This window comes from Daucus carota, chromosome 6 (genome assembly GCF_001625215.2).
Source record: "Daucus carota subsp. sativus chromosome 6, DH1 v3.0, whole genome shotgun sequence".
In the NCBI taxonomy this organism is placed as follows: domain Eukaryota; kingdom Viridiplantae; phylum Streptophyta; class Magnoliopsida; order Apiales; family Apiaceae; genus Daucus; species Daucus carota.
Window position 1 is genome coordinate 32,989,893 of NC_030386.2, and position 119,949 is coordinate 33,109,841.

General features: G+C 35.2%; 10 protein-coding genes, 1 long non-coding RNA gene and 1 pseudogene across 34 annotated transcripts; 4 read left to right on the top strand and 8 right to left on the bottom strand.

Moving 5' to 3' along the window:
• Window positions 1-5,129: 5,129 nt before the first annotated feature.
• LOC108225155 (F-box protein SKIP24) lies at window positions 5,130-7,965 on the bottom strand. 2 transcript variants are annotated; one of them, XM_017399973.2, is made up of 5 exons: window positions 7,673-7,965; window positions 7,373-7,546; window positions 6,576-6,738; window positions 6,330-6,481; window positions 5,130-5,543 (listed from the first exon to the last, which is right to left on the bottom strand). In XM_017399973.2, exons 1-4 carry the CDS (start codon window positions 7,894-7,896, stop codon window positions 6,332-6,334), a joined length of 711 nt encoding a protein of 236 aa, XP_017255462.1. In that variant the 5' UTR covers window positions 7,897-7,965; the 3' UTR covers window positions 5,130-5,543; window positions 6,330-6,331. The 2 variants fall into 2 exon arrangements, with proteins under 2 accessions (XP_017255462.1, XP_063936548.1); XM_064080478.1 differs by having other exon boundaries at window positions 5,130-5,546; window positions 7,673-7,962.
• Window positions 7,966-12,389: 4,424 nt separating this feature from the next.
• Window positions 12,390-13,914, top strand: LOC108226262 (E3 ubiquitin-protein ligase PUB24). The gene has a single exon (XM_017401208.2). The coding sequence runs from the start codon at window positions 12,562-12,564 to the stop codon at window positions 13,822-13,824; it is 1,263 nt and encodes a 420-aa protein (XP_017256697.1). The 5' UTR covers window positions 12,390-12,561; the 3' UTR covers window positions 13,825-13,914.
• Window positions 13,915-19,364: 5,450 nt separating this feature from the next.
• On the top strand, window positions 19,365-20,930 carry LOC108224930 (E3 ubiquitin-protein ligase PUB23). The gene has a single exon (XM_017399695.2). It carries the CDS (start codon window positions 19,507-19,509, stop codon window positions 20,746-20,748), a length of 1,242 nt encoding a protein of 413 aa, XP_017255184.1. The 5' UTR covers window positions 19,365-19,506; the 3' UTR covers window positions 20,749-20,930.
• A 2,264-nt stretch (window positions 20,931-23,194) lies between these two features.
• Window positions 23,195-24,795, top strand: LOC108225391 (E3 ubiquitin-protein ligase PUB23). The gene has a single exon (XM_017400240.2). The coding sequence runs from the start codon at window positions 23,383-23,385 to the stop codon at window positions 24,625-24,627; it is 1,245 nt and encodes a 414-aa protein (XP_017255729.1). The 5' UTR covers window positions 23,195-23,382; the 3' UTR covers window positions 24,628-24,795.
• A 9,290-nt stretch (window positions 24,796-34,085) lies between these two features.
• On the bottom strand, window positions 34,086-34,646 carry LOC135147274 (uncharacterized). Its single transcript, XM_064080190.1, has one exon. It carries the CDS (start codon window positions 34,644-34,646, stop codon window positions 34,086-34,088), a length of 561 nt encoding a protein of 186 aa, XP_063936260.1.
• Window positions 34,647-36,752: 2,106 nt separating this feature from the next.
• On the bottom strand, window positions 36,753-57,508 carry LOC108227191 (protein virilizer homolog). 2 transcript variants are annotated; one of them, XM_017402214.2, is made up of 29 exons: window positions 57,372-57,508; window positions 56,848-56,996; window positions 55,213-55,301; window positions 53,537-53,660; window positions 51,889-52,548; window positions 51,406-51,771; window positions 51,140-51,241; window positions 50,825-51,007; window positions 50,202-50,343; window positions 49,939-50,117; window positions 49,391-49,476; window positions 49,261-49,309; window positions 48,913-48,979; window positions 48,341-48,822; window positions 48,155-48,254; window positions 47,095-47,228; window positions 44,533-44,600; window positions 44,236-44,452; window positions 43,889-44,107; window positions 43,656-43,811; window positions 42,932-42,985; window positions 42,623-42,819; window positions 42,447-42,516; window positions 41,599-41,927; window positions 40,411-40,594; window positions 38,993-40,315; window positions 38,147-38,893; window positions 37,986-38,057; window positions 36,753-36,995 (listed from the first exon to the last, which is right to left on the bottom strand). In XM_017402214.2, the coding sequence occupies exons 2-29, from the start codon at window positions 56,920-56,922 to the stop codon at window positions 36,975-36,977; spliced, it is 6,495 nt and encodes a 2,164-aa protein (XP_017257703.1). In that variant the 5' UTR covers window positions 56,923-56,996; window positions 57,372-57,508; the 3' UTR covers window positions 36,753-36,974. The 2 variants fall into 2 exon arrangements, with proteins under 2 accessions (XP_017257703.1, XP_017257702.1); XM_017402213.2 differs by having other exon boundaries at window positions 56,848-57,012; window positions 57,372-57,506.
• Window positions 57,509-60,329: 2,821 nt separating this feature from the next.
• On the bottom strand, window positions 60,330-66,463 carry LOC108224593 (uncharacterized). 17 transcript variants are annotated; one of them, XR_010284879.1, is made up of 9 exons: window positions 66,187-66,463; window positions 66,005-66,073; window positions 65,649-65,739; window positions 65,454-65,530; window positions 64,606-64,866; window positions 64,072-64,502; window positions 63,893-63,952; window positions 63,546-63,651; window positions 60,330-62,925 (listed from the first exon to the last, which is right to left on the bottom strand). It is a non-coding gene; the product is annotated as an uncharacterized LOC108224593 (long non-coding RNA). The 17 variants fall into 17 exon arrangements; XR_001807418.2 differs by having other exon boundaries at window positions 63,546-63,952; XR_010284877.1 differs by having other exon boundaries at window positions 60,330-63,651; window positions 66,187-66,462.
• Window positions 66,464-66,949: 486 nt separating this feature from the next.
• Window positions 66,950-77,390, bottom strand: LOC108227631 (DExH-box ATP-dependent RNA helicase DExH1). 2 transcript variants are annotated; one of them, XM_017402877.2, is made up of 16 exons: window positions 77,094-77,390; window positions 76,861-77,006; window positions 75,009-75,108; window positions 74,717-74,929; window positions 74,527-74,622; window positions 73,764-74,039; window positions 73,174-73,377; window positions 72,923-73,081; window positions 71,147-71,239; window positions 70,754-70,968; window positions 69,192-69,351; window positions 68,807-69,080; window positions 68,534-68,726; window positions 68,260-68,446; window positions 67,641-68,009; window positions 66,950-67,500 (listed from the first exon to the last, which is right to left on the bottom strand). In XM_017402877.2, the coding sequence occupies exons 1-16, from the start codon at window positions 77,352-77,354 to the stop codon at window positions 67,369-67,371; spliced, it is 3,078 nt and encodes a 1,025-aa protein (XP_017258366.1). In that variant the 5' UTR covers window positions 77,355-77,390; the 3' UTR covers window positions 66,950-67,368. The 2 variants fall into 2 exon arrangements, with proteins under 2 accessions (XP_017258366.1, XP_017258367.1); XM_017402878.2 differs by lacking the exon at window positions 77,094-77,390 and having other exon boundaries at window positions 67,294-67,500; window positions 75,009-75,112; window positions 76,861-77,001.
• A 1,588-nt stretch (window positions 77,391-78,978) lies between these two features.
• On the top strand, window positions 78,979-94,988 carry LOC108227550 (uncharacterized). Of its 4 annotated transcripts, none has more exons than XM_017402756.2 (28): window positions 78,979-79,285; window positions 79,389-79,483; window positions 80,570-80,669; window positions 80,954-81,058; window positions 81,280-81,442; window positions 82,036-82,156; window positions 82,256-82,318; window positions 82,484-82,564; window positions 82,654-82,748; window positions 82,852-83,002; window positions 85,049-85,135; window positions 85,993-86,112; window positions 86,195-86,323; window positions 86,399-86,496; window positions 86,586-86,709; window positions 87,892-87,999; window positions 88,164-88,320; window positions 89,076-89,186; window positions 89,549-89,615; window positions 89,720-89,795; window positions 90,146-90,331; window positions 90,483-90,593; window positions 91,709-91,870; window positions 91,970-92,128; window positions 92,424-92,657; window positions 93,290-93,451; window positions 93,914-94,029; window positions 94,204-94,988. In XM_017402756.2, exons 1-28 carry the CDS (start codon window positions 79,126-79,128, stop codon window positions 94,730-94,732), a joined length of 3,870 nt encoding a protein of 1,289 aa, XP_017258245.1. In that variant the 5' UTR covers window positions 78,979-79,125; the 3' UTR covers window positions 94,733-94,988. The 4 variants fall into 4 exon arrangements, with proteins under 4 accessions (XP_017258245.1, XP_017258243.1, XP_017258246.1 ...); XM_017402754.2 differs by having other exon boundaries at window positions 78,995-79,285; window positions 93,911-94,029; XM_017402757.2 differs by having other exon boundaries at window positions 78,995-79,285; window positions 89,552-89,615; window positions 93,911-94,029.
• Window positions 94,989-95,724: 736 nt separating this feature from the next.
• LOC108226542 (17.8 kDa class I heat shock protein-like) lies at window positions 95,725-96,580 on the bottom strand (annotated as a pseudogene).
• Window positions 96,581-99,121: 2,541 nt separating this feature from the next.
• Window positions 99,122-100,396, bottom strand: LOC108224838 (syntaxin-121). The gene has a single exon (XM_017399572.2). It carries the CDS (start codon window positions 100,111-100,113, stop codon window positions 99,217-99,219), a length of 897 nt encoding a protein of 298 aa, XP_017255061.1. The 5' UTR covers window positions 100,114-100,396; the 3' UTR covers window positions 99,122-99,216.
• On the bottom strand, window positions 100,101-105,855 carry LOC108226922 (uncharacterized). Of its 2 annotated transcripts, none has more exons than XM_017401916.2 (5): window positions 105,712-105,855; window positions 104,548-105,040; window positions 103,454-103,924; window positions 102,279-103,155; window positions 100,101-101,793 (listed from the first exon to the last, which is right to left on the bottom strand). In XM_017401916.2, exons 1-5 carry the CDS (start codon window positions 105,788-105,790, stop codon window positions 101,773-101,775), a joined length of 1,941 nt encoding a protein of 646 aa, XP_017257405.1. In that variant the 5' UTR covers window positions 105,791-105,855; the 3' UTR covers window positions 100,101-101,772. The 2 variants fall into 2 exon arrangements, with proteins under 2 accessions (XP_017257405.1, XP_063935889.1); XM_064079819.1 differs by having other exon boundaries at window positions 105,693-105,834.
• Window positions 105,856-119,949: the final 14,094 nt, after the last annotated feature.

Genomic DNA, 119,949 nt, shown 5'->3' on the forward strand with positions numbered 1-119,949 from the left:
TCTATCCCGACATATTTTCACCGTTCATATTGTTTCATGGGACACACATATGAATGTAGATGTGTAGAATGATCTGTTACTTTCTCTATTTCTGTTTTTTTGTTTTTGGTGTTGGTGGTTTCTACAATCCGCGTCATTAGTTCCGTTATTTGGGAATCATAAAAGTAATACAATTCTTATTTTTAATTACATATTAATATAGAACTCTTAATTATTCCATGATTCTATTTTAAGAATGAGTTCTCTAATTTTTTTTAAAATAATTTAAAATTACCTGAATTACTCTTCATAATAAGTGTTAAAAAAAGGGTTTTATATTCGGTCTTATCCGATTTTATATAAATTTAACATCTCATTCTTGGAATTGTGGGGAGAAGTAAAAGATGCAATTTTAGAATTCCACAGGAAGGAAGCGGTACAATACAACAAGAGATAATCGATGAGATACAGACCGCTGGCCAACAAAATAATACCCATCAAATCATATTATCTTGGACACTGCAACCTACACTTCCTAGAAGCAAGAACTACACTGGACTATTAGATACTGCCGGAGACAAATTGATCCCATTCCACCATTACTTGAGCAACATCCTTCAAGCTTGGACTGCTATTCGCTTCTTCCTCGTATACCTTTTGAATCTGGATGGAAGGGTGATGGCAGAAAAAGCTGTGGGCTAATCAAGTCTAACAGAGCTTAACCACCTCCCTGCGGGGATTATCCGTCCATGCAGCTTACAGCGAGACTGTAAGCACCCCACGCCAACTTGCACTGATATATTCCTCCCAGCCCTTTCTCTCTAGATGTATTATGGAACAAATAATTGTTTGATTCAGTCTTATAATTTTTTTAAATTTCAGATAAAAAATATATCTATAATTCAAAAAATCAGATTTTATATTTAGGAATCTTAAAAAGAATGTGATTATATTTATTAAAACTAATAATCATTGATAAAATATAATTTCTATTTAAGATTTGTAAGGTAATATAATTCTTAATTTTGATTTAGTCTTACAATTATTTTTGAATTTCGAATAGAAAATAAAGGATCGTAGGCGCTTCTAGAAATCGTTCGTTTAATTTTTCTAATTTTTTGAGAGAAAATAGATAAAATAGCTAAAAGATAGTAATCGTAAAAGAGATATAATTCTAAATAGATAACAAATAGGAATCTTAACAAAAATATAATAGTTAAAATTTGTGAAATTCTAAATAGTTAACAAATAGAAATCTTAAAAAAAAAAAAGAGAGATGATTCTAAATAATTAAAAAATAAACTCTATGAAAATGGATATATTTATCCAATTATAATTATAATTTCTCTATAAATTTTCTGTTTAATTTTTCTAATAGGTAAGTTAGCTAAAAAATAGTAACCGTAAAAGAGATATAATTCTAAGTAGTTACTCGCTCCGTCCCCATGAATGATATACATTGGGATTGGACTTATCGGACTGTAAAGCTAATACTCCAGAATCCTGAAAAAGAATCCTTAAAGTAATACAATTCTTTTTCTTATTCAGGATTCATAAAGGTAATACAATTTTTATTTTTAATTACATATTAATATAGAATTCTTAATTATTCCATGATTCTATTTAAGAATAAGTTCTCTAATTTTTTTAAAATAATTTAAAATTACCAGAATTATATTTAACAAAAATATAATAGTTAAAATCTATGAAATTCTAAGTAGTTAAGAAATAGGAATACTAAATGAAAATAGAGATAATTCTAAACAATTAAGAAATACGAATGTTAAAGAAAAATATAATAGCTAAAATCTATGAAATTGGATATATTTATCCAACTATAATTATAATTTTATCATAATGTAAATGATTCTTGATTAGTATTGCGTTTGGGGGGAGGGGAGAGCGGCTCAAATTAATTTTTATCTAAATAATAATAAATTTTCTATTAGTATTATGTTTGACGGAAAAGCGGCTAAAATAACTTTTTATCTAAATTATAATATACTTTTTTTATTAAAACAGACCATAGCTTAAAATAATTTTCATCCAATTATAATCTTTAACTTTATCATAATTATAATATTTTTTATTTGTATTGCGTTTGACGGTTGGGCGACTCAAACTAATATCTATATTATAATATTTTTGTTCTTAGTATTGTACCTGACAAGAGAATGGTTCAAACTAATTTTTATCTATATTATTATATATAATTTTATCATAATTATAATAATTATTGATTAATATTGTCTTTGATGGAAGGGCGGGTCAAACAATTTTTTTTATTGGTATTGTGTTTGATAGGAGGGCCACTTAAACAAATTTTTATATTAATTATACTATTTTTTATTAATGATATGTTTAACAGGAATATGACTCAAAATAAATTTTTTGCAATTATAATATTAATTCGAATCAAAATTTCTAAAAAAGATTCTTGATTAGTATTGTGTTTGAGGGGAGTGCGGCCCAAATTAATTTTTATCTTAATAATAATAAATTTTCTATTAGTATTATGTTTGATGGGAAAGCGGCTAAAATAATTTTTTATCTAAGTTATAATGTATATTTTTTTTATTAAAACGGAACCATGCTTAAAATAATTCTTATCCATAGTCTTTAACTTTTTTTTTAACGTAGGAACCCGCAGTCGCTACCCTTTGGGTGCGCACTGGGTAAACCCACGAGCTCATGTGATAGCCTGCAAACCACGTGAACCGAGGTAAACCCACGAGCTCATGTGATAGCCTACCCTTTGGGTGCGCACTGGGTAAACCCACGAGCTCATGTGATAGCCTGCATACCACGTGAACCAAGGTAAACCCACGAGCTCATGTGATAGCCTACCCTTTGGGTGCGCACTGGGTAAACCCACGAGCTCATGTGATAGCCTGCAAACCACGTGAACCGAGGTAAACCCACGAGCTCATGTGATAGCCTGCCCTTTGGGTGCGCACTGGGTAAACCCACGAGCTCATGTGATAGCCTGCATACCACGTGAACCAAGGTAAACCCACGAGCTCATGTGATAGCCTGCCCTTTGGGTGCGCACTGGGTAAACCCACGAGCTCATGTGATAGCCTGCATACCACGTGAACCAAGGTAAATCCACGAGCTCATGTGATAGCCTACCCTTTGGGTGCGCACTGGGTAAACCCACGAGCTCATGTGATAGCCTGCAAACCACGTGAACCAAGGTAAACCCACGAGCTCATGTGATAGCCTGCAAACCACGTGAACCAAGGTAAACCGCTTAAGCGACAGGCTCTGGCCCAGGAGGCATAATCACAAATATCGCTCCCGTCGGGAGTCGAACCTGTGACCAAGAGGATACAAGTCCCCTCTTTAACCAGCTGAACCAACCCTTGCGGGCACCAAATATAGTCTTTAACTTTATCATAATTATAATAAATTTTTATTAGTATTGTGTTTGACGGTAGGGCGACTCAAACTAATATCTATGTTATAATTTTTTGTTATTAGTATTGTGTTCGACAAGAACGCGACTCAAACTAATTTTTATCTATATTATTATATTTAATTTTATCATAATTATAATAATTATTTATTAATATTATCTTTGATGAGGGCGGTTCAAACATTTTTTTTTTATTAGTATTGTGTTTGACAGGAGAGCCACTTAAACAAATTTTATATTATTTATAATATTTTTTTTATTAATAATATGTTTAACGGGAACATGACTCAAAATAACTTTTATGCAATTATAATATTAATTTGTATCAAAATTTATCTTTGTTCACTAGTTTTAAACTAATAATACAAACACATGTCCAATAATTTAATAATTTATTGAACTCGCTACTCAGAAAAAGCGCATGTCCACCATACATGTAGGATGAAACAGCTCGTGGGCTTCTGGATTTGTGAACCCACCATTATCTATCCCGACATATTTTCACCGTTCATATTGTTTCATGGGACACACATATGAATGTAGATGTGTAGAATGATCTGTTACTTTCTCTATTTCTGTTTTTTTGTTTTTGGTGTTGGTGGTTTCTACAATCCGCGTCATTAGTTCCGTCAAGTTATCAACCTGTGTTTCGTGCTTTCTATAAGAAAATTAACATGTCAAGACTTCACCATCATGGAATATAACTACCAGAATATGCTTTATACTTATAAGAATTACTTCCTCCGTCCCAATGAATTGTATACAGTTTCCTTTTTGGGACGTCCCATCAATTGTATACATTCCAAAAATAATAAATTTTTATAATATAAAATATCATTACATCAACTACTTTCTTCCACTATCTCCATTCTATAATACTCCCTCCGTCCCTATTTATCTGTCCACTTTGGAAGTAAAAATTTGTCCCTATTTATCTGTCCATTTATACTTTCAAAACTAATTTAATGATAGTTTTTCAAATATATCTCCATAATTTCAATTTTCAAGACTTGACTTATTTAAAACTTGGTTGAATTCATGTTTTCAAGACATAAAGTAGTGGTATTCCACCATTTTCAAGATATTAATTAGAGGTGTTTAATGAAAAAGTTCATACAATCAATTATTCCTTGGTATGTGGGTTTTTTTACAAAATGGACAGATAAAAAGGGACGGAGGGAGTAATATAAACACTATTACACCCACTATTATCCTCCACTATCTCTCAAATTTATTATTAAATATAAATGAGTCCCACCACTATACCCACTTTTCATCCAACTTTACTCATTTCTTACACAGTTTCTTGGTCTCCGTGTCCCAGCCATTTGTATACAAATGACTGGGACGGAGGGAGTATCGATTTAACTGTCACAAGAAATTATGTTGACTCAATTTTTTAAGTTTATTAATTATAATATATTCTTTTTAATTAATATAATAAATTTTATATTATTATTATTATTATATTTTAGTATATCCAACTAATGTTATCATTCCGATGTTAAATTGACTATCTGATTAAGTGCTAAACAATATATGCATCGGTTAATTCTAATTTCCAATTTTTGTCGATGATTTTACGATACCATGTTTTATGCGTTTCAACTAGTGCTACTCCGCCCGGAGGTTACTTTGTAGAGAATGATGAATGTGACACAGTGACGGTGACTCCATCTATAAAGAAGTGGCTTCTTTGTTCACTTCATAAACATATCTGTTTTGCGTTGAATTTCACAATAACGAGAAGATTTATTTTAAAATGGTCCACTAGGTACATGATACATCACATCGATAAATTATATTCACACAATTGCATGCATGTGACCTGAAGATCCAGTAGATCGTTCCTGAACCAGACTATTACAAGTACATCGATATCCAAATACAACACGGAAGATTCTGCAGTTGCCGGGGATTCAAGTCACACCAGTGTCCCGAATTCCCCACACAGCTTACAAAAATACAAGGAAGATGCCAGTGGCTTGGTGATTCAGGTGCCCGTATTCCGGAGCTCACACAACCTAGAGACAAAATGAGCAAGCAGTATATGGGAAAGTAAGGGAGGGTGAGATATATCTACCCTTCTTTCTTCTGTGATAGCTTAGTATACATCTTCAACAATTTGTCTGATGTCTCTGTGCCACTGCTTCAAACAATTGAAAATAAATCCAAATATGTTAATGCTCTGTAGTCTATAGTATGTACCCGTACAAGCAAACACTAATGACGCTATGACAGTACAGAAGAATAACTAAGACCACATTTGCATTCTACGAATAACTAACAACACACTTGCATTCTACTTATATAATTCCACTGAGAAAGATCTTGACAGTCTTTGAGAACATAATGAACACGAGCCATGAAGTTCTGCCATACTACAGAACACGAGAAGCTATATTGGACATAAGCATAAGTACTGCCCAACTAGACTATCCGTTACTACAAATGGTCTTTACATGTTTGATGTCTTTGTCTGTCTAAGATAAAGTGAGAGGACATTATGCAAACCAATAACAGAAACAGAGATGACAAGTTATTTTGGGATTGAAACTAGTTGACAAGACCCCAAATTAATTCTAGTCTGTTTACACCTATCGGTCTAAGAAGACAGAAAATATTCTTCTCCTTTGGATTCAATTGTCTTGGTGGTAGATGTATAACTTAAGCACCAGCAAGGCAGCAACAGTAAAATACCAGACTTGGAAAACAGGGTACATCCAGTATATGGTTCACAGATACCCACATTGAGGCTTGAAGACAACTTTGTGAATCAAATAACCCAGAAGGTGTGATAAATAGAAAGATGTCCGGAAGGTAAAAATAATAAATTAACATATATATTCTCAGTATTAAGAAAAGAAGCATCAACATAAATAAAGTACACAGAGAATTAACTCACAGTACAAAATCATAAATTGGAACTCACATTTACTTTGTCTTCATTTTCTTCTTTCTAGAATTGCACTCATCGGCTCTGCTGCAGCTACTGCTGCTTGGAAGATTACAATCTCGTAAAGGATGATATGTTAATGAGGCTAACAGTTCCTTTGCAGCATGTAGCCTGCTGGTCTCATCTCTCTGTTGTCATACATATGCAACTATCATAATACTCTGTAACTGTAAGCCATTCCCATTGAACTTAACAAATGATGCAGTATTCATAAACTCTTACATGAGCCTTGTCAAACGTGGCTATTTGCTGTTTGCAAAGCTTAACCTCCATGTCGAGTGCACTGATTCGAGACTTAACATTAACAGTACATTGTTCAATTATCTGCTTTTGCCTACCACGAACAATCTCTGGTTGCCATACATTCAATGCCACTGATGCTTGTCTAAGAAAATCAAAGTATCAATTAGATTTCACCTTTTCAGTTTCTTAATACATACACTTTTATCTTCCAGCACTAAGAGCAAACATTCGTCTAAAGTGTAAATATCAAAAGCTCGGCCTAAGTTAAATTTTAGATAATGTTAAGGACACATCAGATTATCGAATACGTCATTGTAAAACCAAATAAACATTTATTTCTGAAATAGATGAGTGGATGTCATAGTTTAGTTCCTTCCTCGGTTACTCTGCACCGGTAAATCAATAGGATCGTTACTTAATTCATATATACTGATGTATATATGATTGATTAATAGGATCATTACTTAATTCATGAAATCTTACAAAGCTAAAATGCTGCTTCCAACATTTTATTTACATAGAGAAGCCATGTTTGTCTCAAAAATATAGAGATGGAGTCATTCCATAATTATTGACAAATAAGAACACCTAGAAAACATGTCAATTATGTTACACACAGGTAAAAAATTCAAGTAACAAGCCCTTTTTTCCTGAACTACTGAAATCTACGGAACCCATATAATATATTTGCTGTTCAGTAAGCTTAACTGACAAATACATTTTGGTAATAATGAGCATAAAAGATAAAACAGATAAATCACAAACATTATACTTACTTCACATTTCGTAAATTCGACAACTCCGAAGCAGCTGCCTTCAATCTCATAACCTCCTTCCCCAACAAACTCTCAAGTTCCGAAATCCTCCTCGAATGCTCAGCAATTCTACTTTCCATTCTAAGCACAGCACGCTTATGAGCCAAAACCTTCTTCTCTTTATCCCTCTTAAAACTAATCCAAATTCAACAAAAATCAAATCTCTATCAACCATATAACCAAATCATCAAAATCTGAACCTAATTCACAAATTTAAAAAAGCAAATAAAACAATGGTTTCACTTAAAAACCAAGAATTACCACAATTTATATAGGGATTTAGCGGAAGAATGTGGAACAGGATATTGTGGGAAATCAGATGCAAGAAAAGAAGACCAATAAGAGTCTTCGCTGGAGAGACGATTTAGGGTTCTGCAAGAGATGGAAAGACTGCAAAAGTCTCTGTAATTTAGAAGATTCGGAGTGTTTTCAAGAGCTCCGATCTCTAGTATTCTCCTCCATAGCTCGTCCGGCAGCACCGCCATGTCGTTTGTTCCCAAACTGGATGGCTTTCTACGAGGGTCAAATTCAATTCAGATTTTTTAAGATTGTTTTTATTCATAAAACTGGGTTGTATTTGACGTGGATTATAAAATTTCATGTTTTTTTTTAAATAACAAACGTGCCACTCCTTTTAAATACCATAATAATACACTATTTTTAAAAATAACGTTTTTCGTCTCTCACTTTATTTATTTATTACTAGTATTATTATTTATGTTAATAAGAAAAAGTTTAATAAGATGTACATAAGAGAAATTATCATTAAAATGAGCTCATACTAAATTATTTAAAATTGATATTTTATTATATGCCAAAAGTGCGGTAAAATTTCCTCATAAATACTCCTCAAATTAATTATATATATATATATATATATATATATATATATATTATCAATCACGTTAAAAATCAAGTTAGTACTTTTTTTAAAATATTTTATTTGTCACCATCTAATTCTATTATATTATAATTTGTAAAATTAATTTATAATTGTTAGCAGAAGGTTTTGATATTAGTTTTTAATATATATGTTGTTGATTGATCATAATTTACGTATATTTTTAACATACTAATTCGAGTTTAAATTTTATGAATTGGTGATTAAATTTTTAAATAATTTACGAAAATTCACATGAATTTCAAGTATCAATTAATTTTTTGATTTTCATCACTGTTTATATCAATCATGTCCATGTAATATAGATATTAATACAAAATAAAATTAATTACTCAAATAATATAAAAAATAATAATTAGAAAAACTTTTATAAATAATCACAAATTAATATTTTAAATTAATGATGCTCATTTCACCACTCAAATACAAGATATTAAAGATGATATCTCAATTCTAACTTTATTTTATACCACCATTAAAACCAAACTATGGTTCAAAACGAGGAGAGGAGTAACGGAGAACTTGCTGCTACCCGTCCCCCGATAGAGAATGCGCTAATGACATGGAGCTTTTTTTTCCCTATGCTGAATATGGGCAAGTATGATATAAATTTAATTCACGCGTAGATTTGTGCCACATCCCATATATGATATTATTAAATATAATTCATTTATTATATTTAACATTAGAATTATTTTGTAACACACAACTATAACTTTACTACAATTACGTGGGACATAAACTTTTTATATTTATTTGATATGTATGTATATATTTTTTTCCGAAAATGACATGTACGTATTTTTAGGTGTACATATTATATATTTTTTATAAAATTTCGAGAAAAATTTACTAATATTCTGATCGATGATTTAAAATATAATCTCATATGTGAGATCGCGGCAGGACGGTTGAAGTAAATATATATGCAATGAGATTGAGAAATAAAAAATATATATGCAGTGAAACTGATAAATAAAATCCTGGCTCTTAACCCGTCTTATTTTGAATCATAAACCAAACAGCTCCGGTGACATCTGCCAACGACTAGACGTGCATTGTCTCTTCACTCTCTCGCCGACTCAATAATAAATCGCGCGATCTTCGTTGACTTTGAATATCAATGTACCATAGTCAATTGCAATGTAATTTACGGGAGACCAGACTTTACTCGTACATGCAAATTTCTGGTGATTCTAGATTTGTAGCTTCAAGCCTTCGACACGTTTTGACCGATCATGCGCATTAGTGCATACTCCACTGTTTAATACTCGTTCTATCTATTCATTTCTTTATGTTATTTTTTGGCACGCTAATTTCATAATATATTTTTCAAATTTTTTTTCTGAATAAAAATTTGATATTTAAATTTTTATTCAAAAAAAAGTAAATTTTAGAAAAAAAAATTACAACTATATTTTATAAGAGTCTCAAAATACGTGTAGTGAACGTAAACAACCACGAAGGACGGAGGGAGTAAGGTCGTAAGAACTGCAATTTAAGATGTACCTTCTATATGAAAAATGTGAAGATGCATGTTCAAGTACATAGAGACAACTCTTTAATTACAGGGTGATCACAGAAATTTACGTTGATTATATAGGTCGTGCCTGGCGTGCTACGGTGCTAGTGTTCAGTTAAAGAGTAAGAGCATCTCCAAGGGTTTGAGAACTGTTAGCTAAAAATCTTATGTGTCATCCTATGTGTTATTTAGTTCGCCCTTTTAGATAATATGTAAAAAAAGTTGCATTCCAACCATCACCTTTTAGCAAAAAAATTATAGATAACAAAGTATCATTCAATAAATTTATTGATCCAAAAATGCTATTAAGTATAATTTTAGCTTATAGTAATTATAGATAACATCATTGGAGTGAAAACCTTTACTGTTAGCAAAAAATTTGTATAATCCATTTAGATAAGCATTATAGCTAATGAGTTTAGATATTACCCTTGGAGATGCTCTAACAAAACATTGGATAAAAAACAGTTATTCAGCATTTTTAGAAAAACAAAATATAACTATTCTCAGATATAAATTATGGATGTCAGTTCTCTTCTAGTAATAATTTATACTGTACACCAAGAAAAGACAAGTGTGAAAGACTGCCACGACGAATCAAGGAGACTCAGCCGATTTAATTTTTTTGGTGACTAATTTTATTTATAGGCCGTGTGTGGAAGTTAGCGGTTTGGGAAAAAATTAAAGGTTTGGGGTGAGTTAGAGGTTTGACCATTTCAATCCGCTAATAACAGTGTTTGATAGTTAGCGGATTGAAATAGAAATTTGGACTCAAAAAGATAATTTTCAAAAAACTACTTTGAGGAACTTTTTGTATTAGCGGTTTTGGTATGTGTCATAAAAGCTAATGAAACAGCTATTTACCAAACAGTTTTACACCAAACCACTAATCCAACCCGCTAGTCAAAACATCTATTTCAACCAGCTAGTCAAAATTTCTAATTCAATCCGCTAACAGCTAACCGCTAACCGCTAATCTCCAAACAGGACCATAGTGTTAACAAAGTATCCGATTTACCTTCTTACAGAGATTTTAACTAAAAACTATTGAGAAGTTGCTCTAGTAACCTGTCAAATTTTGAAAAGTACTGCATTTAAGAGTTTTTCAGGCACGTTTGATAATAACATTCTCACGTTTGATTTCTGAACCATGCACAAAACACATTTTCTTTTTCCTGTATTTTTGTTAGGTGTCTGGGGTACGTAATATTTCTTCTCGTTTCTATTATAACCGAATATGTTACATTTGAAATAGAATTTCGACAGTTAATAGATAGAAAATTATGATAGAGCAGTAGCTGTTAAAGGTTATTACCCGATTTTTTTTACCAAATTATGTGTCAAATTTTGATTTGCATTTACACCAATAATAATGAGACCTCTGCATATACATCAATCACTCAATCACAATTTTCTACTTGTCTCCCACATCATTTGGTAAAAAAATTTTGGAAATATTTTTGGGGTATCGTTGTTTTTTAAAACTACCCTCTCACCTTTGTTTTTTTTTCTTTTGACGAATATGACTTATAACCTTACAAATGAGTATATGTTCTGAGATATTCTCGGTTGAGCCAGGGTCATGACCTGGGACGGACAAAGGATAAGCTCTTAACCTTTGAGCTATCTAACCGTGCTCCCCTCTCACCTTTGTTACTTACATTTATTATTAATCATCTCATTATATATACTATCCAAAACCAAACATAACAGAGATATTTTATCAAATAGTTCAAAATATATTGCGAAAATTGTTCTCTTACTTACTGTATTTCTTCTGTCCCATTCAATTTTATATCTCCCCTTTTCACTGCTCGACATACACTTTAATAAACATACAAAGTATATAGTTACATATTTTACTTTTAAAATTTTGTTTTTTGGGAAAAAAATTTAAAAAGAAAAATTTTAAAAACATATTTTTATTCAGAAAAAAATCTTAAAAATAAGTTATATTGGACTATGCTTTGCAGTGACATTAAACTGTATATCACGTCTCATTTCCTCGCTATATACAATTAAAGAGGAAAGAGGGAGCAGTAACCGGTGCCGGACCCGAGGATAACATTTATCCTGTCCAAACATTTCAGGAATTCTTTTTCTTTTCTGTTCGGGGATAATTGAGTGGATGAAATGATACAAGTAAAATTAATATAAAAATTTAGAAATACGAGTAAAATTGGAGAAAGGAGATGATTGAGAGTAAAATTATTATGACAAATTAATATGATATAATGCATTAAAGTTCAATCTTTTTTTTTTTGGACTGAGCACTAAAGTTCAATCTAAAAAAGCAAAACCAACAGCTTATAAATAAGCCAAGAAATATTAAAGGTGACTTCTGGCCAACAAATATATTAAAGGTAACTTGGTTTACCCTTCAGGAATTTAAATATCAGTACTCGATTTTCTTATTTATTGACCACCGAAATTTCATTTAGACCCTGATCTATGACTATTGACCACTGACCGATGAGTGAGACCCGTTCAATGTATTCTAATTTCCACAAGCCGCATTTTAATTATTATCCTTATTTGCCCAACCCTTCACAAGTCTCTTTTTACACTGAGCTGTGTACAGTAGCCCTTTTCATTACATCTTCCCATGGGAGTACTTTCTTTTCCTATTTCCATATGAAAATATTCCCATATATAACCACAACTCAAATACAATAATATGTACAATTCTTTTATTTCTCTCTAGTTTCTTGTAAATCAATACTTACAATGGAAGATGCCGAAGTTCCTGAGTTTTTCATCTGTCCTATTTCTCTCCAGATCATGAAAGATCCTGTTATTGCCATAACAGGAATAACTTACGATCGATCCAGCATCGAAAAATGGCTGAGCCACGGACATGATGCGATTTGTCCCGTCTCCAAGCAGCCCCTCCCAAGAAACTCTACCTTAACACCGAATCGTATTCTTTCCAAGCTCATCCAGACATGGCACACCACTAATTCAAAGCCTACTATTGATCATCATGTTCCGGACCCGGATGACTACATGATCACCAAGCCTTATATAACCACCCTCCTCGCAAACCTTTCAAACCCAGATTTATTCATGAAATCACTTACAAATCTAGAAGTTGTCGCAGCCATGGCCAAAGAAAATTATGTTTATGGAAAGCTTTTGGTGGAAGCTGGTGTGGCCAAGGCTATGGTAAGTTTTGTTATAACTTGTTACAAGAATAGTAAAACTCATGGGCTTCTACTAGCGCTATATATTCTTTTGCTTATCTACAAGATTTCACCTAGCAAAACAAGGGAATATATACTTCTCGCAAAAACGGATGAAATTATTGATTCACTGATATGGGCTTTAGGTATTAGCTCATGTGATCATACAACTACCAAAGCCATAAGAAACCATGCAATGATATTGCTCAAGATTTTCGTCGAAAACACAAGCTCCAACTTGCAAGAAAAATTAAAACCAGATTTTTTCAAGACTATTGTCAATGCTTTAAGTAAAACCAGTTTGATGACACAACACGGGACGAAGGCGGCTTTGCATATAATGTTCGGCGCTTGTACAGTGGGTAAGAACCGGATAATGATGGTAGAAGCCGGGGCTGTTTTCGTCATCATCGAACTCGAGTTGAGTGGATTAGTTCGTGAGAAAAGAACAAGTGAGTTGAGTATGCAAGTTTTGTTCAATTTGTGTCGCAGTGCTGATGGTAGGGCTGAGCTCTTAAGGCATGCAGCTGGAATCGCGGTGGTGACGAAGAGGATGATGAAGGTTTCTCCGATGCTAGACGAGGCTGCGGTTTCTATAATTTCATTGATCTCGAAGTTTTCAGGAACTGATTGGGTGGTTAATGAGATGTTGAGAGTGGGAACAGTTTCAAGGCTTTGCATGGTGTTGCAGAGTAATTGTGATTCTGGTTTGAAGGAAAAAGCTATGGAAATTCTCAGGAGACACACTCATGTTTGGAAAGATTCACCTTGTGCAGATCATTTGCTTCTAACAATGTATACTAAATAAAGTTGTAAATGTAAATTTACAATCGATGACTCATATATATGTGAAGTTAACCCTGAAATTCAAATAAATACTCAGGTAATTCTTCACTAATTCGGCCATCATGCTGGTTTATCGTTTCATCATCTGTCACAATAATATCCTGCTTGCTTGTGTCAAAGAGATTTTCAATTATTATAATCAAAATTTTCTTTTCTCAAATAAAATATAAAATAATATATTTTTACTCATAAATGTTCTTTTAAAAACAATTAATAGCATCTTTTAGGTGCATGATATACTCCGAATCATCACTGTGAGTCTGTGAATAAGACCGAATTATCACTGGGGGAGATATTATCAACACGTCAAGGAAAATAAATCAATTCCTATTGATCAACCTGCAAAAACTTAAAATTTATTTTTCATATGATATTTGGTTAAACCTCTAATTAATCTCGATTAAGTGTGTGTAACCAAGGTCGATCTTAGTGCAAAACTTTTGACCTTCATGCGTGCCTGCAAGGACCCGAGAGTTCAGACAAATTCGACAATGACTTAAAATAGTGTCATAAATCAATATTTAATATATTTGAAATAAATGAGTTTTATAATAATATTTTAATAGTGTTTCAACACGAGAACATTCTGATATATTTATATTTTTGAGACACCACTGTAAATGTCCTAATTTTAATCAATAAAAAGTTCAATTCCTTCTGTTTCAACACATATTTGTTTTTTCATCTTTTTCCTATAGTCAAAATATATAAATAACCACTAGAGCATTACAATTAGTGCACTCTCGACATTTTTTTAGAATTTTACAGAAAAATAACCTTAGAGTAATCGGAAACTTTTATATAAATTCTTATGTTATAAAATTTTCAAATTGAATTGCGATAAGAATCATTTACAAACCGACTCTTAGTGAATAAGCATTTAGTTTGGTTGATTTAAAATTTGACTTCAAGCTCGAATATAAAAGCTTTTATTAAAAGATGAGCTTGAGGCGCGGTTCAAGTTTTGCTTCAAATCATTCGGTTCAATCTCCGCTGGTTAAAGTTGGCAAAAGCTATAAATATACTAACCTTTTTAGAAATACTTTAACATTGTAGGTTTCAAATTTTAATAATATAAATAGATTTATCAAAGTTTGAGGTCGCTTTTTATTCAAATTTGATGTTTTAGTTAAGTCTAGTGATATTCGATTATTATTTATGGGAGTGCACTATACTATTAACGAGCTGTTTAAGTTCATCAGCTTATTAATTTCTATAAAAAGATTTTGAGTGTGGCTCGATTTTTTAGTGTGTTTAAGCTTAAAGAAACGATTCAATATCAGAAAAAAACGTAAAATATTTGTTTCGGTTAAAACTAGGCTTCGTATGTTCACATGTCGATGATTAAGCTATCTGACAAAATCTGCAATGTTACATCTAGCAATAACTACAAAAATCTTCAAAGTTAGACCGTTGAACAGAAGACCATCGAAACAGTTAAATAAGACATGACTTGAGAATTGCGACTATTGATACTGATACTGGTAACCACGAGTAACATATATGGGCCTAAATTCCTAAAAGTATAGGCAATCGGGGAGGTTTGATTTGGGCCTAAGATTTTGTTCAGCACTGCTTTGTTGAGAGAATAGCCTGCTGCTAGCAAAAAAATTCTGTGAATTAAGATAACTGTGCGATAATTTATATATTTATATGAATATTAGTATTTATCAAATATATAACTATAAAATTAAATAAATAATCAATTTTTCCTCCAAAAAAAATGTTAAAATTGATCATAATTTATAAACTGGTTTCACAATAGAACCATATTCATCAAAAGTCAAAGGAATGAAATTTAAATATCAATTATTTTTAATTTAATTGTATTTAGATTGTTTATGCATCAATATGATTTTTTAAAAAAATATTAATGAAATTTAAAAATATAATAAAATGGTTATCCACCTACTCATGTTTTTCTACGGCAAAATGACCATATATACATATATCGAATTATAATATAAAATATAATATTTTTGATGATATTTGATAAACTAATTTTTAATTATTTAATTGAATTGTAATAAGATTAATGTGGCTTGCTAGAAACATGTAATGTAATTGATGATTAGAGGTGGAATTTTTCTCGGTCAACAAACAAATTTAATTCAAAATAACTAAGATAAGTTGAATGAATCTGATAATATTTTGATTTACATAATTCAAACAAATATAAAATTTGAGTACGGGATTATCACTGAAATAAATTTTCTAGGAGTATCAATTGATGGAAGATGGTTCAAAATTTCAGATTATCCATTGAAATTAAATTTAAATTTGATATATTAAATTTGATAGGATATTTTCTCGACTAAATTTTATTTTAATTATTAATTTTACCTAATATTCGAATCCTCGACAGTTCTCAGTTAATGTCGATATATTATGCAAGTACTTGGCAAACATCCAAACGTGCTAGTTGGTTTTCGTGAGAATAATACCCAGTTAAAGTAAGAAAAACCTAGACATATCACCGATGATGGAATTGATTTATTGATACGTTTCACAACTGAAAATCAGTCCACGTTATATGTCACGTTTTATCCGGAAAAGTTGTTCATTACAATTCAAGCTTTGCACCTCGAGGCACTGCATCGATTAAAATATTTGCATAGCTGTGATTCTACATTCTACAGTCAAAAGATTGACCGAAAGTTTACTGATATATTAATCAGCAAGCAACCACTGAACCAAACTTCTTAATAGGTTATTAAATAATAAAAAAATTACTTTTTACATATAATCCTACACTTTTGGTGTTAATCAATTTGTATGTAAATTTGGTTCGGTCATCGTCACTTGGGTGAGTGCATGTTTATCTATCTTACAATCTTTAGGTGAATTTAAAACAATGAATTATGGACAGTGGTTTATTGTAGTAAATACATAATTTATACTATGTGTTTGACTAATATATTATTAATAAAAATAAATTAATTATTTGAGTGATAAAGTTAATTTTTAATAAAAATTTCATAAAAAATAAGTTGTTTAACAAATTTACATCATATTAACTCCTTATTTTAAGTCCAATTCTGATTTACTTTAATTTCAATCAGCTTTTCATTATCATATAAAATGTTTTTTAATTTAAAATTAAAAATAATATAAAATCTTGGACATAAGCAGTAAGCCCCGAACAGACTCTGCGTACATAAAACATAAACTTATAAACTGCCAATAATATGGCACATTTAGCACGTGACTATTTAACATCACTACATAAGACAATTCGTACCAATATATATTTTAACAAAGGCGCGCAGGGGAGATGCATATACTGTATTTTGCATTGGCAACTTCTCTGCATGTGTAGTTTGAATCAAATCGCTGTATACAGTATATATGACTGCATGTACAGGCTACAGCAATACAGGTAAAATATCAGTACTAACAACCAAATTACATGCATCTTGGACGATTGACAATATTACTTGTCAAATTATTACGTAGTCAAATTTATAATTATATCACTATCAATTCCTCAAATAAGATTTATCCGACCGAGGTGATTAATATTCCAGAGTTTATATTAATATTAGTTAGATTCTAAGTATTTTAAAACACACCGATGTTAACTTTATTTCACTTAAATAATATAATAAGGATAAAATTATTTATTTGCTATTATTTTTTGTTTTCAAATTAATTATTTCATTTTTTTATTTTCTGGAAATTATTTAAAAGGAAGATGAACATAATATTACTTTTAAAATAAATAAAGAAACCAATCATGCATTTCATTTTTATCCATCTTAAATTTAGTACGAACTATTTTTTCAATTCGAAATGGCTAAACCAAATAAAATTATTATTTTATTTATTAATTAGCGGGTAGCTGTTATCAGATTGAGTTAGGTGTTTTGCTAGCTCATTAAAATAATTTTGACCATCAGATTGAATTAACCGTTTTAATGAAATAGTTGGACAAATTAATATTTAATTAGGTTATTTTTACTTTAATTAGATGTAGGATAATTTGTTAATTGAAAATTTTCTACGAGCTATAATTTCATCCACTAATAACAACCAAACACTAATATTACATGATTCAATCAAACTTCTCTTATGACCTCACATCTTTTGTGCTCATGAGACATCTAACTTTCATAATTATGATTATTTTGTTTGATGTTAAATTTAGCAAATATCTCCGTATTAGTTTGGTCAGTTGGAAAGGATTAAAATTTAAACAGAACCAAATTATACATATATAAAATTTTTATTTAATACTAGATCTTGCTATATTGTACAATAACCAAATCAAATCAAAATTATAATATTTGATGCCGTTGATTTTAATTTAAAATCGCATAATTGTTTACAAGATTGCTCCCACGCACTACTGTCAAGGCTGATGATCAAATGGTAACACTTGAAGAAGCCTGATGAGAGATTGATGCAAATTAAAGAAATGCATAATTAAAAGACATGCTACCAAACTGAAACTACAAAAGCAAAGATTTAGAACCGGTATTACAAAATGAGTAATATATATTTAAAAAATATTGTGCATATTTTGACTAATAATTCGTTTCAACTATATATATATATAGATCAATTTAAACATGAAATTATATTAAACCAATATAACAATGCATGTTTGTATTAAATCTAAAACAAATCGTATTGCAGAAGAAACTAGTTAATCGAATATTTATGCTCAATCCCACATTGTGTTCAGAATTTTAACCCCGTGCAAATAAATCAGCCTGTGGTTGATGTCACCACCGACTGATTTAGTAAGAGACACAGAAATATAAAATATATTGTTTCTAAAATTTTATTTATATTTTATTTATTATTATTAATTTCATAAAATTATTTAAAATATTAAAATATATAAATATTTTTCAAAAAATTACTTAATATCTATTAAAATTTCAATTCTAGATCCCGATAATATAATGGTTGTGCCCTACCTGATATGTAACTGTAGTACCCAGGATAATTTAGCACATGCCAATAATCAATGAAAATCATAAATTTCGCACATGCTAAAGTGAAAAAGAGAACCACTGGGATTCATAAATTAAAATTAAATAAAAAGTCAGATAAACATGGGAAGGAGGAGTGAAGGTCGCAGAGTAACAGCCAACTGTACATGCAGATATATAAATCTCGCCACACCGACCTTGTCGGCTGCCAGCTCTCTCTTTCCTTACAATAACTATTACAGATGCGAGTAACATTCATTCATTTCTAGAGAGAGAAAGTCAATGCAAATCTGTAATATTAAACAGAGAGAAGACTCAAGCAAATGCTGCAATCTGATTGGTGCGACTAAAATATTCTGCAATCTGATTGGTGCCAGTAAAAAACATAAAATACCAAATAATTAGATTAAAATATATTATTCTGACCTAATAGTTCATACTTTGTTGGCTTTTCTTAGCTAGTTCTCCAACTCTCTTTGAATGGTCTTCACGCCATATACTCCGTTTTTCCGTGTTTTGACTTTTGCAAATTTGGGTATATAAGACCAAAGCTCCTCCAAGCATTTCAAATCATCTTCTTCATATATCTTTCTGCCTTCTCTACTCTCAGATAAACAAAAAGACTTTCTCAAATTTCTGTCTTCATAACATAAATTGTCTTGATTTTTCATATATTTCAGATTATATATATTTTTTGGTTTCGAATGGACGAGATTGAAGTTCCTTCATTTTTTCTGTGCCCGATTTCTCTAGAGATCATGAAAGACCCGGTCATACTCTCCACCGGCATAACATATGATCGGATGAGCATCGAGAATTGGATATTTTTGAGGAAACACAACAACTGTCCGGTAACTAAACAGGAGCTTACGGATGTAGAGTTGACTCCTAACCATACCTTGAGAAGACTCCTTCAAGCGTGGTGCACCCTCAATGCATCGTACGGCATCCAGAGAATCCCCACTCCAAGACCTCCTGTGAGTACTTCTCAGATTTCGAAACTCATCAAGGATTCGAAATCTCCTAAGCTTCAAATGCGATGCCTTAAAAGACTCAAGTCCATTGCATCAGAAAATGAGACGAATAAACGTTTAATAGAAGCTGCCGGAGCAGCTAATTTCTTGGCCTCAATCATTAGAAACGCGAAGAGATCGTCAGATAGTGAAGTGCTTGAGGAGGAATTTGAATTGACAAAGCCTGAAGATGAGGCTCTTAGCATTCTGTATCAACTCCAACTATCCGAAACAAGCCTGAAGTCTCTAGTTGGAGAAAACAGTGAATTCATCGAGTCCATGATTCATTTCATGAAGTCCGAAAACTACGAATCACGTACTTACGCTGTTTTGCTCTTAAAATCAATCTTCAGTGTGGTGGAACAAGCAGAAATGATGAGTTTCAGAGGCGAACTGTTAAAAGAAATAGTTCATGTTTTGAAAGATGAAATCTCTCCCAAGGCCTCCAAAGCTGCATTGCAAGTACTAATCTATCTATGTCCCTTGGGCCGAAACAGGATCAAAGCATCAGAAGCTGGAGCCGTTCAAGTAATCGTCAATTTCCTGATTTCTCATCCGTCGGATAAGAGGTTCTCCGAAATGGCTCTCACCGTGCTTGAACTGCTGTGTCAATGTGCCGAAGGGAGATCGGACTTGCTGAAACATGGAGCTGGATTAGCTGTTGTTTCTAAAAGAATACTCAGGATTTCCCGATTTGCGAGTGATAGAGGAGTGAGGATCATACATTCTATCGCAAAGTATTCGGGCAGTAACTCAAGTGTTCTTCAAGAAATGCTGCAGCTGGGAGTTGTATCAAAGTTGTGTTTGGTGCTTCAAGTGGATTGTGGAAGCAAGACTAAGGAAAAAGCTACGGAGATTCTTAAGATGCATTCCAGAGCTTGGAGGAATTCTCCTTGCTTGTCCACGGCTGTGCCCTCTTTCTATCCAGCTTGATCAAAGATCAATAGATGTAGAGAACCAATTACATTCAATACTCTTTGTAGGAACAATTTTTCGCTTTCAGTTGTACATGATCTAATTTGAATATATGTAGTTAGGGTATACAAATCTCTAGCCTGAAATTTTAGAGATGTCTGGGGAATACATAATTGAGAATACTATTTTTTCTGAATTAATTTGCAGTCTTATGATTAATTTAACTTGGTGTTCATACATAATTTTCTCCCTGTGAGGCCTCGTTTGTTTTAGGGAGATTACTGTTAATTAGTATCAATAAGTTACAATTAAATTCGCAGTTTCATGAAAATCAATATATGAAATTTGCACTCTATGGCCTGGGCTATACGCTGGCATCAATTACGAAATCGTGCAGATTAGCTGATTATGTCTGAGTGAAATTTGCATATATCTTCCAGACGGATATGAAATTTTCTTGCGTTCAGAGTTCTGCTTCTGCATCAACCAAGTTGCATCCTTATAGGTAGACGAAGGAATGCATCATTGCAAGCGCAGAAGTCACTAACAATCTAGTAGACGAAGGAAAGAAAGACCACATAATTAAAATATATAGTTATCCATCTTTATATAATCATAGCCGCAATGATGGACGAGAAGTTTTTGTATACGTCATTTTTTGACATGTTTTTCAAGACTCATTTAAAATAGAGTTATATGCAATTGACACCCCTTATATTCGGACATAATGCATATTGCATCTAATAGTTTTGAAAAATACACTTTGCAGCTCCAGACTTTTAACCCGTAGACACTTTGCACCCTTTCCGTTAATTTTTGCCGTTACCGTCAACTTTTGCAGGGACATTTTGGGAAATTTAATTATATTTAATTAATATCAGACTTTTATTTAAATTTTCTGACCATCTAAATGATATTTTTCGGAAAAACTTAAAGAACGAAAGTTGTAGAGAATAAAAAGATCTTTTTAGGACAATAAAGTTCAAAATTTAAATAATTATTTAAAAATGATTGTTCATTTTTACAAGATTTCTAATTTTTGATTTTTTTTAGAATAATTATAAGAAGAATTACGAAAATTTTGAACCTTATAGTTTTAAGAAGATTTTTTTTATTCTCTAGAACTTTCGTTCTTTAAATTTTTCCGAAAAATATCGTTTAGATTGTCAGAAAATTTAAATAAAGGTTTGATATTAATTAAATATAATTAAATTTCCCAAAATGCCCCTGCAAAAGTTAACGGTAACGGCAGAAATTAACGAAAAGGGTGCAAAGTGTCTACGGGTTAAAAGTCTGGGGCTGCAAAGTGTATTTTCCAAAACTATTAGGTGCAATGTGTATTATGTCCAAACATAAGGGGTGCCAATTGCATATAACTCTTTAAAATATAATTTTATAATATTTTTTTAATTTTTTTAATAAAAATCTGATGTTTAAATTTTTAGTAATATATATTATTAAAAATGAAATAAATTAAAATTTTATATCTTAAATACTATGACATAACTATTTAATTCATCCTGTATATGGCCATCTCGGTTGGCGGAATTTAACTAAATTTGACATTATAGGAATAAATTAAAACTATTTTCGGCTCGATCTAAACTTCAACCGTCAAAACTTATTAAATTTTCCAGAAGTAGCCAATTTTTGCGGTACATGTGCCCTGCAGCACATGAGTTATCTTTATATTTACTAGTTTTCTTCATCTAAAAACCATAAATTTTTAATAAATTCATATGAAATAAATCGGAAATTGTTTCAACTTAAAAATAAGATCGCATTTATTTTAACTTTTTATCAGAAGAAAAGCGAAATGTGGAAGAACTTTCCGGCTTGCAAATCTGTAAATATATCAATATAGAAGGAAATCTCAAGCTATAATCTATATTGAGTATATTTTTTTAGAGTAAAAAATTCTGAAAATATTCGATAACAAGAAGAAAATTGAACATGGGGAAGGAAGGGTGAAGGTGGCAAAATACCCCTTCGCGTGAAACAAGGACTCTCCGGTAATGGCTGTCTGTCGACAGCTCAATCTTTTTCACCGTTCTACCCATACACAGATCTAATTATATTTATATTTAAAACTTAGTGGCACATACACAAATCTAATTATATTTATTTTTGAAGCTTAGTGGCGGAAAGTCAATGCTAATGCACCACACATTAAGAGAGGAAATCCTCCTTTAAATAAAAAAGAGAGACATATCCAAGCACTTGCGATTTGCGAACTGTCATCTACCGGCGCCTACATAAAAATAAGCATACATAATCAAACTAATATCTTGACCTAGTAGATTAAAGTTTACTTATAGCTGCCTCTTCGAACCTACTTTTCTAACTCTCTTTGAATTGTCTTCACAAATTAATCTCGTCTCGCCATCCAATCCGTTTTTCCGTGTTTTGACTTTGATCACAAGAATGCATCCAGTCCGCACTTATATAAGTAAGACCAAACCCCCTCTACTATACTCCAAGTCAGATCTCAACACCTTTGTATATATAACTACCTTCTTTACTCTCAACCGAACACATATAAACATAAGCCGATCACTCTTCTTTTCCATCTTCGTATCAACAAATTTTCTTGTTTCTTTCATATAACCTCGATCAAACATCTCCTAAAATTCATTTAGAACCTACTTTCTAATGGACGAGATTGAAGTTCCTTCATTTTTTCTGTGTCCGATTTCTCTGGAGATCATGAAAGACCCTGTCATACTCTCAACCGGCATAACATATGATCGGATGAGCATCGAGAATTGGATATTTTTGAGGAAAAACAACAACTGTCCGGTAACGAAACAGGAGCTTACGGATGTAGAGTTGACTCCTAACCATACTCTGAGAAGACTCCTTCAAGCGTGGTGCACCCTCAATGCATCATATGGCATCCAGAGAATCCCAACTCCAAGGCTTCCTGTGAGTACATCTCAGATTTCGAAACTCATCAAGGATTCGAAGTCTCCTAAGCTTCAAATGCGATGCCTTAAAAGACTCAAATCCATTGCATCAGAGAATGAGACGAATAAACGTTTTATGGAATCAGCGGGAGCAGCTAATTTCCTGGCCTCGATTATCATAAACGCAAAGAGATCATCAGCAGATGAAGTAGTTGAGGAGGAATTTGAATTAACAAGGGCCGAAGATGAGGCACTGAGCATTCTATATCAACTCCAACTATCCGAGACAAGCCTGAAGTCTCTAATTAGATCAGAAAACGGTGAATTCATCGAGTCCATGATCCGTTTCATGAAGTCCGACAACTACGAATCACGTACTTACTCCATTCTACTTCTTAAAACAATCTTTTACGTTGTGGATCAAGCAGAAATGAAGAGTTTCAGAGGAGAACTGTTAAAAGAAGTCATTCATGTTTTGAAAGACGAAATCTCTCCCAAGGCCTCCAAAGCTGCATTGCAAGTACTAATCTATCTCTGTCCCTTGGGCCGAAACAGGATCAAAGCATCAGAAGCTGGAGCCGTTCAAGTAATCGTCGATTTCCTGATTTCTCATCCGTCAGATAAGAGGTGCTCCGAAATGGCTCTGACCGTGCTTGAACTGCTGTGTCAATGTGCTGAAGGGAGATCGGAGTTGCTGAAACATGGAGCTGGATTAGCTGTCGTTTCAAAAGGAATACTCAGGATTTCCCGATTTGCGAGTGATAGAGGAGTGAGGATCATACATTCTATTGCAAAGTATTCGGGCAGTAGCTCAAGTGTTCTTCAAGAAATGCTGCAACTGGGAGTTGTATCAAAGTTGTGTTTGGTGCTTCAAGTGGACTGTGGAAGCAAGACTAAGGAAAAAGCTACTGAGATTCTTAAAATGCATTCTAGAGCTTGGAAGAATTCTCTTTGCTTTCCCATGGCTATTACTTCTTCATATCCAGCTTGAAGACCAAGAGATTATTATTTCATAAACAATTTTCAGACTCATTATTATTTCATTTGTACAAAGACAATATTTGTATATAGTTAGGTTATACAGTTCTCTAGCCTGAAATTTGCAAGTGTCTAGAGGAATTTTGAAATCATATTGAGGAAATTTTATTTTATTGTACAATCTGCAACTCACAGAATAACTAATCTAGGCTTTAGTTTTATTTATTTTGTTCTTTTAAAAACTCTAATATTTCGATTTATAAGTACTTGATATATTAAGTCGATAAGGGAATCAGCTTGATATATATTCGATATTCTATTGTTGTGTTTGGCTCAGGTGAATCAATAAGGAAGAAATGAGATGAAATTTACAGTAAATTTTTATAATTTTCATTTAATCTTCCATTTCATTCCTTATGTCATATGATATAGATCACACCTTCAATTTGGAAAGGAATGCTTCATTCCTTCATATATATACTCATTTTCTTCTCAATTATCTTATCATAACAATTTTGCCCACATAATTTTTTTCAAAGCTTCACTCCTATTTCTACTATTTTCATATACTTCGGGTCATTCTATTTCATTCCATTCTCCCCAACCAAACACAACATTCATGCATAGCAAAACTTGAATAATCAGGTCCACTTGATATTTGTGATCGGGCACAAGTTGACGATGCTATTGATGTAGCTTCTAGACAAAGAACTTAACTGACAAGTTGCTCAAGGTGGAGAAGAAATTGCATGCATGTGTGTAATTGTGTATACGTTAAAGACTCATAAAATTGATGAAGAGGTCCCCGTTAGTTAATAGCTGCGCGGGCCGCAATGGTGGAATGGAAGTTTGTACTCAGTGCAGGTGCTTCGCAGGAAATAGACATAAATACACGCGCTTGGAATTGGTATAATTGAGTGGACTCCAGTATATATGCTTCAAATTTTCTGATTAATACAGTGCATCTCCGGCATTTTTTGACTAGATAATACTATATGCTTTTAATTAAAGAAACTTTTGTTTTTCCGAATATTATATAATTTCAGAATTTTTGTCAAAAAAAATTATTTTCCTCATGTCGAAAAATCAAACAATATTTACCTGCTTTTCATAAATACGTTGTTGATGCACGATTTCAAGTTATAAATATTAGTAGTTTCAAAAAAAAGTTATAAATATTAATTTTTTTTAACTCAAATTACCTTATATAAGAGTATTTTAGCAGACGATTTATTTCATTAATTCAAAGTGATTTTGTCTTTGGTACTGTAAAATGAATCCCTGCTATACCATTAAAGTTAAACTTCTCACAGTTTGATATATGATTCAGTAGTCAAATGATAATTCTTACGTAATATATATTTGGTCCAAGTTTGCGGATTAGCCACAGCTAGCTGATGAAAAGGGGTTAATTTTAACTACAGTTCTACGACGTCTAGGTTCGGACTAATGTCCAAAATTTTGATATATATGATGTTCCAAATCATGGTTTCACCACTGCAATTCGCATATATAATGGGGTCATTTAGATATCGTGGGAAGCGGAATTTGATAGTTTCTTGAAAGAAGAATAAACTGTATTGAAGGAATGAAATGTTTACAACTACTTGATCATTCTGTACAAGCTGATGGAGTATATATACAGACTAAAAGACTAAGTGGTGGAGAAAACTGTAACTGAAATAACTAACTCTATAGCTAATAATTAGGTGACAGCTGTAGATGTGCCAGCTGTGCATATACTGTTAATATCCCCCCTCAAGATGGGAGGTGACTGAATCGTAGAATCATGCACACCCATCTTGGATAAGAGCTCCTTGAATTTAGCAGAGGGAATGACTTTGGTGAGAACATCAGCTAACTGATTGCTTGTAGGCAAATATGTGAGCTGAATTAGACCTTCAAGAACTTTCTCACGTGTAAAATGACAATCAATTTCTATGTGTTTAGTTCTCTCGTGAAAAACTGGATTCCTGGCAATGTGAAGTGCAGACTGATTGTCACAATGGAGAGTAATAGGCTTTAAATTTGAAATCCCCAGTTCTTCAAGTAATCTGACAGTCCAAACTACTTCAGAAGCTGCTGCTGCCATAGCCCTATACTCAGCTTCAGAAGATGACTTTGAAACTGTGGATTGTTTCTTGGACTTCCATGTGATAGGTGAATTGCCTAACTGTAAAACATAGCCAGTTACAGATCTTCTAGAATCTGGACAAGAAGCCCAGTCAGAGTCTGAAAAAGCCTGTAGTGTCAAAGTATCTGCAGCTTTCAAAAGAATCCCTTGTCCTATAGTAGAATTAACATACTTTAAGGTATGACAGAGTGCTGCATAATGAGTATCTCTTGGTTGCTGTAGAAACTGGCTCAACAGTTGGACAGTATAGGCTAAATCAGGCCTTGTATTGGTTAAAAAATTGAGTTTCCCAACCAAAGACCTGTAATGATCTGGATTATCAAGTAAGACACCATCAGATGCTTGTAACTTGAGATTGAGAGGAAGAGGAGTTGCTGCTTTGGCAGAAGAATCAAGAGAAGCACATGACAACAATTCCTTGGTGAATTTTCCTTGACTTAGAACAACACCTTCTGGCAGATAAGTAAGTTCAATCCCCAAAAAATAATGTAATAATCCCAGATCTTTAATACTGAAAGTGGAATGCAGATGATCTTTAAGAGCATTAATCTTTGCAATATTACTACCAGTCACTATAATGTCATCCACATAGACAGCTACTATAGTAATATCTGTAGAATCTTTGCACAAGAACAAACTGTAATCAAGCTTGGACTGGTAGAAACCTTGTCTAATTAATTCATCCACTAATTTGGCATTCCACTCTCTAGATGCCTGCTTAAGACCATAGATTGACTTGATTAATTTGCAGACCTGTCCTGGTTTATGAGGAATACCATCTGGAACCTTCATATAAACTTCTTCTCTCAAATTTCCATGCAAGAAGGCATTATTGACATCCAATTGATATAGATTCCAGTGTTTATGAGCTGCTAAGGAAATTATACATCTGACAGTCTGCATTTTGACAACAGGAGAAAAAGTCTCTTGATAGTCAATTCCATACTTCTGTGTGAATCCCTTGGCCACTAATCTGGCCTTATATCTCTCCACAGTACCATCTGATTTCAGTTTGATCTTATATACCCACCTACAGCCCACTGCTTTTTTTCCTTTAGGAAGATCACAGAGAATCCATGTGTTGTTATCCTGAAGTGCTTTAATTTCTTTGTCCATGGCTTCTTGCCATAGAGGATTGGCGGAGGCTTCTAAAAAACTAGAAGGTTCAGTGTGATTTACACTCTGAGACAAAAACTGATGATGTGCAGGTGGTAAAGTCTTACTAGCAACTAAGTTGCACCAATGGTGTGAAGGATTTAATGAAGACAGATTACAATGATAATCTTTCAAATAGGAAGGTGGATTTTTTGTTCTATTTGAAATTCTTGGTGGAGGAACAGATGCACTCATATCAGTGAGGTTAGAAGTATCATGTGTTGTATCATGTGTGTTGTCATGTGTAGTATCATGTGTAGTATCATGTGTAGTATCATGATTAGTATCATGATTGGCAGGAGGTGTAGTATGTGAAGAAGAATGAACATAATCATCTGTGTGATCAGAATGAGTAGCTCTAGGCAAGAAAATTTTGTTCTGATATGAAATAGATGATTTGGAAGATAATACATGAAAAGGGAAGTGATTCTCATGAAAGACAACATCTCTAGAAATTATGACCTGGTAAGTGTTTAAATCCAAAATCTTGTATCCCTTCACATGATTAAGATAACCAACAAATACTCCAGGTGACCCTCTTAAATCAAACTTGGATCTCTGTACTTTATGAGTAGCAAAGTAACAGAGACAACCAAAACATCTTAAAGTGGAAAGATCAGCTTCAGATTGATATAGCTTGAAGTATGGTGTCTGATTCTGTATAGACTTGAGTGGCATTCTATTTATGAGATAAGTAGCACAAAGAATACATTCTCCCCAAAATCTGGCAGGAATTTGAGACTGAATATATAGAGATCTGGCAGTTTCCAACAGGTGTCTGTGTTTTCTCTCCACAACACCATTTTGTTGTGGAGAATAAGCACAAGATATTTGATTAACAATACCCTTTCTTAAGAACAGATCTTTCATTTTTCCAGCTGTAAGTTCTAAAGCATTATCTGACCTAACTGCCTTAACACTAGCCTTAAAATGATTATGCACAAAATCAAGAAATTGCTCAAAAATAACAGGAACATCAGATTTATGCTTAAGAAGATGTACCCATGTAAAACGACTGTAATCATCAACAATTGTCAAGAATTGAGTACAACCAGTTTGTGTTTTGACCTTATAAGGTCCCCAAACATCAATATGCAACAATTGAAAAATAGCAGTACTTTTAATACTACTAGCAGGAAAAGGATTTCTGGTAGTTTTAGCTAGAGGACAAACATGACAAATGTTGTTATGTACATAGGTCTGAACATTACATGAAGGAAATAACACTTTGAGCTGAGGAAAAGACAAGTGTCCAAGCCTCATATGCAGAAGTGCAGCAGAATCAGAGTGAGTGGTGGTGAAACAAGCTTGACTGTGTGGGGGAGACAAATCTGAGTGAGATGCTTCCTGAACCACACTGTACAAGCCATTATGGAGTTTACCAAGAAGATTCAGAGGACCTTTCTGAGAATGGTCCTGAATAAAGCAAGAATTATTGCTAAAAATCAGATGACATTGCATATCTTGACAAAGCTTGTTTGCAGAAACAAGTTTAAAATGAAAACTGGGAACATGTAAAACATTTTTGAGCAAAATCTTGTTTGGCAAGAGAACATTGCCAATGTGCTGAACAGATGTTTTACTACCATCAGGCATAGTGATAAAACTATCAGGATGTGATACTACTCTATATTCACAGAAATCAGATAAAGCAGGTGATATATGGTCAGTTGCTCCAGTATCCAAAATCCAATCATTATGTGATGAGGATAAAAGACAGAGATTACCTGTCAAGAGAGCAGTGTGATGAGATGAAGAATGATCAGAAGTATCATGAGAGTCTGTAATATTGTGCTGATTATACATTGTCAGCAGTTGATTGTATTGTTCCATAGACAGTGGATCAGAATTATCAGCAGCATCAGGTTCTTGATTTGCAGAATCAGAAGGATTATGATCTCCACTGGACTGAGTGAATGCAGCAACTTTCTTGTCCTTAAAACCCTTGAAATTAGGTGGAAAACCATGAATCTTAAAGCACCTGTCAATACTGTGACCAGGCACTTGACAGTGAGTGCAGTAATAATTGGAACCAGGTTTACCAGACAACTTCTTGTTTCCAGAATCATAAGAATTGCCTCTTGGATTATTCTGATTTGAGAACTGTTGTTTTGAGGTAGCCTGAGAATTGTTAAACCTTCTCTTGTCAGCCAGAAAAGCCAGTGACTCAACTGTGTTCTGTGCCTGAGAAATTTCTTTGTGTTTCTCTTCTTGAGCAAAGAGCCTATAGGCCTGAGAAACCTGAGGAAGTGGATGCATCATCAGTATATTTGCCCTCACAGAGGCAAACTTGTCATTCAATTTCATCATGAATTGAAGCAGTCTTTGATCTTGCTCTCTAGTCTTGATCTTCTGAACCAGATTAGCACAACAAGGACAATTGTGACATACACAGGCAGGGAGTGGATTGGCATCTGAAAGTGCAACCCAAAGAGATTTCATAGCTGTGAAAAATGCTGAAATATTCTGAGAACCTTGAAGTGCTTCTGCAACTTTCTGTTCTAACTCATACACTTGAGTTGATGAAGCAAAACCAAATCTATCTTCTAAATCAGACCAAACTTCTTCAGCAGTTGGGAAATACAGAACACTTGTAGCAATTGTTTCATCGAGGTTAAAGACTATCCAAGAAATCACCAAATCATTGCATCGTGACCAGTACTTGTAATCAACAGAAGTAATGTCTGGAATAGGTATAGAACCATTGATAAACCCTAGCTTATTCTTAGTGGAAAGCATCAACAACATAGATCTTTTCCAGTTCGTAAAGCCATTACCATCAAATTTGACAGAAACAAGTTGCAATGATGATGCTTCAGATGGATGAATGTAATAAATGCTTGACGGATCTTGATTACCGACTAAATTCGACATTTCTTCAAGAAAATACTCAGATATACTTCAGAATAACAGATCAAACATATAGAGTGCAGATAAGAAAGTGAACACAATTCACAATCTCCTCGAACAAATCACAGAATCTCAGAGTAAATGAAAGAAATTCAGTTCAATTGCAGCAAACTAGCACTAAATCAAGTAGAAACACAAGATTTCGAGATGAATCGAAGCAACGAACAACTAACCGCAGAGAAACTACTAATCGTAATGAACAGTATCTACACCGGAGCAACGATGAATGTCGCCGGAGAATCGTACCGCTCTGATACCATGATAGTTTCTTGAAAGAAGAATAAACTGTATTGAAGGAATGAAATGTTTACAACTACTTGATCATTCTGTACAAGCTGATGGAGTATATATACAGACTAAAAGACTAAGTGGTGGAGAAAACTGTAACTGAAATAACTAACTCTATAGCTAATAATTAGGTGACAGCTGTAGATGTGCCAGCTGTGCATATACTGTTAATAGAATTGAAATAAACATAGCACGTAAATAAGAATGAAGTTGTCATTTCAAGTTATTAAAATTTCAATTTATATATAAGTTATGGGTTCCGATCTCGGTTAACCAACGCGAACCAAAATGCACCCATACTGTCCCCGTCTGCTAATACAGTCAAAGCAGATTGCCGTGTGAATCAGCCGTGCTGTTATTTCTTCGATACAGTACAAGAATAGTGTTATTTACTCCGCGATTATATGATGTGTCTGTGAGGATATAATTTGTCGATAAGAAGTTTGGAGTACAATATAAAATCGGTTTTTCTATGGTGTGCCAATGGGCACACAATAAGCACAAAATTTGATGGTTTTTTTTGTTTTGATTGGCTTATACCCCTTTAATAATGATGGCACATCTGCATTCACACCAACCACACCAATCAAAACACATCAAATTTATGAGTTTTCGTACTTAGCATGTGCCCATGGGCACACACTAGACAAACTCATATAAAATTATGGAGTTCCTGTCAATGATCTTTTAAATTTGTTGATTCTAAGCAGTAAGGTTTCTTGGATCATGAATTTAAGTGTTCTTGGATCAAGCGTTGCACTGAATTTTAGGTTGGTGATACAAAACCATTCGCACAGCAATATAATTGATAATATTGTCAGTTAAGTACACATTGTATAGAGAAGCTTGTGTGTATTTTGCAGTGACAGTCTCAAAGTCATTGTGCATTAAGGATATATACCGACAATTACTCAGATACAAATCACTAAAATACCATCTTATGAATCAAAAGAAATTATTCAGTACAACATCGTCCACCTTTCGTATGTTATCACCCACCCCCATATAACATCATCTAAGTAGGATCCGTCTTCCTCCCACTCAATCTATCTCGGGCTCACTAGAGCCTCGCCTCAGGATAGGTCTTAGATGGGCTTCAGACAGTTCTAAAAGCCAAAACTTGGCTCCACTACAGTTTCGTTAGGTTCCATCCTGATCTTACTAGGCCCCATCCAGGCCCGTCTCAAGTTCAATCTTCGGCCTCAAAACCCTTCATATTCTATGCAATTGTATTGATTTCTATTTAACTTGTATTTCAGAAGTTTGTATCGGAGTAAAACCCTGTATATGTAAACTTTCCGCTTAGTTAATGGTATGAGTGTTCAGATTTTTTTAGACCAAGAGGCAAGAAGACGAATCATCAGTTGATGTTCTTAGGCATGGATTGCTTTTACCTCAACGATGAGCTTACAGTTGCATGAAAGCAGATCCAAATCCATTATATGAATGCAGATATAAGTCCATGCAAAGAGACTGCGCCTCTGCGATGATCATCACAATTCTAAAACTCTAATCAGTTATCTCGCAGATGTCCAATCAGACATACATAATACACACCGAGACGAATCCGTGACAGAATAAATTAACTAACATTAGGCGCGACTTCCATCAATCACTACATGAATCACCGAGAACATCAGTACAATGCTAGAGAAAAACATTCGTACCATGTCTATTTAACCTAATCATGCAGTAAATGGAATATTTTAACGTAATTCAGTAATCTTCCTTGGAAATCAAATGGATTATTTCTTACTGACGCAAGAGGGAAAGGTAATCAAAGAAGAAAGAAGATAAGTTGTGTTTTTTTTTTGATAAGTTAAGAGGCAGACTCAATACAACAGCATAAAACTGAAGTTATATATATCAGTAAGTGGACAAGCCAGCTAGAGCGAAGGGATTAGGAGACGACAGATGAACTCAAGTGACGATTGCCCCAATATTATTGTTGTCCACTCGGTATACACACACACACGTAATATCTCAGCCTTATAACTAAATTACATCACGTTATTGAAATTAGTTTAATTGTATATATTTTTAAAAAGCAGAATCTGAACTCGTTTGGTATATAAACAACAGCTTCTCCAGTTATCCATTATGATCCCACAACATATTAAGGAACAAAAATCGAAGCTTCAAGCGAGCTCTTATAAGAAAACCAGTGAGAGGCATGCCAAACCTTGCTAACAACGAGAAACAGGGGTTTCACCGAACGCAAATTCGGTAGTAAATAACAAGTCATATAATATGAGGAAAGTTAAAATTTATTTACTTTGACTTCTGAATTCAACTGAATCCAAAGATAAATGCATCAACGTCGAAATCCTCAACTAGGTAAGTCTAAGGAGTAACCCCCGTCTTTCATGTGAATACAAGGGATTCAGCCACCCTCACCTCACTTAGCACAAAAAACTTAGGATATCCAGTTTACATCGCTCATTATACATTACAATTAAGTATGATGCAGTAATCATCTGACACAGTGTGTGTAAGCTGAGCCTAATGCATTCATTATATAAAGTTTCTCTGGAAAAGCCGTGCGTGTTAAACGAGTTCGTGCATGAAATTAAAAACATACTAGTTTAAATACCGCAAATCATTACCTGAACATTGAACTAGATAACTGTTTTACATATACATGTCTTAGAGAAGGAAATGATCCTCACAGGACCTGAAATTCTAGTCATACATCCAACAAGTATATATATATATATATTTAAGGGATGCATACACATTTGAAGGAATAATTAAAAAAAACTATAGTTCGAATATTAATTCAAATTAATCGATAAAAATTTATGACTGCCTATATATCAGATATGTACTAGACCTTTTGGAATTGGTTGTCTTTCATTATTTCATTGTAAAATCCATTATGTATCCACATGTTTAGAATAGAGATATACTGTAGCATATTCAAGAAAACAATACACACATACACATATATGTATAAAAAGCAAAAACCTTGTATATTTGATGAATCAAGGCCTTGGGAAATTATGAGCTCTTCCATAAGTAGGCATGCCGTCAAACATGCTTGCGTTCCCTATAAATGCATCTCTCGGACTCGGATCGAGATCGACTTCCTTCTCAAACCCTAGCAGTTGCATACTATTCGCAATTTGATTAAGATTATTAGTCGATGCTGCTACATCACCAGGCAATGGTGGCAACTCATAATCACCAATATTTTGTTCATCATCTCTATCAATGTCTGAAATATTTTGTTGTTTGTGATCATGACCAGCCGGTTCAAGCCCACATATATATAGCATATCTCTCGAGTGATCAGTATCCAAAGACGACCAATCAGAAAGAGCCATACAATTTTCTTGACCACCCCCAAAAAATTCCATACCAAGATTCGAAGAAAACTCAAAAACTGGATGACTCGACATATTAGGCAATGGGTTCATGACTTCTATATGATCAGTTCTTGCAATCTCTTGAGGGGCTTGAGGCTGCTGGTTCAAGAAGTTTGCATAAACAACAGCAAGATCAATACTGGAGGATGAGGGACGGGAATTACTAGACTCCGGCATCGAAGAATTAGTACAATTGGGGGCTCCCCGTGAATCGCCACTATTGATAAATCTGGAAGAAATACCATGCCTTGCTATTCGAACGGCCTTGCTTCTTCGGGTTTTTCGACAACCTCCTCCGACCGGAACATTCCGGAGGGAGCCCCCTTTAGTCCAATATCTTCTACAACCTTTGCAAAAATACCTAGGCTGTGTCAAACTATAGTTGTTGTAATAACAAAATTTTGTGTTGGAGGAACCACAACGGGGACAAGCGGGGCATATTTCGACGTGAGGCTTCCATCCTCCTCTTTCCATTACCAAATTTAACATTCAAGGAAACGAATGGTAGGGTGAAGAGAGAGGGAGAGCTGCGTACACACACATATATAAAAATATTCGAAGTCGAGTAATACAAGTAGATACTTTTTAAGCTTAAATAAACATGAAGTCATGTCATTGGAACTTGCGAGTTGAGATGATATTCATGTGCATGTGATTGCATGCACGTGTGGTGTGGGAAGGGCTCTACTGGGTTTGCCCCTAAGGAGATAGTCCGGTCACAAGTACGGTCCCGGAGGCGAATTCACGGTGTTGGTGTCTAATACACATGGCATCATGACATTGGCAATTAAGGGAGCAACTGCCTTGGTTCAAACAAATAGCTTGCTTCCATGTCCAGACACCTTCCTTTTCTCTATGGCTTAGTTCTTGTTTTCTATTATAAAAACTTAACGACAATACTAATACTTTACGAAATTTATATATATGTGGCTCTTTTTCCGGGTTGAAGAAAAAATAATTAAATAAAAATATGAGCCACCCCAAAAATTATTTCAAAAATAATCCAAAATACTGACATGGGACATATGTTGATGGTAATTTTTCGAATAATAGTATGACGCTCTGCGGCACATTTATTCATCCACAAATCAAAACAAACCACGTCAATTCGGGAAAAAGTTGTCAAGCACCGCTTATTTTAAAAAGGGTGACTGTTAGAGCATTTTAAGGTCATTTCAGTCTGAGAAGGGAAACAAATCAAGTCAAGATACTGAAGCCGGGCTGTGTGATGCAAACGTGCAAATGTTGCTTATAATCGAAGTTGTATCTAATTTAATAACGATGATTATAGCGATGGAATGTCTCTTCAAGTAAGAGTATCAGCACTGGTTAGGACTAATTACAGAGAGACTGCTCGTACTCCAATCCACTAGAAAGTAGGGATCTCTCGGATCATGGGCTTCTTGGATCATGAGCTTTTCTTTATTCTACTTCTACTAGTAGGTATGAAATTGCACACCACCGCCCCACATCATATATAGTAGTACTAGTATGTTAGATTGAGACACTGTATTGTTGGTGTAATAATGATACTCCCTTATTCCTGTCCTCGCTTTGACATATAATTTTATAAACTTGTTTAGAAATTCTCTCACAGAAAACAGAGGGAGTATATTTTTATATAATTATATATTTTATTGGAACCTCAAATTGCTCTCAAAAAATAACGTAAAAAACCGGATATGACGGAAGAAGTATTGTGTATTTATCTGTGTGATCGTTCAACTTCAACTTTTCAAGTTCATTGAACTTGCAAGGTTGACACTTCATCATTCTGTCATTCTCTAGCATTCTCTAGTGAAGTAGTGTATATTGATACTGATGTATTATTGTATTTCAATTTTTTTTTATCGGTAATGAAAAATCACAGTAACAGTCACAATAACAAGCCGAGTTTCTTAACTATCTCGGTTTGTTTACAGCCTGGCTGAACTGGTTGCTGCAAAATTTGGCCTAGCTGTAGTAAAAAGATTGGATACCGTTATATACAGTTGGAATCTGATACCCTGAAATCAATTAAGCAATCCTAGTTTTCAACTTTTCATATTGTGGGAAGTACGGGACATTGGGTAAATTGTCAAATTCTATCGAGTGATTTCCATTTGATCATTTGTCAATACATGCATGGGTGTGGCTGTTTGGGTGTTCAAATAACTCATTACTGGCAGGAAAACTAAGTAAACCTAGTCTAATTTCCCAAATTGGCCCCGCAACATCAATTATTTAGATTGAAGTTGTCAAATTTTTAAAAAATTTAAATTGCTTCACTTAATGCAAACACTCTACCGACAAATAATATAATTACAAAACCTGTACAGCACACAACACAAAATTTCAGAGTGCTATTATTAACACAAATTTATATAGTACAAACACATAATAATACATGTTCTGGTGGCACCCTACATTCTGTTCATCCAAAAGAGATTGAATTTCCTAATCTTGAAACGAGGATGGGGAACAAAGTCAAGTAGTGCGACGTCCTCACGTTTCACATGACACTTGTTATAGGTGGCCCAATTTTTCCTGACAAGACATGGGGAAACAGGGTCAATTAAAATTAGGACTACCGAAGTTCACTAAACATCTACTCAAACTAGATATACCGGCCTGCAACACATGGCAACTGGCAAGATTGTAATATCTTTTATTGTAACATAATTATATTCGATATAAAATTATAATTCTATGTAGAAATTCACTATTAATAATATATATAATTAAAATACAAAATTAATAGACAAAAATATAATTACATAACAAATAAAAGATAAGAGATCAGAAAAAGAAAAATGGTGTTATAAATTTGTTTCTATGTTCATTAAGGTACTATCATATATATATATATATAGTATTTATGTAATTAATTGTAAATATTAAAGTGAAAGAATCATTTATCTTCTGGAGACTGGAATGCAAAAAACATACCAAGCATATGATGGACTTGGTTATTAAAAAAAAATCATTATTGATGTACAATATAAAAGCATCAATTTGTATGCTATAGCCTATAGATAATATGGTAAGTTACACAAAATAGTAATAGCAACAAGATTATAGATGCAAAAATCAATATACTAAGTTTAAATTAAATAATTATACATATACAAGTATATAACAAATATAACAATATGAGTCGGTAACCTAATATCACAATGATGTGGCTTATTACTAAAAGTGCCATTGAGAGATCATTTCTGCTCAAAACAAAAGGCAATATAATATTAAGTTTATAGCTATGAAATTATTAGAAAAATATAATAGGATGTCAGTAACCTAATATCACAATGACGTGGCTTATTACTAAAAGGGCCTTTTGATTATTAATAAAGAGAACTAGATTCCACATTACCAAAGTATGCAAGCTTAGAAATAATAGTTATGCAGAAGGATTTCAGAACAAGAATGTGTACTATTATCAAATATATAATTCTATTTGCATGATAGTTTTAGGTTGCGTCTTTGATGCATAGGTGTGTGTGGCCTTGTATGAGAGAGATGCAAGTATTAGCAAACCTGAAGCAACTGCATCAATTTAGGATGCTGCACCAGAAGTGTGCAAAGCTTCTCACGGTCACTCAATAGGGACTGCCAAGTAAAAATAATAAGTTATTCACTAAACAAAGTCAAATACAAGAGCTACTAATATAAGAACTAGAGTGCATATACAACAAAACCTGAAGAGCTTCCGCGGAGCTAAAATAGTGCTGCAACGATCCAATATCATCTGATGTCTGCTGTGTACCATGCCCTTGCTGATGCTGAAACTGTGGTTGATTATTTTGACCTCGCTGTTGTTGCGTCGTATGTTGAATACTATCTTGTTGCATTGACGAGTAATAACCATTAGCAGGTGAAACTTGGGGTGGTTGTAAAATCTGTAAGGGTTGCAATTGCACTTGTCCAGGGCTCTGCAGCAAAGACAAGCTCTGCTCTGCCTGAGGTGAGGCTGAAATGGGCGGCCTAATATGCTGAGGTGGATGAGGAGGACGTAGGAGTTGGGGAGGCTGCAACGGCTGTAACTGAGAAACAGATTGTATGGAGGGCATGGTAGATAAAGCAATAGGGAAATTTTGTGAGATGCTAGAAGGATTATCTCCTGGATGGGAAGATGAGCTACTTCCATATACACTGACGGGAACTGAATTGGGCCTACTAAAAATTAAGTGCTGTATCAAAGGAGCATATGAATTCATTGTGGCCCCTGAAACTGGAAGGCTATTTAATCGAGTATCACTAGAAGGTATAACATTAGTATGCTGGAAGTCAGTTGATCCACCACTACTCTGATTGTAATGTGGCTGGGAACTAGAGGGCTTAAAAGACTGAAAATTAGAGATGTTGACAGAATAAGGAGGTGGTGTAGGAGGAAGTGGTGGTTGAGCCCTGGAAGACCCTCCAGGAGAAGCGTATTCTGCCCGAACCTGCAAAAAGAAAAGTAATTTAAAATATAAAGAAAAGCAGATACCTGAACAATATGGAACCAGTACACCACTTTATATAAAGCACCACTGTTCACATACATGAAAACCAGGGGGGAGGGAAGGCTGCATATCTGCTACTGCACTGACAAATGGAGCCGGTTGAATTTGAGCAGCCTCTGCACTTTGAGCAGGTGAGACTGTTGGTGGAGGTGGCATGGGAGGTAAAGGTGGTTGATTCAACTGAAATTTTTGGTCATAATATCCCTGAGAACTAACCACAGCTTGTGGATTATTTTTAGAATAATAACCAGGCCGGGGCATTCTAGATTCTACTTGTGCTGAAGGTCTAGAGTTCCTACCATACATCGAACCAAACCCACTCGAGGTTGTTGCTGCAAAATTTTTTGCATCCTCAGACTGCCTGATATACTTTTTATCTGTTGAAACACTCCCTTCTCGAGTTAGTGACATATTTTGTTGTGATTTCGCTGACCTTGAAGAGAAATCATTCCAAGTGTTTTCGTCGAAGTTTGATGCTATCGGTGTGCTCATGCCAGAAAACTGACTATCATTTATATCACTCTCTGTCTCTGCAACAACTGAATGAGGAGAATTCTGCTCAACAATAACCGAAGAAGGCTGCTGAAGATTGTCATCCGGTTGAGGAAATGGCAGTTTATCATCAGAATCTGACTCCTCACCATCAAACACTATATCAATTCCTTGAAGATCATCATCAAGATCTGGCTTGACTTGCTTAGATTTACCAACCTCTGCATCAGCTTCCTTTTCAGGATTTGCAGCTTTTACTTGTGCTGCTTCATTAGAAGTCATTCCCACAGGATTCTGGCGCTCTCTCTGTCGTGCCATAAATTCATCAACATGAATAGATGGAGGTCTCCCACCTGTAGGTCCTACTCTTGAGACAGTAATTACATTAGAACTAGTAGTACCGTCAACATTTCTTTCTCTAGCAACATAATCATCCACGTGCATAGACGGTGGCCTGCTGGTATTTGGCTTCCGCAGACGGAAGTTATCTCTACGAGATGGGACAGAAGAATTAGCAGCTCCTGAACCTCGTGAGTATGAGTTCTGAGCCAGAGTCTCTGCAGGGGACTGGTCTCTGGGACGCCTGCTTACTCCTTCCAGTGAAGACATTTTTCTTTTTGCAGAAAGAGCCGTTTGTGACATACCATCGCGTAAATTTTCCGGACATTCCCACAGAAACTTATCCCCAAATCCAGGCAGACTAAAATCTTCTACCCTCTCAGAGCTGCAATCCTTTAGCATGTGTATCTTTGAAGAACTTCGAACACCAAATGATAACAACGAACGTGCTCTAGAGATAAAATAATTCTGCTGGTCAGAATCAGGGGATATCTGCAATAATAGCAGCAATGATTCTGCTGACTCCTTAACCTGTAAAGTCAAGGAGCATTCATTTTTTACAATTAAGAAACAGAAAGGAAGCTAATATCTAAGGTGGTAATAATATATAATGGCCTTTTCCGTACCTCATGCAGAGTTTTACTCATACCAGAGGGAGCTGAATATTCAGGATCACTTATCTTTAAAGCCAACAAGGAAATCAACTCTTGTACATACTTTATGTTGTCTCCTGAAAAATCGTCTTCTTCAGTTCCACCTGAGGAAATCCCAAAAAGGAACTTTCCTGTAGCAACCCTTTCCATGTTTAAACTGCAGAAAAAGAAACATTCATAGTAGTAAGTTTCATTCTAATTAGGTTCACATATTTGGACAGTTGACTCTTCATCAACTTTATATCTATGACATTTAATCATGGTATAAATTAAAGAAAACAGCAACGAATAACATACGTAATCTCCCTCACACAAGTATTAAAAGGATTTGTACACCATTGAAAGAAAATTACACTTGCCATTTAACATAGCTAGCATGACTGTACCAGGCATACACACTTTTTAACATTGGTCTGGAGACGTTTTCCAAATATTGTAGTCCATGAAATGCTATTTTCAAGAGATTAACATCCAAGGATTACAAGTTATGGAATGATAGTCTGTGTAAATGTGATTCCCCAATGTAAAACATTACAAAAAAAAGGATATACATAATTTTGGTAAATCATATGCCTTTATATACCCTATACTTTCCCACAGTTGTCCATCTGTGTTTACTGTTTTAAGAACATATCGTTAACCCACAAAAGAACATTTAAACAGCAAAACAAATTATGATTTCAGTGTAAGTCAATAGATTTGTCTATACCCATTTATGCCTACATAACATACCACATTATCATCCACATATGCATATGCATATATCAAAGAGAGATAGGCCCAGAGGATGACATTAGATAGTATCCTGAGAATAGGGTCATTTTCAACAAAATATTAAAGAGAAAAACTGAAATAACACACCCACCCGCTTTATTTATATGTGAAACCGTCCACACTAGGTAATTTCTTAAACTCAGGAAACTCCCTGAATTAACCCTTAGAGTCAGTAAGCCCTGTATAAATGCATATATAAAAATCTTTTCTTCATGTATTTCCAATATATAAACAAGTCCATATTAGTACTATATATCCGAAGAAACTGAAATGAGTTACAATGAAGCCCTACACAATAGGGTCCTCATAACAAGGCGATTTAACCATCTACCAGACCACATATACAACTTGTACATATGTTCAGCAAGAGGGTTCAAGCATATGTACCTTTTTCCATCCAGAACAAAGCGCAGAACACCTAAAGATAATGCAGCAAGAGCCTCAACTGCATGCACCTGTGGCAAATTTCCGGAGCTAATAGATCTTAATAAAGTAAGCCAGCAATGTAATAATGGAGGATGCTTCTTCCATTTAGGTGCATCAATTGTAAAAAATTTCCCATCTCCTCCATGCTTAGCCTCAGATTTAAGCTCCTGATCACCAGAAGACCGTACGCACAAATATATAGACTGAAAAGCACTTCGGCCTTCAGCAGACGAACTTATTGCTTTAAAGGCCAACAAACAAGCAACCAATTCCCTTCCAACAGGGAGGACCTAAGATCAATATTCCAAATCATAAGATTTTAACTACACAAATGAATATACAGTACATTCTTTACTTTGTGATGTAGGAGTTATCATCCCCCGCTAATAAAAAGTAATTATCTTCGCCTACATTCTTAAATCCTCTAAAAGAAATGGAAAGTCAGGACCTTTAGGTATAACAATGGAAAGACATGCACAAAAACACTCACACACACATGCCTCCAATAAGACTTGTACCCTTGACCTCTTATTAGAGTAAGGCTAACTGGCTAAGCCTTGCTGAGAACAAAGATTAAATCCGACAGTTTTAACAAAGCCAAGAGTTTCAGAGCAACGAAAATAGATGATCCTTAAACCATAGAAGAAATATATTCTACCGAATTTGAGAATAAAAGGTTATATGGTATAGTTATCATATAGAACTGAATACAAAACAAACGCGATTTTTTTATAATCTAATAATCCCATTGATAAAGCAAAAAATTAAGAGAACATGTAAGCAAAGAAGCTCATTGAAAATGAGAATACCTTGCAGAGTTTAAGGCAATAGAACAGCAATTTAGAACAATCTTCAGCTGTCAAAGTTTTCAATTTGTATCTGAAAAGCCATCACATATATTAGTTGCTCAACATATTACCAAGCTTTAGGAATGAGTGAATAAAGGAGCAAGCACATAGCGGGAGACGATCAATTTGCAATTTACCTATCATACATGCCTGGATATTGCACCGGTGTAGTAGGATCAGAGATCAGGGAGATGGACCTAAATACAGGAACACACCAACTAAGCAGAAATGGAAAGTTCTTGTCTCCCAAATACTGGGTGGCATCCAAGTCAGTAACATCTATGCATATCTCAAGCACTTGTGAAAGCATCTGAACCCCGTCTGTCATTATTGGCTGGTAATAAAGAACAGAAAACCTGAGCTAGATACTCATTATTCATAAAATTACTTCGGTTATTATCAAAAGAACAGGTTTGGAACAGAGATAAGAGTAGATTGTACAAAACCTTTGCACGTGGATGCTCCAACAAGATTGCAAAAAAACTTAGCGATCTATATACCTGCAAAGATTAGAAAAATACAAAAAAATAAGTTGAAATAACGAAAAGATACAACAAGATGCTATTCAACCCTTCTCCCAGTACCTTGTGGCTTCACAAGAACAGCTCTCGAGTTCAGACACCATGAACCCCAATATTCTCAGATGTTTAATTTGTACAGTAAGGTTAATTACCCAAAGATGGGCTATAAATTATAATGCCATTATGCACTAGAAAGACAACTCCAATACTACTGCTAAAATGGCTATAGCCACTGCTATATTTAGGAACCAAAAAGTGATTTTTTGTGCTATAATAGAACTTTTACTCTAATGCCTGATTCCAATATAGACCAAACTTTTTGAATGAACTGGAGAAATCTTGATTGCTGATGTGGCAATCATATTTATAACTCTATATAGGGTAGTAGCTAAAATATAGAAATAAGTTTACAACATATTCACTCTGACGCATAAATAAATAAATAAGTGGTTCTATATATAACCAATTTACATATATGCATTCAAGTATAGCTATGCATTAAGTGGTGCTTATACAAATATAGTCCTATCATTTAGCTGTAGAACCAACTACAGCTATGATAGACTTGCTCTAAAAGCTCAAGGTTTTAAGAGGGCCAATAGCTTAACAAATAGAAAGCGGATATTTAAAATAGACGAACAGTTACTACCTTCCATGCATCTACATCGGATAATGAAGACAGATCTGAGAGGTGATCGCGAATCCAGAGTATCAGCGGTTGAAGAAGCACAGATGCTTTAACTGGACTTATGCACGTGATACGAATAATGAAAACCCGAAGCAGGTCTTGTATAGCCACCGATGTCTAACAAAAGCATTTCTCTCATAAAAAATATATATAACACAAAGTGAGAATATTCAAATGAACTAGATATATCTTACGCTGGTTGAATAGTGTATTATTATCTGTGCAATTTTGTCAAGCAACGGACGGGTTAACTGGCTGAGCATCTTTTCGGGATTCCCATCATGCAAGTACCAATCAGTCTCTTGCGCTTTCAGAGTTCCAAATGATGTTCCAACAGCCAATGTCCTAAGAGCACTTGATATGGGCATTCCACTCTTCCAAAGCCAGACACCTTCATCTGGTAATAGGTCATTCTGGTAATGACAAGAAAATGATTTCACATCTCATAATAATTTAAGCAAACTACTTTAATTTAAAAATCATCACACAAAGGTGTTCATGAGTGAACTTAAAGATTACACCGAGATAAAATATTACGCACCAAAAGTGAAAATGTGCTGCAGGTTTCCTTTGGACCCAGTGCGAGTATTGAAGTTGCATGAAGACTGTCAAGGAGAAAGTGGAAAAGGCCAGGAGTCCAACCATACAGAGGCCAGCAAGCAAGTGATGATGCAAGAAGATGGCAAACAGTTTCGAACCCAAGAGCAATTTCAGGATAAGGATAGAACAAGTCTGTAGAACACGCAGCTAATTTTGGACTGCAACAAAAGAATTTAGCTAAGTACATCCAACATAATGTCCTTTTTTGTATATAGAAACTCTAGGACATCTGAAATACCTCACTTCTCGATGCAAATGTAAGAGGGCTTTTAGAAGTTTGGTGTTCCTGTGCTGCTCTTTTGCTTCCTACAAGTAAACAATAGATGTTGAAACTATGTAATGCAGACATCTACATTTCAACATGAAAAAAAAAAAAATGGCACACATATGACTCTGGCAAACTGGACAAAATTGATGTTGTAAGTATTATGTTGAACTCAATGCCATATGCAAGACTTCAATTAACCCACTGGAAGAATGTACATATATTAATCCTTACTCCCGCAACACATGCAGGGCAAAGTGGCCATGTTTTCTGATCTTTTTCTTTGTTATAATTTAATTGCTGATTATTGTTATTCAAACAAAATTGTATTTGTTTATTATTGACAAGGTTTTGTTTATTATTGACAAGGGAGGATTTATGAGAACCTCTATCCCTGTACTCAACCCCACACTCATGCACTAGTATACTCTAGTCTGCTTGAATACTCTAGAATATATTAATACGACACTTCGTAGCAGTAACCCAGTATCCATTTATATTCTAATACACTTGCAAAACAATGTTGATGATAAAGTTTAAAAAAATCATTGCCTTTACTAAGCATAAGAAAACATTTATCATCCCACAATTAATAATAAAATATTGGTAAAGAAATAAAATACAGCATGGAGCTTTTGGATGCTGTAAAATAGTTTAAAATAAGCTTCAACAAGATTGAAGTCGAAAAGAAATCAGATTTTTGAAATATATATATATATATAAATACAGGGTCCTAGTCCAATACAAACTACTAAAATACAAACTAAATACAAACCAATGTGATTAAAGTAGAATGGAAAGGGTTTTGGGACCTGGGATGGACCCCAAGATGCGCCTAGACGGGGTCTAAGTGGGGCCTAATAGGGTCGGGGTGGGGCCTAGTAGGGTCGGGGTGGGGCCTAGTTTTGACTCTTAAGGCTGTCTGTAGCCTGTGCGGGGCTTTTGCAAGGCCCTAGCGGGCCCGGTGTGGATTGAGTGGGGGCAAGGGTGGGCCCCAGGTGGGTGATGACATATAGGGGTGGGTGATGTCGGTTAGGTATAGGTTCTCTTAGTTTGTATTTTAGTTTTTACTTTAGTGGTTTGTATTTGAACAATTGCCTATATATCTATAGTCTTACTAATTTATCCACCACCCCCTCCGCCTCCAACTCCACCGCCCTTCCCCCTCCACCTCTGCCACCTCTGCCATCTCACCCCCCACGTCCGCCATGTCCCCCGCCCCCTCCATGTCCACTATCTCCAGTACCTCCACCTCGACCTCTGCCACCTCCTCCATCTTAACCCCCATCTCCACCATCTCAACCCCCACCTCCGACATCTCCACCCCCACCTCCATGCCCCCCCGGCTCCTCCATGCCACCACTTGCTATCTCCATCATCTCCACCACCACCAAATCCACCACCACCAGATTTGGAGTGTGATTGCAAATGCTTGTTGCAAGGACAAATCTAGAGGTCATAAATTACTATTTTCTAAAGTGAATATCACTAAATTGTATTGGTTTTTAGTTTTTATTTTAGGGTTAGTTTGTATTTGATCACTAACCTATATATATATAAAGAGTCATCAACGTATTATACTCCCACAATCCCAACCAATTCTTTACATTTTCAATTTTTTAAAGTCCCCTTCAATTGTTTAAATTTCAAAACTTTCTAAGACCCCGTTTGGTATAGTTGTTGTCTACATCAGCAGCTTTTTGTTGAAAAACATGTACTGAACAATTTGGTAAATCAAAAAATAGCTATTCTGAAAAGCTACTTTTACAGAAAGCACGTCCCCATGCTTTTGAAAAAAAGCTGCTTTTCAGCTTTGCTTTTGCATGAAGCTGTCACAGATTTCACTATCAAACCTCGGCAAAAACTTTTATTTTTCTTTATTGTAACTCAAAATATCAAAAAACAATTACCAAAAAGTTATCTGATTTATGTGACATCACTTTTTTACCTGCACTTTTTCAACACCACAACAGTTTTGCACAGCACTACCAAAAAGACCCTAAAAGTAGCAACCTTTTATGATAGAAAAAATTAATCACCCCACTACTTACATCCACTATTCCAAATCTATCAATTTAATACTGATTGGTCCCACCACGAAAACCACTTTTCGTACACTTCCCCGCTGCTCTAAACACTTTTCTTAACCTTCATGCCCAACTCAAACGTAAACAAATGGGTGAGATGAAAGGAGTATTGATTAATGGGACTAAACATTAATGGTAGAAACAGTTATGGCACAAATCAATCAGATCGTATAGATAGATAGATTATATAGTCACGTCAATATTTTTTTTCAATTATCACAAGTCCGGACCAGTAAAGCTACAGAATTATCTTAGAAATATAATTTATTTATAGAGTATAAATTTGTGGAGGCTGTGCTGTAGCGAATAGTTATAAATGCTTATGGAACACTCTAAGAGAGTTGAAGGTGAATATCCATAGAGGTAATAGACTGCAAGAGAATGAAAAATGAAAGCCCAAGGACGTAAAACTTCACTGATTTAAAATAAAAAAAAAAAAAAAACCAACCTCCAATCTCTTTAAAAGATTAATCAGCAATACGAGACAAGGTATTAAAAGATCAACTAGGCCCTGCTGACGGTTTCGTTCCAGCAGTAGATCTGCGGTGGAATTGCACTCAGTGCCCTCATCAACAAGGTAATCTGCTCAAAAAAAAAAGAAGTAAATCAGGCGCAGAACAAAGCTAAATAGCAATATACATACTTAGAAGTATATGTTGCTTTAATTTGAAGGGAAAAAGGTGGCTTCCAGAATAAGGGGTAACCAGGGTACTTTGACCCTTTTTTCAGTTTTTCTATTTATTTTGGATGTAGTCAGTTCCTAGACCATGTTCGCAAGCAAATGCAAAAAAATGGAAAACTCCCGAAAGAGTGATTGCTGCAATATATCATCACCGTCCTCATAATAACTAACTACTAATGCATGTAAATTTGAAAATTTTAAATAAAAAATTTAATTCATAACAATTGTATCCCTATATAAAACTAATTCATAACAATTGTATCCTTTTCTATGCATAAGCTATGAAACTCTAATGTGTAAACTATCTATTAAAGGACCTAAACCAATTCGCAACAATTGTATCCTTTTGTATATGTAAGAATGATACATAAAGGAAAATCGTAAAATAGAGATTGTCTTATGCTTATACATCAGGTCATCAACGATGACAGCTTTCACCTGACCTCATCCCACTATCATTATCAACAAAGATTACCAAAAAGAATCTACTATTCTAGACAGATCCAAGATAGGAAAATTAAATATAATGTGGTATTACTAATTTAGTAAAGATAAGAAAGGTGGAAATTGATACGTAACCATACTAATGCAAACTAGCAAATCAAAGCAATAATACATGTGATTCCCTTAAAGAGGCAAACACATGTCCGAGCATATATGCACAAACTGTATGAAATTGATACGTAAACATTCTCAAGCAAACTGGCAAATCAAGGGAATAATACATGTGAATCCCTAAAAGAGGCAAAACCATGAACGAGCATATACGCAAAAAGTCACAAACTGTATGAAAACATAATGGCAGCTAGTAACATGTTATACTGACCATAGTTGTTTGATGACCTCTCAAGCATGAGGCTACAGTCAATGAGAATCGCATGGATAACTGTTGTGGCACATTCGTCATACAGAGCGATAGCAACCGCCTTTGCAAATTAATCATCAATCAGTTATGGAGATTTAACAAAGTAATAAAACATTATATACAGTGACTTAGCAGTTAGCAGCATACCGAGTTGTCTGAAATGAGGGCCAAAATCCTAAATGCTGTAGTCAGTTGAGCTACAGACGAATCCCTAAGAGTAACACCCAGAAATTTTGTTTCACTAATTGATTTTCCAAGTAGATTATCTATAAGATTTCCATCAGCACTAGATGATATATCTCCAACAACAGTGTCAACATCCATTGCATCAGATGCTAATATACTCGAAGCAGCAATGTGTCCATCACCTCCAGAGGCTAATACAGCAGCATAACGCAAAAGACCAGAAGCTCCAGTTCTATGATACACAACACTAGCATCTATCCACTCAAGAAGCCTTGTAGGAGCATCTTTTCTACTAGACCCCGGGGAAGAGGAATGTAGGGCCCTATGAAGTTCCTTGGCATGTTCTATCCAAGATCCCAGGGAAGCAGGAGATGAATCAGTAACAATGACCTCAAAAATTTCCACGGCCGAGTGAAATATTGCAAGATTTAGAGGCGATGTTCCTATGAAGACAAGAAATCCAGTCTATAAATAACTAGAGTACCAGAAAGAAAAGATGACAGGAAGACATCTAACAATGAGCATTTTAGTACCAGTAGTCATGGAAAGTGTATCATACTCCTTAACAGAATGCAAAGCAGCCATCAAAACTCCAACAGCCTAAACACAGGGAATGATAAAAAGGTAATATATAAATTACTCAGAGCATAAACCTTAGCATCTGAACTCAGAATGTGATGTTTGGCACCGAACGATAGCTTAAATTTAATGATAGATAAAACACAAATAAATTAAACTTAAGCAAACATTTTCAGAAGAATAAGCAAATGACAGAAAAGAGATTATTTACTACTAGTACTGGAATAAACCCTATTTCACTATTTGTGTAGTGGATTCCAGAATTTATAGCAGTGGCAGAAGAACTGTTAACAAATCTATACCTCGGGAAAATGTCCAACAGCCAGCAAAGCCATGCGACCACAACTAGACCTGTCGAATGATCTCAAAAGTAATTAGTCAGAATTAACCACAATTTACAGAAATGAAGTAAAAAAGGCTTAACATAACCACCTTGAAAGACAACATAACTCCCATAATGACCACAAAAGTTCTTCAGACTGTGGCTTTGATGCGATTAAACTATCTATAGCATTAACCTGCACAAAAAATGAAACAAAGAATTTGAACCACCAAGTCGAAGATAGAAGTTGTTTTGCATCATGTGGAAGACCAAATTACAGCTCAGTGGGAAATATCATTTGTAACAAATATGAAATAAATAAATTAAAGTAAAATGAAACCCTGCAGCATCGAAACATATGCTCTCATCCATCTATGTATAGTCTAAAATATAGTTACTTCAATATTTGTAAGATCAAATTTATATATACTTTCTTATCTTTTTTGGCTTTTAGGCAGAGAGGTTGACACTTATTTGATGTTGCTTTAGTTCACAGCCGTTTGCAGCATCTGGACAGTAATAGAATTTCTATTTATTTGATTATTTTATTGCATCATCCAGCTTGTTTCTTGTCTCATTTCACGATAATGTCTTCTTTAACTCCAAAATAAACAAATTAATAATGGCACAACAAATTTCACAATGAATTGGTGCTTACAATCCTCAAGTGTGTTTCCACAATGATTCCAACTTCATGTGGGGGACAAAAAAAACCCTTTGATATTAAGAAAGATGCATAACGAAGAGGGATGGAGTACTCCTTCTTAGAATCAACTCCTTTTAGGGCAAGAATAACAGTAGTAGCTACCTCAGGATCATGTAGAAGAAAGAGCAAGCCTGAAGTATAAACCATTCAGAATTAGAGAAGTAATTGAAGATTAGGGCAAATTAAAGTTGATCACTGAAGTGACATCCACAAACCTGAGCGGCAATAAAGAAGAGATATTACTATAGCCTCAATATACGTTGTAATATCCAACACTAGCTCCTTAGGAAGTCCCACTTTAGAGCGCAATATAGATGATGCCAACAAAGCCGCCGACAGTGGAAGGAATCCCCTTTCCTACATGAAAACAAAAATGAAATATTAGTATATCACCAATAAATATAGCATGTCTTTTCTGTTATGAAGAATTCGATATACTGACTGCATTATATTAGCCAATTTTTCCTACAAAATCAATTTGTTGTGGAGCCTTCAAGCTGCTTAATAATTGCCACAATACAAAAAGCCGAAAGTGCCGGAAGAAGAAATGTCATTATATTTTTTTAAAAGGAATGGAAAGAAACAAAATTTGGAATCGCATATGAAGTTATGAACATGATTTACATTACGTAAATAATCCAATACATCCAAGAGAAGAGGTTAAAGATATGTGCCCTTATAATTTTTCAGCAGTTACAAACAACTACAGAATAGAAGTTCTATGGAACTGAAAAGGATGAATTTACATAATACATACATACATGTGTGTGTGTGTGTGTGGAAAACTTATACAGCAGACATTTTAAGGTTAAAGGACAGTGACATGTTAATGTTGGACCTTGAGAAGAAGTAGCAAGTGTGGATCCATATCTCGCTTAGAGGAGCAACATTTTGATGCAGTAACCAATCTACTAGTAGCTTTATATGACAACAGATTCTCATCTTCACCAAGCAACAATGATCGGCCTGCACGAGCCACTGGAGAAGGATCTTCAATTGGACCATGGCAATCTATTAATTTCTGCAAAAATGAGTCAACAGAAATGAATGAAGAAAGAATAACTAGAGATGTACAATATCGTGGAATCCTTGAGTGGATGAGTACGACATTCTGACAAAAAAAATACAGTGATAGGAAAGGACTTTAACTAACCGCAAGCTTTTTCAGTTGAAGTTTAGCACTTGATAGCATGTCTAGAGTGACAGTTGTAGCCTTTCCACTAGAAGAAAGACCTAGTACAGATAATACTGCATACTGGGAAAAAAAATCGAAGTTTTTCATATTTTAATACATAACCCTCATTCAATAGGATTAGAAAAGGAAGACGGAGCAAATTCCAACAATTAAGTAATCAGTTAAAACCTTGGTTCAGCAAAAAAAAACCTGAACATGCACACTACCCCAAGAGAGAGACCTACCTCGTATCTGGAAGCAACTTCATAACAACGCAGTCGCTGAAGTACAAATGTTGACAGAGAAGCAACATCATGCCGCTGCTTTTGAAGTAACAACTTCAGCAATTGATTATAACCTTCACTGAAACCAGAAGGGACATTTTCATCATCCCTCGGCCACCAACCTAGTAATCCTTCACACCCAACTGAATGCCGCGTAGCCTGCTCAGCAACTCCAAGTAACATCAATGTAACAGCACTAGACTTCTGGCCATGGGAAAATAAAAGTTCAAGCTGCTTCAAGCCACCACCATTGACAAAGTGAAAGCAGCTCTCTTTGGCCAAACAAAAGAAAAGAGCCAAACTTGCCCACAGCATAATGTTTTTCTTCTGAAGATACATAAGCTCACAAGTAAAGAACAGTACAATATTAGACATGTACAAATTAAAATTTAAAAAGAAAAATGATGCCAAATCACAGAGAGCAGCAGTCAGTCATTAAGTTACCTCTGAAAGCTGTGGATGTCCTCTAACTCCAGTACTAATACTAATTTTGAAGTACTCACTAAACATATCCATCAATTGCTTGGTCGAAACGGGTTCTGCCTCAAATTCAGAAAGACCAGTCCCTTGTAAGAATTCAGGTGTTGCATTTCCTGAAACATACTCTGCGCAGTTGTAGACACACATAAGTTCCTTCCTCGTCTCTGTAAAATCACAATTACACCTGACACTCTTTTCAAATCTACTCTCCGGATATTTGTTGTTACTGTTAATCAAGTAATGCAAGCTATGAGTTGCATGATTAGAGGCTGCAGACACAACAGCATTAACAGCTGTTTTAATTGCATCTCCAGGATTTGTAAGCTCAAGAATCTTGAAGGTCAAATGTAAAAAGTGCTTTATCTCAACAGATATATCAGGTGCAACAAGATCTATAGATAACGCCTTTAGAGGACAGATAATTTTATCAGTCGGATTAGTTCTCTGTAATGCAAAAGGAAGATCTTCAAGGCTTCCCTCAACAACAGAAACAGTCTTGGTAAGGGAGCTATCCAGATCAACTTCTATATTAAATTGTCCCAGATCTTCTGCTGTGTTTCCATATATAACCAAGCTAAGGCTTCTGTAGCTGCCCCTTACAACCAAATAATTAGTTACAACAGCCTGCAACAAGTTATATATTAGTTTAAAATCTAAATACTAATCATAGACAAGAAATACTGATAAATAAAAATTAGTTGAGAGGAAGAACCAAACAAGAAAAGTATATACATAAACCTATATATGAATAAATGACTAGAAAAAACCAAAGAGCCGAGATTCCTATTTTGGCATTTGCAAGCGGTTTGATGCATAACCCCATAAAAAGTACAGTGTAGTATGCAAGCTTGAGCAAGACTTTTCTCAACCCAATTAAATATCATCACTTCTTTTCTTCATGAGGTTCAGACGAATAAATTAATTATTGGCAACCATTATACCTTGCAAGTTTGCAACACTTCATTCATATAACAAACCAGAAGGAGAAGCCCCTAGGCAATTTCTTCATAACTTAGTCCTCGTATATCCTTAAATTAGGTTTCATCACAAAGAAATTTGCATGAAAATATATGTCGGCATGCATTGGTGTGGGTGGGTGAGTGTGTGTGTGTGTGTGTGAGAGAGAGAGAGAGGGGGGGGGGGGATGATAATGTGTGTGGGGGGCATGCGTGGGTGTGTATGAGGGAAGGAGGGAGGGAGGGGCAAGGGAGAGAGAGAGAGAGAGGGAGACTAAAGTGTGAGCACAAGGAGCCAAGACAGATGGGACATTATATCATACATACTGCATGACTATACTAGAAATTTTCATACTGACAAGCTTAATTACACAGTAATATCTGCATCCTCATCTTATTTACTTATTTTACACAACATAAATCACTTAAAATCCCTAAAATCCCAAGGCCAATTTAACAAGACTCGAGAAAATGAAGTGAAACATTATAAGCCTGCTTTCCACCAAAAAGACGACACTCGATGTATATTAAAGTAAAAAAGAACATCCTGAAAACGAAGAGCCAGTTATGTCAATTAATCAAATGTCATAAACATGTAGTAATTTTTATACAACAATGAGATATTGAGACACACAAACCATGTAACAAGTAAATACCTCAACTTCAAGCACATTTGAAGAAGAATGTGAATACAAAAAAGGCTGACAAAGCCTCCTAAACCTTGCCTCCCCTTCAGACTGAACAAAAACCTCCAAGGCAAATGATGGGGGAGAAGTAGCTCTGTATTGGGTGCCAAGAAAAAAATAAACAAGTCATTATCACACTCAACTACAGTTGGTCAGGCTATAAGAGAAGCATAAACTGATAAACTTAAGAGTTGAAGACAGGAAATGGTCCTATTCTCGAAGTAGCTTAATGGAAAAAGGATAAGAAAAGGATATGGCATTACATGAGAAAAGAAAAGTTTAGAACTAAGTGACAAGTGCCTCATATCAGAAATATTTTATGCAATCAAACATTTAGTACTTCATGATGTATCATGTCCATTGTGACGATGAAAGATACTAACACATTGTTAGGTGACCAACTCATCTAAAACCTTAAAGATAACAGATAGTTTTTGTATTATTAATTTATTATATAGTCTTTATAGATCTAACATTAAAAAAATAGTGATATTTAGTCTCTAGTTATTTAGGTTATTACAGTAAGGCCGAGTAGTCCTGGGGCTTAGTCCACTAGGGTCTTATTATTAGTATTTATGCGTTGTATCCTAGTTCTATTTGACATAGTTATTGAAAATCCTGTTAAATATTGAATTAAGATATTGTTTCTAAAGTATCCACCATCGGAATTACATAAATACAACATTGCCCTCACTCGATGCCTAGTACGGTACGGGTGACCACTAACACCGGATAGGAAACAAACAAAACTACACATATGATTAACCAAGCTAGAACACAAAAATTCCCAAAACCTTAAGGCATTGGTAATTTGGTATATAAGACTTAAATGAATCACATGTATTTAAAAATTATACTTGGACATTATCCTTCCATCTAATGAAACAATAAAAGATATTATGTCTCCCCATATACAGGTATTGCTGGCAATCTCTTTTGAATCAGCAACCAATGAAATGAAATCCATATGGTAAAACTTCGGACAACAGGCAATATTTCACAACTAACATCAAAAGAGAAAAAAGAACTTTGAAAACTTTGATCAATATAAGGATTTATGTTTGGTATGACAGAAGGTCAATAAATAAAATCAGATCCAATTACACACACACAAAATGCACACACGGTTTAAAATTGTAAAAGATGTGATACACAACAGATGGCTTTAATAGAACAGCAAAAATTATCCTCATGTATTGATGCATAACAAATTCCTTTCACATTTGAAGTCACATACGAAGTTATAGAACTGCCCTGACAAAATGCGCACTAAGATAATGATTCAAGTGTAAATAGCTTGTGCTTAAAATGTAAATGATAATAATTACATTTAGTCTGATACATAGCGCAGCAAGAGTCTTCATATAATGTCAAGACCCAAACTTTTTTTATACTTAAAGTTGACAAGCATATATCCATATGTTGTCGCAAATACTGCCATTAAAAAATACACATCACTTGACTAAATAAAGTTGGGGCTAACTTAAAATTTCTGATACCAAATTACAACAAATTCTACAAACTTGCATATAGAATGATGAGACTTCAAGAAACCAAAAGCAAATTACGACAAATTACTTGGTAGGTCATTCATGCATCCAGATGAATTCCAATAAACAAGCTATGACAAAAATCAGTACACATACCCCATAAGTGTTACTGCGGGTGATGTTGATGAAGCATTCTGTTCCAAAAATTCACAGGCAGTTATGACAATAGGATCAGCAAACGTCACCTGCACAGAAACACCTTGTGAAATTCAGGAGAAGAGACTAAATCGAACCCTGATGAAGAATGGAAAATACATTTGCCTGAATAAAGAATAATATAAAAATGGAAATGAACTATTGATGACACTAGTCAAGCCGTGGCACTGTGAACAGCGTGGACACCTACGCGGTAAGGCACTCGCCTATCCACAAGGCGTTGTCCAGCCATTAGAATCAAGGCAGTTTGGACGTGTACACAAAATGTATCGCCTTACCGCCTAGACGACGCCTCAACAATTATGTCGAGACTCCAGAATTCGTAGTGCTTGCAAGTTAGTTCCATCATACATTCACCAAAATATGATTATTCATGTATAATAAAGTAAATACATGCAAATGCTAGTATGCTACAGCCTACATGTCTTTCTCGCCACATAAAACTAAAAAAGAAACAAAATATCAGTCCTAAAAAGTATTTAGCTACTGCTTGTTTTATTGAGGGGTGACTTCTACAATCTAACTACTTATATGATAACTTCTTCACAGGCCCTGAAGATGGCTGCAGTTTACTGGTAAAATTCTTGACATTGATCCCATCAATAGATAGCTTAATTTAAAAAAATGTAGATTCCAGAAACCTTTTCTTTGCTCCACCCCAGGGGTATATATATAAGAAGAAGCATCTGAGAATGAAGGAGAAGCTACAAGTCGATGCAAATTGTTCAGAGGAACATTAAACAAACTACTACACGAATGAGACGTACATATAGTCATATACAAATAATAGGTCCTGCCATTAAATTGAACTTTATATTCTTTAATAACTCCAAAAATTATAGGGATAATAACCCTCCATCCGTATGTGCTACTTGTACATAATATGACAGATAATGATCATTAGTGTTACTAGACTTATCATACATGGGAAATAACAAATTCGATTTAATTAAAATTAGAGTGCTGAGATTTATTGTTTTCCCACATGTAGCCCAGGTGCTCCCACTGCTAGAAGTGGTTTAAAATTCAATTTTCATCTCCCTCCCATCTACTTAAATATAGAATACATTAATAGGGTTGCGCTCAAGAGAAAACCCATCCTCAAAATAGATCCTTAGAACTCACTAAGGTTCTGCTGCAGAACCCTAAATTATTTTAAATAGGTTTTTTGCATCATTGTGTGTGTTCAAAAATAATTTTAAAATATAATACAGAAACACGACGCTTTTTACGTGTACAGTTCTGCTGCAGAACCCTTATTAATACTAGAAGATTCTAAGGGTTCTTAGGCTAAGGGGTCTAAGAGGAACATGACCCTACATTAATATCTATATTAATTACCCAAACTCTTTCAGTTGTAATTATATGCATAAATGCATTGCCTCACATATTGCTCCAGAAAAACAACCCTCCCCATCATCAACCACTGAGTATGTCACCCACCATAATTCCAAAACATACAAGCACACTCGACATTATGAACAAGTATCATCTTTAACATACTTACTTGAAACGAATTTTAGAAAATGCTGATAATAAACAGTAACCAATATGAATCAGGATAGATGAGCTCACCTCATCAACATACTCATCTAATTGGTTATGAACAAATGTCTGGGAAAACAATATGCAAGGCTCCGGCCGACCCATAGTTCCTTTTCTTCTCTTTGTTCCCTTTCTTCTATTCAATCACTTTGTGCTTGCACCCAGTACTTTTAACCAACCTAGAGTTTAACCAAACTATAACAAAAATAGAATTCATCATCAAATTAAACTAAAACAAGTAATTTTCAATCCAAAGAACCTAAAATCTTGGACATTGAAACTTGAACCGTAAACATGTAGCACCAATTCAGAACTATTTCGTAACTTTATAATATATAAAAAAAACAATTAGTATGATAATAAACTATGATAATTGATAAATTATTGTTAATTACAGTTACCGTGAACTCACATATACATCAATACACGTAGACGTAGTAGGATATAAGGGTGCTTGTATTCGTACATACATATATGTCATATATCTATGTGGGGGAGGGGGGGAGGAAGAGAGAGAGAGGGAGGGAGAGAGAGGGAGGGAGAGAGAGAGAGACCTGAATTGGGGCTGCAATGTGCAGTGATCGGGGCTTTGATTTGAAGTGAAACCAAGAAGAGAAGCTTGCTTATTAGCCCTAGAGGGTCTGTTCTCTTGGCTGGCTGACTCGAGAGGGAGAAAAGGCCTACAATTGCTATACACATCCAGCAAATAAAAAAATATATTATATAGTTTCTCTGTTTCTTTTACAATTTTATTAGTTTACATTTTTATTTTATTTTTTTGAAGATTAGTTTACAAATTTAGTATATTACTTTTATATTTTATTTTTAATCAATAGTATGTTATTTTTAGATTAATTCGTTTTCTAACATTATTCTTGCGGATTTCTATTTTATCTATTTTTGTATATTTAATTTCTTAACATAAGGGCTTATTTTAGAAAAGAGTACATTTTTCAAAAAATAAACTCTTATTTCTAAAATATAAATTTAGCTAAATAACCTCAATATCATATGTTTGATTAAATGTTCAACAAAAAAATTTCAATTATTTTCAAAAAAATAAATAATTAGTTTTGATTAATTTAAATTAATTAATAAAAAAGATTATATTAATTTATTTTTGGAGTACTAATTTAATTATTTATATTTTAATAATTTAAATAGAGATAAAAATATAAAATTGATTCCTCTCCATACAACCAAATGCCCTTTATCTATTTTAGACAAACAAAATCGTACACAATTCTGGGCAAACTACAGCAGGGTTTCTCAGGTGTGATTTGAAAATTTATAGATAATTTACATTAAATTTAGCATGAATAAATAATTTTTGAAAATTTATAAATAATTTATATTAAATTTAGCATGAATAAATAATTTATATAAATTCAAGAGAGCTGAAAAGGTTTTATATCTCCTGTCTTGGACCGTATGACTAGCATTTAGGTCATAAAACCAAGCAGTAGTTCGTCTAAACGTTAAAAAAATATATATTACTTAAAGTAAGAAAATGGATTATAATTTATAGATGATAATTGGGTTAACATTTATAATTTATTAAAGTATTGTGATAATATGTCTTATAAATTATTTAAGTGTTTGTATAATTTTAATTAAAATTTTTGATAATTTTAGAAAATATAATAATAATATAAAAACTTAATAACAGAATCTCTAAACTTTTTCTTTAGCCAGAATTTCTTAAAGTCATATTTTACGCTCGCCGAGAAATAGTAGCCGGTTTTCTAAGACACAAAAAATAAGGGTAAACTTCTTTTAACAAAGATATATATATTATGCACATAACAAGTTCTACATAATTAAATCGAAGTCCACACACACAAAAAAAAAGACAATTTCTTTTAACAACCAAAATATGGAAGAAAATTAGACCTATGAAGGACCAAATATCCCAATAATCAAATGGATTCTTTATATGGTTAGTCTAGGGTCGTTTGGGTTAGCTTGTTTATAGTAAAAAAGTGGAGTAGAACTGAGAAATAAATAAGTTAATAAAGTGTTTGGAAAAGAAGCGAGAGAAAAGGTAGCATTCTCAGCTTTTTAAAAGTGCTTCCACTTCTTTACACAAACGAAGCCCCTATGTAACTCTCATTTCTTAAAAAAAAAAAAAAAAAAACCACTTTTATTAACAGTTGTTTCACATATATTTTAAGGTGTATATACATTTTAAGTTTATAACCCTTTTCCATAATATTTCTTATATTATATAAGAATTTAAATATTAAACTTATATTCACAAAAAATATTAAAAAATAATTCATCAAAATATATGTTTATACTAGAATGTGTGCCCATCCCACAGTGTTTTGGAAGTATATCACACTATTTACTCGTGTGTTTCGGGAGTACTAGTAATCTTGCCCGTGCTTCGCACACGGGTAACGTCTGTATTTTTATATTTTAGTAAATAATTGTATTGTATTTTTAATTGTAACACACTCAATAATAAATTTATAGACTAATACAATATAATAGATGTTTATAGTGATATAAACCACAATTATATACTCCGACCTAGATTCAAATATTTCATTTAAAATATATCAAATACATGTTGTAAAGAAATTATAATTTGATTAGAGGAATTATATCATTTACTAAGTATAAATACCAAGTACATGATACTGTAGAATGAATAATAATTCGGATTGTCACACATCCAAAGTTTAGACCAAAGTAAATATCTAATGCTTTAGATGGTTGGAACAATAAACTTGGAATATAATTAAAGTTTTTCGTCGTCGCCTAACAGCGACCCCTTATATTTTGAATAATATAATTAAAACTTATAATAAATCATTTTTAAAAATTGGCAATGTTAAATTATCTAAATAAAATATATTTGTTTATTAAATTTTAAAATTAATAGTTATTCTAAATGATTAAATATTGAACCAAAAAATTATATTATTTTTTAAAAAATGATGTATTAATATTAAACATTTCAAAAATATATATAATATTTACAATGAAACAGGTGAAATAAAATCTTCCATCACGTGTATAAAGCAACATGAATAATAAATAAATCTTGAAAAAGACTGCTCGCACATTAATCCAATTTATTTGTAAAATATCTTTTTTATCAAAAAATGTATAAAAAGTTAAAGACTACTAAGACATTAATCAAATCTATTTGTCTGCATTTTCTCTTACTCTGTAGTTCTTTCTCAGTACCTAATCCAGCAAAACCCTTATAATAAGAAAATTAAATATATTATTTGTTTTACAAATTTAATATATTGGATATGTTAACAATAGTTAGCAAAGTAGGATGCAAATTATTTTCAATAATCATTATTTTTAAAATTTCATCTCTAAATGAAAACTAAAAAAAGGGAAAACACAACAGCAATATATGTTCTGATGAGTGTGTAACTGAATAATATTATGATAAATTATCTCTTATCCTTAACACATAAGACAAAGAAATCTTACAAAAAATAGGTCTATATCAATTATATTAAAAAGAAAAATTTTAAAAAATCAAATCTATAAAAAAATACATTGATTGATAAAATTTATAAGTACACCAAAAACATTTAAGAGAAAGCTAATAAAAGATGATACATTCTAATAATTGCTGTATAAATGCTACTTGACACGCAAAACCAAAAGGAAACCAGTAAAGAAGATCACATGTATCCTTTTATCATTTTCTATTTCTCAAGCAACGCCATTTCCAGCAGAACATGCTCGACTACCATGAAGACAATGACCAGGTCTCTGTTTTCTTGCTCTGCTTTCTGGTTTACAGAAGGCTCTGAATTTACCAAGTTTCCTCTCTTGCAGGCAACTTGATTCCATTTGTATAACAGTTCATAGAGGGAACCTAACACACGTCCCAGAATATTTTGGACATGGACTCCATCCCAAAATTCTTCCTCTATCAATTTACATTTTCTTGATTGATTTTGAAATCGACCCTCATTCAAGATCCTAATTCCTAACTGCTTCAGCAATAAGGGCTTCGTCATTGTTAAAAGCATTGTTCGAATAAAGTTTGCATTTGCCTATGACAGCGAAGAAGCTACTAAAGGGAGGGTGGGAACCTGGGGTGCAGTCACGTTAATATATAAAAGTGAAATTGACAAAGAAGGGTGACCTGTGGAGCTTGCACAATTTGACTTGTGGTTCTGTGGAGAAGTGAGGTGGGGTAAACGGCAAAATTTCATGAAAAATCTTATAATTGACTAATTGAGTTCAGCACAAACTTAACAAAACTAAAGTCTGCAAATGACTGGAATCTACAACTTATATACAATGTGCAAAAATGATAATAAATGAAAGCCTAAAGCACATGAAGAGATGTTTCCACATTTTTTTCATATTTAAAACCAACACTATCTACAACATTCTTATATATTTTTGCAAACTATTCTTGATACAGAGATCAATATTTAAATTCATACTTTGTATGAGCTATATTTACAAAGTATTTATTTCTAATAAATTTAGACTTCTACCATTTACGATCGATCAATATGAAGTTAATTAATAATATCAAACAAATATTATAATCTAATATACATATTTCCTTCATCTATTTTGTTTGCTCATTTATGTAATTAAAAATTATAATTTTGACTGCATTTTTTTGCTAATTTTTTACTATATTCTTATGCTAACCTTTTAACTGCATTTGTATAAAACAAAAGGAGAGATTATTACACATGTATCACCAAAAATAAAAAAAATCTGCTAAAGTTAAACTATATTAACCTGTTAAAACTTAGAGTCAACTTCGAACCTTAATTTTGGCAATCAGTGATTGATTCTTTGTTGATCATGGCCACTGCTCTCTGCTGTAGCATGGTTGTAAGTGGACTTTGACGGGTAACACCTGGCGAAAATCCATATATTTTGTTTAGGAAATTTTATGAACAACAAAGGATGAATAAATCAACCAGGACTTCCATGGCGTGCCTCTTTGGAGGTGGAAAAACATATTTGTTTGTTATGTCTTTCAAAACCCTATCTGCAATAGGATACAGAGGAGTACATCGAAAACCACACAACAAATATCTTACGACTTGCTAAGTATTTAAATTGGATTTGAATGTGACTAATAATAGATGGGATGTAATCACAATACACAAAGGAGAACAGAAAATCTAAAGACATAAGTAATTTAGGGGATAGAACAAAGAATAATTCACCGTGACCACGCGTTGTGCGACTCTGAGTTGGTGCTTGGATTGCCAAACAGTTATCTCCTTTCAAACCTTCAATGTAAACGGATAATTTACATGATGTGAAGTCAGGAAACAAACTTCCTATATTCACAAAAACATAACACAAAGCATAGTTACCATTCAATCTCGAGGAGCGGTGTGAAATATTTGCTTGGTATTATAATTGGAATTGGCTGCTTCGAATTTGTGCAGGTTTAGAAAACATGAGACTTGAGACACTGATCTAAGTGAGTCCAATCCATACTCCTCTAACGTTAAATTTTAGTCTAATTAAGTTGTAGTTGTATTAGTGGCATCTATAATTATCTACAGTAGTGCATCCATACTACAATGCTAGTAGAATCAGCCTGAAAAAATCTTGGTCTAGCAAAAGGTTGAGTGCTTCAATTAATTGGCTAAGGAAAATTGAGTGCTTCAATTAATTGGGAAGAGAAAAAAAATTGAGTGTTAAATCAAAGAATTTAACATGTCAATACTACCAGAAAACAGGTTTTCTTAATTTAATAATAATTATACCCAATCATTCTTTGAACTTTGCACGCTGAAACTTTTCCCTCCCTGCCTCGTACCAGCAGAACTGACAGTCCTGCATCATCATTATCTATTCATCTGCCTCGTACCTACAGAACTGCCAATCCTACATCCTTTATTCCTCTTTTCTGAGCATACCATATGTAGCTGTAGAAAAAAATCTCTGCACATACTTTTCTATTGTAGCTAAGAGATGTTTAGCAACGCAGTATATATGTGCATTCTTTGGGACCTCGAATTCTCATCGTTTTCTTAAAATTGTTTAAGTTTCGGCGATGAAGAAGCCAATTTCTTTTACAAAAGCAGATGGAGAGTCATTTGTTATACATCCAGAGCAAGATATGCTTCAGCTTAAATTCCACTGGGTAGTAGATATAAATAGAAATAAGCAAACAACAACATATTAAAAATATAAAAACGCGCATTAATACAATAAAATCACAAAATACAGGAGAACTAATAAAAATAATTGAAAGAAAACCCTTGAATCAACACACTGTTAGTGCTAATAGCCACAATCCTCAAAGTAAAAATCAACTTCACAAAAGTAATAAGAAGCAGGTATTTTTCAAGAAGATGATGTCTATATTGGTTAAGAGGAAGGAACATTTTATAGCCGATTTAAATGTGTAATATATTTTTAAATCAAATATTATTAGTGAAATCATAATATCATTATAGCGCTACAATATTTAAGCATATTATTACTAAAGTAATAAGAGCCAAATAATTATCTTGTTATTATACTTTTAATAACTGCTAATGCCTTGCCTTTTATGCTTGAAGGTACTGCACTTGAACCAGAAAAGAGAAGCTCTTTTTTGTAAAATTAGAGCAGATATGAATTGGACTAAATGAATAATATCAATCCATAGCTATAAAGGCAAAATATAACCTCGAACAAAAGTAAGAACCGTATAATATGTTAATTTTGAATGCAAAAGAGATGAGATGCAAGATTATAAGAACAAAATGATAAACCTTCCGAGAAGGTCAAGATGCAATAATATCTTCGTTTAGGGACGGAGATCGCATCCTAATTCATTTTGTTGTTCACCGCAATTGAGATTAGAATCCATACCAAGACCTGTAAAATCAATGCGACAAATCAGAGATTAAAATCTTGAATCCCGACATAGATGATAAGAAAATACAGAATAACACCATATACAATATTAATTTCTACAACAGTAAACAAACACATACTTCGCAGAAAGACATGTAAACTGGAGTGGAAAATTAATCGGAACAAAACATATATTTTAACTTGTAAGGGCAGAAAACGTCATTTGGCATATCCTTTGTATTCACAAATATTTTAGTAATACCAAGCGAATTAACATCATGCAGTCTCCTCTGCGAAGGTGAGCATAAATCATTCTCTTTACCTGTGAAACAAAAAATGACGCTGAGTCTCCGGCATAGGTGAAACATACAGCTTCCATGTAAAACATGATCAATAAAAAGGTATAAATTATTCTACAATCAAAACAAACCACATTTTTACCTGGAAGGGAATGATTACGTGTAGATGGGATTGAAATAGAAGATTCAGCCTGAGTGGAGCTACTCCTGCCGCAATCTATGTAGATTAAATAAACATAATCAAACACATATTCAGCTCAAACACATTTCAGCAGCAAAGAAGCAGATAATTCAGATTTAATGGCGAGAAGATTTGCCACGTGATTTCCCATTCTAACGATGGAAACTATGGATATTGCTTTGATGGTTTTCATCCGTGATAATGCTATCTGTAAGCATGCAGATCACACACAATAACTAATATAAAACCACGCAAAATTAAGCAGGACAATTTGTCAGCGAAAAGAAAACAGTACAAATTACAATTTAAGAAGATTTACCCATCGATTTTCCAACAGAACGTGTGGGATCTACTGACATAACTTTTTTGGCAAATATTCGTTAGCACACTACCTATATAGATGTAAAAATAATACGGAAACATTAATATAAAATATGGAAAAGTTATGTTGGACAATCAGACAGGAAAAATAAAAAGAAATTAATAAATACAAACCATAAATTTTTAGCACGTGAGTATCCAGTAGAAGGTTACGAACTCTCGACATAGCTTCCTAGGCGGAACTTTGTTGGCACACTGCCTGTATATGTCGTACAAAACAGATGACAGCAGAAACAGAACATTGAAATCTATATTTTGGTGTATATTCTCCATATTAAATCCTTTCCCATTGCCATCAGATTGAAAACACAGAGGTGTGAAGGATGGTTGAAACCGAAGAAGGAGAAAGTGGACAAAGTGGAGACCGTTTCAGACCTGCAAAAATAATATGAAATCATATAGTAACTCACAAATACAATCGTCAGAGTGTATATATAATCTCACGTACCATCATGCCAATATCATTTCTCTCTTACCGGCTCAACTAATTTGAAGCTACTGTCTCTTACCGGTTCAAGAAAATTTTCGTTCATACATACCGGGCTTGATAACATCTCCTGGATTAGACTTAATCTAGCAAAGCACCGTATTGCTTTGCACACCCTTGTCCACCACAACATCCAAACCCTTATTTTATTAAGCAGACTTCTCACCATTAAATTTAGTACAACGATCAATGATACTAATTCTATCTCATGTTCCTTTACACTCAATTCAAGGATTTAGCAACTGCTAAATGATAGAGGTACCTAGACACATGATTGACACATATAATTTATTATAGAGACATCCTGACTGGTAAGAGGTTAGGCACTTTCAGTGGCGAAAAACTTTCAGGTGAATCTCAACTATTTTCATCAACTTAGAAAGAGACATTGGATTATGAAAATTCTGTTTTCGACCTGCGCAACCTTATGTTAGTGACGTGAAGTCAAAATACAGAGTAAAATGAAATAACTTACATCATCATTTAGATGAGGATTCTCTTTATTATCTTTGTGGTACGTGCCCCCAAGTCCTTCACTGAAAAGCTCGATGCCTGGAGCCAAATCAGGGATATATGGCTTTAATATTTTTCAAAAACAAAGCCTACAACAAATTAACCTACAAAATCAACCTGAGCAGATACAACAAATCATACACTCAATTAAACTTACTTTCAGCCAAGGTTTTTCTCAATCTTTTCTGTTGATGCATACAAAGCCGTGGCATCTCCAGGCCTTCTCTGACATAGTTTCAGAGGAATTGCTGTATCATATATTCCAGAGTCAATGTATAAAAGAATGTTCTTGATCCCTTTCTATCAAGCATAACTTATAATTGTAATACTAATAGAATCTAATCCAGCACATTTATTCGAACTAATTTTGAATGTAGAAGTAAACTTCTTCTTTGGTGCATTTTATCAAACACTAAGATGGAATAGTGTATATCAAAATCATAAACCGAAGAAAATTGCAACAATTATCAAAAGCTCATCGTGTTCAAAAACTAAAAACAGAGGATAACTCACCGGTCCATGCTTCAACACGAAACCTCTGAAACATTAGCATCGCCAAACAACTATACTGCAAATCGGCTACTACAGAACAACAAAACAAAAGAGAGAACCAGTTCGTAGTTACCATCAGAACAACAAAACATACGACGACAAACGTCAGTTTCTGAAGCAAAAGAGAGAAGACGGAGACTAACCACTCTCCATGGCTACTACTTGCGGTGAAGATCGGAAAGAGTGGAAGGCGGAGGCGTCTTCGTTTCACACAAAGAAACATAAATAGTGAATATACAATCTCACCATTATCCTGGTCAATAAGTTCAGTGTGGGTCGGAATGAGGAGAATGGGAGGTCGCCGTAGGAAGCGAGATCACAGGTGTGCAAAATTTTGAAATGAACATAGTAACTGACTGCTGAAATCATGGGTTGTCAGTTGTCACAACTGAAAAAATTTTAAAAAACGTATTGACCCGTCGAAGTTCGGATCTTCCGGAAAATCATGAAGGAATACACTGCCAAATGCTCCGGGTCGGAATCCGATTAGAACTGGGTAGTCCAAGAGCAAGTTGAATTTACTGAAAACACCCCGCGCAGTAGTAAATGGAAAAATGAAGGAGGACAAAAAAAGTAATTTTCCAATTTGTTTGTATTCACAAATTAGGATTATATAGATATCACAGGAGTGGAGTCGTTTAGATCAACCAACTCTCCTCGGGTAAAATCTAGCTCCTATTTTTCCCAATACAGAAATTAATTCGATCAAATATCATGGAGATAATATCTGAAATCCAAGTATACAACGAAAATACACAAGCTAAACTTTAATCACCAACTAATCCAGGCCTGATTCCCTATGAAAATATATGTGGAACTAACTATAACCACAAACAAAAATTAGCATAAACAAAATTCTAACAGAACTCCTCGACTAAAACTACAAACAAAAGTTGTCTTCAGGAAGATCCAAAAACATCAAAGCATGCAAATCTTATAGAAATATTTTAATTTAACATATTTTCTAAAAATATTGAAAAGATTGGAACACATTAATCTATAAAATTAGTGCAGCTAACTGCAGCTGCAGCTTTAACTTCCAAAGTCCTCCCTGATAGCACAGGTCCATTACAAAAAAGCTTTCATAATCCCCTACATAATGTAATGTCCGAATGAGTTTCCCTGGGGGCTAGCCTGGCCGGCTGTGTCAACTGACATCAGCTATGCAGCTCACAACTCACCCTCAAAAATGTAGTGTATGTGTGTCCCTTTCGCCCCCCAGAAATAAAATAGCAGTTAGAAAACTACAGTACATGGAACATTTGACTATTAATTTTTGTTAACATAGAGGCCTTGATAGGTAGTACAATCGGGTGCAGCATTTGCTAATATTGTACATTCCGACTGTGCAACAACTCAACTACAGCATCAACCACACCTTTGCCCTCTTCGGAAATATTTATGCTAGGGTCTTCAATCTTCTTTTTAAGAAGTTTGTCAAGTTCTCCTCGCAGTTTCTGCATATTGCAACACCAACTCAGTTTTTAATTATTACAATGGAGCTCTTTTCACTTGCTTTTCGAGTAAGTGAAATTAAAGCATAAAGAGAGGTCCAAAAAAAAATTCTGGACTAAAAAAAACTTCTCAAATAAAGTACCTGGATCAACTCTAGCACGTTCTTTGATGCAGAAAAATGGAGGTATCCATCAAGCATTTCAATTCCTTTACCTGACTTGCTAGGAATGAGATGTCCACCAAACATAAGTAGGGCGTAATCTGATATGTTTGTCGAGTCTCTTATGTAAATGCTTGACGTTTTCACCTTCTCACCATAAACCATGAAAGGAAGAGGGAATAAATGTACTCCAGCATTTACAGATGCCGGATGAATGTCGACTTTTCCAACTTCTTTTGTGTACAGGGCTGTTCTCTTGCCTCTCCGTTTGCACTGCACAACATTTGGATAAAGCCCAGCACAAAGAACTGCACTTACCATCTCCAAATCATTGCTATACTGGTTATATGCCTGCACATGCAAGTATCAGTCATAAGTAGTCAGTAAGTCCAGCTATTTTGTGGATACTTGTAAATGACTTGTAATTAATAAACCTCTCTCCTCTTTATCTACAACCCTGTTATACATGATTGAAGAAAGAAAACTTGGACAATTAACCAAAGCAGCCTAATTCTAAAAAATAATTGAACAATCTAAATATCTTGTAGACTTATTTGAGCACACACTCCAAAAATTGCGAATGTCAGATATAAAAGCTCACATTTACACCCTTTGATTTATCTACGAAGCCAATGTCTGACAGTAGATCTACAAATTGATTCTTCATATCCTCCATCATTTGCAAAGTTATTGGGGACAGGAAGTTTTCCCAACAAAAGGCTCTCTCATTTCCGAGTCGTTTTGCATCCTTCCATCCTTCAAATGCTTTCAGTAATGCTATATGGTCGCTGCATTAATTTAACGAAAATCTTGAAATTAGGTATACATGCTAAAAACATTCAAGAAAGGTTCATAGATGAATTTTACAATCTAACCTATAAGAATCACCAGCAAATGATCTTTTTGCATCATCCGCCTCTTCTTTCCTATTTATTGGAAGAACAAATGGGTCGCGATGTGCGAGTGCGGATGCAATGATTAATGCAGGATTTAGGCATTTAAATATGGAACCCATGAGGAGCATCTTTCCAATATTAGGCTCCAAAGGCAGAGTACATAAATGCCTCCCTGTCAAGTAAATTTTTTCCAGTAAAGACCCTTGACAATTGACTGATTCTACAAAAGAAACACAATAACACAGTACAAACCAAGTGGAGTAAGCTCTTCTGTGTCATCCAACGCGCCAATTGTCTTTAGGAGTTCAATAGCATTTTGAACAGAGAGAGAATCTGGAGGCTGAAGTGCCTTCCCCAAAAACAATCCAATAGCTCCAAGTTTTAAGCTCTTAATATGTAAACATAATTCTTGCAAAGGCGTACGCAGAATTTCAGGTAGTTGATACTGGGGCATAGCATCATGGATCATTTTTGGATATAATCTATAACAGACTCCAGGTTGTACACGGCCAGCTCGACCACGTCTCTGTGAATGAAGCAAATTTAACGTTAATTACTCAGAAGTGTAATGACAACAATTATTAGATTCACATTCTCACAAAAGAAAGGTCTAAAACCATGATATGTGGAAATATACCTGACGTGCTGAAGCTTTTGAGATCCATGATGGTAAAAGGCAAGCAAGTTTGTTGAGAGCATCATAACTAGTCTCCTTGGCTTTTCCACAGTCTATGACATATACAACATCGTCTATAGTGATACTACTTTCAGCGATGTTTGTAGCTAGCACAATTTTTCTGCATAAAAGACACACTAAAATTGAGCTAAGCACAAGCTTCAAGATGTGAGTTGTACATAGAAACAAGCAATGCTTATATAAAGTTGCAAAAATATGCTGATTAGTGCCACTAGCTGTTACTTCAATTCAGAATTAGTCTCACATGCATCTTAAAAGATTCATTTAAAGATGTAGGGCCCCTATCTTGAAACAGCATCAAAATGTATGTAATAATACAACATATAGTGTATGCTTTTACATCTCCAGGCTATAACTATCATAGGTATGAAGCAGGAGTGGCCAAAATATGATGTACCAACGATTGTGTCTGATATCAGTATATGAATCAAAAGTTGAGCTCAGTTTTATGACAATTGAATCTCATCCCAAGTAGACATAAATTTTCTTAAGTACCTAGAGGAAATGAACATGTAAAGGAAATCAGAGGTGGAAGACATATATACAAGAATAACAAGAGGTTTACGTTAACACACAACATAGTGCACTCTATGATAAAATTTGTTAAGAACTTGAGGAAAGAATTGAGCTTTCATTTTAAACGTGGAACACATGAAGGCTGCTTTAGGGCAAGAGAAGGAATGAAGAAGATAATGAACATTAATGCATATATACACAGACATATTGTAATATTTATTCTAGTTCTTCATAATCCATATCTTCTTAAAGAGCCCAAAAGATTAAATGCAGCACTCCATATGGCATGCATTACGTTTCTCATATCTTGAATAATTATTGCCTTTCTGGATGTCCTAATGAGATGAGTACATATAATAATTCATTTGTAGGGAGTTTAAAATACAATCCTAACCCGCTAGACGTATTCATAACAACAGAAATTGTTAGTCTAACATCTACTTTTTCCTGAGATATTTATAATCCCTTGAAGGCTATATTACGATACAACCAGATACCTCCTATAACACATTAAAATAGAATACTCTAAACTACATAGGAAGGCCTTAGACCAATTTCTAATCATATTACTTGACATACCTTTCTATATAACCTTGCACTAGTGACTAGAGAAATCTTATTCTAGGAGTTAATGAACAATCTATCCACATATCTAAAGAGGCTACGGGGATGGTAACAATTGGTTAGTCATCAATGTTGAATTATAAAATGTTACGCAAGCTCCTATTTTTCAATACCCGCTAGAATATATAAATTGGTGAAGCTAATGCATGAAAGGGGATGCAACTGGCCAAAGCAAGCTGTCCGTTAATGACCGCATGCGGAGGAAAGATACCCTCACCAAGACTAAGAGAAAGTAACATAGGCCATATACGTGGCTGACGATATGAAAAAAACTGATGACTTAAAAATGCTTAGCAACATAAATACCTTACCTATATGACTGTATATAAGTATCGGACCATGAAAACAAAAAATATAATTACCTCGTGTTCAAAGGTGGACGATCAAATATTTCACGCTGATTTACGGTAGGCATAGAACCATGAAGTGGAATAACCAAGAATTTGCTGGGATCTCTTAAAAAATTGTTAGCTTTGACTTTGTCAAGAAGCTTAGAAATGTCATCCCAACCAGTCAGAAATACAAGTATTGCTCCATCCCCTTCATGGCGACAAATATACTCAATTGTTGATTCCACCTACAACGGAGCAGTCCCATTTTAAGTTAATAAAAGTATTATATGGAAAAAAATGTTGGAGTAATGGAGGTAACTAATAAGATACTAGTGGAGCCGCAATCGCGTATTATTTGTATGTGTCAGTGTCACACAAAGAATAATCACCCTACAAAAGAACGAGGGATCATAATGCACATACAAGACCCAGATCAAGCTGCGAACCCGACCAAGCTTCAAGAGATTGCCTTGTAGTCGCACTATAGCTTTTGTACAAAGAATCAATATTTGCTTCCTGCAAAATAGATGTGTTATGATCGTTTTAACAGAAAAACACCTTAAAAAACGTCTGCTAGTTGATAGATACAATATACTTGAATTAACAAATGCAAGAAAATTTCGAAACTTTATCACTTAATTAAACATTTACTATCCAGAACTCAGCATAAGATCTGAATATACACTAATTTTGAACCTAAAAAGCAAGTCCACATCATTACAGTGAAATTTAACCAATTGTGGCACAATCAGCCACAGACACTGAGGATTTGGAAAAGGATGGTGAAATACCTATTTCAGCAATAGAACTTGGATAAGTATTTATACCCTCACAAAAAGACAATGATCAATTTAGTCATTCAATCATTTGTATGATAGTGCACAGAATACATGCTCCGAGACACACGAAAATGACATGGAAAAAAATATAGAGTAGCGCAGTGTCAGGAGCTTACACTCACTGAAAAGAGGTTGGAGTTCCATCCTCATCGCTTATTCCCCATTGCAATCCAGAAAAATAATAACTAACTAGCGCCCAATTTCTGGCTGAATTTCTACAACATGGGTGCTCTTAGAAAAAATTATTGCAGTGGGATTCTCTAGCAAGGGATATTCAAAGGTTTCATGGCATCAAGACTCCCACGGCTTTATTTGATTAGGTGTTGTCACCTGACTTTAAGAGCTAATGATATTACTGAGAACCGTTTCTATCATAATTTAAAAATCTTGATCTTCACTATAGGCGATTAACAATAAGTTTACCCTGGACTTCTAGAAATCTGCTATATTATCTCGGCAAGGAAATATATGTGATCTAGATATCAAAGAAGACTCAAAAGTCCTTTTTTTTTTCTTCTCTATATAAATTGGTAGGAAGAAAAGAGATTTGAAGGGATGGACAAGTTTAGATACACCAAACACCATTGTGGACAAATCCTATAACGCATTTAACTAACAGATAGAAAACAATGAAAAACAATGAACTATTCGCGAGCTTTTAACTACAAAACACAGGTTTACAGCACACATAGAATAGATGTTGAACACATAGTATTATTATATTGACAGTTTGACACGATACTATTTAGAAAATATTTTTTTATATGACCAGTTAGAAATTGTCAAGAGTATTTATCTGAGTATGCATAGTTATCGATCTAGCTATGGTCATGAACTTTGAACAGTTTCGATTCCAAATTATATTCAATGTTGCCACATTCTACTCATTTTCTTCTCCTCAACTCTTATAAGCTTAAACTCAATCAAAATTCTAGTAAGTTGGAGGAAGAAGCCCAAACTATTAACTTAGTATTACATCTCAAAGCTAGAAACAGTCTAGAATGTTAATCAGAAATTTATCAAGTACACGCACATAGTTTATAAGCAGCAAGGTAGAACTGTTAAATAGCAGTTCACGGTACTAGTTAGCTTTGTCCTAATGCCAGGCAGTACCATAAAGAACACCAGAAAATGCATGAATCAGAGATAGAATTAAAGTGAATGTTAATCTTAAAACTGTGTAAAAGATATGGTGAAAAGGTCCCTGGCATTATAAACTAGTGGATACCCCACTTCTCATGGTAACAAGAGGTTGAGGGTGTCATCCACAGTGTGAGTACTGAAATGTTGCAATTGACCAAAAATAAAAGAGTGGATGGAACACTATAAAGGTAATTTTTTAAATTTCACATGTACATACCTCAAATAACTCTGTTATAGGATCAGTTTTAGACTCCTGTTGCTTCTTCCTCCTTGAATTTCCATGATACTGATTGTTTTCAGGGCTTGCTTGGATGCAATAATGAGTTTTCTCCAGTACATCTTCCAAAAATAACTCTGATACAGGAAAAGTTAACCCCTGCCAAATTGGTAAAAAAAATTAATGAGTTATAGATGTGTGGAATGAACCGATTGCATGTACACCCAACATGTTGAACTGGAAGACTATACCGGGATGTGGATAGTTGGTGCGTCTCCAAAGTATTTGGAAAACAAGTCAGCGTTAATAGTGGCACTCATCAAAATAAGTCTTAGATCAGGGCGGCGAGGAAGGAGATCACGCAAAATTATTATAAGAAAGTCCTCATTCATTCCTCTTTCATGAATTTCATCCACTAGCAAATGGCTAACTCCTGTTAAATTTGGGTCATCAATCTGCAATCAATTCCATGAAGGAAATCATCAATGCATAATCACAAAAGAGATCATTTTAAAAATGCAAGAATAAACTACTTCTTTCTAGTAATTCTGGAATGCAACTTATGCAATATTGTAGTGCTAGTGGCATATAACACAAAGTCACAAACCATAACCAGTGCAAACAAATATAATCTGAAGTTAATAATTCTTTAGGTCAAAAGAAACAAGCATAAATAAGTCATCAAATTTTACCAAGCTCTGGATATTAAAGGTACAGAAAAATATTGATGATCGTTTGATTATGCAAAGATGCATGTCAAACGGAATAGGAAAGGTAGATCAATGATCACTGAAGCATCATATATAGAAAAAGCATACACGCGTTTCAGAGAATGTATTACCAGCTGCCGAAGTAAAACTCCTGTAGTGCAAAATAGCAATCTTGTTTGAGACGAGCGTTTTGACTCCAGACGAATTTGGTAGCCAACAGTTTCACCAAGGTTTTCTCCTCTTTCAGAAGATATTCGCGCTGCAACAGATATGGCAGATATACGACGGGGTTGAGTGCAAATTATGTTGCAATCAGCACCTCGTAGAGATGATATTTCCTCTTCCAGGATAAACTGAGGAAGCTGTGTAGTTTTCCCACAACCGGTCTCTCCAGAAACCACCAATACCTATATGAATAAGCAAGTTAAGTGCAAGACTTATGTATAGGATAATTATATAGTAAAAAAGTGTTTTGTTTGAACACAAAAAGATGATAGATGGATGTAAAAGATATAGATATGTGTGTATCATATTACACCTGAAAAGTTTGATTGAGTGTGCTCATTATTTACTCTTCTCAATTGAGTCAAAAAAGAATATATAGATAACCCCATCACTCAAATTCCCAAAAGTCGTCTTCAAAAGTACCAAGTCTATGCATGAACTAACTTCATCATCATTTTTGAGACGGGTACATCAAATTGGTGAAATATATGTCCTAAATTTAAAAAAAAGGGGATTATAATAAACAGAACAGAGTGCACTGTGAAAAACACCAAAATGCGTTTCACAAGCCAAAAACTTGAGACGAAGCAGGAGGTTTGCAATCAACCAGAAACATTCACTGCTGCAAATTGTAAGCGAAAAACAGTTTCAACTATTCTAGGAACCCACCTGATTTGCTGCAACAGCTTTTAAAAACTCATATTTAATTTTATTTGCCGGAAGCTTCTCTCTGAAAGCCAGCATCTTCTTAACGGTGTCGCGTGCCTGTACCACATTATTCACATTTAGTCGCAAGACATATAGAAAACAGCTAGATGATGTCGCACCATACAGCCAAATTAAGATATGTCATAGGTACCTTCAGGTTCTCCTGTCTTTGTTTCAGTTCACTATGCAGTCTCTCTTTTCTAGTATCATTTTTTACTTTTAAGGCAGGTTTAGCCACATCTGAAATATGTGGCTTCTGCACCCCCTGTGAGGAAGCTCCAGGATCATTACTAACAGAAACAGTTCCTCCTGAACCACCCAATAAATTTTCAACTCTCTTCTCAGTTTCGCTGGACATCCGTATCTGCAAATGGTTAAAAAGATAATATGCTCATATCAATCGCAAGAGAACTGGAGAAGACTGTAGCATTTGTCATTCCTACCTCTTTCTGTGCAGATCCATGGCGTTCATCGAGATCTGCACGGTAATTTGGCAATGGAACCTTGCTCACAACGAGTGCCTTCCCTTTGCTATAAGCATGGCTTTCTTTCCAACATTGTAAACATTTAGAGCAAGATAGAATACTCGTAGCTATAAATAATATATCTTTAATTCTGAAAAACTTATCATTTAATTACTCAATAAATTTGCAAGTCTATGCCATGGGTTATTAAGAAAGACTATCATGAGTCAGAAAAAACATCTTCCATGTATAGGAAAAGATTATTGGAACCAGCAGAGATGAACACTGCAAGAATAACAGATTCTCAAACTTAAAAGGGTCCTGAAATCTATTATACCCTTGCTGCAGCACTAATTTGTTTAGTCGGACTATAAAATATTAAAAATGTATATAAACTTATATCAGGTTCACTATCACATGTACTTACGCTTACTAGCACTACTCAAACTCGATAACCCTTGTTATAAGAAATACTGGACAAATAGCCTTATAGCATCAGTAGCTTAAAATAAAATATGTTACAACCACATTACCACATGCATCCTTCAGGCTTAATAGCCAATATATATTATTATACTCAACAAAAATATACTGCCAGTCAATAGAAACACCAAAATGAAAAGGAAACAGAACCATTAAGTACGTGCATGCATATGGACAAATTGCTAGCCCTAACGATATGCTTGTAAATAAAATAAGCTGGCACAAGTACCGGATGTTTAAATAAATGGCCAGGGTATAAAGAAATCTTATTGTTGAATCATTTTGAATTACAAAAGGTGATTGATTGCAAGGGATATCCTAGAAGACTCGGTAAGAGGGGGCATTCTTTTAAGTATCTTATGAAAATAAAAGAAACGTGCGTGAATAATAGTAAGCAATATCACTTCCACTCTCGTTTTCTTTTTATAATTAAAGACGCTAATAGCCACCTTGTCTTTGACAAGAATTGAACCTTCGACCTCCCGTCAAAGGAGCAGGGTTGTTGGTATCACTTCACGTCTTCATCTCTCCTCTCTTCTTCCTCCGCTCCAATTTATCTTCTTATTCTGTATTGCACTATGCCTTTATGAAAATTCATAATTTTCTAGCTGTCTTGGAGCACTTCTCCACAGAACATATTGTTAAGTAGTTAATAGTTTCTCAACTGACTTTTACATTTTAAGCATATCATGGAACCATAAACTAGGTTGCATTAGTAAGTCCAATATGATTAAATACATTGTTATATACACTCAACAAACAAAGAGTTGTGGCCATCGGCGGGGATAACAACATGTGGAAACCGTTCACCCAATCTACTACTTTAAGGAACAAGGAACCAATTAGAAAACGCTCAAAAGAAGCACCCCTAAACACTTTTTGTAACTTCTTAAGCCTCAAAATCCTTTATTTTGATATACTTCCAGACGAGAGAGCTATTAATTATAATGGTGCACTATATTTATCCGCTAGTTGGAACATATAAGCAAATGGAATACATATACAGTGTTGTATCATGTTTTAATAAGGATTTTAAGCTTCTTATGTTAAGTAACCAGCTCATCTAAAACCTTGAGGTATTAGAGAAAGACCCCAACAGGATCTTATGCTATAACAAACATTATTCAACACTCCCCTCCCCCGTAATCGCGAGGATTGCAACAACAAGAGTCACCTCCTAAACCGAGTTCCGATACCATGTTAAGTAACCAGCTAATCTAAAACCTTAAGATATTAGATTCGATATCTTCTTCATGATCATATGCTTGATTGCAATAAGCCTATGAGCCATCCAGGTACTTGCCAATACTTTTACGATAAAACTACATAAGCTTCCATAAAAACTTACAAGTAAAGCCCCAACTGATAAGCCATATCGTCTAAAACTTGTTGATCTCCTCGACTAAAATTCCGCTTAATCACAAGCTCTTGTTCGCCTCCTCTCTTCAGTCCCTCCATTTTCCCCCACCACTCATTCTCATCAAGCACCTCCATCTAACAAACATCACCACGTCATGACTTGTTCAGCTAATTATATACAAACATATTTCAATTTATATTTCCAGAATTACAAGAGAGTACCTCAGCTGCTTGTTGAGCCAATCGCTCAGCTCGCCACACAGGGTCCCACCAGCGCTGCTCACCGCGCCCTCCGCCTCCGCGACCACCACCGCCTCCGCGGCCAGGACCGCCGCGGCGGGCCCCACCGCGACGTCCGCCTTGGAAATTGGGGCGGCTAGACATCGCAGATGTTGAGAGATTGAGACGGAGATGAGAGCTACTAATTAGGGGGAGAAATTTGCAGAGTGAGTAGTAGTTGATGCCTAGTTGGCGCAAAGACATTTATAATAAACACGCTCCTATAGTCCTATGGGGTTTTGTGTGTGTTAACTGTCTAGTGTATTCCGAACTTCACTTTTTAGCCCATATCAATCTTTGAATTTTTAGAATGCGTATGTAGAATAAACCTTTTTAATTTTCTGTCAATTACATTTTGAATGCATAAATTTTGCTTCAATTCATTTTTCTTGTTAAGTAGTTGGCTTTGATCAAAATAAAAAGAAAATCACTTATATGATACTAATTTATACTGTGTCATTGCCATCACATAATTATATATCATTTATATAATAAAATAATTTTCAACCAAATTTAATATATTTTCGATTTTTAACAATTTATCTCTCTTCTTGTTATTTGTCCACTTTTTTCTTTGTATGAACAAACGAATTTTTTATCACTTGATGCGATTAAGTTTACTTTTAATCTTTTTGTCGATAATATATATATTTTTAAATTCATAGTTTTGATCTTCTATTACATGTAATTATAAAATATATATTTTAAATTTATTCTCAGATATTATATATATGTATAATAGTTTAACAGAACGATAATGTGTCTGTTCTCACATATCATATTCATATGATTTTTTATTATGCATGATATCATAATATGTATTTTGAGTTCATTCTCAAATATTATAAACATATATGTATATTACTTTAATTGTTTTATATATGTGTGGTGTAAAGTTATGAATTTTTTATTACGTTTCCTTTTACTTAGACTTCTGATGCTTCATAATTTTAATGTAATCCAGCTACATATTTCTTGTACTCGGTTAACTTTATTGTATTATTAATTTAATTATGAAATATTTTTTAAAATTACACTTCTTAAATAATACTTTCTTTGCCGATTTTTTATAAGCTCCTTTTGGCTCGCACATTTTAAAGATAAATGATCACATAAGAAAAAGATAAGGCAAAGTCTTTGTATGCCACAATTTTCACAAATAATGCTTAGAATAACAGAGTTAAGAGAAATAACCCGAAATACTATTTATTGATGTCGGATAGTCAGACGCTTTGATTTTAGAGAAAAACGCTAAATTGTGTTGCGTTTAGGTATGAAAAACACTACAAAAACATCACATGGTCTGGCGTTCCAAGAGTAAGACGCTACGTGAAATAGCGTTTAAGGTCTCAAATTGCTAGTATAGCATTAAGATGAGAAGAAGGGTTACAAATATTGATAGAAAAGAATAAAGAAGACATCAATTTTTAGTCTGTTTTGTAATCGATGCAATTTTTGTAGGGCACTCTTTTTCCTTATAAGAGTTTTTTCTTCATAAGATTTTGCTCGTTATCTCTTCTGACTTGAAAGGCTGTGTTATCTAAATATCCGGAGTATTTACACACTTTCGGTTAGATGAAATACCTTCTTGAATGAAGGGAACTCTGTCCATCCGGATATTATAAAAAAGATTTCATTATCACTATTATAAGTGAACCAATCAAATATAATCAATTAGAATCTAACAAAAAATTTGAAAATTTTAGCCACCGAAAAGTTTTCGCGTTTATTATCACCAATGAAATTGTACAATTTCTGAAAGTTTTTAAATTGATTTTAAAATAAATTAATACACAAACACGGCCCGACCCGTACCCTGATAATACCCAACCCGCGTTACACACAGCTACACCCCCGTACAGCTCTCCCAATTGAAAGCATATCACGCAGATCTAAAAAAGAACCACATCGACGGGAACTGAGTTGACCCGGGCGAGTTAAACAACTCAGCGTCGCCGGCGAATTGAAACACAAAATGGATCCGGTGCACTCGCCACTTGGCAGAATGTTATTGGACGAGATCACGCCGGTGCTGATGATTATCTCCACTCCACTCGCCGAAGAGACTGCTCAAAAGAATGGCCTCACTTTCCTCGAGATGCTCAGTCCCTTCTGTTCGTTTAATAACATCGACGGTAACATTCTCACTCATCTACTTTACACACTCACTTTACAAAGCTTTTAATTCACATATCATTGTTTACACAATTTATGATTCGTATTGGATTTTATTTGCAGTACCTGTGAGGACGGCGAGTGATCAGCCTTACAGGCTGCGCAAGTTCAAATTGAGGATCGTGTATGCATCGGATGTTCGGCAACCTGATATTGAGGTATTTGTTTAGTAAATTGTTTAATTTCAAGTCGGATATCATATAGAAGGAACTGTAGAAATGAAGTGTGGAATTAAGCTAGTGTATAAGACTATAAGTAATTATGGTTTGAGCTAAAGCCAAGGCTGAAAGCTAATTCGGTTCAACTCGTAGCGGTGAATGCATGCATTTGGACACAGTATCCTTATATTGTAGCAACTACAAATACGGTGATATTATTAGTTAACGTAGGGATGAGTGAAAACCGAACTGCAAACTGAAACCGAATCGGGAACCGCAAAAAGAAAAATCCGCACCATTGCTTATTGATTTGGTGGCGATTTTTAATTTCGAAACCTCACCCTAAAAGATTACGTTTGAAATGTTTTATATTTAGAAATATAATTTGGTAGTATGTTTTCATAGTTAGTAATGTATGCAACAATTATAATAATCAAGCAAGTTTGATAGGTTATATTGTACATAATATGTGCAAATGGTCAGAGTAGCGACCTTGAGCAAGTGGTTGTTTGTCAAAGAGCAAAAGCAATTACTAGTGACATAAAAAATAGTGTCCAGTAGGTAAGTATAGAAAATAGTTATAATTTAGATGTTGTCTCTCAATTGCTACTGGAACCACATAGTAGAACACAGAAGAAAAGAAGATGCTCTGTAAAGTTTATGGTAAGCCTAATATCATAGATGTAACAAGATGTTATATGGCGATATGCAATATATGCTGATATTGTAAAAATAACCAAACATCTCTCTGCTCCTTTTGCTTCTGTTTGTAACTTGCACACCTTTGGTAGACAATAAATGATGATTGCTGTACCATAAGTGTTGATCACAACCACCTTTACTCATGGATCAGTCCCCTATAGATGCACATCTTTACGTATTTGTTTGTGTTTTTTTAAAATAACATGGCAACCTAATTGGTGGCATGAAATTTCATCAACTTCTCATGAACTTAAGGACATGGCTGTAAATAAAAGAAAAGAAGTCGACTATCTTCTTTTATGCGCATATTCAATCATACTCTCCAATTATATTTTCTAGAGCTTCTAGTTGGTCCATCTAAGAAATATTATTTTACTTAATTAGGTTGCAAGGAAGCGGTTAAAACAAGTCATTACTTCTGCAGGGGAGATGGAACAATCAGACTTGTTCTTAGATCCACCGCCAATTGAAAGTGTTCTAAACAGTGAGTTGTACTAACCTGAAATAACTCTTGAGTTGAATGGTGATGTCATCTATTTTTTCATATACTTAGTGCTCTTTTATAGTGTAACGGGTTCAAGAATATAAAAATTTATCTATGCGTCTAGTTAATTAGCATGTGCAGTATCATCTGACACCTGCTTCCTTTGCTTCTGTAGCCATTTTTATCGCTGTTATGTTTGGTTAGGTTGGTTCCGATGTCTGGTTTGTGGGCTGAGCATTGACTAGTACTATGCCAATGCTGATGCTTTTGGCTTTTCTTTGCAGCCTCTCAACCTGAATGCATGCCTACATGGTTTCAATATTTTAATGAAGAGCTTGTACGGACTGTCTCATTTTCGGACCATGAAGCTTTTGACCACCCAGTCGCATGTGAGTCTGTCCTATTTGTAAATATTGCATCTTTGTATAATATCTTAACACAATGTCTGACTGCTTCAAACAAAAAGTCGTAGGATCGGAGCACATTATAAAATCCTTGAATGAAATTTCTCTGAACTAAGTTTGATATTAATTTCTTTATGCCAAGGCCTGGAATTAATATGCCAGACACAACTTTAGTGTATGACCAGATGTTGTATGTTATTCTGCAGGTCTTCTGGTTGTGTCATCAAATGATGAAGAGCCTCTTAGCAGATTTGCAGACATGTATAACACCAACCAATTGCCCCCAATGTTTAATGACGGGTCTATGGATCCTAAGATTTTGAAGCATTTTTTGTTACTGCATGATAAACAAAATGGATCAGCAGAGAAGTATGTCTAGTTATTAAATTTAAATTTGTATAGTCAATGTCATCTCTCACAATGAGAAAAAAGCAAACCCTATTTTCTTCATATTTGTAAGAAGACTAATTCTATAGTTTATTTATGACCACATGTAACAAGAGAATGATACAATAATGATCATCAAGGAGTCCATGATTCTACTGTAAAATTTGAGTAGAGTAGACAGAAACCTGGTTGGAAAGTTAATGTAGAGTAGGAACAAAAGATAAAAGGAACATAAGTTAGTTGGGGGGAGGGGGGCAGAGCGAGATAGAGTAGATGTTTATCATTTTATTTAATCCTAGAAGATAATGACTGACTTAGTGCTCCTAACATGACTGATTAATGACAATATATTCACCAATGCTCAAGGCTTAAAAAAAGTTAAATATGAACCATGACAAGATGCCCTTGTAGTTATATAGTGCAGGAGTCGCACCTCCATCAGATCTTTATTTATCATAAAACGTAAAGATGTTGCCCACCTCAATACTGTAATCGACACATCTGCAATTCAACTGATTATTAAAGTTTTAATGTTTGTTGTTATTTATGTTTGTTTGGTCCTTATAAATTTCCAGAGCAACGAAAGTGTTAACAGGAATGAGGAGTACATTTGGGTTACATGATTGTCGATTACTGTGCATTAACTCCTCTCGAGACGGGTTAGTGGATCATCAAGAAAACTTATGGGCACCATATGTAAGCTTATCTATTTCCTGGGTTCTCGCTCATACAACTGTGGTTTTAACTAACTTCTATTGAAGTATTTAAATATTCTTCATTTGTCTCATCTGACAGAAGTCTGGTGCTTCAGCTAACCAGCATCTTGGTGGCTTTCTGAGCTCTGATGACCTGGATGAGGTATAAAGCTTCTACTATGTTTCTTTTCTAAGCATTCAAAATATTCGTTGTTTTATTATTTATAGCATTATGTGATGTTTGTGCATGTGTAACTAACTCTAATTTATTATGATCAATGCTAACCACTTTCTCATAAGTAAGATATTTGTTTATACACTGGAACAGTTGAGAAATGCTATGCAAGATTTGTCATCCAATTTCATCATTCCTCAAATGGAGCAAAGGATTCGTGTTTTAAATCAGCAGGTCTTATTTTAGTTTCAGATACATAAAATTTTCTACCTGGCAAGTTAATATTTCTTTCCTTATTTTTATCATTTTGTAATGTGCTTTAGGTTTCTGCCACAAGGAAAGGTTTTAGGAACCAAATAAAGAATTTATGGTGGAGAAAAGGGAAAGATGATGCAGCAGATAGCTCCAGTGGTTCTATGTAATTTCTGCTCCTCCATTTTAACTTTATACAGTTAAATTTTGGTATCCTTTTATGTGTTTTTTTTTTGACATGCTAATATTATCAATCTCAACCTTTGAAGGTATACTTTTACCTCCATTGAATCACAAATTAGAGTTTTGGCGGACTTTGCATTTATGTTGCAAGATTATGAGCTCGCTTTGTCAAATTATAGACTACTTTCAACTGACTATAAGCTTGACAAAGCTTGGAAACAGTATGCTGGTGTACAGGTATTTCTATATTTCTGTTTCACACTATCTGTGCCAATGTATGCATGCTTGCAAGCCTAGCTGAAAAGGTTTAACTAGTATGATATGGTTAAGCCAGTTCTAAACTCTAACCTTGCAATTTAAGTTCTTGATGTGGTTAAGGCCTTTTAAGATCATTAGTAAGCTGAATGCTTAAGTGCAGTATATTTCTCTCATTTCTATATTTATACTTAGTACTCCCTCCGTCCCTTTGATTTCTATACACTTTCCTTCTTTGGATGTCTCACTCACTTCTATACATTGCAAAACTTTCCCAAAATAGTAACCTTTTATAATATAAAAACCCCAACCATCCACTACTTTCTACTTTTTCAAATCTTTCAATTAAATATTGATGGGTCCCATAACTTTACCCACTTTTCTTTCTCTTTCCCACTACTTTATACTACTTATCTTAGTCTCCGTGTCCAATCCAAACGTATAGAACTCAGTTGGACGGAGGGAGTAGATATGAAGGAGATACCTATACCTATGTATATATATATGCTCATTGTGGATTTGTAAAGCATGGATACTTGCATAATTTTTAATTTTATATGATCATATGTAATATGTTGGGCAAGCTCTCTGTCTGATTGTTGCTTTGTTCATATACCGAATATATTGGACTTTTGTTGTTCATGTAAATGTTTTTTTAACTTGAGAGTACATAAATTTCCATGCCTTTTTAATGTAGACACATTAAAAGTCCTAACAGAAGTTGATATGGGTGTTCATATATATACTCAAAACATCATTTCCTGAATCTTACTGCTTAGAATCAGGTTTACTGAAGATCTTGTGCATGTACTAAATATCCTGGACTTTCTCCGTTTTATAGATATCATAAACTTTTGTATATTTAAGTGTACATGCTAATTTAATAGACACAAACTAATAGTCTCAAAGCATAAGACAAATCAGGTGTTTATTTGTATCTCAGATCCCCTTGTCTTTTTTCATTTTTTCTAAAGATGACAGTCATGAGTAAGTTTAGTGAAGATGAATAGATGGAGAATATACTTACCTACAAAGATTTGCTAGGTGGGAGAAGTTTTTAATGACAGTAAGAACTTGGTGATCTAATTGTACTACACACTACCTGATATATAAGAATCTAACTCTTGACAATGCTAAAATAACTAGGACTTCTATGTCTAAAATAAGCCATTTCAAAAATTAAAACCTCTAATTTTTATCCAGTCATTACTCCCTCTGTCCCATTTAATTCTATACTTTTTTTTTCACTACTGGACACGCATTTGACTGCTCTTATAAAGTATAGTTCCGTAACTTATTTTTGAGATTTTCTTTTTTTGAATAAAAATTTAAATGTTAAATTTTATTCAGAAAAAGAAAATCTTAATAATAAGTTATAGAACTATACTTGACAGGAGCATTAAAGTGTGTGCCGCGTCCCCGTCCCCCAATGTATACTATCTAGGGGGACGGAGGGAGTACAATTTAGCAGCTAGCCAGCTACCGTGTCACTTATAACCTCTCTCAAGAATTTTGTGATATCTTAAACTGGCAATACATTAACATAATGTGATAACGGTTAAAAGGGTATTCCCCCTCCATTTTTTGAAAAAAAGGAAGTGAACTAATTTCCATGTACTAGAGACTAGATAAGATTAGTTTCTAAAAGAGGTACTCCTGTTTCACTTCCATACATCCATGCTTGTTTGTTACCACTTACCCATTATGACCTTTGTTCTTTGATCGTAATGTGGAAAAAGCCACTCACACTGACATCTTATTGAGTTCTACTGGATATGATTATGTGGAACACAGTTATAATTATAATAATTCACTATCTGGCTTGGCGACATGAATGTTATGGACATAAAAATCAGATTTTAAAGTTATTACTTCTGAATTCTGGATAATAAGCATAAAGCAGGTTTGAGGCAGTTGCTTCTGAATTTTTGTACAGCTTACTTAGAGTTTTACTGTTTCTCTTCCTGCTTACGTCAAAAAGAATTCAAAGATGTCTTTTTTTGATACTTATGATTAATTTCTTTGCAGGAAATGATGGGACTTACATACTTTATGTTGGATCAGTCCAGAAAGGAAGCCGAGTATTGTATGGAAAATGCGTTTCACACATATTTAGTACGTGTCGTGAGTTTGAAATATGAAATTATCTGGATTCCATCACACAGATTCTGGAACCATCTAAAGTGCGGCTTTCATGTTCATTGCACTATTGTTTTCTTCGCCAAGAGTGACAATTTTTAACAGTCTTGTAAATGAAATGAATAACATTACTGACGCGTTAAGTTAGAGATTATTAATCACTTAAGAAAGATATCAATATTAGCGCCAAATTCATTTTCGGCTATTGTTCAGTTTCTACATTGGATAAATGAGGCCTGGTCTTATGTTTATAATAGCTTCCTTAGTTAAGTTTTTAAGATTGAAATTGACTGTGACAAGTTCTTCATACAGTTGGTTCTATATTAGATTCTACCTCTCATAGTGTCAACACTTTACTGCTTTTTGGCTATGCTCTTAGTCGTATTTATCTGATTCGCATATTGTGTTATCTTTGAGTTAATAGCTCACATAGTTGACAAGATAGTTTTTAGACTTTATTAAGAACAGCTTTAGAGTTTTTAGTGGCTGTCCTCAATCTCTCCTAGAAACAATGCCATTTTTATGTAACTGTACATAAAAATGATGTAATACATTTACTACTGCGGTGACACTTTTATTCATTCGTTTATATTGTGCATATACCAGTTGCAAGCCAAGGACTTCATTTTTGAGAAATAGATGAATGTATGTTGCATGTGTACTAATTACTGAGTTTAATACTATGTGGGATATAATTTACAAGGTTTAGAATGCATTTAAAATGGAAGAGAAAAAAGATGCTTTATTTATCTTCGTACTTCAAATTTACGGTCTGAGAGTTCTTATCCAAGTTGCCACTTGCTAAAACTTACAATTCTTATGATGCATCTCAGAGAATCGGGTCAGCTGGTATGCGAAATGCTACACGGTGTGGCCTTTGGTGGGCAGAAATGTTGAAGACTAGGGACCAGTGTAAAGATGCTGCCGCTGTGTACTTTCGTATCTCTGGTGAGGTAATGCCCAAGTTTGTGATAAGAAATCCAAATAGGGTTGCTTATCTCCGAACACTAATGTATAGACATATATTTTTCCCAGGAGCCTCTTCATTCAGCTGTGATGCTCGAACAAGCATCTTATTGTTACTTGTTTGCTAACCCACCCATGTTACGGAAGTATGGATTTCATCTCATACTTTCTGGTGATCTGTACAAGAAGTGTGATCAGGTAGCTAAACCATTGTTGCAATAGTCTATTTACACATCTCTCTTAGATGCTTATATTTATTGCTCACATTATTAGATAAAACATGCAATCCGAACATATCGAGGAGCTCTTTCTGTTTTTAAAGGAACTGAGTGGAGCCATATTCGAGATCATGTCCATTTTCATATTGGAAAGTAAGTGCGAGGGTTTTTGGTTAATTTATCTCATTAATATAAATGATAACGACCCAAGAATATTTGAAGGTAATCTGATGGTGTTACAGGTGGTATGCCTTTCTCGATACATTTGATGTAGCAATTAAAAATATGTTGGAAATATTAGCCTGTGGTCATCAATCCAAGGCAACACAGGAGTTGTTTCTCAAGGACTTCTTTCAAATTGTACAGGTTAATTTTTTTATTTTTTTTTTCAATTTAACTAAGTCTTTTACTGTCAGGTCAAATGGGGTGTTTCAGTGGTTTCATTTATAATCCCTGCTTCTTATTTTATTTGGGTTGCTGAACATTGATGTCACAAACATTTACCAATATATTCATTATAAATTTATAATATGACTTTAGTCATATGAACTTGAGCTCGAAAATGCTTTCACACATTTGCTTCATTTATTAGTGTTGGTTGTCGCAATAAGCTTGATGTACAAGGTTGGCACATCTTTTGGGTCTGTCATATATCATTTAATGTGCATGTTGTAGTAAAGTCATAAGAAAGTGCCAAATAAGGATTCTTGTGGTGTTGGAACTCTTAGATTTATCTGCTATTGTTTGTATCGGAAAAAGCTTAATCTCCTAGGCCAACACATCTTTATGGCTCCTCATTATTAGTTAATGTGTAGGTTACGTTACATAAATCATTATACAATGCCAAACAAAGGTTCTTGTGGCCTAGGCTGTTTCGAAATTTTACGCGATTAAATGTGAACTGAAAATTATGAGGTTTTAGTTGTAAATGAAAAATCATCTACGATCTGGTTGAAAATTCTGAAGGACACCTTACATGCTTATTCTTAGTTATTCATCAAAGTGCGATAGCAATATTTGGTAAATCCTTTAGTTTTCCTTAACAATTACACCAGGAAATCAAATTGTGGTGGTTGAAATAATATCGAAGCACTTGATGATTTTGATTCGAAGCAAATGTCTGGCTTTAGTTTGAAATAGTCATTGTTATAGGACATCCGTGGTACATTTTTTCTAAAATATTCAAGTTTAGTATCTTTTTTGCTTGTCTCTCTCGTGCACCAATAATAGAGGCTGAAGCAGATTTTTTTGCAGTGTTAAGGCTAATTTGATTATTAGGAGTTTAACCACCACCTTCCTCTGTGTTGCATCGCATTTGCTCCATGTAGGCTCAGTATTCTTGTGTAAGCATGAGTATGGCCTCTATTTGTTTTGGTTTGGGGGGGAAAAGAAATCAGGCAAAATTTTGCGCTAGCTTTTACTTGTTCACTGCATAAATGATGCTTTTTTTTTTAATCGGGACAACAATTGAAGCTAGTTAATCTGAAATTCATATTATTCATCCTTTTACGCTTTTCTTAAAATCTTTTTTTGCTTATGCTTATATAGAAAACAGGGAAGACTTTTGAGGTCTTGAAGCTTCAGTTACCAGTCATTGACATCCCTTCACTAAAGGTTTTCTTTGAAGATCGTCGCACTTATGCATCTCTCGCAGATGTAAGTAGAACTATATAATTCTTTGGTCTACCGAAGGCTACAATAAAATCTTTAAGATATTGCTTTTGCCACGATGGACTCCTATTGACATCCTCATGTTCTTAAACTTCTGCTGCAAGCTTCTTTTTGTTTAAAAATGTCTTAGAGTGCTTATACCAATCCAGGCTAGTGCAAAAGAAAGTTTGTGGCAATCTTTGGAAGAGGACATGGTACCATCGGCATCAGCAGCATTATTATCTGGTAATAAGTCTAGCTGGCTTCAAGTTCAAACAATGGTGCTACCAACAAAGACCAAGGATACAAATGTTTGTGTAGCAGGAGGTACGAAGTTTATGATGTTTCATCTATAGATTGCGGTACATGTTGCTTATGTAATGCTAATACTTGTGTTCCATGTTACTTGTAATAATATATTTCTACTCTTCTACTTTTAAAAACGAGAGAGTTATGGCAGTTCATACAATTTCCGTTCACAAAAAGGAAATCTTAATGTTTTTAATTCCTATGATGCCTTTGTGCACTCACAATGTCACAAAAAAAAAATTTATATGCATTAATTCTCAATCTAGAGTAGTAAAATTCTGGTTTCGTCCTTGTTTGTACATTGCTGTTTATTGTGGTCTATAGTCTTGATTTTCTATAGCAGTATATCTTCACTACTATTGATGATGTTCTCTGATTCCCAAACAGCGAATTTCTGTAATTAATTCTACACGATCTACAGACTTTACCAAATTTACTATCATAATCTGACCCCTTGGACCTGGAGATTGTACTCTATACTCACAAAGCTAGTGTTATTTGTGCGATTTCTGTTACTGCTATTTAAGACGGCCAACAAACATGTAATATAAATATGCTTAGCAGTTTTGTATAATTACAAAACATGTGTATGGATCAAACTGCAAGCGGCAATAAGTTTCTCTTCCACTCCTATGGCTATGAATTTATTTATATTGGGACGAAAATTTGCTACTATCTATGATTTTCAGCAAAGCATGGTTTAGTTGGAACAGTTAGCAAGAACGCTACGTAACTATATATTTCTTGGGGTGTCATACTTTACATACTTGCAGAAGCAATTGCTGTTGATATTGGATTTAGAAACCCGCTTCAAATATCTCTTTCTGTCTCTTGCATTTCACTTATATGCGAGCATTCATCAAGCTCTGAAGAAGGCGAAAAGGGTATGTTTCACTGATTTTGCATACTATTGTGTCTTATAATTTTATTTCTTTATCCTTTGTAGTATTCCTCTGTGACCGAAGCTGAGACTTCATTTAGTACACAACGGGGGCACAATGCATTTATGTATCCATTTCCTATTTTTTAATAGTAGTTGTATATTGCAATATATCCAATTGTTTTTAAAAATTTTAAGTTCTGATCAATTCCAGAAACTCACGTGCCCTTGACCTCCTATTACAAAGAGTTTTTTTTTTTTGTATTTTTTTTTTTATTTTGGGGGGGGGGGGGGGGGGTATCTGGTAGGCTACTATAGCCAGGCAGATGAAATGATTCACACATCTCTTGATAATCCTTTTTATAGCAGATGCAAAAAGCTCAACTTCAGAGATTCATGACGACAAGGCTCACAAGATTTCTGTCGCTAACGAGTATGCAGATGCTATTTATCTAAATTATTCTGTTTGGTGAAATATATCTTTACACACTCATATTTGCTTACACTTGTTAAGAATCCAACTTATTTGATGTTCAGGGAGCTGAGTTCGGCTACAACTTTATTTACTGCAACTGAGGTTGATGTTTCACTAGGTGGAGGGGAAACAATTTTGGTGAGTCTAAATTCTTAAGTTATTAGGTAATTATCTACATGTATACAGGCAAATACTTTTGTTACTTATTATTGTTTTTTATTAATTGAGGGATGTGGATAGTTGGTTTTCCCTGATGGTTCAGGGACTCTACAATTTCGCAATAGGATGGTAGAGGAGTATATATTAATTTAGTCTGATATTAGAAGGTACCATTGTATTGCAGGTCCTAGCAGTATCGGCAATGTTATTTTCTAAATGTAATTGTAAAATTTAATTATTGGTACTTCTTAAATGTTAGCACATGCTTGTGCATGAATCATAGCTAGTAACAAGTATCAAAATGTCCTTTCTGCTACAATTTTTTTCAGGTGCAGCTCAAGGTTACTCCAAGAGTAGAAGGTGCCCTGAAAATTGTTGGTGTAAGATGGAAACTATCAGGTTCAGTTGTTGGTTTCTATAATTTTCAGTCTGAAATGCCAAATAAGAAAACTACGAAGGGAAGGAGGAAAGCTAAGCAATCTCCTTTTGACAACCTTAGTTTTTTAGTGATTAAGGTGCATGCCATTTTACTTGAGCACACATTTTTTTTGCTTCCTAATCACTTTACTAATATATTTCCCTCGGTAAAATAATGTGGACTGAGCTCTTGTTCAGTTTCATGCTCTGTATGCTAATTATTTTCTTAATGTTACTTCCAACTTCCAGAGTTTACCAAAGCTTGAAAGCTTCATTCATCATCTACCTAAAACAGTCTCTGCTGGAGATTTACAGCGTCTAACACTAGAATTGAGAAATCCTTCAGAGATACCGGTGAAAGTAAGCTTCCTATTTCTATTCAGCACTAGAGTAAACTCGGTTGATGTACTATATATGGGATAATTGGGTTAATATATATAGAGTTAAGTTCTATGGAGTACAAAAAAAATTGGAGTATTGGAGTACAAAGTTTGATAAAATGTAATCTAGTCATCTAAATTTCAATTTTTTTTTGTCCAATAATATTTGTAAATATTTGACAACCTGCACATCATGTTCTGCAACATAAACATCGTGATCAAATGGTAGAATAATTACTTTTATAAATCATAGGACTCTATGTTCTGTAATATAACTAATAAGCAGAACAATAATCTTAATACTTGTTAAAGTTGAAAGATATTAATGATTAATTGACAATTATGTGCAAGACAACTTATAAATGATAGATTATATCAAAATTTGGATTATCAAAGATATTATATAGGATCAAACTAAAAAATTATGATTTGTACTCCAATACTCCAATGTTTTTATGTACTCCATAGAACTTAACTCTCTCTCTCTCTCTCTCTCTCTATATATATATATATATATATATATATATATATATATATATATGCTTGGAGTTTTAAAGGCCACAATAGAATACTTTTCTATTAGCACGGCCTATAATTCTATTTAATGGGTATTTTTCAATGATCCGACCGTACAAATGTGAGAATTGTCAAAATATTGTAGTAGATATTTTTTTATGCAAAATAAAGTTGTAAAGTATTAATTTTATAATGATATTATTTTCTTATATAATGTTAACGGTAGAGATAGATCGATTATTTTTTGTTAAAAAATGGATGTTCCAAATCATTAAATCATTTGAAAATTTGCATATTTATTTATTTTTACTAGATATTTACACCGGCACGGTTGAATTTTTAATTAGATATATAAATATTTTGAATTTGAGGTGCACTAGTAGAATACTTTTCTACTGTGACCTTTAGATTCTCTTTTCCCATGTGTGTGTGTGTGTGTGTGTGTGTGTGTGTGTGTTTCTATACTTTTGTAAATTAACATTTTTTAGTAGGTGCTAACTTTCTTTTAAAGGCAACAAAAAGTAGTTTCGGAGGAATGCCCAATATAGTCAATTTATGGATCTTGATGTCTCTTGGCAGAATATGAAGATGAAGATTAGTCATCCAAGATTTTTAAGAGTTGGGAGCCCAGAAGTTCTGGGCATGGAATTTCCTGCTTGTCTAGAGAAGAAGGCTAGTAATGCAAAATGTGATGAGGATGTCAAAAGTAAAGCTTCAGACAAACTATTTTTTTTCCCCAAGGTCTGTCAGTTGTCTTTTTACTGTTTTGGTTGATTGACACTCAATATTCCAGTTTGTCATCCTGTTCTTTTTTTTTTTTTTTTAATATTTTCTTTGCAGGACACAGAAATACACTGCAAAACCCCCTTGTTGTGGCCGCTTTGGCTTTGGGCTGCTACTCCTGGAAAATTTTCCTTCTATATGTCAATATATTATGAGACGGGAGACATATCAAGCATCATTAAATATCGTACGCTACGCATCCATCACATTTTGGAGGTAACAATTATAAAAGATTGGAGGAAAGTTTCTAATCATTGATAAGTCGCAGGGGTGGTATTGGTTCTTAGAGGAGAAGTGATTAGGTCTCTTTAGGTGTTGTCTCTTTAAAATAAAAATTAATTGTCATACTGGGTATATAAAAATGTACCAAATTTCTTTGATTATAATGAAATTCTAGTGTTCTGTTGTATAATAATTGTTAGTATGTTTTTATCGTAACTAAATTCTTGGTTAATGCTCCTAAATTTCACTCCTATATGTCCCACATAAATTAACTTCAGTTATATAATAGGTGTTACCATCATTGGACGTGTCATTCCAAATCAGCCCTTGTCCTTCAAAGTTGCAAGAGTACCTTGTAAGATTGAACATTGTCAACCAAACAAGATTGGAGAGCTTTAAGCTTCATCAGTTGTCTGCTGTTGGCAAGGAATGGGAGCTATCTTTGTTTCAACCTATTGATACAATATTTCCAACGGGAGTTCTAATGGCGGGTCAAGCATTATCATGTTTTTTCAAGTTAAAGGTTGGTATGAGCACCGAATGACTATTCAGTTTTCACACGTTGATGTATTACTACAAAGAGAGTAACTTAAACTATTCCTATCTTTACGTATTATAATTTTGAATGGCTCTTTTTATTCTAATTTGTTAGTTGACTGTTGATCCACATATTAAGTTGATATTGCTTTGTATTTAGTATTAGGAATTGTAGTTGCTACATGTTCTAAGCCCTCAACATGTGATTACCTGCATCATACCATCAGTCTGAACCGTGAGATTCCCAAGATGTTGCATTTTCCTAGTATAGATTTATATATAGAAATGTTTGGTTTTGACCGGATCATTCTATCCTGGGACGGAAGTAGCTACTTTTCCAAATAATTGATAAAGTTTCACATGCACTTTATGAAATATTGACCTAATTTGAAAAGTTCGTTTGATAAAAAATAGGGGGAATTAGTTTCTCCTTGATTTCCTGCGGAATCTAGGTAGTTTATTATTATGTTTTTTCCATGTATTGTTTGGCTATTGTTTTGCTCAATTTTGTACCTAAAATTTTAACATGTTGATTTGCTCGATTATTTTTTTCCCTTAGCAAAACTTTGTGCTGTCAAATATTTTGTCTGTATAATCGGTTGAATTTCTTTATGTTAGAACTTACGAACTACCGAAGATGAGGTCTCTTCTCTGGAAGCTTCAGAAGGTGCTAGCATGAGATTGAACCATGGTAGCAATGAACCCGTGTTTGACATGTGTAGTTCACCATTGTTTGAATTTCACCGTCATGAGAGAGTGTGCCAGAGAGCCTATGAGCAGGTGCTTACCATTATTTTTGCATGACATAGTACGGGTATTAAGAGAATTATTTGCCTGCAAAATTTTATCTTGTATGCTGTCAATGTAGGTGCTTATAGCATGACACAATATGAATATTTGGAATATGATTTGCCTGCAAAATTATCTTGTATGCTGTCAATGTAGGTGCTTGTTAGCCTTGCAGGACGCAGTATGAATTTTGAGAAGATTATTTGCCTGCAAATCTATCTTTTATGCTGTCAACGTAAAGTATTATAATTTCATATTTACTCTGGGATCTATATATTGTAACATAAATTTCAACCAATGGCCTGCTGAATTGTTAATCCGTACTTTAATTGGTTGAATGATATATTTTTCATCAGCAACGAAAGAAAAAAGAGTTTTACTTGCTTTTGTTGCATATAAAGGTCTGGTATATTACAAATGCTAATGTTTTGCTCTTTTTTCTTGCTGAAGCAGGAACAACAAACAGTTGACTTCATATTAATCTCCCGACCACAGAGGAGTAATAACAGTCTAGAACAAACTCAAACCAATTCATTCGATATAGCTGCACACTATGCATGTCATTGCAGGCAAGAGTCGCACAATAACTCGTCTACTTCAATAGCTCCTAATTTGTTCATGATTAAATCTCCTGTTTCTCCTTGCATGTTAAAATTTAAGGTGTTCTCTCGTGCGAGGAAAACTATTTTATGCATTCTAACCGTCGATCCCTCTCTCTATATATACACATATTATGTTTACAGGACGGCAAGCACCAGCCCAGTATGTTGGCTCATGGATGGCCCACGGATCATACACCACGATTTTTCTTCATCTCTTTGTGAAATAAAGCTAAAAATTACCATTTACAACTCATCAGATGTTAGTGTATCAGTCCGCATCAGTACCTCTGATTCTATTCAGCCTGGTTCATCGAGCACATCAAGTTCGGTTCTTTCTGCAAATGAAGCTGGATGGCATGATTTGTCACTGATAACTGAAATGAAAGTTACATCGAGCATTTCTGGTTCTGGTTCTGGAATTCGCAGGCCAACTTCACCAGAGTGCGTGCCCCCTTTTATTTGGTCAGGGGTAAGTTCCTCATGCGTAGAGCTTGGACCCAAGTCCACAACTGAAGTTCCACTCTTGATATGTGTATTTTCTCCTGGAATTCACGATCTATCAAATTATGCTTTGCACTGGAACTATAAAGATGTCAAGGCCGGAGAGAGTGTGTTATCAGGGACATGTGATGGGCATCCCTACTACTTAACAGTGTTGCAACACGAGTAGGATATAGGTCACAGTTTTGGTGTAATATCATTTTTCATTTTGGAATTAGCCATCTTGGTTGTTTAGTTTTGTGGATGGCAGCTTGTAAATTATGGTTAGTTCCATAATTCCATGTATTTACATAACAATAGCAGGTTAGAAACATTTTTTTAAAAAAAATAAGGCTACAGGGAAGTAGGTTTAAATTTTGAATTATAGTGTAAAATGTTGAATCTTAAATGAGCAATGAGCCAATGAAATGATGAATTATAAATTACTATTTTGGGTCTTTATTATTATTATAATTTTAGCCAGAGTATTAATTTATCGATTAATGAATATTTTTATTATTTGATGAATTAAAAAATTATTAATTTACACAATGTTTCATATCACATACTGTAGGATTATATGATTCAGAAATTAATATAAATGCTGCAATAACAGTTAATATATAGTTCATACAACTTGAAAATTTATAGGTTCATGTTCAACATTAGTGAGTTAATTGATTAATACATGAAAAAATTTGATAGGTTCGTGTAAACAAATAACTAGTTAATTAATTAACGAGTAAAAATAAAATAAAATAAACGATTGCGAATTTTAAAGTTTTTATTTGATGCTTGTGAAAAAAAGAAACTCAACTCTTCAAAGTTGAAATTAACTAATTAATACATGAAATATGTGATTGGAAACTTCAAAATTTTATTTGATTGTTAATAAAAAAAACTCAACTATTTAAAGTTGTGAAAAAAAATATTTAAATTTATCAATGTATATTTTTCCTAGATCTTTAAAAACTTATCTAAAATTATTTTAGATTTAGTAATATTATTACTTTATCCTCCCTAGTCCATCACGATCAAGAGAAATTGTTGTTTGATCAAATTATTATTTTATCGAATATACTGCCCACTCATAAGTCGAAAACACAGTGATATCATTATGACTTTCTCTTCATTTTTTTCAAATATGATTAGCAGGAGACTTATTAAGTGCAAAACTACATCATCACGAAAAAGATATGCATTCACTCGATACACCTTGCCAGTTTGCCACTACATAACAAAGATATAGTATTACAATTTTCATGACAGTAGGATGAACGCAAATATTGATTATTCACATTCCAAACAAACTCACGATTCCATTCTGTTGCATTACAATTTAACCAGAAATATCAATAGACTTGATCTGGGGCTTCTTGATCTCCACCTTGGGAACAGTGACAGTTAAAACCCCATTCTCCATTCCAGCTTTGGCCTCATCCACCTTCGCATTCTCCGGAAGCCTGAACCTCCTCAGAAACTTGCCACTGCTGCGTTCCCCACGCGGTGCCACGTGTCATTCTTCTCCTCTTTTTCTTTATTTCTTTCTCCGCTTATCTGAAGAACCTTCCCCTCTTCAACCTCCACCTCCACCTCTTCTTTCTTCAGCCCCGGGAGGTCGGCTTTGAAGACGTGAGCCTCCGGAGTCTCTTTCCAGTCAATGCGCGTGTTTACGAAGGCGGAGGTCTCTTTTCCCAGGTCGGAGGGGTCCCAGATGTCGAGAGAGAAAGGGTCGAAGATGTTGCTTCTTTGGGTGCCGAAAAAGCTGGGAATGATCGACATGGCTTTTCTTGTTTGATGAAAATATTTGATTGATGTTGGTTTGCTTGTGGTTCTGATAGTTGAGTGACGAGAGGGGCGTTGGGAGGTATTTATAGGAACTTGATGGCCTGTTTGATTTATCACCAGGGTGGTCTGGTTTTGTCTGGAAATGTTGAGTGAATACGAGAACAGAGAGCTTTCCAGAAACAGCAAGAGAATTCCATCATGGACATGGTTGGTGATGATAGGCCCAATGGTTGGGTCATATATTTTAGGCCCAGGTTATAAAATGGGTTTGTGTAATGTGTGATCCGAATGAATCATTCTTTCCACGGAGGTAAATCTTTGCCTGCTAGGCAGGAGGATAGCAAGTTACAAATTCTGTCTCGGCAGAACATATCTTTCTATTAGTATGAAATTCATTAATGAAGTAGTTAATGGTGAGGTTACCGTTATCCTTTTTTGTGATGAATCTTGTATATGTTTCTCAGAAAAGGAATTTGTCCATTTTTCGGGGTCTCAAAGGAGCGTGAAAACACATAAGAATGTCCATGGCACATGCGAAGCACGGAAACTCATAAATTTGGCGTGTTTTCATTGGTGTGGTAGGTGAGTGTAAGTCAATCAAAACATAAAAAAACTATCAAATTTTGTGCTTAATGTGTTTCCATGGGCATACACTATAAAAACCGCCGTAAAACACCTCACAAATAAATAGTTGTTCATCAAAATGGATTAAATTGATTGATCCTGACCTTAAAAAATTGAGCGGTTCGACTTACGAAACGTGTTTGGATTATTTTTAACGTAATTTCATATATTTTTATAGTTGCATAAAGGATACTTTCGTATTATAATTTACACCTGAGCAAAAGACTTAAATTAAATGGTTCAACTACTTTTTTCTTCGTGAATACACCACCTCAGTGTTTTTTCTATCCTTTTCAACGAATTTTCACCGATCTTGGTAGTTAAAATGAAAATGTTTTGTCTGGATATAAATTTGGGATCTTTTTAAAAATACCCATCTGTAAAATTAGTTTTTTAAAAATACTACCATCTTTTTCATTGTTTTTAAAAATACCTTTTCATAAAATTTTTTTTTCAAAAATACGATTTGCAACTTTTGCAACCTCATTTGCAACCTTGGGCGGCGCAGCCGTAAAAGTTGCAAATGAGGTTGCAAAAGTTGCAAATGAGGTTGCAAAAGTTGCAAATAAAAATGGAAAGTTGCAACTGTTGCAACTGTTGCAACCTTGGGCGGCGCAGCCGTAAAAGTTGCAAATGAGGTTGCAAAAGTTGCAAATAAAAATGGAAAGTTGCAACTGTTGCAACTGTTGCAACTGTTGCAACTGCAATTGCAACTAGTTCAACTGAAAACTGTAAGTTGCAAATGAGGTTGCAAAAGTTGCAAATGAGGTTGCAAAAGTTGCAAATGAAGTTGCAACTGCAGTTGCAACTTTTGCAACTGCAGTTGCAACTTTTGCAACCTCAGTTGCAACTAAATGCAACTGAAAACTGTAAGTAACAACAGATGTATGGTGTGCCCCTGGCGGGGCCATTAGATTACAATAGAATCAACTGAATGCAACCATATGCAACTGAATACAACCATATGCAACCATATATGCAATTACAAATCCTGATTTCAAGTTCCAGTTTTCAAATGTCGTTTTCGACCTCATTTTCGGAATCGATATATATATATATATATATATATATATATATATATATATATATATATATATATATATATATATATATATATCGATTCCGAAAATGAGGTCGAAAACGACATTTGAAAACTGGAACTTGAAATCAGGAATTTGGTTGCATATGAAGTTGCAAAAGAGGTTGCAACACGGCTGGCGCCGCCTGGAGTTGCAGATGAGGTTGCAAAAGTTGCAAACAGTATTTTTGAAAAAAAGATTTTATGAAAAGGTATTTTTAAAAAGAATTCTGGAAGGTAGTATTTTTGTAAATAATTAAAGAAAAGGTAGGTAGTTTTGTAGATTTCCCTATAAATTTTAGAGTACATATATGTATTAAAATAATATTACTTTCTATTGAGTCAAAATTTACCAAAATACTTATAAAATGTTAAATGACTTATAAAATGTCCCATATGATTTATCAAATATATTTTAAAATTATTAATTATTTTTTCCGTCCCTTTTTGGCTTTTTTCACGTTTAAGGGAGGGAATTTATTTTCCTGAGTCTTAGAAAAGAAAATTTAAAAATAAAAATATAAAAGCAGACTACTAAAATGGAATTATTAGCAAATTTTATAATATGATTCACTAAAAAACACCTGCATTATGTGATGGAGAAGGTAATTGCCGAATTCAAATTGAGACTCAAAGCGAAAAACTTAAGAATCACTTTATACAATAAGATCCACAAGAGCTTTTACCCCCAGCATTTCGAGTTTCGTCACGAAAACACCGCTGATTATTCAACAAACCTGCCTTACCGGTGAAGATGTCGGAACGATCCATCCACAGGCGTGCCATTTATTTATGCCATCACGACCTGTTGAATTCCAATATACCGAAACCTCCTGCCCCAAGGCCTTGACATTACAAGATGGCAGCAGTTTGATTTGCTAACACATTCATATTTCAGGAACACGGTAGAGCTCAAGTAACTTTGCACGCCAGACAGTTAACAATTTCAGTTTTCGCAGCGGATCAACAACACACAAGATGAAATATATTAGATGATCGGACAACCCAGTCCAGTCAGTGATGAATCAAATCACTCATGAATTATATCCAATTCTCAGAAAGAATATCAAAAACTATACATAGAGCCAATTCAGACAAATATTCATATATCATATAAATAAATTTATAATTACAACTCAAGTAAATGTTTCCACACAAACAAAACATCATGCCAAATCGCATCTCTACTTCCAGGGCCTGATGGACAAAACAATAGCAGCAATGATAATAAGCAATAAAATAATAGCATAACAAGTCCACTTCCTCGTATTCCTCTGCGTCTTCTTCGCCACTTCCAGTTGCCTCGTTCCTCCCCTCACATACGAGCTCGCTCTTTCCACATGGCTCTCAATATTATCCAGCTGCTCCCCCTGCGATTCCACCAACACAGACATATCCAAAAATACCTGATGCAACTCCATCAAATTCTTCTCGATCGTCCTCACCGCATCGTGCCGTTCCTGTATCTCGCTTATCGTATCCATCACCTGTCCCCTCCCCTGCACCTGAATCGCTTTCTGCAAAAACGTCTCGCTCTCGCCCGTCGAGATCAGATCCTCCAGGACCGTCTCGTCCGCGTTCTCGCCAGTCACCGTAAAGTACCTGCGCTTCACCGTGTCGCGATACTCGCTCGCGATTGTTTCGCGGAGCGAGCTGAACGAAGACATGCTGGTCTGGAGTTTTTTGCTTAAACCGCTAATGACTGAAGTACGAGTCCGGTCCGAGGAGGTGCCTGGACCGGAGTTCGGGAGCTTACGACTCGCCGCGTTGGACTTTTCGAGAGCCTGGAGATTTGATTTGACTTGTTTGGCGATTTTGAGAGAGCTGGAGACGTGAGAGTCCATTTTGTGGCGGAGATTCTTGACGGCTTGTGCGTTGTGGAGAGTCTTGGATTGCTCGTGGCATGATTTGAGATCGGTGTAGTGTGCATCGAGGCTCTGGAGCTGGAGTTTGATGGCCTCGACGTCTTTGAAGAAGGACTCGAGATTATCGCCTGAGGTTGGAGTCATTTCGATGACATGAGAGGGATTGAGCTCATTTTCGTCGTCCGCGGAGAATGATGAGGTGAATAAATTGTTCATTTTAGATAATTATTATAAACGGCTAGGTAATTGATCAGCTGTGTTTATGTGTGTGGATTTGTTTATGTAGGTGTATATTGAAGATGAAATAGGAGAGAAAATGAAGGGAAAGAAGAGGTGGTGAGAAATATGGAAACGCGGCAGGGGATGAAGGAAGAAGAAGTTGTGATGTGTGTGTTAATTTTTGAGTCTAATTAGCGTGGCGGCTTAGAGGAATATTGAAACGACTAGTCAAATGCTGGCTGCTTAGTTAAGACTTACGACTCGTACTCCCGTTCCTAATTATTTGATTTCATTCTTTATCATCTTACAATTTACATATTAGATGCTGAGTATTATATTAATATATGTTTCTTTTATTTCTTTATTATTTATTATTTATTTTATATTTTCCCTCTAACTATATGATCCTTTATCTTAATGCTATCCATTTTTATTTTACCATCCCAATAAAAGACGACCCTATATTATTACGTTCAGGGGCGGATCTAAGAAGAGGCACGGGAGACACGTGCTCCCCCTAAAAAATTTTTTTTACATTTTTTTACCATTCTAAATTTCACAAAATTATAGAAATGCTTTCCAAAATTTAAAAATATATAGGTGTTTTTCGAAAATTTGTTTGGTACTCCCCTAAGATTTTGGATCTAGATCCGCCCCTGATTACGTTTCACAAAGAACTCTATATTTTGTCAGAGTTTCACCAGAAAATTTGAATGCGCATGCCTACGTAGCGATCGTTTATTATTAGTTGTGATCTACAAGACCTTGAAATAGATATATAGATTAGAAATGGTGAAAAGTGGAAGTTAGATGATGAACGTGAAAAAGTCAAATAAAGTTGGAGAGGAAATATCGAAGAAGAGGGAAAATGGGTAACACGTTGAAGGAGTCATTACTCGTTTTAATTGTGGAAATATAAGAACTTTAAATTTTCATTCACAGAAAGCGTCGAGCTGTATCTTAAATATAAAAATCCACGTACTTTGCTTGAGATATTTACACATAAGTCGGATCTTGGATCTCTACGTTTCCTCGCAGATAACTCCACTACATTCTATAAAATAATACCGACTTCATTTATTTTTTGGGAAACTATGGCTATTTACATGTGAAATACACTAATATTTTTAAAATCGCTTTTTCAGTCTAAATTATTGCGAACTTTCCTCTGCTGCAGTCCATTGGTCTACATAAACACACAGCGAGCGAACTGTCAGGTTGTCATCGAAAGTTCTTTAACTTAATTATTGAAAAACTGTTCAAACAAAATTGAATTAATATTATATTTAATATTTTTTAATTAGCATTATTCAATTCCATGCAATCAAATAATTAATAATAGTTACGTCTTTCTACTTGGAAACAACCATGAAATAGAGTAAAAAAGAGTAGAATACATGGTTGAATGCAAAAGAAATACTGTATGATTAAAGCACATGATTGTAAGTGTACCCAGAACATAACACAAGCAAATGATTGTGCAAACACAACTACCCAGAACATAAACACAACTGCTGCATCTGAACCAAGGGTCAGTCGAGATTCCCATAAACACTAATAAAGTTCCAAAATTTATACTAACACCAATCCTTGTCAACCATTATCACTAGTATTTACCTTCCAAGCATGTAGTTCCCAATCTGCGGAGAATTTATTTTACTTATCCGCCGCATCACTCTGATACATATATAGCAGAAACAAACAATTTGTCTTAGGAATGCCTTGCATGCTTATAAATTATAAATCTACAAACTTGTGGTTTCATTACTCCTATCATATTACAGATACCTGTTGTTTCAAGTCAGTGGGCTACAAAAGTAAATTTCAACATCTCTGTCAACCCCCCAAGGGAATTCGAGGGGATGTCAATTTTAGTTAGTATTCGTGTCTGCAACAGTGCAACTGTATCTGTTTCATCTTGTTCTATGACTGAGTTCTAATTAAAATGAATAGATAAGCATAAAGGAATGAATTTTCAAACTGGCTTTCCGGTCATGTCATTCTCAAGTTTTGCTTAATTAATTTGAGTAGTGTTTGTGGGTAAGATATTGTCACCCCTAACAAGTCAAAAATTAAAGCTTTAAAGTTAACTGATATGGAGAAATCCATTTGAGGAAATAATCATTTCAAAATCATATTTGGTACTCAAAATATATGGTTACCTGAGTTCCAAAGTTGGTTGGTGGAGAAGAACAGCTTGAAGCTTCAGTAATATTAGTGGATTGTTCCACTTTTCCGAACACCTGTGAAGTGCTATCATTATGTGAGCCAGTACTCTCCTTCACTGTAGGTTCCTTGGCAGCACCTGTAATCTTTCCAGTTGCCAATTTAATATCCCTGTCAACCTTCTCAGAGTCTAGATTATTTTTTATGCCTTTCAGTGTGTCTTTCAACTCATTAATCCGTGACTCATGTAAATGCACACACTCTTGATTAATTTGTATGCATTTCAGCACGCCTTCCACTTTATCAAGACGTGTCTCCAACAAACGCACAGATTCTTCAGATCTAATACGCTTTACAAACAATTCATCAGATATTTTTTCAATTACTCTGTAAATCAAGAAAGATATCAGGTTTTGATACTCCGACCCATGAATTTTTTGCACTGCAGATACAGTCTCATCTTTTTTGAACTGGTCGAGTATGTATTGTCCTGGTATCTTCACTATGCATAAGTAATCAAGGACTACGATCGCATGACAGCATAAAAGTCCATTTTTCATAAACTTCTTACAGCTGCAACATACCGTGCCATCACTTGGTACTGCAAATACTGCATGACGCGGAGCACTACAGTAGCTGTAGTTTCCAAGTTTTTCCACAACATAATGGACTATAAGTCCATCTTCAATAATAATATCAGCCTCACGAGCAATAAGATATTCAGATTTCTTGTACTCCTTTTGAAACATACTGAATATATTCGAGGAAAAAATCTCACTCGCATGCCTCAGTAGGGGCGGATCAATATAATCAGTTCTTATCTCCTCATCAGATTGAAAACCACTTATAATTTCACGTCCAGGACCTGCATACCTGGTAGCACAGTAAAGTGTTCAAGTACGAACAAAAGAAACTTACATATAAGGTAGGGAGATTAAGCAAGATTGCAAGACTATTTATCTATTAATCAAGATGACCACGGACTCAGACTCTCGTGATTGTAAGAACTGAGCAATTTGCTGAACAAACAGGAGGAAGACTATTGCTCAAAAAATTCAGGAACCTTTAATACATCAGAAGCAAGTGATACAAAACACAAGCAGGAGAGATATTGAGCTGATATTTATATATATAGTGAAGATAGATGAATATCCATCACCGGCAAACTAACCTGTTAAAATCTGTGTGATGTGGAGAAGACTGACGACGTTCCTCTTGGTTCTTTGTGACAGATCCTTCAGCAGGGCCAGGGGTTAAATTTTTGTCTTTTTGTAATATACAACAATCTGGAATCTTATCAATGCGCAAGCATTTAAGAGCTAATTGTGAATGACTACAGAGCACCCCTGACGATTCAAAAAACTTGCAGCTGCACTCCACTATGCCATCCATTGGCAGCACAGTGACTGTATAACGCCCTTCAAATTGCCAAGACTTTCGAACTTCGTAGGTGATTTCAAGGCCTCTACGACGTAAATCCAAGTCACTTATAACATCAATGTCTAGAGTTCTCGTCTTTCTACGTTCATGTTCAAACAAACGAAATGTGTCTTCTGACGTGTAAACATCCCTTGCGTTCTTCAGCCGTGGAAACTGTTTGTTATCATCTGTGCTGTCTTCAGAATTGCTTCTGTCATCTTCCCTGCTCAAATGTTATAGAGAAAGAAAAAACATAAAAATTGGAAAAACCAGGAATGTATTTCTAGTTCTTAATCCTCTGGAATCTGGAACTCCCTATTAGCAAAAAAAGAAGCAAATCATGCATTTCACGAGGTAACATTAGCTCAAAATCAAATAACATTCCTGTATAAATAAAGAAATAAAACAGAGAGGTGCATATGTAATGTCATATGGGAGCATGACTATATGGTGGGTAAGGCACTTCATTTGCCGCCAAACAGCTTTTAAAGCATTTCCATCTTAAGTACGTCCCTTCAAGATAGACAAATGGTTATAATTTGCATATTCACTTATAATTCTACTTTTAAATGTTTCAAATAACCACTTACAAATATTATGATATAAATTCTATTAGTTCTTTTTTATTTTATACAGCCAAAAGTTCACAACTCAATCCTTAGAGAGGACTTGTATTTCAGAAACTAAACTGGAAATTCATGACAACACATAAGCAGCAAATACCAATTTCTATGCAGAGTTTATATATGAGCAGGTGCACATTTTTATATATAAACAGGTTCGCTTTATAAGATGGCAAGAACACAAAAGATTTCACATTTTCCTCTAAAATGTGGACCGGGCTACCTATCGTCTTCATCTTCCTCATCCGTTTCTTCTTCTTCATCATCATCAGAGTACTCCTCCATGTCAGTATCATCATCGTCATTGTCATCACTTCCTCCATTACCATATGAACCAGAATTATCCTCAACTTCCTGATCACCTTCACCGCTACTTTCTCCTCCAGACATATTATGATCTTCCAGCCCATCATTAACTTCTTCGTAAATATCATCATCCTTGGGTGTAACACCATCATCCTTAGGTTCACCATCATAGTCATCAGCATCTTGCACGTTCCTATCTTGATTTTTACATAAACTAAAAGGAAGACTTTCATCGATCAGGCATCCTTGAAAAACATTAACAGGCAAAGACCCTGCTTCCAAAAGAAGCCAAAGAAGACACTTCTCAGCAAGTAAAGAAATATCCGGTCTCAGAGCCTCCCACATAGTGCAAACAACCAATTCAGCAGAATAAACACCAGGAAAGACTATTTTTGTCTCCATTTCCTGCACTACAATCACAATCTCACTATAAGTACAAAGCCAGATGCACTGGTAACTGCAGTACTGATATTATAACATTTACAAAAGAAATAAAACCAACAAAAACCTGTAACTAAAGGAACACAGGGCATAACAAACACAATGACAACATAATAAACACAAGCAATCAATTAGGCATTCATCATTCATAGTCGCCATATCATGCAGAATATAGCAGCAGGCCAGCAGCTTGATAATATGGTTGCGATGTCATATTTACTACCCTAAACAAGCATTTACTGATTCACGGTGTGCAGATCATGTAACAATATCACCAAAATACAGGAGACACCATAGTAACCATATACTCAATTACTCAATTAAAGCACATGGTTAAATATTTAATCGTGCTTACAATTACCACGCCTCCTAACCTAATCAAATACTGATTTAATCCAATATATGCAAATCACTAAACAATATATAAGTAATCGATTAGCCGCGCGGTGCTGCTTCAAGTGCAGTAGTTTCTACGATTCCTAAACAAATATTCACAGATATTATGAAAATGTAAAAATCAGTGAAGTGTTGGATTAAAAATTAGACGCAACAATAGTGTAATAATGTTGAATCTTTAAGACATATATATAACAATCTAAAAAACTAAGAAATTAATAATACCGGAGATGAGAGATATTACAAGAAGCGTGTAGAGTATTGAACGAGAGAGAAGGGAGTAAGAGCGGAGAGTAGTGATTAGGGTTTGATCGGCGAGTCATAAATGTAATGTTACGATTTTCGAAGTTATTGAAAGAGAAATAAGGTAACTGGCGATCGGGCGGGAAACCAAGAGACGTGGTATCTGTGGCCACAAAATTATGGATCGTGATTTGTTATCTAATTATAATAATAATAATAATAATAATAATAATAATAATAATTATTATTATTATTATTATTATTATTATTATTATTATTATTATTATTATTATTATTATTATTATTATTATTATTATTGTAGGAGTAAATTTTTCCATAAAATCTGGAGAGTGCGAATGTTAGCTATTGTTAGCTACCTAACAACATATTCAAAAACTGTGACAGAAAAAATAATGGCAAAAAAAAACCCATTATAATCACTATCTTCAATCAACCACTTCCGGCTTCCCAATTTAATAATCTTTTTTGTAAAAATAAAATGTTTCATGATATTTATGTTTTTCTTTACTAATATAATTTTTTGATTATTTTAAAATTGACTCACGAAACTTCAAAATTTATTAAATAAATGTCTATACATTTCTAATTAAAATGAATGAAAGTTTGATTATATTCCCGTGTAATCGATACTATTTTAGTGATGATAATGATAATAAAATATTATATTTAATATTTTTTGATTTATATAAAATTTATATAGAAGACCGTTAAAATAAAAAGGAAGGGGTTTCATTTATAATTTATACAAATCAAAATTTATTATTAAAATAAAAAGGAAGGGGTTTCATTTATTATTAAAATAAAAAGTAAGGGGCTATTGTAATTATTATGAGGCCGTTTGGATGAGTTTAAAATAAGTGTTTTTTACTTAAAATAAATAAGTACAGTAGAAGTTAAAAGCAAGATAAGACTTATAAGTAGTTAAAGTGTTTGGGAAATAAGTAGAAATCCTGAAACAAAAACTAGCATTCCTAGCTTTTTTAATAAATGCTTCTTGATTTTTTACACAAACAGTACGAATAAGTGCTTCTAACTTATAAACCGAGAAGCTCGACTTAAAAGTGGCTGCCAAACACCCACTATAATTAATTCCGATAAATGATTACACTTATAATCAAAAGCTCTAATCCAAAATTAAAATTAGAAGTTGTTATAGAACTAAAAACGGGGGTGAGCGATTCGTGCTTTGGACTGGTCTCGATGCGAGATGCCTACGTATCTTCTGCGTGGAGAAGAATCAAGTCCAAAACGTAGTTCTAGTTATGAGGGGTAGAGCCCTTTATATAGGCGCTTCGAAGTCAGAAGCTGGACGGAAGTGCAATTCCGTGTATCAGACTTCTTATCGAAGTATGCCTCGAGGCAAGAGGTAAGATAGAACTCTTATCCTCTTGTTGTTGACGTTATCCAGACTTCTGAATATTTATCTGTTAGAATCAGATGTATTATAGAATCTGGACTTGTTACTGGACCTCTAACTGGGCCTCTATTAATTAATTACGAAATTAACTAATAAATAGAGGCTCAGGCCCTATTTAACTGGGCTTCAGTGTTCTTGGGCTTTTAATATCTAATAACAATCAAATATTACTTTTGACCCATATCATTTGCCCCCCAACTTTCGACAAGTTTTGTGAAAACTTTTCAAAAGTTGCTGAGTCCTCATCGGCTTTCTGAGCTCCTGATTCATATATCTTGCGAGAAAGCTAACTTCTGCAAATTCCCATCGTCCAAGGTCTGAAGTTCCATAAATAGCGCAAGGATCTCACCGATCTTGACTACTTTGAAACAATTCGAGGGATGATTCGAGTTGACTGTATAGTAAAGATAGCTCTGTTTCGTATCCTTCGGGATCGTACTTCATTTTCGATTGAAGTATCGGAAGACACGAGTCTTTCTTTTGACTTTTCGAGTCGTTTTCATGATACTGCGAGTCTTTTTTATTGGTACAACATGTATTCTTCAAAATTACGTTTGTAACGGTACTTTCGAGCACTTTCGTATTTTTTCAGGGCTAAATTCAAATTAATTGGAATTTTTATGATTAAATTCCAATTTTCTAGAATTTTCCGAGCCTTTAAATAATTTTCAAAATATATTTGAAATTAAAATTTCAATTTCATGATTTTTCTTGTATTTTTCCCTATTTTTGGAATTTTTGGGACATTTCTTTTAAGAATTAAATAATTCTTTAATAGAAATTCATCCCTCTCCTGAGATGCTTCCTTGGCGTGGGTACCCCCGCCAAGGAGGCATTCAAATAGCCATGCTTCGGAGACACGTCTCCTAGGCGTTGCTGAGAGTTCCCTCGTGTGTTCAGCCTTCTTGGCGTGGCTATACCCGCCAAAGAGGCACTTTTAGTTGCCACGCCTAGGAGACGTTCTCCTAGGCTTGTGTGTGCTCTTTCAAGAGTAAGATGTCTCCTAGGCGTGTGTACAGACGCCAAGGAGACCTAATTTTGTAACACGCCTAGGAGAAGTGCTTCCTAGGCGTGGTTGAATTCAGGGCCTTCATAAGGTTTCGACTAGAATGCTTCCTTGGCGTGGGTAACCACGCCAAGGAGACATGTTGTGACACCACGCCTAGGAGATGTGCTTCCTGGGCGTGGTTGGGTTTAAGGCCTCCATAAGGCTTCAATTGTTATGCTTCCTTGGCGTGGGTAACCCCGCCAAGGAGACATGTTGTCACACCACGTCTAGGGAATATGCTTCCTGGGCGTGGTTGGCATTAAGGCCTTCGTAAGGCTTCAATCGTTATGCTTCCTTGGCGTGGGTAACCCCGCCAAGGAGACATGTTGGTATTTATTTTGTAAGTACAGCATTTCGCTACAATTGTCTTAGGAACATGTTACCGTTATAGGTTGTGGGCCTTAGTCTATAACCTGTCAGGCCTATATAGCTTATTTTTCTTTATTTTTTGCGTGTATCTCCCAGAATTCTCGAGATCCTTCTAGAATAGGTTCGAATCTTTCAAGTTTATGGGCTTCCCGCCTTTGACAAGGCTTGATGACCGGCCCAAGGCCCATTTTACGGGCTGTAGCCAGTTCATTTTAGGGTTTACCGGCAAGTGAACCGGTTGTGGATTGCCTATATAATGAGTGATTGAGGGTTCATTTCTCATTTCACTCCAAAGTTTCCAAGTTTAAGTGCTAGAAACCCTCCCAAACACTCTCAAAAATTCTCTAGTTTCTCGGCGAATTCTTAGGCGTATTTCCGGCAATCTCCAAGTTCTTTCCAGATTCCGGCCGATATTCAAGGGTTTTCCAGTTTTCCGGGCGATCTTCAAAAATTTCCCAGGTTCCGATCAATCTTCATCTTTTCTTCATCCGTTTCTGGGTTTCAAACCTTCATCACAAGGATATCAATGGCGGATTCTTCATCCTCTCAACAATCCCAGCTTTCTCAACAGCCCGCTGCTCGTTCTCGCGTTAACCGAGGTAAAAAATCCCTCGTTCATGCTAGCATTTTTTCACTTAGAGATTTATTAAGTGAATTTGGTCAAGCGTTTCCCAATTTGCTTCATTTAGATGCTTATAACTATCCCACTAAGCTCACCCAAAAAGATATTGATATTATGAGCAAGCTGTTTGGAATTGAACACCCTTACAGGGCCGAGCTCCCAGGCCCAAATGACCGGGCTTGCTACCCAAAGCCCGGGGCAATTAGGATTTACAAAGAGACCTTCTATGCTGGGTTTAGATTGCCTCCCCCGATGTTCGTTTATAGGCTTTTAGCCGAAGCCCGGGTATGCCCAACCCAACTCCAGCCCAATGGCTGGAGGTTCATAAACTGTTTTCTGGTCCAGTGCAAGAAGCATAACTTAGAGCCCAGCGTGGCCGTATTTAGATATCTGTTTAAGTTTGTGAATGCCCCAAACGACGAAGGCTGGGTTAAAATCCAATATCGGACTTTGGGCCGCAGTATCTTCGTTTCTGACTCGGCCCCCGATTCTCTTCCAAATTGGAAGAAACAGTGGTTTTACCTATACATGGAAGGGGCCAATTGGGCCGACTACTTTTACTCGGACTTCAGCCGGACCGAGGACGGAACGATGCGGTCCCTTAAGTTGGGGGTCGAGGAAGAGGCTGCAATTAGGGTTTTGACGGGGGACAACCTCCACCATTGCTCGTTGCTTATCTCGGAGGCCTCCCTCCAGTTACATGGGCTTAGCGATTTGGGCCCTGAGGGTATGCCCCATCTACTTGCGCTTTTAAGCTTCTGTTTACCTTTATAAATTGGGCTTCTAACCTTTCGTGTTTCTGATTTGCAGCCCAAGTTGCTTTAGGGAGCATATTCAAGAAGCGCGAAACCGCCGCTTCTCAGGCGGTGGTGACCGAAGTGCCCCGCGAGAAGAAGTCACGAAAGAGGGGAAAGTCCCCAGTTATCGAGAAGGTTCCTGCCTTCTTGATTCCTCGCGAGGTGGCCGTAGAGGAGGATTCAGGCCCCTATGTCGTGGAGTGGGGCCTTCTGAAGAAGGACACCGTGGTGGGAGATTCTCGGGCCGCCGCGGAGTGGTCCAAGAATGTGGTCACCCCTCGGGATCGGGCCCATGTGGTCGAATCGTCTGAGGACCTCCAGATTGAACTCCTGGGGGCCCAAGCAGTGGCCACGGTAAGCCCAACTTTGTATACTTTTTTATTTCGAAGCCTTCCTCTTTCCTTACTTAGAGAATTTTCTGTATGTTTTCACTGTGCAGGTCAACACCTACCTCCAGGCCGTCGTCCATAATTTGAAGGCGGTTAGGGCTGAGAAGGCGATCGCGGAGCGCGATCGCGATCGTTACTTCGATGCTTCAACTGCCAATTTTGAGCAGTTCCGAAAGGTGGAAGCGGAGCTCGTGGCCGAGCAAGAAAAGGTCCGCGCCCTGGAGGCGGAGTTGGCCAGGGTTCGGAAAGAGGCGGTGGAGGACTATAAAAAGTCCCAAGAATTTGACGACCTCCTGGCCGCGGAGTTCGACACATCCTTTCCCGAGACCTTCAAATCCTGCTGGGAAAGGATCATAGAGGAACTCGGCTCCCAGATCGAGGGAGTCACACTGGAACGATTCCCTGTTCCGAAGCTTCCCGGGGAGGAGACCCCTTCCCCGATGGCGGTCGAGGATCTCGGGGATTCGCATCCTGTGGACTCCCAAACTTTGGAGATTCCAACCGAGACTCCCGTGATCCAAGACTCCCACTTGGACGAGATGGATCTTGGGAAGGATGAGGAGGCCCAAGATGAGGCCCGGGACGAGGCCCAGGAGAAGGAGGCCCGGGGACCAGAAGCCCAGGACGAGGAAAAGGTCCAGGAAGACGAGTTCGATGATGGTCTTCCTTAGACTAGGTTCTTTTTGGCCCTGCGTGGCTTGCTTTTGTAATTAATTATTCGGATATTTATACCCTTCGGGGTTTTAAATTAAATATTTAGATTCTCTTTTGTCTCGTCCTTCAATCTCGCATATTTAGCATTCTTTACTTAGAATACTTTTCGTAAGATTTTAGTTAATTCAAACCTTAGAGCAATCCTCGGGATTTTCATCTTTAATCGATGAATCAGAGTAATTCTTACTTAGGATTTTCAAACTCCGAAACCGACTATTTTAAATCCAAACTTAGGAGTTTCACATTCAATGTGTAAGTTCGATCAGAACTCGTGATCTTTTCAAAACATAAGTACAAGTAAAAATTACTTGGATAAACAAGCTAGGTAATCCTCAGGACTTTATTATTATAGTAAAAGAGATAACTATTTCTGGAAATCAACTACATGGCAGTGGTCAACATGACCTTATTCTCGTGGTAACTACTAACTTCTGTTATCACAGAGTAGATATTAAATATAATATATCTTTAAGTTGGTCGCATGCCAACTTCTAGGGACTTCAATTCCTTCCAAGGTTTGAAGCTTGTATGAGCCATGGCCTGTGACAGTCTTAACTTGGTAGGGGCCTTCCCAATTTGGAGCCATCTTGCCTTTGGGACCTACCCCTGAAGCCTCAATTTTTCTAAGTACCAGATCTCCTTCCCTGAAATATCGCTCCTTAACCCGTAGGTTATAGTAATAGGAAGCTCGTTTCTGGTTTTCCACAATCTTAGCATGAGCTTCGTCACGAATCTCATCGATCATATCAAGCGCAAGTCTCATACCTTCTTCATTGGCTCCCGGCTCATACTGCTGGACCCTGGAGGATGTATGAGTGATCTCAAGTGGCACCACTGCCTCGGCTCCATAAGCCAGCTGAAAGGGGGTAGCCCCAGTTGAAACCTTGCAAGTGGTTCGATACGCCCGTAGTATAGGGAGTATGTCATCGGCCCATGACCCCTGGGCCTTCTCAACTCTTTTCTTCAGTCCATCGAGGATTATTCTATTGGCCACCTCAGCTTGTCCATTAGCTTGAGGGTGAGCAACTGAGGTAAAGCGTAACTCAATCGAGTAGTCCTCACAATAACTTTTAAACTCAGCGTTATTGAACTGAGTCCCATTGTCCGTAACCATGACTCGAGGTATTCCGTATCTGCAAATAATATTTTCCCACATAAACTGAGCAACCTGCTTGGTGGTTATCTTGGCTAGTGGTTTGGCCTCAATCCACTTAGTAAAATAGTCAACAGCTACCAATAGAAACTTCCTTTGCGCGCTAGCAAGTGGAAAAGGTCCAAGAATATCCATCCCCCACATTGCGAAGGGGATAGGAGTATTAATAGACGTCAGCATCTCAGGTGGCTGTCGTACAACGGGTGCAAACCTTTGACATCGGTCACACTTCTTCACGTAATCCTGAGCATGTTTCAGCATATCAGGCCAATAAAATCCAAGACGAGTGACTTTATGAGCCAAAGCCCTTCCTCCAAGGTGTTGGCCACATACACCTTCATGTACCTCCCTCAGGGCTTCTTGAGCCTCATCAGGCCTCAGACATCTCAAGTAAGGGATCACAAACGATTTCCTATACAAGATTCCCTCAATGAGTACATATTTAAGGGCCCTTACCTGTAACTTTCGTGCTTCATCAGCATTAGGTGGCAGATGTCCGCTTCGTAAGTACAACTTAATTTCATCCATCCAAGTGGCCCCTGTGTCAATGGGGGCAACTAACTTTGCTTCGATACTCGGGGTTCTCAAAACCTGATAGTAAACGCTTCCTGAGCATACCTCATCGTCGGAAGATGCAAATTGTGACAGGGCATCAGCCTTGGTGTTCTCCTCCCTTGGCACATACTCTACCAAGCATTCTTCGAATAGTGCCATCTGGGTCTTTACAATCCTTAGATATTTTAGCATAGTCTCCTCACGGGCTTCAAACTCACCATTCACTTGGAAGACTACGAGCTTTGAGTCACCACAGACCTTCAAATTCTTTACCCTCAAGGTTCTGGCTAGGCCAAGCCCAGCTATCAATGCCTCATACTCTGCCTCATTATTGGTGGTTGGAAAGTCTAGCTTAATAGCATATTCCACAGTAAAGCCATCAGGGCTTTGGAGCACAAGTCCTGCACCACTACCTTTTGTTTTTGAAGCTCCGTCAAAAAATAGTAGCCAATATTCTTTAGGTTTTTCTTCCTTAGTAGGTTCTTCTACCCTATCTCCTTGCCCCCCGACTTCCTGGTTGCTAATGGTGCATTCAACTAGGAAGTCAGCTAAGGCCTGAGCTTTAATCGCCGTTCGAGGTTTGTATCGGATATCAAATTCTCCAAGCTCAATGGCCCACTTGATCAATCTTCCACTAGCCTTAGGGCTATGTATGACATTCCGGAGAGGTTGGTCTGTCAGGACTTCTATCTTATGAGACTGAAAGTAAGGTCTCAACTTCCTCGAGGCCGTAATCATGGCCAAAGCAAACTTTTCGATCACTGAGTAATTGAGCTCCGCTCCATGCAGAACCTTGCTCACATAGTATACTGGTTTCTGGACTTTGGATTCCTCCCGAACCAAGACGGCACTCAGCGCTTGTTCCGAGACAGCTAAGTATACATATAGGGTTTCGCCCTCCACGGGTTTCGATAAGAGTGGTGGTTCTGCCATATATTTCTTTAGATGTTCGAAGGCCACTTGGCTCTCATCCGTCCACTCAAAGTTCTTAACCTTCTTTAATGCTTTGAAGAAAGGCAAGCATTTGTCTCCTGACTTGGATACAAACCTTCCCAAAGCTGCAATTCTTCCTGTCAGTTTCTGAACATCCCTTACACTCTTTGGGGGTTCCATATCTAGGATAGCCTTTATCTTGTCGGGGTTGGCTTCAATACCACGCTTTGAGACCATTAAACCCAGGAACTTCCCAGAACCGACCCCAAAGGCACACTTAGCTGGGTTTAATATCATCTTATGCGTCCTCAGGACTTCAAAGGCCTCTCTAAGGTGTTCAAGGTGATCCGCTTTATTCAAGCTTTTCACCAACATATCGTCTACGTATACCTCCATAGTCTTCCCAATCAGATGTTTAAACATCTTGTTTGCAAGGCGTTGGTACGTTGCTCCTGCATTCTTAAGTCCAAAGGCCATAACCAAATAACAAAATACACCAAAGTCAGTGATAAATGATACCTTGGGTACATCGTCCTTGTCCATCCGGATCTGATTATATCCGCTGAAGCCATCCATGAAGCTCAGCATCTCATGTCCAGCGGTGGCATCTATTAACGTGTCTATCCTTGGAAGAGGAAAACAATCCTTGGGACAAGCATCATTCAGATCAGTGAAGTCTACACACATCCTCCACTTTCCATTGGCCTTCTTGACCATAACAGGGTTGGCTAACCATTCTGGAAATTGTATTTCTTCGATGAAACCTGCTTCCAACAACTTATCGACCTCTTGTTTAATGGCTTCTTGCCTTTCAGGGGCGAAGTTCCTTTTCTTCTGCTTAATAGGTTTCCTCGCGGGGTTTACATTCAACTTATGAGTCATGAATGAGGGATCGATACCTGGCATATCAGCCGCTGTCCAAGCGAAAACATCACGGTTGTTCCTCAAGAAACTCACAAGCTTTTGTTTCAAATCTTCCTGGAGTAATGCTCCAACATAAGTGACCTTTTCAGGTTCTTCTGTATATAATGGGATCGGAACCAAATCTTCGGCAGGCTTGCCTCTCCTTTCCTCTTCTTCTCGGACATCAAGGTCCTCTATAGGTAATACCTGCCCCCGGCTCCTCCAGATCTTAATGCCCCGATATAACAGCTTCGGGCCATTTTCTGATCTCCTAATTCTTCTCCAATTCCGTTCCTAGTTGGGAATTTAATTTTCATGTGGTAAGTGGACGGGATTGCCTTAAAAGCGTGTATCCCAGTCCTTCCAAGGATGGCATTATAGGTAGACGAGGCTTTGACAACCAAGAAATTTATCATACATGTGGCTTGCCTAGGTTCGGTACCCATAGTTACAGGTAGTTGGATCATGCCTTCAATCTTGGTTTCCACATTGTTGAAGCCATATATAGGCATATCCGAGGGTGTCAGTTGAGTATCGGAGTATCCCATCTTTTCATAAGCATCATAGAACAAAATATCCACCGAGGCTCCATTATCAATGAGCACTCTCTTTACGGACGAGTTTCCGATCACTGGTGTAATTACTAAGGGGTCATCATGGGGGAATTTTACCTTCTCAAGGTCGACGTTATCGAATGCCATTGCATAGTCAATTTTTGCCCGCTTCGGGGGTTCTCCAACTATACTCATTACTTCCCTTGCATAAGCCTTCCTCGAGTTACTGGAAGTACCAGCGGCTGTAGGCCCGCCGGAGATCACGTTAATCACAGGCCCTCGAGGCTGGGTTCTCTTATCATCATTGTCTCTTCCACGGTTGTCATTGTCCCGATAATTTTTGTCTCCATCCTTGGTGAATTTGGACAACTTGCCTCTTCGGATCAAGAATTCAATTTCATCCTTCAACTGCCGACAATCATCGGTCTTATGCCCTGTGTCTTTGTGGAATCGACAATATAAATCTTTGTTACGTTTCTCCGGATCAGTCCTTATAGGCTTCGGCCATCTAACACTTTCATCCTTCTCAATTTCCAACAGGATTTGACTCCTCGGGGCGTTAAGCCTGGCATACTCAGTAAATCTCGGCCCCAGCTTCTTTTTAGCGGGCGATTTTTCCTCATCTTCCTTCCGGGAGTACTTATTCTCAGCATTATACTCCGTATCATTCCCACGTTTCTTGAAGTTGGTATTCGGTCCCTGATTGTTCTGGGATTTTCTCAGACTTTCCTCCGCCTTTATATACTTTCCGGCTCTCTCTTGTAAATCGTTCATATTGTCCGGAGCCCTCTTGGCTAGGGATCGGCGAAAATTGTCATCAGTGGTGCCTTGTTGGAGGGCAATCATGGCTACCTTCTGATCAAGGTCTGGGACCTTCAAGGCTTCTTTGGTAAAACGATTCATATACTCCCGGAGTGATTCGTTCTTACCTTGATGCAAATTCATTAGGGAGGCCGAGCTCTTAGCATGTGTTTTGCTTCCAACAAATTGCCCTATGAAAGCCCTGCTCAAGTCAGCAAAACAAGAGATAGAATTAGGGGGTAGGCGACTATACCAATGTTGGGCCATCCCACTCAAGGTTTGGGGGAAAGCGCGGCACTTGATTGCTTCAGTGACGGGCTGGAGTAACAAAGCGTTCATGAAGGTCCGAACATGGTTAGCGGGATCACCCGTGCCATCGTAAGCTTTAATGGTTGGGAGCTTGAATTTTCGGGAAATCCTTGCACCCATGATTTCTTGCGTAAAAGGGGGAACCGGGTTATCAGGATCGCCTGCTGGTAACAAGTGAATTTGATTCATCACGGTTTGACGAGGGTTTTCATCCCTAGACTCTGGGGGTTGCATCCTTGCCTGGTCTCTTTTTAACCGTGCGATTTCCTCTTCATAGGCCCGGATCCTTTCGTCATAAGTTATTGGCCCCCGGGGCTCATTAGTTTCTTGCCTATGGCGGCGTCGACGGTGTCGATCAGCATCTCTCCTCCTTCGAGGGGGTGTATCATGCTCCTGCTCCGATTCGGAAGAGTCGTAGTCAGTTACATGCACATAGTCATCTCTTGTGCCTCCACGGGTGGTTGTAGTGACCGTTGAGTAATGTGTGCCGGCGTCGGTGACGGTTGCAATTACTCGAGTCAGAGGGGGCAGCGAGCCAAAAGTCAGGGGAGTAGTAGTTTGAGCAATAGTCGTACCGAGCGGGAGGGTGGTAGTTACAGGGGTTGATTCAGTCGAGACCCCGGTGGTGGTTCGACTGCGTGGAACATGGATTTCAGAACGTGGTCCGGTTGGGTTCGTCATGGTTGTTGTTGTCTTCCCACAGACGGCGCCAAATGTTATAGAACTAAAAACGGGGGTGAGCGATTCGTGCTTTGGACTGGTCTCGATGCGAGATGCCTACGTATCTTCTGCGTGGAGAAGAATCAAGTCCAAAACGTAGTTCTAGTTATGAGGGGTAGAGCCCTTTATATAGGCGCTTCGAAGTCAGAAGCTGGACGGAAGTGCAATTCCGTGTATCAGACTTCTTATCGAAGTATGCCTCGAGGCAAGAGGTAAGATAGAACTCTTATCCTCTTGTTGTTGACGTTATCCAGACTTCTGAATATTTATCTGTTAGAATCAGATGTATTATAGAATCTGGACTTGTTACTGGACCTCTAACTGGGCCTCTATTAATTAATTACGAAATTAACTAATAAATAGAGGCTCAGGCCCTATTTAACTGGGCTTCAGTGTTCTTGGGCTTTTAATATCTAATAACAATCAAATATTACTTTTGACCCATATCAGAAGTATAAATAAAAAATTATTCATTTAACAAATTCATCCGTCTAAGAGCATCTCCAACCCCAAAATCCCTTAGCTAAAATTATTTATGTGACATCTAGGTATCATCTAGATGGCACTTATAGACATTATCTAAGAATTATACAACTACAACCCCTCACCCCTTAACAATAAAAATTATAATTAACCATATTTGGTTGGTTATATTTGTCGAACCAAGTAAGCTTTTAGGCATAATTTTATACAAACAATATTATTGAAAATCTCATGAAAGCATATACATGTCCTCTTGGCAAAAAATTTGTATAAATCATTTAGCCAACTAAATAGTCAATCATTATACATATTCCCTTTGGCATCTCCAATAGTAAAAACGTTTAGCTAATATTATCTGGGTGACGCTTATTTGACATCACATGTCACTTTCAAAGATCTTGTAAAAAAATTGAAACTCCAACATTCTCTCCCCTTAGTAAAAAATATAGCCAATCATATTTGGTTGGCTATATTTGTTGATCGAAATTTTTTTTTAAATATAATTTTACATAAGCATGAATATAATAATCTCATTGAAATAATCATTGAACCTCTTAACAAAAAATTTATATTTTCAATATAACCAATCAAAATGGCTAATCATTATACATTTTACGGTGAAAATGCTCAAAATATCCGTCATCGATATACTCCAGTAATGTACAAGGTAATCCATACGTGTCCTACGAATCTACTAGTATTAATCTATGATAATGCTGAGTGCAGCGCCAACGCAAAAATGTGTACGGATTTCCTATCCAATTAATGTTAGTTATCTTTTCCTTTTTTGAAACAAAACTTGAAATAATTAATATCATTACTAATTATTAAGTTTTCAAATTATACAATCGGCAGAGATAACAAATTTTCTCACGGTCCCAATCAATTGTTTATTTTTGGTTTGGGCACCAACGTTAAGAAATAAGTATAAAATAGTAAAAAAAAGAAAGAAAAGTGGGTGAACGGGTGAAACATATTAATTTATAATGTATAAAAGAGAGATAGTAGAATAAAAATAATGTGAAAAGGAAAGTGGAAAAGTGACGGAACCCGTTTATTATTTTTGATAAATTTTTAAATGTAAAAAATCAAATGAAACATTGAAACAAAAACTGTAAAGAGAGGGAGTACTTAGATTAATCTTAGATTTAACTCTAAAAAAATTCCTGTCATAGATACTTTATGATATGGGTACATGCAGTTGCCAACTTGGAAATCTAAAAGGTGTCTTTAGCTCCATCGTGTGCAGATTATTAATATAGGCACAAACGAAAATATCAAGTTTTCACCCACCGAAATCCATGCATGTTTTAAAATTCACCCACTATTGTTTTCCTGACTAAAATATGTGAAATGGTTAAGAAAATTAATTTTATATTATTATTACATGTGTATGTGTTGTGAGCTCATGGATGATGATATTTGGAATTGGTTCTTTAATCTTAGTTTATACACAATATATTCCCCTTTCGCGTTGAGATTCCAAATAGACCGGCACATGCCATATGTAATTTACTATTTAGCTGGAAATTACCATTTTAATATATGTAAATAACAATAATACTAAATACTTAATTAATGACAAACACATTTTTTTGTTAACTATTCAAGAATAATAATAAAGATCCGCCTCTCAAACTTTAAAAAAAAAAGAAGATGAAAACAAGGATTTAAAAATACTATAAATATTTATAGACAGTATTGTGAAAATGAGAATCTGGAATATTCAGAGAACAGTGATTAATTGGAATCATTACTCAAATAATTAATAAATATTATTTAACATATTTATAATATAATTAAATTTTTAATTTTTCACAAATTTCATAAATTTAATATTCTGATCAATTTTTAACCACTTAATTCGATTTTTGACGACTCTGTTGTTTTGCATGCCTACAGAGAGAGACTCGATAAATCATCGATTAGATTTAACCGATTGTTATATTTTGATTTTTACCAAATCATATTGGAAACCTTCTGATTACCAAATAATAATTGACTAATAGGTCAATTTTTAAAACACTAGTTATAGATATCATTTTGATTATCGTGATGGAAATATAAATAATTTGCCTAACTAAAACAAAAAATTATGCCCCTTGTTATTGTAATAAATTTCTTCGAAAAAATTAATTTTATTAACTATTAATTACATCTATTATTAGTTAAACAACAAAATTATAAATGAATTTTAAATCTAATAAACTGAAAATATACAAATAAAAATTATATATTAATAGTGCTGGTTTGCCCTAACAACCTTGTCAATGCATAAGAAAATAAAAGTTTCACTTTATCCAGATTATCAAATCACTTTAAAACTTAAGTTTGAAATTATTACACTGCTATTTTACCCCTCCACTTGGAAATTGCTCTGTGTACATATATATTTTATTTCTTTTTGATAATACTCTGTGTACATATATAATTGTGTATAAAAATTTGAAA

Bases quoted from the DNA above. Each gene is read 5' to 3' on its own strand.
- LOC108224838 (XM_017399572.2), bottom strand. From the start codon at position 100,113: ATGAACAATTTATTCACCTCATCATTCTCCGCGGACGACGAAAATGAG.
- LOC108227550 (XM_017402754.2), top strand. From the start codon at position 79,126: ATGGATCCGGTGCACTCGCCACTTGGCAGAATGTTATTGGACGAGATC. The intron at 80,670-80,953 runs GTGAGTTGTACT...TTTTCTTTGCAG, and splicing joins AATTGAAAGTGTTCTAAACA to CCTCTCAACCTGAATGCATG. The intron at 93,452-93,910 runs GTGCTTACCATT...TTCTTGCTGAAG, and splicing joins GCCAGAGAGCCTATGAGCAG to CAGGAACAACAAACAGTTGA.
- LOC108226262 (XM_017401208.2), top strand. From the start codon at position 12,562: ATGGAAGATGCCGAAGTTCCTGAGTTTTTCATCTGTCCTATTTCTCTC.
- LOC108227191 (XM_017402214.2), bottom strand. From the start codon at position 56,922: ATGGGTCGGCCGGAGCCTTGCATATTGTTTTCCCAGACATTTGTTCAT. The intron at 49,477-49,938 runs GTAAGCACCAAT...TTTTTTGTGCAG, and splicing joins TGGAAACACACTTGAGGATT to GTTAATGCTATAGATAGTTT. The intron at 36,996-37,985 runs GTTTGCTAATAC...ATGTCTTGTCAG, and splicing joins AATTGATGCAGTTGCTTCAG to GAAAAATTGGGCCACCTATA.
- LOC135147274 (XM_064080190.1), bottom strand. From the start codon at position 34,646: ATGCCGGAGTCTAGTAATTCCCGTCCCTCATCCTCCAGTATTGATCTT.
- LOC108225391 (XM_017400240.2), top strand. From the start codon at position 23,383: ATGGACGAGATTGAAGTTCCTTCATTTTTTCTGTGTCCGATTTCTCTG.
- LOC108225155 (XM_017399973.2), bottom strand. From the start codon at position 7,896: ATGGCGGTGCTGCCGGACGAGCTATGGAGGAGAATACTAGAGATCGGA. The intron at 7,547-7,672 runs GTAATTCTTGGT...AATTTGGATTAG, and splicing joins AAATCCCTATATAAATTGTG to TTTTAAGAGGGATAAAGAGA. The intron at 6,482-6,575 runs GTAAGAGTTTAT...GTATGACAACAG, and splicing joins CCACGTTTGACAAGGCTCAT to AGAGATGAGACCAGCAGGCT.
- LOC108227631 (XM_017402877.2), bottom strand. From the start codon at position 77,354: ATGTCTTTGCGCCAACTAGGCATCAACTACTACTCACTCTGCAAATTT. The intron at 73,378-73,763 runs GTAATACATTCT...AATTGATTGCAG, and splicing joins GAGTTTTACTTCGGCAGCTG to ATTGATGACCCAAATTTAAC. The intron at 68,727-68,806 runs GTTTGTACTGTG...TTTACTTGACAG, and splicing joins AGAAGAGCTTACTCCACTTG to GGAGGCATTTATGTACTCTG.
- LOC108226922 (XM_017401916.2), bottom strand. From the start codon at position 105,790: ATGACTCGCCGATCAAACCCTAATCACTACTCTCCGCTCTTACTCCCT. The intron at 103,156-103,453 runs GTTAGTTTGCCG...CTGTGCTACCAG, and splicing joins CATCACACAGATTTTAACAG to GTATGCAGGTCCTGGACGTG. The intron at 101,794-102,278 runs GTAACCATATAT...TATATGTATCAG, and splicing joins CAACCAACTTTGGAACTCAG to AGTGATGCGGCGGATAAGTA.
- LOC108224930 (XM_017399695.2), top strand. From the start codon at position 19,507: ATGGACGAGATTGAAGTTCCTTCATTTTTTCTGTGCCCGATTTCTCTA.